The sequence below is a fragment of the Lampetra planeri genome, chromosome 17, assembly GCF_965212315.1.
Source record: "Lampetra planeri chromosome 17, kcLamPlan1.2.h2, whole genome shotgun sequence".
NCBI lineage: Eukaryota > Metazoa > Chordata > Hyperoartia > Petromyzontiformes > Petromyzontidae > Lampetra > Lampetra planeri.
In genome coordinates, this window is record NC_136123.1 from 11,038,236 (window position 1) to 11,161,561 (window position 123,326).

The following is a 123,326-nucleotide window of genomic DNA, read 5'->3' on the forward strand; positions in this document are numbered from 1 at the left end:
ACACCTCTTCCTGAGCGAAGTATGGAGGGCTTGAGCTCCACATGAAGAGCAGGCTCCGTACCACGTATTGAGCAAACAACTGAATGCGAAACAAGCACAACAGTGAATCCAACAGCTGCGACGTTTTTTCAAGATAATACGAGTTAGGAAATGGTAACATCAGGAAAATCAACCAGACCACAGACTTTAAAAAGTCCCAACTTGAACCCTTCCCATGACAGGCATTGCAAAGTCCGGTTACAGCCCCCTGCTTAAACCACTCTGGTTTCCATCTCCAGTCGCCTGTCCGTGCTTTCAAAGCGCTGCACGCACGTCCCCGCTTTGACTTACCTAGTACCCAGTCTGTTGACCAGGAGTGAAATGATGTGCATTTGACGCGACGGCCGCAAATGTATTTCACGCCAAAGCAAATTACTCCATGGCCAAAACAGTTATTAACTGTGACCAAAGCTTGGGATGGCTTTTAACAAATGACCAACTTCTTTTGGTACTCCTATCAATTTGCAAGCATTTGCTTTAGAAGTGAGTGCATACGTTCATTACAATGGTCACCGAGTATAAGCATAAAAAAATCTCAAAAAAATGCGAAAATGTACATACGTAAAAAATAGATCAAAGTGAAAACATTAACTCACAGCAACATCCGAGGGTTTCATCTTTTGTCTACCCTTAATGAGGGAGCAGAATCCACAAGGCTATATAACCAGACAGGCAAAGTTGAACGTGTGTGAGGAGCTTTAAAGCCCTAATTGGATTCTTGCACAATGCACACAGAGCGGACCGCCGCTGTGCCTTTGATAAATAATTTCGCGTGAGCCACCACCGCTTGGGCACGATTAGAACGGCAAGTGTGCCACTGTGCGAAAGCTGTTTCCTTCCGGGACAGTCCCCAGGTGCCTAACCTCTCCGCTGACATTCAGAAAATTTCGACGTCGTTGAACACGGGTAAGCCTGCCAAGTTCGTTCGTTAATATTGCTTCTCTCTTCACTTATCCCGGAATATTTTAAATCAAACGTAATCTCCATCATCCCGGCGTGCAATGGGGTTTGTTTCTGCCTCAAACTACTCGCTAACCATTCGCATAAATAACGACGAGTCGCGATGCTTTGAGCTCTCAAGACCTTAGTTCAAAATGGCTCTGAATATGTTTGAATGCAATGCCCAAGGTTGCAATTTTTTTACTGAAATAGAAAGGTAAATGTAAATTGATAATAGTGTCAGAATTGATTCACAAATCGTCTAAGGGTGGCTCGGTAGCCGACACAAGGACATTTACTACTTTATAAAGATACATTTTTAAGAATGTTGCTTGGGTCCAACTGGTGGCAATGGAGTAAATACATTCTGAGATGTATTAATAAACATTCCACACTATATTGGCAAATAGGTGCTATCCAACATCTGAGCAATATCTTCCGTTGTGGCAAGTGCCTCAAGCAAGGCACTTCACGGAGTAAAATAAAAAAAATATCTCGTTCTGCAACAATTTCATGTCGGGTAATAAATAAAAGCCTTTACTGCATGATACAGATTTTTTTAGGGGGTTATATTGCATAAATATGCGTAAAAAATGTGTCGTTAAACCCGTCAGGTGGTAGCGGGTTCAGATCTAACCCAAAAAAACTTGTTTCATGGATAATATTGGTCGGGAAAGTCTACTTGTTAAACTGCCTACACTGCAGTCGATTCCCAACAATGCTGCAGTCTAAACCGAATTAGCACCACGAATAATATCTCTATCTGAAACGAATCAGACCTTTTAAAGTCTTGAATGTGCACATCTTCAGTGGCCTTCCATGAAATATACGTTTCCTCTTAGAAATGTTAGGCCTCCTTTACTCCGTTGCACCGTGTCCTGCACCGTTCTTGTAAATATGGCATATCCCCACTGTGCTATGCTGCATGCATTATGTTGCAGAATACATATCTGCATTTGTGTTCTGCAGTAACCAGCATAATGGCAGGCACATGTAAAACCTTGGCATGTCTCCCTTTTTCTCCAGCCTTAATAGTGAGAGCACCGCTCGACTCAAACCAATAACGTGGGAACTGTTAGGATGGAAGTCGTGCGTTGTGTTGTGGTCTTCATTCTGCAAGGTTTCGAGTGGAATGGAAAACACTTTATTCCAAAGGTCCTCCAAGGGTTATACTTCTGTCTTCAACTCCACCACTGTAGCACTGGCCAGACACATAACTTCAGCCCTCACGTGCCACAGACACCACGCTTCCCAGTCCTCTTAGCTCAGCCGTTGCAATAATATACAATGAGGGAAAAAAGTATTTGATCCACTGCTGATTTTGTACGTTTGCCCACTGACAAAGAAATGATCAGTCTATAATTTTAATGGTAGGTTTATTTGAACAGTGAGAGACAGAATAACAACAACAAAATCCAGAAAAACGCATGTCAAAAATGTTTTAAATTGATTTGCATTTTGATGAGGGAAATAAGTATTTGACCCCTCTGCAAAACATGACTTAGTACTTGGTGGCAAAACCCTTGTTGGAAATCACAGAGGTCAGACGTTTCTTGTAGTTGGCCACCAGGTATGCACACATCTCAGGAGGGATTTTGTCTCACTCCTCTTTGCAGATCTTCTCCAAGTCATTAAGGTTTCGAGGCTGACGTTTGGCAACTCGAAACTTCAGCTCCCTCCACAGATTTTCTATGGGATTAAGGTCTGGAGACTGGCTAGGCCACTCCAGGACCTTAATGTGCTTCTTCTTGAGCCACTCCTTTGTTGCCTTGGCCGTGTGTTTTTGGGTCATTGTCATGCTGGAATACCCATCCACGACCCATTTTCAATGCCCTGGCTGAGGGAAGGAGGTTCTCACCCAAGATTTGACGGTACATGGCCCCGTCCATCGTCCCTTTGATGCGGTGAAGTTGTCCTGTCCCCTTACCAGAAAAACACCCCCAAAGCATAATGTTTCCACCTCCAAGTTTGACGGTGGGGATGGTCTTCTTGGGGTCATAGGCAGCATTCCTCCTCCTCCAAACACGGCGAGTTGAGTTGATGCCAAAAAGCTCCATTTTGGTCTCATCTGACCACAACACTTTCACCCAGTTGTCCTCTGAATCATTCAGATGTTCATTGGCAAACTTCATACGGGCATGTATATGTGCTTTCTTGAGCAGGGGGACCTTGCGGACGCTGCAGGATGTCAGTCCTTCACGGCGTAGTGTGTTACCAACTGTTTTCTTGGTGACTATAGTCCCAGCTGCCTTGAGATCATTGACAAGATCCTCGCGTGTAGTTCTGGGCTGATTCATCACCGTTCTCATGATCATTGCAACTCCACTAGGTGAGATTTTGCATGGAGCCCCAGGCCGTGGGAGATTGACAGTTCTTTTGTGTTTCTTCCATTTGCGAGCTATCGTACCAACTGTTGCCACCTTCTCACCAAGCTGCTTGGCGATGGTCTTGTAGCCCATTCCAGCCTTGTGTAGGTCTACAATCTTGTCCTTGACATCCGTGAAGAGCTCTTTGGTCTTGGCCATGGTGGAGAGTTTGGAATCTGATTGATTGATTGCTTCTGTGAACAGGTGTCTTTTATACAGGTAACAAGCTGAGATTAGGAACACTCCCTTTAAGAGTGTGCTCCTAATCTCAGCTCATTACCTGTATAAAAGACACCTGGGAGCCAGAAATCGTTCTGATTGAGAGGGGGTCAAATACTTATTTCCCTCATTAAAATGCAAATCAATTTAAAACATTTTTGACATGCGTTTTTCTGGATTTTGTTGTTGTTATTCTGTCTCTCACTGTTCAAATAAACCTACCATTAAGATTATAGACTGATCATTTATTTGTCAGTGGGCAAACGTACAAAATCATCAGGGGATCAAATACTTTTTCACAATTACATCCACATAGGAGTGTTGAGGAGTGAAAGGAACACGTTTTAACTACAAGCTGAAGTCGAAATGTTATGGAAAGAAGATGCAGTTCTAAATCACATCAGATTAATGCCAATTTTATGGGGGGGGGGTTACCAATATGTAATGTTAGGGGTTACTGCACTCTAAAGTTAACATGTTTGTATGTTGAACTTCTTTCGGACCGTACATAACCAACCGCACTAATCAGAAGTACAGGGGAAGGACAATAAACTAAACACATGTGATAGTAAAATTGATGCAGTAAATTTTTTTTACAAATTCTTATAATCAAAATATGTTGTAAATAAGGGCAGTGATTTATGTAATCACTGTACACATTTGTAATATATAAGTGAAAAATAATCAAGTATAATCTCATGACTTGTACATCTTATAATAAAACATCACCGATGGCTCTCATGGGCTGAGATTAGAAGGAAATGCATAGCAAACAGTATTGGATCATCATTCATCTTAATGCTCAAAGCTAAGAAGCTCTCCTTTCCGGTTCATGTAAGAGCCTCGTACACTCAAAAACCACTTGATAAGAGTGCAGTGGGAGGCACTGCGATGCGTCATGAAAAAATGGGTGCAATGGAAACGTTTTCTCAATTAGGTGAATGTTTCATTCACGAGCTCATCTTCCAGGGTCACAGCTAATGGCCCTTTGTGGGAGACTGTTTTTTACCCATGAGAGGTTCCATTCAGGGTTACCCTCGATTCCGTTATTGTTTACCATCTTCTTCGACCGACTCGTGCAAATCATGAGGGGTCATGACTGCATAGCAGACATGCCCAATGGGCACCGACAGCATTGAATTAGTTTATATGCTCGTTGTACAGTCGTTTATATAATAACTCCAGAAATTGATACCTCCAATGTTATCAGTAGAATTCATTTGCCAAATACTCTGGATATAAATGTATTGGCTAAATGTTTCTCGAGCCACCAATTAAACCTGGTAAAGCACTGAAAGGACCAGACACCATTCTGAATTAATTATTGGATAAAACATATTTTTAAAACCCAGAATGGTCCTGTATGTAGTCTGAGCGATAAGCAAAAGCGTACATACTATAAGTTTATACAATCCTGTATTAAACATTTTATTTTGTATTGACAAACTGTTTTCTCAGTTTGATCAATGAAGACTAGTATGTGGTGCATTTTTTGCATTTTAAATGTATGAATGGCATATCACATCTGCACAAAAATGTATTTTCTTTAAACTCCAGATCTGTAAAAACCACGTTCCATTTTTTTTAAATTGACACAAAAAAGTGTCCGTCTCCAAACTTTGCCATTTTGAAGGTATTATTTGTTGAGTCACCTGCAATGCTGTATTTACACATCAACTGTGACTCAACCGCCTTTAAGGCAGCCCTTAAAGAATGTGCAGATTCACTTGTTGCTATTCCAATATGGAAAAGCTCATTTAGCAATGTTCTGAAGCACTCAACTGGCATTTATAGTGTAATACCAGACCTTAACACACAAATTATACATGATATAATTGATAAGGCTTTCTATCATGTTCAGATCGGAAAGTCAATTAAAATTGTAAACTCAGTATTGTTTTTACCGATGAAAATGCTCTCTTTGTAATGTTTGACTTCACATATATGTGAGATTTATATTGCTTTACTATTGAAACTAAAATATGAAACTATATTACCAGGTAAGGCCCACTGAGCTGTACAACTCTTTTTTAGAAGCGACCTGGCCACAAATGATAGCTCAACGAAAGGTTTATCAAGTGGACATATATAGCAGCTAAATACTCCAAACGCACATTGATTCTAAATGTGGAGGGGAAAACCGGAGGACCGAGATAGAAATCGACGCGACCACAGGGAAAACATGGAAACTCCAAATATAAAGGCGTAGGGTCAGGATTGAACCCACGACCTCCTGCATACCAGGCGAGGTAGCTAACATCTTGCCTGGTGATCCTTAATCGCTATAACGTTCGGCAGTTCACCAGCATTTATTAAATAAGGCCTGACCCTTCTGATGATACACTGTATGTCAAATATTGCCACGAGTTTATTGAACAATGCTGTTGAAATTATGCACTTTCAGAAGGCAGTGAGGCCGATGGGTTGTGAATTCGAGTTTTTTACGTGGCAATGTACTATGTACGTTGAATTTCTTTCGCATTGTACGTAGCCAACCATGCTAATCAGAGGTGTGAAAAACAGAAATCTGAAGGAGACATTACTTCAAATTTTGCACGATGCTAATAATTATTTTGTATTATTGTACAATTTTGCCTTGAACTCGGACCTATATCCTAAAGAAAGGGTCCTTACCTTTAACATCTGGTAGTTCAGCAAGTTCAGCATGGTTTTAAGCTACCCCGACTGCTGATGAGACAATGTATGACAAACAACGGTGCAGAATTTGCTTATATAGAGCCAATGCTGCTGAAATTATGCACTCCGAGAAAGCCATGGGGCTAATGTATTGTGTAAAAAATGCGTAAATTTGAATAAACTCTCCCTTCACAGCCCTTACTATCCTGCTACTTATTAAAACATGTCTCTCTACCTCTCTGTGCAATGCAAATACATTTATTTCAACTAAGAATGCTCTTTTTTTGCAAGAGATATGGAGCTGCAGAGGGAAACAGCTGCCAAAGATACAGTGAGACGGAGCATAAGAGACAAGTGGAGCTGCATAGAGGCAAAATGAGCTGTGGGTCGACAAGCAGAGTTGCAGACAGTAAGTGATTCTGAAGAGAAGCAAGTGGAGCTGGAGAGTGACAAAGGGAAATGCATAGAGAAAAGCGGAGGTGCATAAATACAAACAAAGCTGCAGATAGACAAAGGGAGCAGCAGTGAGACGTACATATGTAATGAGAGAGGACCATCTAATGGGCGGAAAGGGGTAACTACACGGCCACCACCGGGTAGCGGGTATCCAATCCCAAGCCGGGATATATCTGGGCCAAAGGTAATGGGCGGAGTAAAAGGGGAACGTGCAGGAATCATCGAGAAGGTTCCACGAAGGGGCGTGGCTAGACGCGGAGCTTCGCTCTGCCGAGAGGGATATGAGCAGGGGCAGGGAAGGACTCAGAAATTGGTGTGTGAAGCCTCGAGTCCGGACCGCGTCGCTATGCAAGCCTCTCCTCGCCATCGACCACGTGGCGGAACCCAGCGAGGCTCGCCTCTCCTCCTGGCACGCCGCCAGCCAGCGGCGGGATCGGGGAGTGGGAGAGAGGCAGATCTCAATGGCGGAACAGAGAGAACGGCTCGTCCCCGGCCGTAGAGAGAAGGGAAACATACGGGGAGAGCCGGAGTGAGCTGTGCAAGAATTCTATCAATAAAAGACGCCAGTCAAGATCGTCATGGAAGTCGTTTATTACACATATGAAGTATTGGAAAATGACGGCAGGAAACTCCTTGACGGGAACACACTTCTTTTATTAAATCTTGACTTGTAACGATACAACGCGTGGCCTCTCTTCTTCACAATGCGGTCACCATACAACGGTACAACTCGTGACCTCTTCTCTCCGCCCTACGCCTCTCTTGACTCTCTTAGATTCTGTGCTGCTGGCTCTCTGTGCCTCGTGTAGACTCCGCGCCTCGGCTACACTCTTCTCTCGTCTCGTGTAGACTCTGCGCCTCTGCTACACTCTCCACTCGCCTCGTGTAGACTTTGCATCTCTCTCTGGCTACACCGTATGCATACTCGGCTCGTGTAGACCTTTCTCTCTCTCTGGCTACACCGTATGCATACTCGGCTCGTGTAGACCTTTCTCTCTCTCTGGCTACACACTATACATTACTCAGCTCGTGTAGACCGTTCTCTCTCTCTGGCTACACACTATACATTACTCAGCTCGTGTAGACCGTTCTCTCTCTCTGGCTACACACTATACATTACTCAGCTCGTGTAGACCGTTCTCTCTCTCTGGCTACACACTTATACCTTACTCTCCTCTACTCTCCATTACTCTCCTCTCCGGGCTCTATCTCTGCACCTTCGTCTTCATTCTTAGATGGTTCCACTTCTGCCCTCTACTCCTCTGTGCATCATCTTATATATCTCTTCCTCCCGGGAGACGGAGCGGATGCGGACCTCAACGTCGGCACCGCTCCTCAGTTACCCAATCACCACGCGCTATCTCTACGATCCGTTTCCGCCCAGCGCGTGTTTCCACTCCTCGACCAATCACACCGCGCTGCCACCCAATCACTCCCTCTCAGCGCGTCACCGGCACACAGCCAATCAGCAGCACTACCCCCACCCGCGCACTGACGCCTGCTCCTCCCCGTCAGCGCGCGTCACCACACACACACGTACATACGCGCTGGCACATGACGTACACACCCAGCGCGTATCACCACTACATCACCCCCTCCCACATAGCTCGCAGCCGGCCCGGCTGCTAACAACAACCAACCGCTACGATAAGATGACAACCAACCAAAAAAAAACCCCGTAACCCCCCAGTGTGCCCCGTAACATAACAACAAGAACAACAACAACAAGAACAACTATGTACAAATTGACAACGAACACGAAAAGTCAACAACAACACAATACAAGCAAATTCCAGAAAACGAACGCGCCCCGCGCCCCTGCGACTACACGCAGTGACGAGGCGCACCAACAGCCCCGACTCCTCACGAGGCGGGTCGCGCAAAGTAGCACGACTTGGCGCGAGTCCGTCTGGCTGGTCCGTCGTATGGGGCGGGACACTGACGACCGTCCGACGGTTCCGGCTGCTCCAGACGGCGCGGAACGGGCCTGAAAGGGCCGGCCCCGCCGCGGAGATCCGGCCGCCGGTGGTTGGCAGCTGTCAGATCCGAGACACCTGGGAGCAGATCAGGCGAAAATACGCGTGGATCAGGCAGAGACATTTCCCCCTGTGGGTCGCCGGTCACGTCACACGCTCGGCCATGACGACACAAGGGGAGGCCATATGGAGGCGAGAACGGTTTCAGTCGGGAGGGGTGAACGTACCAACGGCGCTTTCCCCACTTTATCTGAACGCACTGGGGTCGTGCAACGCGCACGACCTCCACGGGTCCCCTCCACGGTCTCAACAATTTAGGCGACGTAGCCAAGGGTGCCTGAGGGCAATGCAGCCAGGCCCTGTCACCTGGTTTCCAATCGTGCCCGGACACCTTCCGTGCCCGCAACCGTTCATTAGCAATTTGGCGAGCCCGCGAATTAAGCCGTGCGGCCTCCCTCGCCTCTGTCAGCTTGTGAATATTAAACTTAATATGTTCTGCCAATTTAGAATTAGTTCGTGGAGCGGACAGGCCAAGTTGCGTTTCCATTGGCGGGTCAGCTTCCCGACCGTACATCAAATAGAATGGGGAAAACCCCGTAGCTGCATGGGGGGCCATTCTATACGCGGCAAGGACTCCCGGGACCTGCAGGTCCCAATCTACATGTGCCTCGCACACCTGCTGGCACAGCATGGAAGTCAAAGTTTTGTGGAGTCTCTCCACCATCCCGTCTGTCTGCGGGTGGTACGGGGAGGTACGCACCTTCTTGGTACCAAACAGATCGCACACCTCTTGCAACAATTTACTCGAAAATTTTTTACCTTGGTCGGTCAGCAGGCGTTCGGGAGCCCCCTTGTCCAGGACATAGCCCTGGACGAAGGCGTCCGTCACAGCCGCTGCCGACTGGTTAGCGAGAGGCCACGCCATAGGCCATCGGGTAAAGTATTCGACCCCCACTAACAAATATTTATTCCCTCTCGGCGTGACTGGGAAGGGCCCCAAAATATCGAGTGCAACGAGCTCGTTAGTACGCGAGACCTGAATAGATTGCAGCGGTGGATTAGCTGCCACGGGCGGTGGTTTACGCCTGGCGCACTCAACGCACCCCTTCAGAATATTTACCACATCACTTCCCATTCCCGGCCAGTAATAGTCACGCTGAAGCAGGGCAAGCGTCTTGTTAACTCCCAAGTGCAAGAGGCGTTCGTGTGCCGCCAAGACAACCCTCCCCCTTACAGCAGAAGGCACCACGAGTGCGTTCCGCCGGGACAAACTGTTTCATCTCAATAACATGCCCTGCTCAAGTACATAGGAGCCGGTACGCTCCTGGTCCCCCTCGGGACCCCCAACCTTGCGGCGCAATGCTAGCAGCGAGCTGTCCGCCATCTGGAGACGGCCCCATTCGCTGAGCGACAACGAGAGCAGCGAGTCCCGACCCTGAGAGGCAGTGGAATCATCCACGATCGGTGCGCCCGCTGTCGCAGCCAGTGCCCCCATCTCCCCCGCAAGCGTCGGTTTACAGCGCGCCGATCCCGACAAACACGCGCATTCATCACAAGGCAACAACCGCGACAAGCAATCGGTATTTGTGTGTCGCAACCCCTTACGGTACGTAGTCGTAAACTGATAGTCCTGGAGGACTTCCAACCAACGCGACAACTGGCCCGAGGGTTGGGCGACCCTCAATGAATACTGTAGCGCCGCGTGGTCCGTTCGGACCGTAAAGTGACGACCATAGAGATATGGCCTAAACTGCTGCACAAAAAAGACAATGGCAAGCAGCTCGCGACGGGTGACGCAGTAGCGCTGCTCCGCCGGAGACAACACCCTACTACCGTAGGCGACAACTCTTTCGACACCCCCAACGACTTGGGATAGCACCCCCCCAATGCCCGTGTTGCTAGCATCCGTGTCCAGCAAAAAGGGACTCGCAAAATCGGGATAACACAAGGGTGGGGCACCCACCAAGGCGTCCCGGAGGGAGCGAAACGCGGCCTCCTCCTCCGGTCCCCATTTGAACTTCACTCCCTTCGCCGTTAGAGCGTGCAAGGGTTTTGCAATAGTGGCGAAGTGCTCAACGAACCGCCGATAATAAGAAGCAAACCCGATGAAACTACGCACGTCGGAAACGGACGTAGGTGTCGGCCACGAACCGACACAATCCGTCTTCGCGGGATCGGTGGAGATCCCCGAAGAATCGACAATGTGACCCAAGTATCTAACCGACTTCCGAAGGAGGTGACATTTGGCCGGTTTAAATTTCAGCTTAGCCGATCGCATTCGCAAGAACACCCCTCTCAATCGCTGGAGGTGTTCTTCAAACGTTTTACTGAAAACAATGACATCGTCCATATAAATCAAGCATGTATCCCACTGCAAGCCCGACAAAACCAACTCCATAAGTCGCTGAAACGTCGCTGGAGAGGAGTGAAGTCCCATGGGTAACCGGTTAAACTGGAACAGCCCCCCTGGAGTCCGAAATGCTGTCTTAGGTTTCGACTCTTCGTCGAGCGGCAACTGCCAAAACCCCGATAACAAATCAAGAGTCGAAAAATATCGCGCACCAGACAATGCATCGAGGGACTCATCCATCCTGGGGAGCGGATACGCGTCAGCCACAGAGATCTTATTCAGGCGACGGAAATCAACGCAGAATCGCAGGGACCCGTCCTGCTTCTTAACCAGCACAATAGGCGCTCCCCACGGGCTAGAGGAGGGCGAAATAATATCGGCTTCTAGCATTTCGTTAACAGCCGACTGAACATGTTCCTTCTCCACGGGACTCAGTCGGAAGGGATTTAGCTTGACCGGCGCCGCATCGCCCGTTTCAATGTGGTGGTGCAACAAATCCGTGCACCCAATGTCATACTCATGTTTACTGAACACATCAGAGAATTCTATGAGCAACTCGCGCAGCGCACCCAACTGCGCCGCCGACAAATCGTCCGAGGCGGCGCATAGCGAATGGACCCACTCAAGGTCTTCCCTTGGCTCAACGTTCCGCGCGGGGCTCGAGCCCACCTGCGCAACCAACCCATCATCCACAGGGACCCGCGCCGCGTGAGCCAGCACGGTGCCCTGTGGAATGACGGCTGGCCGCGACCCCGCGTTCAAAACCATCACAAACGGATCCCTGTCAGCCCGCACCAAAGTGTGAGCCACCGATAAATCAAGACCCCCGACAGCCTTGTTAGAAGGACCCAAAAGCATACTTTGTTCCGAAGCCTCCCTCACCCATGGTTTCCGCAACCGGAGGGGAATCAACATCTGTGAACCCGGGGGCACATGCACGGTCTGTGTCGCCACCGCTTGTATCGTAGCGCACGCCGTCCGAATGTCAGTAGGGCTCGTCAAAAATGCAATCCGGCGACCCGATGGCAGTTCAATGCATCGTTGATCGATAAGAATTTTAATGGGCATTTTAGCCAAAAAATCAGTGCCCAAAAGACACGGAACCGCCAAAGAAGACGAAACGAAAACGGGTCCCGACAATTTGATATTTCCAATGCAAATGGACGCCCTAATCTGACCGATAATGCCCAACGATCCCCCATTAGCGGCGTAAAATGGCACATCCACTGGAAGCAGCGGACGACATTGGACTGGGAGAATATCATAAATGAGGTCCGATATAATAGTTGCCGATGCCCCCGTGTCCACTAACACCCTAATCTCGACCCCATCAATAGATCCCGTAACAACGGACGAACCCGCCGAAGCAGCCACAATTCTATGCCCCAATTCCGCCCATTCAATGTCTCCCTGGTCCCGGCCGAACCCCCCTCGCCGAACCGAATCCCCGAACCTTAACCGGCCCTCCTCCGCCGCAACGCGGCGTCCCATGTGTGCCGAATAAACAGGCCGAGCGTGTGAGGTGCCGCGACTTGCCGGGGATTGTAGAGATGACTTGGGATCTCGGTCGTCGTCCAGCCGAGCACCCATGGCGCGCTGACGCGGAGCGCGGCACCCGGACGCCACGTGGCCCCGGAGGCCGCAGTTATAGCACGTGACGAGGGTCGGAGTAGATCTTGTTTGCTCCGACTTTCGGCCCGATCGCAGAGGCGACCGAGCCCCCGGCCTCCAGTCCCCCTGGTCGTCCCGTGGCGAACGCCTCCTCTCGTGGGCTGACGACTTGGGGTTCGGCGACCACCGAACCCGGAGCTGCGACGACAGCAGCGTTGCAACCAACTCCTTGTTTCCGTTGTAGGGCCTCGTGCGCTTGAATACTCGTGGCGACTCTCAAAGAAGAAATATCAATCTCGTCAGCTGTGTTGATAGGGACCCCCAGGTCCTGCGCCAACTTAAGCAGCTGCTCCAAAACCATCGCGTCTTGGCCCTCCTCGTCCATCCGAGGGAACGCAGCATCAGCAAGAGCCAGCAACGCCGTGCGATAGGCCAGCGCGGTCTCCGTGGCCGCTTTCCGTCTTGCGTAGAAATGATGGCGGCACGCCGAGGGAGGTCCGTAGACCCTGGCCAACAAACCCAGCGCATCCTTCAGCGTGGAACGGTCCGACTTCCGTGCAGACCTGAAGGCCGCGAGCGCGTCGTCGTCCAGCAGGGCAGGCAACGCCCGCAGCGCCGTAGCATCGGACCACGCTGACATCTCTTGATGCGCCAAAAACCTTCGCTGAAATTTGCCCCAGTCTCCGCCTTCCGCCTTGAAGGCTGACAACGTGGGCAGACGCTGCTGAAAAATGAAGTCATCCGCCTCGTGGTTCCTCTCCGCCTCTCCGTCGGTGTGTAAGATGGCGGCTCCAGCGGCAGACGTAAAATGGCGGACCCCCTCGCGCGCTGATGACGTCGATGCGCGCGCTTGGGAACCCACCACCACGTGGCGCTCGCCGTTCCCGCCAAAAGTAGGCCCAGGCGCAATGGCGGGAATCCCCCATTCGTTTTGGCGGGAATCTGCGGGGCGACCTTGTAAAATGTCCCCCACCGTCCCCGCTCCTCCCGACGAGCTGATCTCCGCCAAGATGGACGCGGCGGCGAGCAGCAGCTCCGCCAGTCGGGAGTGCGCCTCACGAAGCACGGCCTCGGTCCCCGGTCGCTCGGCCGGCGCCGTCGACGGATCCTGTAGCGTGGGCAAGTCCTCCTCCTCACCCCCCGCCACCAGCGGCCCCGAGTCGTCCAGGTTTTCCTCGCGGTCAATCCCGTGGGTCCTACGGGTCTTCCTTGTCTCCATGCTTGGAAGCCCGTTTCACTTCTGACGCCAAATGAAGTATTGGAAAATGACGGCAGGAAACTCCTTGACGGGAACACACTTCTTTTATTAAATCTTGACTTGTAACGATACAACGCGTGGCCTCTCTTCTTCACAATGCGGTCACCATACAACGGTACAACTCGTGACCTCTTCTCTCCGCCCTACGCCTCTCTTGACTCTCTTAGATTCTGTGCTGCTGGCTCTCTGTGCCTCGTGTAGACTCCGCGCCTCGGCTACACTCTTCTCTCGTCTCGTGTAGACTCTGCGCCTCTGCTACACTCTCCACTCGCCTCGTGTAGACTTTGCATCTCTCTCTGGCTACACCGTATGCATACTCGGCTCGTGTAGACCTTTCTCTCTCTCTGGCTACACCGTATGCATACTCGGCTCGTGTAGACCTTTCTCTCTCTCTGGCTACACACTATACATTACTCAGCTCGTGTAGACCGTTCTCTCTCTCTGGCTACACACTATACATTACTCAGCTCGTGTAGACCGTTCTCTCTCTCTGGCTACACACTATACATTACTCAGCTCGTGTAGACCGTTCTCTCTCTCTGGCTACACACTTATACCTTACTCTCCTCTACTCTCCATTACTCTCCTCTCCGGGCTCTATCTCTGCACCTTCGTCTTCATTCTTAGATGGTTCCACTTCTGCCCTCTACTCCTCTGTGCATCATCTTATATATCTCTTCCTCCCGGGAGACGGAGCGGATGCGGACCTCAACGTCGGCACCGCTCCTCAGTTACCCAATCACCACGCGCTATCTCTACGATCCGTTTCCGCCCAGCGCGTGTTTCCACTCCTCGACCAATCACACCGCGCTGCCACCCGATCACTCCCTCTCAGCGCGTCACCGGCACACAGCCAATCAGCAGCACTACCCCCACCCGCGCACTGACGCCTGCTCTTCCCCGTCAGCGCGCGTCACCACACACACACGTACATACGCGCTGGCACATGACGTACACACCCAGCGCGTATCACCACTACACATAGGTTAATTGCACGCATTCTTGTCAAACAATGTTTTCTTATATAGGCCCATAATCCAGATTTGCTCTATATGGGTCTTAAAAACAATCATCTCCTATAATATGCACATTTATCCTGGATTAATGGAGTCGCTAGTCACGTGCCGTACCTCCCCTGTAATCTGTGAATTTCTAGAGTCGCTCGGCTCTTTCCTCCTGTAATAAAGGACTCCTTCACACACGATGTCGCTCTCCGTTGGTCCTTTATTGGGTTCTTCCTCGCAACCTGCCGGTCCTCTCTCTGACCCTCGCCGTCTCCGTGTTCGTGCGCCCCGCGCACGCTCCGTGTGGCTCTCGCCCACACCGTCTCCGTCGGCCCCTCCGTGTGCCCTCTCCTCACCCGCCCTGGCCACATCGCCCTTCGGGTACACTGCACACTCCGCTGGCCCTCTCTATCTCCGTGCGATCCCGCACGCTCCGCTGGCCTGGCCGCACCCCGCGTACGCTGGATGCCAGTACGCCTATGACCCCCGACCACGTGGCAATGGCGCCACTTCTCCTTCCACCGCCAGCGTGGCTCCCTCCGTGGTTCACTCTCTCTCACCCCCCCTCCTCTCCCGGCTCTCTCCTTATATCCCCTCTCTCACGTGACCCAAACTCCACCTTCTCTTACTGCCCCTGTCTCCACCCTCACTCACCCCGACGACCAGGCTCCGCTTCTCCAATACACCGACCCGTGTGAGTGGTTCGGAGGCAGCGCCCACCCTGTCCTTGCTCGCGTTACACTCCCATAATCCATGGCACACTGTGCTTGTATCAACATTTCCATGGATTTCCATGCTTAACCGCCACAGTGCACCACTGATTATGGGATCCGTGATATGGTCCCCCCATATCAATGCAGATTATTGGAGTTACCTTCTTAGCCTGCATTTACTCAGCTTACCCCATTTCTGTCCAGGGATAAAAACTTGCCTGTGGAGATGAGACATCCGATTAACGTGGTTGGCTACGTATGGTGCAAAAGTTTGTGCCTTCTAGGAGTTTAACAATGCATCCAGACTTGGAAGCAGATTTAGTGCTTGGGAATGTTTCAGGAGGGTGTAGTGCCAGGCCAGGATTGCCTTCTTCCTACAAAGCCACACAAGTACATAGTATTATTGCTTAGGTATTCTACAGGGCCCAGCAGTTGATCTTTACATGAGAAATACATTGAGGACATTTCAACAAAAAATAGTGATGTGGGCAGGGTAGAAATCAGTTGGCTTGCAAATGTTTACTAGTGTTGAGGAGTAGCGTGATGACATGATGGGGTAGTAGGATGACGTCATGTGCTGGGTATTGTAAGGGGGTTTTTAAGGGGGACCCTGTGAGCGGGGTCATTGTAGGAGCCTGGGATGTGGAGCAGTTGAAGAAGGTCTCTACCGCTCGTGACCGGATGGTGTTGGCTGAACCCCGGTCCGGGTTCGACGAGTGGGAGAGCCAAGAGAATAGCCGAGGTTCGGCAAGAATAGGGTCTGGGGTCCACGGGAAGGACCGAGTGTAGTGAATACCTATCTCTGGTGTGAGTGTGTTATCCCTGTTAATAAACCGGCGCAAGCCCTTACAAGAAGTTCCGTCTTCACGTCGTTCTACACCGTACAATAAATGGTGCCATAAGTCACTCGAGCCTTCGTCGCCATGTCAAAGTCGGCGGCGAAACGGAAGAACCTACCTGTGCTGAGATTGGACAATGAGGACAGTATGGAAGAGGTCCTCACAACATCCCCGGAGTCCAGGGCCCCGGAGATGTGACCCGTGGAGCCGGGCCAACCGGAACAGGAGGAGATGGTGGCCTGGTGCATCCTCACGAGCCAGCTTGAACAGCTGCTGCACTCAGCCGCGCAGCTCGTAGCCACGATGTCGGAGGTGGGAGCTCAGCCGCGTGCACCCAGCACTTTTTCGGAGCGGGATCGGCCGATTCCCGCCGTTTCACCTCCCGCCTCATTCGAGTTTGGCGCCATTTTACCAACTGGCATGACTCAGCAGTTCGACGCCATTGTTGATGCGACACAGCAACCGGGTGCCATTGTTTCGAGAGATTGATGCAGCAACCGGGCGCCATTTTTTCTGCGCCTCTGCAACCGGGCACCATTGTTGACACGACTCAGCAACTGGGCGACATTGCTGCGGCTGCAGCGATGCTTCCGTGTGTGCCGGTGGGAGCGCCCACGCCGGTATTCACCTCCGGCTGTCAGAAGCTCCATCGCTTGCCATCCGTTCGCCCTTTCATCGTGGCAGGCGGTGACTGGACGTCATTTCAAGACCAGTTTGATGCGACTTAAACTTTTGTTGGGTGGCCTATGGACGAGGCTCTTAAGGTGCTCCCGATGGCACTTGACGACAGGGCTCTGGCCGCGTTTCAATCGATTCCTCCGGCAGATAGGGCGACGTTCCCCATGGCATATGCCCAGAGAGCCGCTATTTTTGAACTGCCTTCCAGCGCGTGCCTAAATTTCTCGTCGTGGCGGCAAGAGGAGGCCAAGACGTCTCTCGCATTCCACAGCTCCTTGCTGGCGCTGGCTCAGGCAGCCTACCCCACCATGGATGGAGCGGTGCTTGACTCATTGGCTCTTGAGCGTTTGCTGTCCCTCGTGCGAGAGCTCGGAGTGGTTTTGGCGATTGACAAGGAGGCTGATATTTCTTCCCTTAGAGTAGCGCAGGGTATCCAGGCTCATCTTGCACTGTGGCAGTTGCCCATTGTGGTGGCATGCACGGGGGTCCCGGGCCCCGCGGGGGCTGGCACGCCTGAGGGAGAGGATGGCCTTGCCGCCTTCACTGTGGGCGACCAACATAGGAAAGGCGCCGGGGGCCACCGGCCGGAACAGCGGTGACAGGCGAGGACTCTTCGCTCGCGCGGGTCGACATCCACCGCCGGCGGCCCCCGGTGCCTATTTCCACTGCCACAACGCTTCCGGGGCCTTCAGGAACTCGTCTTCCTCCACCTCCACATCGGCGTCGCCATCCGGGCCTCAGGCGAGTCGAGACACATCGATCACTCGGCCGCTCCCTTCTCCTCACACATCTAGCGAGGATAGGGCTCAGGATCACACGGCCATCACTAAAAGCTCCGGGACGCTCGGGGTTCATTCGTCATTATTCTCTGGGTGGCCTAAGCGGGTCCATCAATGGATGCACGTCCTTATTGGAGCATCATATAGACACGGGAAATTCGCCCCCCATTCGGCTTAATTCACATAATTTCAGCCCAAAGGAAAAAGATCATGTCCACTTGGCCGTTGATGAGATGTTGGCGGCGGACATCATCTCTCCTTCTACTAGCCCTTGGGGCGCTCCCATTGTTTTAGTCAAGAAACGGAATGGGAGTCTCTGTTTCTTCGTCGGCTTTTGTAAATTAAACAAGATTTCGGTGGCTGATGCCTATCCCCTTCCTCGCATGGACGATTCCCTCGATGCTCTCTCGGGTACGCGGTTATTTTCGACCCTGGATTTGCTCTCAGACTTCTGGCAATTGCCGTTGGATAAGGCCTCCAGACCCAAGACAGCGTTCCGCACACCCCAGGGGCTGTTATAATTAAATCGGCTTCCTATGGACCTCCATTCGACCCCGGCCACCGTCCAATGCCTCATGGAGATAGTTTTGGAGGGTCTGCAATGGGAATCTTACTTAATTTACTTGGACGTCATTGTTTTCAGCCATACATTTGATGAACACTTGTGTCATCTTGAGTCGGTCTTCGTCAAAGTAAGTGCTGCAGACTTGTAATTTAAACCCTAAAAGTGCCATTTGTTGCAGCCGTCAGTGAAATATTTGGGCCATATTGTGAGTGCGTCACGTGTTGCCACGGATCTCTAAAAGACAGCTTGCGTTCGGGCGTGGTCAACTCCCCCATCTGTCGCTGGAGTACGCAGCTTTATTGGCTTCGCCTCGTACTATCACCACTTTGTGCGTGATTTTGTGACGGTCGCGAAGCCACTGCACGTGCTGTCTGCGAAGGGCCAGAAGTTTCATTGGGGCACAGAGGAGGAAGCAGTGTTTGTTGCGTTTCGCGCATCCCTGGTGGATGCACCACCCTTGGGGTATCCGGACTTTTCCCTGCCCTTTGTGCTCGACACTGACGCCAGCGACACGGGCATTGGGGCTGTACTGGCCCAGTTGGTCAATGGTGTTGAAAGGGTCGTGGCATATGGTAGTCGTGTTTTGTCCCCCACAGAGCAGCGATACTGTGACTCGTAGAGAGCTGCTTGCCATCGTGTTTTTTGTGCAATTGTATAGGCCCTATTTGTATGGCAGGCGGTTCACCGTTCGGACAGACCATGCGGCCCTGCAATATTCCTTACGTATTGATCAGTCCTCAGGTCAGCTGTCCCACTGGCTCGAGGTGCTGCAGGAATATACTTTTGACGTTATCCACAGGAAGGGGGCACAGCATTGTAATGTGTATGGCCTGTCCAGGTTGCCTACAGAGAGCAGGTGTGCATGCACCATGGGTTTGGGTCACTGCAGGGCCCCCATTGACACTGTGGCCCAGTTGGTAGCATCGGCCGACACGGCCGCCCCTCCAGGTGTGCCGCTGTCTGCGGATTTCGGCCTGGGTCTCCCTCGGGAGGAATGGTCCAGGTTGCAGATGGAGGATTCCTTTCTGCTGAGGCTGTGATGCCGTGTTGATTCAAATGCCCGGAGATCCACTCTGTCGGCCGCCCCGGTCATCGCCGTGCAGGACGGCCTTCTTATGCATTGGGACACAGAGTTCGAGAGATATTGTGCCCACTGCCCTGCGGGGGAATCTGACCCGAGCAGTTCACGAGAAACTGATACACCTCATGATACCATAAGACCCTGTAAACCCTTAAGCGGGATTATTACTGGTCGGGTGTAGAGAGCGATGTGGTGCTGCTGTTGAGGGGCTGCCACGATTGTGCACGGCGGAAGACCCTGGTTGGCTGTGATCGGGCCCGCTACAGTCCATCTGGGTTTCTCGTGTTAACGAGCTGGTGGCCCTTGATATTTTGGGACTATATTCAACATCTCAACGCGGCCACAAGTACCTCCTAGTCAGGGTTGAATATCTCACACACTGGCCTATGGTGTGCCCTTGGTGGATCAATCGGCATCGTCTATCACCGAGGCCTTTGTGCAGGGTTACGTCCTAGATAAGGGTGCTCCTGAACAATTGTTGACTGACCACGGTCGGAATTTTTCTTCTCGGTTGTTCAAGGAGGTCTGCGACCTCCTTGGCACCAAGAAAATACGTACCTCGCCCTACCACCCTCAGTCCGATGGGATGGTTGAACGGTTGAAACGCACCCTCATGTCCATGCTGTGCCACCATGTGAGCGCGTCTCAGTCGGACTGGAACCTGTTCGTTCCGGGGGTCCTGGCCGCGTACAGGTTGGCCCCTCATGCCTCAACGGGGTTCTCACCCTTTTATTTAATGTATGGGAGGAAACCAGAGCCCCCGATGCACATCTGCGGTGCCCGCTTCGATGAGGGTCATGCTCAACAGGTTGCATGAGGCACGACAAGCGGCCATCGACAATTTGGCCAGCCGGCAAGTGGCTAACGAGCACTTGCCAAAGCATCAAGGTTCCAGGCTTCCATGGGTAAAGGGTCAGAGGGCTTGGCTTCATTGTCCCCAGGTGCCTGTTGGGACGTCCCCAAAATTGAATCGCCCTTGGCAAGGCCCTGTTGAAGTTGTGGAGGTCCGACAGCCGCAGTGTGTCCATATCCGCTTCAGTCACGGGCACTGGATTGTCCACCCGTCTAAGCTTAAAAGATATGTGCCACCGAGTCCTATTGATTAATCTCCACTTCCTGAGTGTCCGGTGATTGATGCATCCGACGAGCCGGGCCGCCCTGGCCGGGATGACTTGCAGTGTAAACACTCTGTCTGTACGCCCACAGAACTTCCCCGAGTAGCTCCCGAGGTGCAGCCTGTTCCTGTTGGGGCTCTGGCGAAGGGGCTGACATTAACGGATGCTCTGTATGCTCCGACACTGGACACCACCCACGGGAGCGGACCGGCGGCTCATACACGATCTAGGGGCGCTCGGTTCCGCTGACCGCCCCCCCTTGGGCCCGTTGTCATCGGGCACCAACCGTCGCCGTCATGTGATCGGCGCCTTGCACCGCGGGATGAAGGCCTTCCTACCTTGCCAGTCTGCCTTATTATCCCTTTCGTTCCCCCGCAGACGCCTCAGCCTTCATACTCTCTTCCATATCGTTATTGTTCTAGTTGTTGTTATTATTGTTCTTGTTGCTGGTTGATATCTTACACATCGGGTTCGATGCGGTGCTGCTTTAGTTTAATTGACAGCCGGGACGGCTGATTTTTTTTCACGGGGGAGGGGTGATATTGAGGAGTTGCATGATGACGTGATGGGGTAGTGGGATGACGTCATGTGACGGGTATTGTAAGGGGGTACTTAAGGGGGACCCCGTGATGTGAGCGGGGTCGTTGTGGGAGCCTGGAATGTGGAGCGGTCGAATAAGGTCTCTACCGCTCGTGACCGGATGGTGTTGGCTGAACCCCGGTCCGGGTTCGACGAGTGGGAGAGCCAAGGGAATAGCCGAGGTTAGGCAAGAATAGGGTCTGGGGTCCACGGGAAGGACCGAGTGTAGTGAACACCTATCTCTGGTGTGTGTTATCCCTGTTAATAAACTGGCGCAAGCCTTTATGAGAAGTTCCGTCTTCAAGTCGTTTTACACCACACAACACTAGAATAATGGCCTATGTGGCAAAGAGCGAATTGTCATTTCTCCTCAAAAACATGAACTTAGCCCTATGCACCTTAATATCCCGGGTCAAATACTTTATAATAAGCGCGATTTATTTTTTTACTGCTACTCATATTTTCGCAGCAGTTCTGTTATCTAATCCTTCTGTTGTTATTGGATTTCTCAGCAGACTTAATTAACTCAGTGTGTCTTTCTGAACAGGGCACACATGCCATAGCTGAGTTTATATTGCACATTTTAAGTAATAAAAAAATAGAAGTGACTGGCTGATTGGAGGCAATAATACCCACACCAGGGTGCAGAACCCCCTGTATATGTGTGCCATGCATCCAATGACTTTTCGGATAAAAGGCCACTTTAAGGATTTTTTTGTTAAAGTTGTATGAACATGTTTTTCAGTAGCTATCCTCTGACACGAATTGCATTGTTCTGTAACATTTCGAAATGGATCTTTCCATCTCACGACACAATTCTGAAACCACAATTGGAACACATTTGGGGGGGGGAGGGCCAAATGATGGATGATGCAAAATAACTACGTACGTTTAACTGACCAGCGCCCATCCTAACCAATGAGATCGTCTCGCTGTCCACTGATCTCTCTCATGTGCCACTCTCCCCACCACATAATAAATAATAATCATGATTTGTATTTAATATAGCACATGCCACGATTTCTACATGTAGTTCAAATTGAGGATTTTTTTCTCGATGTCATTTTTCGAATTTGGAAAATTTGGACAACGTGGCACAGTCTTTGAGATGCAAACAATCGAGCTCACATCCTGCGCCATGAGGCATTTTAGTCACTCCATTCAACTCACAGTAACAATTGCATTGTTCATATAAAAGGAAAAAATATTTTTACAGTGGGCATTTGAAAGATTGAACTGATCTAAAAAAAAAATTGGTTCACTGTATTAATTTATAATAATAGCTGAATAAAAATGTTTCAAAACACAAATGAGATGTACACACACGTGAAGACGGCCAAACTGGACGTATAAATACGTGTATGGGAACTTTTATTGGCAGTGCTGATAGTGTTCATTATGCACACATCTATAGTCCAGAACACTGTAAGTAGGGTTGATGGATCACATCAATGTATGCAAAGATATGAAAGAAGACACCCACCTGCTAATGGACAAAACATGTGGGTCTTCTTCGAAAGAATGCGGGGTCTTTTTCTGATATAAATCAGTCTTCATTTTCACACACACGTGCATGGCAGCATTAATATATGTACCCATTTAGGAGTAAATGTCTTTTATTTTATGCAAGCACAGCTAAAGTCGTGTCTCTTGCATTGCCATATTTTGTGCATTAAAATATTTACTGCACCGTACACGGTTTTAATTATACCCTGCTGTAACAGAAATACACAATTACCATATATTCGGGGTGTTCATAAGACATTCATAAGATATGTATAATGCATTGATCATTTATAATTTCTGTGTCAGTTGTGGAAAGTAATATAAAGACTTTATTTCGCTGGGTAAGAAGGCATCAAGTCTCAAGTCCAGTAGAACTCCTGTTATCCACCATGGTCAGGTGGGGAATGAACAGTATAAATCTTTTATTTACGATGTTAATTGTATCGGTAGGCTTTCATGACCAACATTATGCTTCATAATGTGTTTCTTTTGGGTTAAATCATGTAGCCAAAATGCCATTTTTGTATAAAGTGAAACCTTCCACCACCCAACAGAGCCAATAAAATAAAGTTGTTGCGTGGGTAAATATGCCAATTGATTAGTTTTTTTCTTTCAAACTGGAATGTTGAAAAGCAAGAAAAATGTTTAAAACTTTTGTGTCATTTTTCGCTGAATATTTATATCCAACATCATTCGGCGTTTTGAAAAGCTCAAATCTATCCCAAAAGAAACAGTTTATGAATTATTTGCGACGTTATCCGTGAATTTATTTAATAGGATAAATTTGCAAATAATCTCTACCTATCCGAGAAATATTCACGGATAAAAACTTTAGTGAAGAAATGAGAAATGCAAAAGAATCAGTGAAGCTTTTACTAAAAAATATTTGAAACTTCTAAGAACATGCATGACAGATGATTCATGCAGACATCGTATGTCTAGGCTACAGGCTGATATTGTCATTTTCTACAGCCGTTATGGGACAATTACAAGATAACCTCTCACTCTACGACATGAATATAGTGGTTGTGTTTTATTCAATACATTTTGACAGTGCAATAAAAATAACTAAATACATCTCTTTCTTATTTATGGGATAATTTGATCATTTTACATCTGTTGCAGTCTCCTGCTGTACTGCATTAACACGTCAGCCTTCAGATTTTAAGAAAATGTTTATGATGCTAATCACAGTTAAAGTACTGCATGTACTATTTTACTTCGTTTTCAAATGACATTAAAAAAAGTACTCGTCAACTTAAGTTAATGTAACTTCGCTTGGCTAGGAAATAAAAAATAGTCCCCCTCTTCATACAAAAACAATGTCAGCATCCCTAGAATGGATCTCTTTCACCTTTAGGATGGCCATCTCCAGTGGTTCGGCAAATCTAATGTTCTGTTCACAACCATACCGATGAAGCCACCACCTGCACAACTTGAATTTATCACAGTGAGCAAATCATCAATCCACTGCTGGATGAAGGCCTCCCCAACTTGAATTGGTGGCAAAACTATATATTCCTGAGGGCATACATGCTGAACAAATGTACTTCAGCAGACACTTGCAGTTACAGAATAGTGCCAATGGGAAAAGAATTTGTGAAACCTTTCCAAATAAAAATATGTTCCAGTGATGCTACAACGGAATGTCTGTATTGATTAAAATGTATTTGTTGGATTTGTGTACTGCAGTCATATGTTCAGGCTCCTTGGCAGTTTATGTATACTGTACGCAGAGTGAAAGTACTACAAATGAGAAAATATGTCAAAGAGGGCCACTACCAAAAAGAGTAAACGAAGAAATAAGACCAGCTCATGTGCTGGCGCGAGATGGATTGTGGCATCGCAGGACTGTGTGGGATGGTGACAGCTTGGGGAGCCCATCATCCAACAGTGCATTGATCATGACTAATGATAATAATGTTCAACAAAGGTCACCAGATGCGTCATACATTCTCTATGGAGAGATTAGCGCAGCTAACCTGCCTTAATCAAATCTGTAAATGATGAGAAAAACCCATCACAACAGAAATATAGTGCAGACTGGAAAACCAAAGGCTTCAAACTACACACAGAAACGTGTAAAAGCACTCACAAACACCAATCTACACTGGTTAAGTGAGGATTGGTGAAGTTTAGTCAGAGGATCAGTTCAGATCTTACTTGCACTTTGATGTTAGCTGTGGCCGGGAACAAACTCGGCTGGTTGGGTTTAAAGCACAGCGCCTTAACAACACTGTGGTACCGCTCCTCCAATCAGGTGGAGTGTTTTTTCTTGATTGCAGCTGATAATGTTCACTACAGAAGACAGCATGTGCATTACTATAAATCGTTCTAATATATGATGAACATTAATGCATGCTAGAATAATTCTTACTTTCGCATGGCGACTAAAATATTATTTACAGTATTAAGGCGTGAAACTTATGCACAACTGTGTATATAAATGCATTTGTACTCGGAGTTACATTTTTGCTTACATCTGCACACAAAGTTTAATTGTGTAATACTCTCACCTTGATGTGATTTTTGAAAATTTATGGGCCGGAGTCTTCATTTTCACACACACACACGTGCATGGCAGCATTAATATATGTACACATTTAGGAGCAAATGTTTTTATTTTATGCAAGCACAGCTAAAGTCGTGTCTCTTGCATTGCCATATTTTGTGCATCTAAATATTTACTGCACCGTAAACGGTTTTAATTATACCCTGCCGTAACAGAAATGCACAATTACCATATATTCGGGGTGTTCATAAGACATTCATAAGACATGTATAATGCATTAATCATTTATTATTTCTGTGTCAGTTGTGGAAAGTAATATAAAGTAAGAACCTACGAAGGCATCAAGTCTCATTTGCAAGGGCGACCTGGGTCCACACAAACGACAACAGGGCAGAAACATTAGGGCCTAATGTACCAGCGAAGAGGGATCCAACGGTAAGACATTCAAATACGTAATCAAGTAAACATGCTTCAAAGGATACAAACATATCAAACAGCCGGAAGCTTAACACAATGAAATCCTTACAAAATGCAAACATTACTTTCATAAAACCCAATTCTGCACTGGGACAGTCATTAATTAATTTTCACAACATGATAATTAGGAACATTACATTACAGTATATTCATTGAAAAATAAATGAGACCATTATGTCAATAATGATAGCCTCTATTCTTGCACATAATACCACAGTGTTTGAGTAGGCATGTATTGATTCATTGGGTTAAATTGATTATTAAGCCAAAGATCCATGCATCAAATCAATCACATTCTACAATTATGATTATTTCTGATTCAGATATCTTTATAAAATACAAATTCTATTTATCGATATCAATATAAATTCCACATAGTGCTGTAAGGGCAACAACATCAATGCCTAAATCAATTCATAACCCAAAATCGTAACAAAATCATCGAATCGCAAAGTGATTTGCTGCAGCCCTGAGAAAAGAGTGGTCGTAATTTTTGCAAAATAACATTTAAAAATCCACTAAGTCCAATCATAAAAATAATAACAATTGCAAAAGGTTTATATATAATCGTAATTAATATATTCTTGAAAACGAACATTTATGACATTCAATCGTCCATATTTTCCAATTGCAGGCACAGAAATAGCCACACTATTTCACCATCAGCATTCTCACGCCCGCCACGCGATTAATGACCTTTTCCTCCATGCTTTGTCATTTTGTGCAGTCTAGACAACAGCGCATGTTATTCTGCCCGTACAGATGATGAAAACAACGAGAGTTTGTGGCTCTAAAGAGCAATTCAACAACAAATGCGAGGGAATGGGAAACAGATCCTACCCTAAAATGGGTGAAAGGATGACTGGCCTAACAGGAGAAATGTGACTCCAAACCACAAGCCATAATTGTGCCATTACTCCATGCAAATTCCAGTCATTCCATATTTTGGTAGAAAGTTGTTGCTGGTTTATGTGGCTACAAGTAATTTTTTTCTAACTTTTATTATCTTTATGTTGCCTATATTAGACTAACTACTTAGTTATTAGCCAGTAATATATTATTATATATATATTTTATAGCTCTTTCGTCCAAGGTGCATCACAATAATTAAAAACATATACTTTAGATGATAGTGATTAAAATAAAGAGTGGGGTTATTGAATGTGGTGGTGTAGTTATGGTGACAATTAGGAGCACAGGTAGGAGTGGTTAAGGAGGTGTTGGGGTAGTGATAGTGATAAGGGTAGTGCTAGGGGTAGGGATAGTGATATGGGTTGGGGTAAGCCGGATCGTAGCTTATGGGGCAAAACAGGGAGAAGAGATGGGGGTTGTGTTAAGGGACGGATGGCAACAGGTTAGTGAAGAAGATCGTGTTATGTGCAGTGGAAGTTTGTTCCAGTAAAGGGGAACGAGAAGGGAAAAGGAACGAGAGCCGGACTGGACGCAGAGGGAGAGGGCCCAGAAAGGGGCATTAAAGACCGGGAGCGTAGAGGACGGGATAAGACATAGCAAGAGATCAGAGATGCAAGACATGATAGGGCAAGACCATGGAGGAATTTTTAGACCAAGGTGAACATTTAAACAGACAGCAATAGTTGACTGGGAGCCAGAGGAGTTGGAAAAGTATAGCAGAAGTTTGGGAATTGTGAGGTACAGTGAGGGAAAAAGTATTTGATCCCCTGCTGATTTTGTACGTTTGCCCACTGACAAAGAAATGATCAGTCTATAATTGTAATGGTAGCTTTATTTGAACAGTGAGAGACAGAATAACAACAAAATCCAGAAAAGCGCATGTCAAAAATGTTATAAATTGATTTGCATTTTAATGAGGGAAATAAGTATTTGACCCCCTCTCAATTAGAAAGATTTCTGGCTCCCAGGTGTCTTTTATACAGGTAACGAGCTGAGATTAGGAGCACACTCTTAAAGGGAGTGCTCCTAATCTCAGCTTGTTACCTGTATAAAAGACACCTGTTCACAGAAGAAATCAATCAGATTTCAAACTCTCCACCATGGCAACGACCAAAGAGCTCTCCAAGGATGTCAGGGACAAGATTGTAGACCTACACAAGGCTGAAATGGGCTACAAGACCATCGCCAAGCAGCTTAGCGAGAAGGTGACAACAGTTGGTGCGATTATTCGCAAATGGAAGAAACACAAAAGAACTGTCAATCTCCTTCGGCCTGGGGCTCCATGCAAGATCTCACCTCGTGGAGTTGCAATGATCATGAGAACGGTGAGGAATCAGCCCAGAACTACACGGGAGGATCTTGTCAATGATCTCAAGGCAGCTGGGACCATAGTCACCAAGAAAACAGTTGGTAACACACTACGCCGTGAAGGACTGAAATCCTGCAGCGCCGGCAAGGTCCCCCTGCTCAAGAAAGCACATATACATGCCCGTCTGAAGTTTGCCAATGAACATCTGAATGATTCAGAAGACAACTGGGTGAAAGTGTTGTGGTCAGATGAGACCAAAATGGAGCTCTTTGGCATCAACCCAACTCGCCGTGTTTGGAGGAGGAGGAATGCTGCCTATGACCCCAAGAACACCATCCCCACCGTCAAATATGGAGGTGGAAACATTATGCTTTGGGGGTGTTTTTCTGCTAAGGGGACAGGACAACTTCACCGCATCAAAGGGACGACGGACGGGGCCATGTACTGTCAAATCTTGGGTGAGAACCTCCTTTCCTCAGCCAAGGCATTGAAAATGGGTCGTGGATGGGTATTCCAGCATGACAATGACCCAAAACACACGGCCAAGGCAACAAAGGAGTGGCTCAAGAAGAAGCACATTAAGGTCCTGGAGTGGCCTAGCCAGTCTCCAGACCTTAATCCCATAGAAAATCTATGGAGGGAGCTGAAGGTTCGAGTTGCCAAACGTCAGCCTCGAAACCTTAATGACTTGGAGAAGATCTGCAAAGAGGAGTGGGACAAAATCCCTCCTGAGATGTGTGCAAACCTGGTGGCAAACTACAACAAACGTCTGACCTCTGTGATTGCCAACAAGGGTTTTGCCACCAAGTACTAAGTCATGTTTTGCAGAGGGGTCAAATACTTATTTCCCTTATTAAAATGCCAATCAATTAATAACATTTTTGACATGCGTTTTTCTGGATTTTTTTGTTGTTATTCTGTCTCTCACTGTTCAAATAAACCTACCATTAAAATTATAGATTGATCATTTCTTTATCAGTGGGAAAACGTACAAAATCAGCAGGGGATAAAATACTTTTTTCCCTCACTATAGGTTAAATAGGATCACAGTTGTGGGATTTTGTCTTACTTAAGATGAGTGAAAGCATAGGCAGGAAGGCCGAGAAGAAGAGATATGCAGTAGTCAAGGTGAGTGAAGACAAGGGAGTAAACCCGGAGTTTAGCAGCAGCTAGTGAGGTGAGGAGACATGTTTTTCGAACATTGGACATGGAAAAGCAGCAAGTTCAGTTAGTGGCAGTGATGTGGTTGGAGAGAGAGGAGTTGAAGATTACCCCGAGGTTGGGAGCAGAGGAGACAGGAGGGAGAAGGGAGGGGTTGAGATGGTAGGACAGAGTGGAGGGAAGCATGGAAAAGGGAATATATATTTTTTCAGTTTTAGAAGAATCGATGGAGAGGTAGTGGCATGACATCCGGGATTGGACAGCGGTTAAGCAGTTGGAAATGTGCCGGGAAAACTCGGGTAAAGGAGGGAAAGGAAAATAAATTCTGCATGTCGTCGGCGAAGAAGTGATGGGGAAAGTTAAATGAATAAATGACAGCTGATATACAGTGAATGGGGTGGAGTGGTGGCAAAGCAGTTACCACACTGTGATATAACGCAGAAAATCTGAGTTTGATTCACGTCCATGGCGAACATCAGTGGCACGTGATATCAGAACCAAACGTTCCCTCTCCTGCTTTACCACACTGTTCAGTGTGGTAAAGCATCCAAAACCCCCATGACTTACATGGTATGGGGGAGGCCTTCATCGAATGGTAGCTTGAGAATAGCTGGAATGTATTAATCTATTAGGCATAATATAGGTTGAACAGTGTTTTCAATGTAATGCGCCAAATTCTTTTGTGTATTCAAAGTACAATGTGCGACAGGAGAATAAAGCATAAGCATTGCAGTATAAGCACTACACGTATTTAACTGGTTGCCATTCTGATGTTCTGATTGACGTTGATAAGGGGCCGTCCATATATGACGTCACGCGATTTTTGACGATTTTTGACCCCCTCCACCCCTTCGTCACACGGCGTCACTAAAAGTCAGACCCCCCCTAAAATATGACGTCACAAAGCTCTGCCCCCCCCCCCCCCATAAAAAATTAAACATGCTTCAAATCGCTTTAAACTATTGTCATTGTAGTGCATATTTAATGTGGCGCTGCACTCTGATGTTGTAGGAGAAAACATTTATTAAAAAGTCTATTTAATTAAATAGAACGTGTTGTCTATATTTATTTAAAGTTGCGCATTTTGATGTGACGTCACATTTCTGAACCCCCCCCCCCCTCGTCACACATCGTCACAAATGTCTGACCCCCCCCCCCCCTAGGTGCGTGACGTCATTTATGGACGGCCCATAAGCATAACTGGTTGATGAATAACCACTCCCAGTTGGTTAAAGTTGCACCTCCGATTAGCACGGTTGGCTACGTAGGACGTGAAAGAAGTTCAACATACATATAGAGTTCCTGATGCAGGCAATACCAGAGATAATGAGGTTATTTGTTGTACTTATGAGCAAGATGATCCACGTGTAAAAAATTAGAGCAAAGTTTTCAGACATTTCAACAATGTCTAGACAAAATTACCCTCATACATAGGAAGTGTTTCATTGATTGCACATTAGACACTGTAATTGGATCATTATTGTTAAATATAATCCCATTATGATCCATATTTCGTTTTGGGTTAGGCCATGTAATAGTTTAGCCGACACTTCTCATTAACGTACCACCCCCAACAATATTATCACTTTTAAAAATATATTATTTGTGCCAATATATTCATCAAATATCTGACCAATGAAGCACAAAATGGCTCTAAGGCTTTTCCCATTGTGACAAGTGCCAATGATCTTATTTTCATAATACCCCTGATCACTAAATGTGATGTCACGTGCCGTCCTGTGCATCAGACGTGGCCATATGACATCCATGGCCTTGCTAAAACCTTAGCACTAGCTCACAATCAAATCAAGGATAAAAAATGTTAAATCATGTGCCATTAAGCTTTCTCTTATCGTCTCCCACCATACCTTTCCAAACTTCTCACTCCACTGACCACAGTAAACTGCCACCACCCTATGGAATAAATACAACAATCTGCTCATTGTACTCAGAACCAGGACTAACCTGGCTGAGCGGCACTTCTCTGTAGTTGCACCGGTCATATGGAACTCTCTCCATTGCAGTTAGCACGGTTGTCGACATACAGTGCAAAAGAAGTTCAGAATGCATACATATGTAATGACATGATGACACCTGCTGGCTGGGAAAGGGAAGCACGGGTACGGGCACAGTTAAGATAACATCCAATCAGAGAGGGAGAGGTATCTGGGACAAAGGTAATAAATAGGTGGAGTTGGCCGAGATGCTCCAGGAACCTGCTCGAAGGTTCCACAAGAGGGCGTGACCGGAGGCGGAGCCAATCCACGCCTAGGGAGATATAAGGGCAAGCAGACCCGGGGCTCGAGGTTCGTATGTGGATTCGTGGGTACGGACTGCGTCGCTGCTCGCTGTTATCTCTCTCCATTGTGCGGCCACGTGGAAGATCTCCTGCGGGATTTCCATCGCCATCCTCATCATGGCGCCAGCCAGCGGCGTAGCTGAGGGCGGTGGGACCACGCCGAATGATTGGCTGTGTGTAGCCAGTAGAAACGTTAATATCTCAGATTGAGAAGAATAAGGTTGGTCTGTGTTGTGCTCGTGTGAGAAATCAAAGAAGTACCCTCTATACGACGTGTCGTGGAAGTCGCTCATTACACGTAAATACATACGCAGCATCCAAGCACCATCCACTTTCAGGCGGCAGCTCAAGGCTCTCACCTGTTCAAGCTCTCACCTGTTCAAGCTTTCACCTGTTCAAGCTCTCACCTGTTCAAGCTCTCACCTGTTCAAGCTGGCATACGAGAGACTTTGAGCTCTGGCTCCGGACCTCCAAGTTTTTGATTGATCATTGCATGATATATGCATGCGTTAACATGTGTGTGTATTGTTATGAATGTTAGCCCATGCTCTGGAATTAAACCTAGGTAGTCAAGTTCATAGCACAAATAAAATAAATGCTCCAACCCATCTTTGCCCTAACCATACATTCTGAATAAATTCTAGATACATGTACACCCCTGTTGTCAATCCACTGCTGAGTGAGAGCCAGTGCAGGTTGTGAAGATGATTGGACCATACTTTACCATGTTTGTCACCACGCTTGTTCCGAAGAAATTGGTGAAGGTATCAAAAGTACAAAAGAGCAACAATAGACTTAGCTGCACAAATACATTGTATACAATATTGTATTTATTTCCTTGACACAATATATTTTATTTTATATTTTACCAGATAATCCCCACTGAGCAATATATTTTATTTCATATTTTACCAGGTAATGCCCACTGAGCAATATAGCTCTTTTTCAGAAGCGACCAAGCATACCAGGCAACAGAGTTAACATCTCGCCACCACGACGCCCTAACAATTAATGTAACATTTGTTTAAGCAATATTAGTTTCACTCATTATTATTCTTGAACGGAAAGTGCTCACAGGGAAATTAATACATAACCATATCATATTATGACGATATGTGGAAATGTGTTTTGATTCTGAACCAGTTATCTAAGCTGCTGTGTCATTTGTAGTTTATATGTTGCTGAAAAGTAAGACATTCTTAAACACTACACTAATTGTACTAAAAATGTTATACAATTGTGCATTGTATAATTCTAATAATTAGGTATGATTTTAAAATAGTGATTTAAATCAAATTCTGTGAATAGTATTGCTTAAAATTACGCAGTAATTTAACTTGAGGGAGTGTATTCATTGGAGTTCAATTTGTGTTCATAATAACTGGAAAAAATAATCACATAATATGCTGAAAACACGGGGTGCTTCATCATTAAAAGTTGTCAAAATAAACATTAATTTTACCCGGTGTGGTAGTTTGGAATGTGGTAAAGTTTATAGACTGTATACATCATGAAAACCCCACTTATTAAGGCTTGGCCTGCAGAAGGCAACTCAATTGCCGACAAGTTCCTTCATAATTTTGAGTTCTAACCCCCATATGCATCGGATTTCTCTGAGTGTTTTTTTCTCGTACATGCAAAATAGTGATAAATCAGCAAGGAATTGGCCACATATTCCAAGCAGGTCCCTCACAGAAGTATGTATTTATAGACTTTGACATTCTTGGGCAAATAGAAAAAGGTCCAACCAAAATGTCCATACTTCATTCGTGAGAGCGAACAATCTTTGGTGGTAGCACAATAATGATCGGCAATTTGTTTTAACAAATCACTCAACAACAAAAGCCAAGGCACATTTTTGTTGATTAGAAAAACACAGCGTTTTAATTTATGGATGCATATGTGCCTCTATTGCATTGATATGATTATTATTTTTAATCAAATGGTTTCGTCTCTATCGACAGTGTGCATTTTAAAATACTATACAGTGTTACAATATCCTACATATAATGGACACTTTATCTCTATGAGTAGCGTATATTACAATATTACATGTTACTATTTTAATATATTTTTAGGCATGCAGTCAACTGACACGGATGAATAAGTTACGTGATGTGAGGGGTATCACATTTGTTTCGTTTCCATTTAAATTTCTTTAAACTTCCTTGACAGTAATGTGTCATATTCTTTGGGTCTTTCGGTAAAGTCTCGTAGATAGAACAATAAAATAATTAAAATTAAAATCAAAATAAAGTGAATAAAAAATAATATCACGACGTTTCAATTGCAACACAAGCAATCGTCATTAGGAGAAAAAAGAGGGGGAAAGCTGCTGAGGCAGGCTGTTTTAAATATTTGAAATGGGTGTAGCCCAAGGGTCATAAACGAAGTGGGTGGGGCTAGTGATGTTAAAGTGAGAGAGATTAGCATGTTAATTTAAGAGATTAGCATGTCAATGTAAATTGCGGCTGTGTTAGTGTGAACCTGTTAATGTACAATCAGAGAGTCGAAAAAAACTGCTAACATCGGAAGGTAGGATGCAAATATCACAGCCAGTTATGACTTAAACTGGTTAATAACGTCCTTCCAATGATTGCTCAGTTAATACCCATCTTCTCGGTTGAATTTGTGTCCGTGTCTATATACCTGGATGGCTTCATGAACGAATCTTTGTTAATAGCCAGTGGGTTTGCAGAGTTCCTTCGTCTTGGAGAAATCAATTTCGTGTGAGCCAACCGCATTAAAACAATGGTCAGCCACGGCTGAGGTATTGGTTCTACCGTGTTTCAGATCTGCCTTATGTTCACGAACACGGTCCGAGACATGTTGCTTAGTTTCCCCAATGCTGCAGGCACAGCTTAGTTTGTAGATGCTGGGGTATTGCATGTCAGGGATCACATCCTTCACAGATAGGATCAGATCACGAATTTTATGTACTGTGTTAAATCGAACCTGGATCTTGTGTTTGCTCATGATTTTGGAAATATTTTTGGTTACCCCTGCTATGTATGGCAAGGTGATGGTTTTGATTGGGTCCTCAGATGGTTCTTTCCCAAAGGTTGGAGTGATAGCTTTACGGATTGTGTAGTCTGAATATCCATGTATCTTGAGGGCATGTTGTATGTGTTCCAGTTCACTGGCTAGGTGGTGATGGTCGGAAATACAACGAACTATATGGTGTAGAGTTTTGATGAGGGAATTCTTCTGGGATGGATGGTAGTGGGAGTCAGGTTTTAGGTAGGCATCCGTATGGGTGGCTTTCCTGTAGACAGAGTGTCCCATTGAGCCATCTGGTCTCTTTTCTATTAAAACATCCAAGAATGGTAACTTGCCATCCTTTTCCACCTCCATGGTGAATTTGATGTCTGGGTGTATGGAATTGATGTGGTTGAGGAATTGGTTCAGAGCTGGTAGGCCATGTGGCCAATGACGAACATGTCATCTACGTACCTCTTCCACAAGGACGGACATAGAGTGGATGCCTGGATGGCATCTGTCTCAAAAATTTCCATGAAAACATTGGCTGCAACCCATTGGGGTACCTTCAACTTGTTAGTAGAATGTTCCATTCCAGGTGAAGTAAGTGTTGGTGAGGCAGTGTCTAACCAGGGCCAGTACATCAGCATTCAGTCCTTGTTGGACCAAATCTTCAATGATTGCAATGGTGTCAGGCACAGGAACTTTGGTAAACAAAGACACTACATCGAAACTAACGAGTACATCACCTGTAGATAGTGAAATGTCCTTAATTAACGATAACAAGTGAGCTAAGTACAGCTGAGGTTGTCTTACCAGTGAATGATTGTAAGGTCTCAGGCAAAAATCAGGCCAGTTTGTAGGTGGGTGAGTCAATGGTGGAGACGATAGGACGAAGTATTGTGCCTTCTTTATGGATTTTTGGTAAGCCATACAATCTGGGTGGTCTAGCAGCAGAGGGTTCGATTAAAGATGTCGAATCAGTGATGATATTGTTGGTTTTCGTAACCAGGCAGTTGGTGGGATCTCTATTGATTTTGGTATAGCTACCATCATTAAGTAGGTACTGAATGTTGTTATTGGATGTGGTTTTGTCCATGATGACAGTGGTATTACCCTTGTCGGCTGAGAGGATGACTGTCATCCTTTTCATCTTCTTGGTTCTTTCGGTAAAGTCACGTAGAATTGAAATAATAAAATAATAAAAATAAAGCATAATAAAATAATTCTCACGACGTTTCGGCCACAACGCAAGTAGCCGTCCTCAGGTGGAGAACAGGTCTGTCGAGGAGACAGAGTCTCCACCTGAGGACGGCTACTTGCGTTGTGGCCGAAACGTCGTGAGAATTATTTTATTATGTTTTATTATTTTATTATTTCAATTCTACGTGACTTTACCAAAAGAACCAAGAAGATGAATCCCTGCAGTCACGAAAGCTTTAAATCGAAATGTCATCCGTTTTTTTTATTGAGAAAGCTCAAAGCGCTCATCCTTACTGATGTTGCTAATAGGTGTCTTAGCTTTTTGAGGATTGCAGCGATTTCCGATCTTGCCACGTCTGCAGGAATGTGTCCCAAACCCTTAAGGGCTATGTCGACCTGGGCAATGATATCAACTTGGATGTGTTTAGGGGTGACTGCGAAATTCAACCCTTTAGCTACTCTGATTGATAACAATCTTGTCAACGTCTAACTTTTTAACGTGTGGATCTGGCTTCTTCTTGGAAAGGTTGAACTTGGAAATCAGGTTATCTTTGCATTTAGCTGACATTGAGGCGGCTGAAGAGGCTGTTATGCTGTCTACATGTTCCCAATCAGATGTCGACATTTTTTCTGTCAATGTTAAGTGTGATTTCAAGAGAGTCTTGTCAGAATTGTCTAGTTCAAATCGGAGCAATCTTATTCTCTCTGAGATTTGGGCTAGGCCAGCCCTGAACAAGATCCGTTTAGCATTAGGAGAAGTTATAGCAGCAGATGTCAGTGTAAGGGCGATCGGTATTACCTTAGTGTCGCGGCATCTCTTGAGAAATGTGAGCGACTCGATCAAATGAGCCTTCTTGTCTCGAAGTTTGTTAAAATATCTAATAGTTGTGTAGAAATCCTCCCCATATAGGTGGTTGCTTGTGCTGTGATCGAAACGTCGTGATTTTTTTTTCATTCACTTTATTTAAATTTGTATTTGTATTATCTTGTTGTTCTATCCACGTGACTTTACCGAAAGACCCAAGGAATATGAATTCCTGCAGTCACGAAAGCTTTTAAGTCAAGAGTTTACTGTTGTGATATTCCAGCACAGTTACCAAGTGTGGCTGAATGATGATGTTTAATCATCTATCTAAACTATAGTGCATGCTAAATAGTTAGACTGATGTGATACATAAAGGCTTAGAACCCAGTGAATACTGGCCCCATGGTTGTCAAGGCTGGTCTCTGTGAATCAGAGTATCAAAATGTATCATTAGTGGCTGAGAGCACGCACCCAGTAGCAGAAATTGGTGGCTAAAACAAAACGAGTGAGGGCAGTAGTGATTCTTTTACCAGTCACCCCAGCCAGTTAACCCAAAATCAACTAAGTGAGCCACATGATCTCCTGCAAATGAGCCTTCACTGCATCATGTGGCCTCAGAGTGCAACTAAACTGGCAATAGCACTGTGGCCACATCACTGCCAATTTACGTCACTACTACTTTCCAATTAATGGCTCACGGTGTGTTGTTTTTGTGCGTGTGGGGAGTAGTGGTGTAGTTATTAGCACACCGCGATATGATCCTGGCGACCTGGGTTCTATTTTTGTCCGCATGTAACATCAGCAGCAAGCAATATCTGAACCTGTCCTCGGTCTTACTTCGATTTATTCAGCCTGCAGTGACTACATTATGCAGTGTATAAACATCAACATTAGAAATACAGATGTATGATGCTGACAACACTACATTACTACGTGTTGTGCCAGCCGTAGTAAGTACCCCTGCAGTCTGTAATGCTAAAAGAGGTCATCTTTCCATAAAATATATACAACCGTTTTCAGACTACTGTTGCATGAAGGTGTCCACAAGTCACGTCCGTCATTGGGGTTGGTGACGGCTCGGAATAGAACTCAGGTCACCAGGTTCATAGTGCAACTTGCAAACCATTGCACCACCGCTCCAACTCCCAGTCAACCTTACATAGAGATATGCATACAGTATTGTATTGTGCTGTAGCTTCACAATGGGCTATGGCCTGGTTAAACGGAAATGTATTGAAAACATTCATTTTGAAAACCGTGGTGCAAAGGTTTATTGTTTCCTGATCTTGCAACGATTGAAGAATCAATGCTGTTCTCTAAGCTTAAATTAACACATTGGATGGCATCAACTATCACAGTCAAGTTTATCCCAGTGTCAAGTTTAATCCAGCTCGGATGTAAATGACCATTGACCAAGCAGAAACACGTGGCACAAAACGGTGTTCATTGGTTGTCATTGACAAAGTGTGCAAAGAAATCGAAGCATACCACAGTACTTTAATCACACATACAGACAATGATCCCCCATATAGCTTTTAACAGACTGTTGGGGTAGGTGCTGTTAGCGAGTACTATACATGTGTAGTGTTGTTCAAGGAGGCTTGGAAGACGTAGTCTGAGGCACACTTATTTATTCAACACAGTTGTATCTACAGGCCGAGATATACAACACTCGGAGGGGTATCGGCCCCTCCACCCGTCTAACTGGGAGATCGACAACCTATGTTACAGCTAGCCTATTCCTATGTACTCCACTATCGGGCTAGGGGAGACTAGCTAACCCAGCCCTGGTTAAGCTGGGATTACGGCACCCTGAGTCCCCAGACCGGCTCTTACAAGAGCATCGGCTCTGGGCTCTTGGGGCCACGCCACTGGCTGGCCTTGGTCGGTCCTGAGAAGGACAGCGATCCAAGGGAGTCCCAGGGCTTATCTAGCAGGTCTTCTTGCTTCTCTGGTTAAAGCTGAACACTCAACCCCGAGCCCTCTGGCTCACCGCCTTATATAGCAACTCCCCCCTGAGGGGTGGGGCAGTGGGGGATCCCAGCGCCGTATTAGCCCCCCAGGCTAAACGGCGCGGACGTCGATGTAAGCACCTGCTCGCGTACAGACATAGCCACGCCCAGTGTGTTTGTTTCCCATCCGTATCAACTCTATAACACCCCCTCCGTAACACCTCTACATCTGTTAAGACTGGTATCACGCAAAATCAGAATCTTTATTTATCCTGGAAGAATCTGATCAGCTATGAGGCTCTTTTTCACAGATTTTCAGTAGGGGCGGGTCGGGACGTTACAACAAACAATATAAACACCGATAGGAGTGCAAAGTAGAGGAAAGGTAAGCAAGTCACTAAACATAAATAAGTAAAAATAGAAAGTATACTAAGTACAAATTGCAAAAGCGCATCAATTCCTGTCGATTTTTGAACACTAAAATGCAAGCTTGGGCAAAGCAGCAAAACAACAGTCCAAGACCACCCCAAGACAAAACACAGTCCCTCAATAGAATTGCACATACAATTTTTACTAAGGATCAAAGTTACGACTCACATCTGCAAATGTGGTTGTCACGTGAAGGGGTGAGTCGAAAAGCACCACGCCGATTCCCAGTACTCTTATTTACACACCCGCATTAGGTACTCACTTAAGGCTGAGTCGACCTAGGGAGACCCAGGATCGGGTAATATATATTTGCAAATGTTATTGGTCAGGAGCGGGGATCGAACTCACTATCCATTGCACTACATAATCACACACACAAACCTGCATGCAGAGCAATACATCACGACACTGATACACTTGATCGAGATTGTCTCCTTTGTTAAAGCGCATTGTGTAATTACAATGTGTACAATCGTACAGTATCAATAATTGTGTCAGTTTTTTGTGGTACACACCTGCAATCCAGAATCCTGAAAGCGAGGATGATTGATCACCATGAGACACTGTATCAGAGAAACTCACCTGTAGGTCAAAATTATTACGTGTATATGAGTACAGAAATCTGTTAGCACACTGGGACTTGCTATGCAGCAGTTGAAACATTTAACAAGTTTCTTAAATCCCCCTCCCCACCCTGGCTTCTGTCCACCCAGCAGTATAAATGGGCACACCATTTATAATGGCATGTGGTTGGGTAAAGTATGTGTACTCCCACTTCTCTTCCAAGAAGTATGTACTGTATTTTGAACCTCTTTCGCACCGTACGTGGCCAACCGTGCTAATCGGAGGTGCGGAGGAAGAACGAGCTAAACACAAAAAACAGTTCTCAATAAATTACCTTTCAATCTAGATTTAAAAGTGCATAGCTCCAGTGGCTTCCGAATATCGGAAGAGCCTCCAGATGGCCGCCTAAGGGCATCTGAAAGCGCGCGATTCAGTGACCGTCTTTGTTCGATGGCTCGCCAACAGCTGCTGCGAAGATGACCGGAGTTTGCGTGATGGTTTATGCTCCTTGACGAGATCAGCAAGGTATTGTGGTTCATTCGTGGCAAGCACTTTGTGTGTAATGAGTGCAACCTTACAACACGTATTTATTCAGCAACCAGGAGCCAATGCAGCTTAGCGGACGCCGGACAGACATGATCGGATCTTACAGTACCCGTCACGACATGTGCCAAATACATTTGTACACGTTCCAGCTCGCTGTTTTTGCCAGACGTCCCGTAGAGTGGTGAGTTGCAAGATGTGTTGCCAGCATGGAAGAGTAGGACAAATACCTTCCAGAACTCTGTTGAATTCCCTCCAGAGGAGTGAGAAAGTAATTGCAGGGCTGCGCCTTTACTTTTTATGGCATCCTTCCTGCCCAATGTATCTGTGCAGATTTGTAGTGTTCTTCTTCTTCCCTCGCTTGTTAGTTTAATAGAGTGTTCTCCCGGCACTCCGGTATGTTTTTCTGCTCACAAAAACATTGAAATATGTAATCGGCTACAGCAAGGCCGTAATTATAATATATATTGGGGGACACACATCCCCCCCGAATATTCAAATATGCTCAAAATGTCCCCCCCAATATATTTCTATAAAAGTGTTATGCTATGTCTTCATATAAATCAATGCATAGATTTCTGTTCATATACTCTTAGGTTTTTTCGGTAAAGTCACGTAGATAATAATAATAAAATAATAATAAATGAAAATAACTAAATTAAATAACGACGTTTCGGAAGCAATACAAGCCTCCGTCATCAGGTGTAACTGCTCCAGTAAAATTACTGTAGCGTGATTGTGGTTATGGTTGTACTTTATTAATCCCTAATCTCTGCCATTACATACAATGAAACACGAAATGGTAAACAAGTAAAAACAGAGCAATGTAATACAATACACTATTAGACATTATTATAAAAAATAAATAAAAAGTCCATCCCATGTGTTAGTGAATTTTTTTTATATTTTAGGCAGGAAATTAGTTTTCAAATGTAGATATTTTTCTGGGTTGGGACCCCCAGACACCCTGGAAGATTTGGTCGCCCCCAATGTTGACTCCATGGCTACGACCTTGTGCTACAGAAAATCCAAAGCAGGACTGTTTTGATATTCAGTGAGACCTTACGATTATTTTTCTGGAAAGTTCGGGCTTTGTACATTGTGTTCTCTCGTTTGAGAAAGGACGCCCCTAATGAAATAAATTCCAATTGACAAGTCATAACACACACGAAGTGCAAATTAGGCATGGAAAATCTGAACCGTCATGGAAAATGATTACAATGCCATCAGATGTACATAATGAACACTTTCTGAGTCATAACAGGGCTTCATAAATGTTGTCAAATGCAATTTTGCCATTTAAAAGACAATAACACAGTAGCTGTCGTAATAATGCTGTATTATACTTAACGCGTTCAAAAGGAGTAATTACTACCGTGTGCTATTCTCTTGTTTATTACAAATAGCGGAGGGTTAAATTTGCGCCAGATTATCTCATCGTAGATAATTAATTATATATCTCACAGTAGGGGGAGGGGGGAGGGGAGTAAGGGAGGGGGGGGGGCCCAAGGGTGGGGGTACCCGGGGGGTGATGGCGAGGTGATGTGTGCACATGGCGAATGGTGGCTGTTGTTGTGTACTTGTATTACCTTAATACTGGTAGGAACCACCTGGTTCCACCAGCCCACAGGATATTATTGTGTCCGTCCATCCGTCGTGCATCCAAAAATGGGAGGGGTCGGGCTGGGTGGAGAGGGGAAGGTGGGGAGGGGCCGGGTGGGGTGGGTGGGGAGGGGCTGGGTGGGGAGGGGAGAGTGGAGATGGGCTGGGTGGGGCTGGTCACCCCGTGGTGCCCTTATAAAACTCAACGTTTAACCTACTCACGCCGGCTTGTGCCCGCACTCACAGTCGGGCATATTTGCGGAATACACCACGCCGCCGTTGACCCTGGCCATTGACCGAGCAACCAAACGTTCCTACCAGCTCCCTCCGCAGGAATGTGTTATGTGTATACGTGTATGTTGATTTTAATTAACCCCACCCCCTCTTGCCCTTTCCTGTATTGGATGTCACCGTTTTCTGCGGAAAATCCTGAGGTGAGGCCTAATCAGCACCTCGCCTCCTCCTAGGCATCGTGTCTTTAATACGTAAAATATGTTACTTTTTTGAGTTTTTAAATAAGGTTTTATTTAAATCAAAGTTAATAAGTGTAATTAATTAACTTTAATCAGCTGATGAGGTGGTGGTTTTGTCAAGTTAAGTTAATGTAAGTTAAATATTCGGTTTTACGATCGTGCGTGCGTCCTTGCCTGGCACGGATATTGTGATATAATTTGTGCTAAGCATATTTTTTCGTATATTCTTGTTTGTGGCATTGTGTTTTTGTTTATGCATCATCAGAGATGATCTCCCAAGCAGAATACTGATGGAGGGTGGTGTCTGGGTGCAGACTGCCCTACATGACATCACAACTGTCTTATGTTCTGCAGGAATGGGATCATGCCCTGGGTGTCCCCTTAAGGAGAACTGCATAGATTGTAACAACTACCGGCGGATCTCTTTCCTCAGTGTGCCAACAAAGGTCCTGGCAAGGATTATTCAACATCGCCTTGCCAGACACGCTGAGGAGAGGCTTGCGGAGTCCCAATGTAGTTTTAGACCAGGGCGATCCTGCATGGATACCATATTCTCTTTCTATTTGCTACAGTTGAGGTGTAAGGAGTTCCTACAAGGCCCGGGTAAAGCTACATGGCCAGGAATCCGAGCCATTCCCTGTTCACCTTGGGGTATGACAGCGATGTCTGGTTCCAACATTTAACATCATCTTTGACCGGGTAGTTCGAGAAACTTCCCATGGCTGTACCATAGGAATTTCCACCTGCTGCAGATACAATGAGAGGCTGATCGGTGGCCGGGTGCAGTTGAGGGATGGCTCCCTATTAGTTGACGATGTCGTGTATGCTGATGATCTGGTGATTGCTGCTCACTCAAGAGGAGGAGTTGGAGGTTATCCTGCTGAACCTGGAGTGTGCGACCAAGGGGTGGGATCTTATCATTAGCCCCACAAAACTAAGCACCTGCCTGGGTATTTTGTGCCATCAAACACTCAACCCCCTCCACTCCCCATTGGTGATGGAGCAGTTGTCGAGAGGAGAATTTTCCATACCTGGGCAGTGTGCTTATGACTAGTAATGGCTGCATTGGGTACACAGCCCAGACCTCCCCAGAGACCCTACTTTTTACATCTGAGAATTAGGAGGTTTCCCACAACCTTCGCTCAGAGGTTCGAAAATCCGTGTGACACTCCAACAATGAGTGGTGGTTGCTGAGGAGATGGAAAGTGCTTCAGTAGCATAGGATCATAATCTACTCTATAATTTAATCAGAAAAGTAACCCGTAGCACCACACATATTACCTTTAAGGGGGAAAAATGGTTATCTCCAACCTGCAGGAACAGGTTTGCTGAGCATTTATGTGAGGTCTTTGGGGGATGGAAACATCTCAGCTCAAATAACATCACAGGACAAGGTGGGATTAACCCTGCTGGGACTGCTGTGCATCAACATTTTTGAGAAAATAGCCTCCCCCTGTAAGTGACTTGTGCCATCTGTTGAAAGGGGGTGGTGTTTGTGTACAGGCTGCTCTATACGACATAATTAAAACCATCTGGTCCACAGGATGGGTTCTGCAGGATTGAAATGATGTCCTGGTGGTCTCCATTTTTCAGAAGGGGGACTGCACTGATTGCAACAACTACCATGGCATATTCCTTAGTGGGCCAACATCACCAGCCATACTGAGGAGAACCTTGCGGAGTTCCAATGTGATTTCAGACCAGGGCAGTCCATATTCTGTCTGCATGCTACAGCAAAGGTGTATGTCAGCAGGACCTACATCTATGATTTATTGACCTGAACATGACATTTAATAGATCACTAGAGCAGGCTCCTGGGTTATTATATTTGCTTTTTGAGTCCCTGACCCTCTGTTCACAGTAATTTAGGGCCTTCATGATGGTGGGCAGGTCCAGGTAAAGTTGTCTGGCCAGGAGTCAGAGCGATTTTCTGTTCACCTTGGGGTGCAATAGGGATGTCTTATGGCTCCTACATTTAACATCATATGGCTGGTGCTTAGCCATAACCCTATGCAAAATTCATGCAATATCTGTGAAATTTGCTACAAACTGTCGAAAGTGGGTAGCCAAATGTACGAATTGATGCACAAGAGTGTAATTCTGCAGTATAGGCCAATTGCAGACACAGCCAATCTTTTCCGGTTTTGTCGGCAACCCTTCCACGCTAAATACGTACCCCAGGTAGCGCAACAGAAATCACTCATTCCAATTCAGGGTTGCCCTTGTGCAGCTTTTGTAACACCAATATAAGCTGCAGCAAATGTTTACCAAATTGAATTCATGAAGACTGATGTCTTTTAGATAAATGGGGCAGGACTCTCATTAGAATCCATTAAAGACCAATTCAATAAACTGTTGGAAAGTGGCAGATGCATTCTGAAACTCTTAACCCTAATGTATTTTTTTTGAAGGCCGTCTGGGGTCACTAAAGCCACCTTGGATATGAACTCCTCATCAAGTTCAACCTGATAGTACCCACAGGAGGAATCAAAGTTTTTGAAGAAAGAGGCCCTGGAAAGATAATTGATGGACTCATCTATCCAGGAATAGGATTCGGCATCTGCTAACATGACCTTGTTGAGCCAGCGGTAATCGACTGGATTGTCTGAGGAGCTCACATATTCTTGAAAGACCATCAGTGAGCTCCTCCAGCAGGAGAGGCTGGCTCACATAGCCCACATGGCCAGTCACCACATGCCAAAGCAGCACCTGTTTGGCTGGATAGATGGGAATAAATGGATGCGAAATAGGCTAGAGATAAGGTTGGCTGATGTGATACTTAAGGATGTGGAGCTGATTGGACTTGCTGATGACTGACACCAGCAGTGTTATGATTTGCCTCTATGTAGAACGTTTGTGAAGGACGCTACTTGGCAGTTGGAGGCCCTCACCTTCCAATAAAAACGAAGGGTAGAGGAGCGACGCTCCCAGCAAAAAGTGGAGCGCCAGGCAGCTAAACTGCAGCAAGTTGGTATATTAGGGAGCACAGGTGGTGCATCTGTCAGTCAACTCGTTACCTCTATGCAGAATATTTATTTTATGAATAAGGTCATTTAGCCAAATGTCCCTCATTTTATTTTATTCTCCGTAATGGGCATTTTAAAAAAATATGACATATTACTTTATTTTTGCCAACCATTGTGGTACGTAAAATATAGGATTTTGGAAATGGGGTTGGTAGAACATGCAAAGATCATGTGTATTCGACAGCATTCACACATTGAGTCTCCTGCAAGCTTAGATATCTAAGCGTAGCCACTAACCATGAGTGAGTTTTCTTCAGATCCTCCAGTTTCATAGTGCAAACGTAAAAATGTACAACAATATCCCAAGTATAATCTTGAAAACCAGTTTTGAGACTCGAAGATGGCTTCTTTGGAAAATGCATTTTTGTTTCCCAATGAACAAGTAGCCCAAATGTATTTGCGCATGCACTGACCTAAAGTGGGCAGGAGTCCAAATGTCCTTGTTCATTAAAGTTTGCACAAGACCATGGACCTTTAAATCATTATGCATCTTGGCAAGCAAAAGAGTGTTCTTAAAATATTAATTAACTAGTCAATGGTTATTGCCGGGTCTCATTAGATTTCCCTACGTGCTACTGCCCTTTGCTATTGAACTAGAAGTTTAATTACTTGACATGAAGACTCCTTTCAACGTAAGTTTCTCGAGCTGGGTGAGCATATTTGTCATTTTAAATATTGTAAGCACAGTATACTCTATAATATATAAATGATGCATCCATCATATTAAATCAGTGCTATCAGTGGGTTTTAAAACACGTGTTGGTTCAAGAGCATGAGGCTTGTAATTACTGGCGAAATGTACTGGAATTGTAAATGTTATAGGTTTACGCTCCAACAAACCGGTGTACTGAATAATAGTAACGAATAAGCATGTGTTGTTTGCTTGACAAACCTTACTAATGGGCTGTTTCGGGTGGTGGTGAGTTTAAAGATACATTTATATTCATGCGATCTAACCCAAAAAAATTGATAGGTAAATGCAGGTCATTAGTGAGCATACGTATTTAGTAACAAGGAAAACGACTTTGGTTAAGTGAATGATATTCCATTTTAAAGACATCCTGGGAGGTCAAGTGCTTTTGTGCCATGTTTATATGGTAACGTTTTAAAGAAAGCAACTATTAAATTACATTTTCAAATTAAAAGCAGTAATGGAGGTTTTGCTACAAACGGGGTCAGTGATAAATATATAAGATTGAAAAAGTTACATTTACCACTGAATTTGTCAGTTAAAATCTGGGCATCCTAAACCAGTATTTGAAGTGAAGACAAGATGGACATTTATTGCCTGACTTTTAACAGGGAAAGCAATGGAAAATGCAGGTCGCCAGAGGGAGATGATTCCAGAAAACATAAGCAGTACAAGGAGCAACCTCCTGTTTTGCAGTGGTTGCCTTGGGGTCTTAAGGGCTGTCCATAAATGACGTCACGCGATTTTGGACGATTCCCCCCCCCTCTCGTCACACGGCGTCACAAAAAGTCAGATCCCCCCTCAAATATGACATCACAAAGCTCTGCCCCCCCTCCCAAAAAAACCCGCTTCAAATCGCTTTAAACTATTGTCATTGTAGTGCGTATTTAATGTGGCGCTGCACTCTGATGTTGTAGGAGAAAACATTTATTAAAAAGTATATTTAATTAAGTAGAACGTGTTGTCTAAATGTATTTAAAGTTGCACATTTTTATGTGACGTCACATTTCTCCCCCCCCCCCCCCATCGTTGGTTGTTGATATATAGCATCTTATTCGTTTCATATATTTAAAAGGAAATTCGGAAAACTTTTAAATGTCGTGTGCCAGCAGTATTTTGTCTTGTCCCACCAGATTTGCACTAATATTTGTAACTACAGTGTATAAGGTTGGCTGATGAACGTGATACCGAAAGTAACACAACAACTAGTTTTGTGGTGTCATGATAGAACCCAGTGGCGGCTCCTGCAAAATCTCTCAGAGGGGGCAAATGTTTGGATGATTGATAAGGATAAGGTCCACCCATGCAATGGATAAATTAACAGCTTAAGCATGTAAAGGCAACTTCACTACTTTAATATTAATGAAAAATAAAGTGACTCTTACAATACATCTCCTTGTTTGTTTCTCACTATTATTACACTGCTTACATCACATTACTCGCTTAATACACTGCTTACTTATACTGAAATTTTGCTCTTCTCTCTTTCAAAGTAGCAAAGTGATCAATTACTCTCTCATTGAAAGCAGGCATGTTCCTGACTAGTTCCCTCTCCATGGAAAGCATAGCCAGTGCATTCAGACGTTCCTGTCCCATTACATTTCTCAGGAATGTCTTGATTCTCTTTAAGGTTTAGAAACACCTCTCAGCTTCAGCAGTTGTCATGGGAGTGGTTATGAGGATGTTCAACAGAGCAACAGTCTCTGAAAAAGTATCCTGGAGGTTGTACTTCAGCAAAACCTGGTACAGCGCCAGTGCACCACAGCAGCCCTTGAATTCTGGACTCTCATAAATGAGACAGTTTAGTCTTCAGCTTCGCCTTATTTAACATAGGGTATGCCCTGACAGTGATGTTCAGAGCCTCAACAGGGAATGTATGGCCATGCTGTTGAAACATCTCTCCTTGTAGCAGCGTGGCACTTACAAGGTGGTCGGTAAAGGAGAACCTTTCTTTGGTGTTGACCAAGATTGTGTCGCAGACCTGACAAAATAAATACATTTATTTTAGTTATAAAATAAATTATTTATTATAATATAAATATGGAGATACAAGGTTTCCATCCCGACAGCAACAATGTATCAGGCAGAATCCATATTTTATATCTCCATATTTTTTCAAAAATTAATGCTATTGGTCACACATCTGTCAATGTGTTTTACAAATATTTAACCAATGAAAAGCATTAAAAGAGCTTGGAAATTATTTTGGGGAAAAAACAGCTTTTCTTTCGTTTCCTGAAAAGTAACAGTTTTGGACATACAAGTCTTCCGTCCAACAGCGATGTTTCTTCCCACCAATCGCTGCACAAGTTAAGGATACGTATGATGACGTAAGAACGTTAGTGCGAGCCCTCCTGGAACCCATAGAGAATGCATTGCAGTGCCTGCAGCTCGAAAAAAACATCTTTGAATGTAAGTCTATGGGAACACTCTGGGCGATTCTCAGCCAGAGTGAAATCGCCCAAAAAGAGGCGGTACTCCACAGAACGTGACATGACGCTGATTGGACTATATCCAGAGGCACAGTGACGGCTAGCGTAACTCTGTGGTTGAATGAGATTGTGAACGTGATTGAAAAAGTCCCTTTCACACTTTGGTGGTGCGTCGCCCAATCGCCCTAATGAAGAAACCGCCCCTGATAGAACCACTGCTCCAGGTGTCCTGAAGGAATTTCCTTAACTTCATTAGCTTCCTGCTTTCTATACAGTTACAGGTCTTGCAGTTACCACGATGGCATCATTTAAAACATAATATTATACTGTTTTCCTCTTTCAGGGTCCACAGTAGCCAATCCATATGTATAATGTGTAAGTGACTGTCCGTCACGCTCTGTATCTCGCACATGATTCTTGTACGAAAAAAACTGTTGAAAAATGTTTATCTTGGCGAGGATATACACACAAAATTGTAGCCTTTCTAAATTAACAAAATTGTTAACCTAAAATTTCTCGGGGAAAACGTCCAATACAAAATGAAAGGAGCCAAAATCTTTTTCAAGTGTGACACCTTTGATAGGTTCCAGAAATTGGGTTCCCAAATTATTTATATTCAAACCCGTTCTGCGTAATGTTATCAGCCCTGAACGCTTATGTCCGAGGCGTGGTGATGTCACCCTAAAGAGCTGAATGATGATTATGTGATAACGTAATTGACCCTTACATTTAATCGTTATGCAACGTGCACGCAACTACGTACAGAATAATTACGAAAACATATTTAGCCCTCTATCAATTTACTGCTGGATGAAGGCCTCTCTCCATTGTTGGTCATTGGAGTTTGTTTGATCACTCCTCACCGCACTTGGCAATGTGGTATGGTAAAAGGATGGTGTCGAGGACCGCTTAAGCCAGGGGTGTCCAAACTTTTTGCAAAGAGGGCCAAATTTGATAATGTGAAGATGCCCGGGGGCCAATAGTTCCTTCTGACATTTTTTTAACCACAAAAGTTACATGAAAATACACACTGTTATAAAACAATTTTCATTGTCACAATTACCTTTATTTTTCAAATGACAATGTAACCAAATATAAGCTACTCAGGCAGACGTGAACAACTTTAAAAACACAATTCTGACTTTCATTCAGTCAGATAACATTGAACAAACTGTATAGAATACCTTAAATTTCCAAGAGTTAAATATCTTTGCCTCATGAACATTTTAAACAGGAGTTATAAGTAATGAAAAGTGGTCTGTTATCATTAAACTTTAAAACAAGTGAATTTTGCCCTTGTCTTTTACAAGATCTTTCAGAAAGCAATAGTTTGTGTCACATCTACAGGTACATAACATCAACAGTTATAACCAAATCTTATCCAAGAGTTTAATAAAACAAGTGCCATAAGTCCAAGTGCATTAGTGTGCTTTAGGTTTTTCACTGTTAATAGTGACAGATATTACCGTTTAAAACACTCAATTTCAGATTGATCAAGGAACAGATAACTTGCTGACACTAATGAGAAGGGTGATACTGAGATCTAGATTTCAGTAAAGAGACCAGGTCTGGCTTGAGGGCAGTGGTTGAGATGCGTAAAATGTCACGCAAGTGGGAGTCACTCATCCTTGACCTCAAACCGGTTCTTGTTTAAGTTCATGACTGAGAATGTTTGCTCACACAAATATGTGGAGCAGAATAAGCTCAGCATTTTCTTAGCGAATGACCGCATTTCTGGAAACCTGCTTTTGTCCAGCTGCCGGTAAAAGTCAATAAGAGAACACTGCTGGTGTTTTCCGCGGCACTCATCGTCACACTGCAGCTCAATGAGCTCCAGCTGCAGCTGTGGAGGAGCATCATCAGGGTCCACGGAGAAGGGAGAAAAGAAAAGCAACATGTCCTTTTCAATAACTGCAAAGTCCCGAAAGCGTTTGTTAAATTCCACAGAAAGAGATGCGATAGCTGTTGCATAACTCTTCATTTGCGCACCGATGCTGTCCTGTGGGAAACTGTCAATGACCTCTTTCAAAGCTGGGAAGTGCGCGGTGTAGGGCTCTGTTTGGGACAAGTGTCTTTGGAAAAGTTGCAGTTTGGCTCACCACTGCATCTTTTCCTTGAAGATTAACATTCAGTGCATTCTGATGCTTCGTTATGTCAACCAAAAAAGCCAGATTTGCCAGCCATACAGGATCAGACAGTTCTTCCATTGGTTATCCCTTCTCACCCAAAAAATGTCCAATTTCCTCTTTGAGAGAGAAAAATCGCTGCAGTGCGGACCCCCGACTTAGCCATATTACATCACCATATTCAGTCTGGATGTCACGCAAGAACTGCTGAAACTGTCGGTGGTATAGAGCTTTAGAACGAATAGAATTGATTGCCTTTGCCACTGGTTTCATAACATCGTCAAATTTGAGATGTTTGGCGCAGACAGCCTGCTGGTGAATGATACAGTGAAGTTTAATCGCATTACCTGCTTCTTCGCTGACTTTTTTGCAGATCAGTGTGGACAATCCACTTCGCTCACCAGCCATGGCAGGCGCACCATCGGTAATGATCCCAGAAACTTTACTCCATGGTAGTTTCATATCATCAACAGCTTCACAAACAGAAACGAATAAATCTGTTCCTCTTGTTTGCCCTTTAAGGCTTTTGAGGTCAAGCAGCTCCTCTGTCACGTTCATGTTGTCATCAACTCCTCTTTAAAAAATAAGCAGTTGTGCAGTGTCAGATGCATGGGTGCTTTCATCGCAGGCTGAGAAATAACCAAAAGCCACTCCCCTGTCCCCCAGTTGTCTCTGAATATCTGACGATATGTCCTCAACTCTCCGTGCCACAGCGTTGCGTGCCAGGCAAACATTCATACAAATGTTCTCCACCATTTTCATGACACAGTCTTTGATAAACGCACCTTCAGTAAAAGGTTTGCCATGTTTAGCTATTAACATGGCCACTTCATAGCTGGCTTTGGTGATATTTTCCTTTGACTCACAGGCCCACGTGAAGAATCGCTGTTGCGATGCCAAAGCAGCTTGGAGTTGCTTTACTTTTTCAGCGCGGTCTCTCCCTGTTAGCTTGTCGTATGTTGTAGCATGTTTAGTCTCGTAGTGTCTCTTTACGTTGAAATCCTTAAACAAGGCAACCGTCTCTTTACAAATTAGACAAACACAATTGCCTCGATTTTCAGTGAATAAGTATTGTAATTCCCACCGCTCCTGAAAGCGGCGGCCCTCACTGTCAACTTTTCTCTTTTTCTTTGCAGTCGCCATGGCAGAAATTATTCGAGAAGGGTTCGCGGCACGGATGCAGAGCCAGATAGCATTAGAATGGTGCTGCCACCGTGTGGTGAAAGTAGGAATTACATCTTTAAAGTTTTATGATTTATTTATTCTGACAGAGCTAGCGAGCCATAAATAACAGATTATGAGACAGAAGCTGCGGGCCGTATGAAATCTGACCGCGGGCCGTAATTGCCCCGCGGGCCGGACTTTGGACATGCCTGGCTTAAGCTATCACTCACCAGTTATACCGCACCTCCAATTAGCACAGTTGGCTACGCATGGTTCGAAAGTGTAACATAGTTATCATAGGACTAATTTCAACTTTTAACGTGCACGGTATTCGCCCACTATCGTAGAGAGAGAACGACTCATGCACAAGGAACTGCAGAATAAGGAAGCCACGTCATAAGTCAGCGCTACAAATCGCCAAAGGGATGCGGTCCTCTTTATATGAAGGTGTTAATGTCCATTAATTAGTTTTTACATGTGGGGGGAAACACTCCATTCCATACAGACGGAGCAGGTGTAGTCCGCAATTTTGCTGCACTGCTTTCTTCCGGCAAGCCAGGGTATGACACCTTTACGCCCGTTGGAAGGGTTGTTTCACAGCATGTTTGATCCAAACTTGATTTGAAGCTTTCGTGACTGCACGAATTACTCTTTGGTTCTTTCGGTAAAGTCACGTAGAAATAAAATAAAAATTAAACAATAGAATACGACGTATCGATTGCAACAAAGCAATCGTCATCAGGTAGGAAACAAACCTAGTGAACTTAGAAATAAAATGCAATCCAACACAGAGAGTCGGCTAACACAAGTTAACACTTTATCTGGTTGATTACGTTCTTCCAAAGATTGCTAAATTTGAGAGAGACAAAACACAGACACGGGGACACACAGACACACAAGCAGAGAGAGACAACACAGAGACACACAGAGAGAGACACATACCATAGACACACAGCGACCCAACGCCTCTGTGCCGAGGCCTTAAATAGAGAGGGAGGGGGGGTGGGCAGAGAGAGAGGTGAGTTTGCTGGAGCAGAGAAATTAGCATTCTAGATTTTAAGTTTTCGTGACTGCAAGGATCCATACTCTTTGGTTCTTTCGGTAAAGTCACGTAGGTGAAAATGAAAATGATAATAATAATATAAAAATGAAAATAAATAAATTACATCACGACGTTTCGGAAGCAACACAAGCCTCCGTCATCAGGTAGGACAGCCACAGCAGAAATAATTTGCTGGAGTGGACAAGAACTGCTCGTAACAAGATATTATATAAGGCAAGAGGGGGGCAGGAGCCAGGGGAGTGGGGGTGGAGGGGGGTGTATTTAAATATTCACATGCTTGTGCACATTTGCACGTGATTACATGACTGCATAGTTGATGTCTTCTTAACTACCAGACTTGTCCCCGTATTTTCGAAATTATTTTTTAAGAAAAATTTAAATGGATAATTCTTAAAAATAATAGAGGTACAATGTGATCCTTCTCAAACTCCACATACATGCTATTAGTTAGTGCGCAGGGCCACATTCGTCGTTAATAAACTAAACTATATATATTATTTTTTATTTTACCAGGTAAGGCCCATTGAAAGCTCTTTTTCAGAAGCGACCTGGTCACAAATGATAGCACAACGAAGTGGCTTATAACATGGAAATGAATAGCAGCCAAATACTCTAAACGCATGGTAATTCTAAATGTGAAGGAGAAAACTGGAGGACCCGGAGAAAAATCCACATGACCATGGGGAGAACATGCAAATTCCAAATATACAGCATGCGTCAGGATCGGGATCAAACCCACGACCTCCTATAAACCAGGCAATGTAGTAAACATATACATTACATATGTACACAACTCACAAGCCAAACTAAAATCTTTATTGATAAAATTGCCCAAATTATGGTCCAGAAGCTCGGAATAGAGACATTCTGCAACGTGAAAATTCACATGCTTCTACCTACAGTCGCTGCGGTTCTCAGGCGACCTCCCACCCCAGCGTCACGCTGGCTAGGCCTCAAGCCTGCTTATCTCTCGAGTTTTAAATTAGATCACGTCATAATCACCCTGATCGAATACAATGTAACATTTGCCTGAACGTGCCATTGGTTACAGCAGACTTAATTTAATTTCTAAGATATTTGAACTTAATTTAAAAAACAACCGGAGCTTAAGAGAGCGGGCCACATTTGTATTGTGCAGTTAAACTGTTTAGCTGGTACAGTAATTAACATTGCGAATACTGGCTTATTTTGTCACTGACACTGATTCCTGCTCTGTGTGATGTAACAGGACAAGACTTAAATTCTCCTGGAGACAGACATACGGAGCAAATTGACACTTTAATGTACCAATTTTCACGTTATCTAATCTTGCACTCTTTGAAATTAAATAAGAGCTTTAACAATACTGAAAATACATAATCGCAATGGCAATAACTATACACAACCAAAGCCAACAATCGAATCAGTTTGTGTAGGTGTGTTCGACGATGCATCAGTGTGTTGTGTAACAGAATTAGTGACAATGCCAAGATGTTAAAATGGCTTAAACAGCTGATGCACCACGACTTTCCACGTATAATTTTGCTGCTGCAAGATTGGGCAACTGTTTTACAGTCAACACCATGCCCCCAAGGTCTGTCCTCACAGTTTGATTCCAATAAAACATTAACTTTAATGTCTTTATCCTTAATATATATTTAAAGTATTAGATGCTGTGCATTGTAGTGCTATTATAGCTGGTTAGGGAAAGTTCACACTGCATGTTTGACCTGCGTCGTGAACATAATTTTGGATGAAACTTGTCCATACCACCAAAGTGCAACTTAACCCTTGGGTCACGTGTGTTGTGATGGTTGCTTCGCCATCGTACTATATCGACTCAAAGATGCATAACACTTTGCCGTGCCCTCTTTGCTCCACCATAACCCTGATTTCCTGCTGGTTCAGTTAACGTTATCTTACCTTTCCAAAGTTTCAACCTCGTGAGGATAGCGGTACTTTTAACTTTACACCCCAGTGACATCACTTAAGTGAGGCTCAATTGAAAATGTTAATTTGCATGTGTTTAATGATCCGGTGTGAACGACATGCTTATTGTAACTCAATTGTGTTATATTCCTCGTATATTTGGTGATGCTCATATTGGTAATTTATCTGTATTGTAACGTTTTACGTGATTGGCACACTGCCCTGTGTTGTAGTACCATCATTGAAATAATGGCACTTGAACAGCTGGTGAGTTGCTTTAGGACAAAGGCAATGGAAGGATTATGTGGATATATGCATAACAATGCCACTCTAGCTCAAACCCTCTCTCTACCTTTCCTTGAACACGGCAACATAACATGTGGGACTACACTGCAACATGTCACTGATAAATACATTTCATGGTTCATTTGTTGCTTGCTCGAAGGTACAGATGAATAGTCAATTTATGGTAAAATGGAATTGTACAGGACCACAATGATTAATTGATCACTTAATATAATACATGGTGGATGAGAATTCTAAATACATTATACCCCTGTTATTTTATAACCATGGCTTATCCATATATGCACCACCAGAACTTGTATTTAACCAGGCCTGCATTTGTATTTAACGAAGGAACCGATCAAAGGTGGCAATTGCATCGCACGCTTTCAGATACGCTTCTGCGGCCGTATGGAACGCTCTTCCTTCCAATATACGGAAGCCGCTGGAGCTATGCACATTTAAATCTATATTGAAATTCCATTTCTTTAAAACTTCTTTTTTGGTTTAGTTTATTGTCCTTCCTCTGCACCTCCTATTAGCATGGTTGGCTACATACGGTGTGAAAGGAGTTCTACATACATACACATGCATTGCAGGGATAACATACAGCAAAGTGTCAACTTTATTTTAGTGATTAAAATGATTGTTTAATTAATCATTTAATTTAAATAGATAATAGGCCAGAAATGTGTGCAACGCATGTGACGTCACTCCACATGCCGCTCCCCCCCCCGTCAATAATAATAAAAGAATCATGAGCGAGTGGATGTTTACACTCACGCGGAAGAAGGTGGAGCGGAAAGATATTTTTTTTCGCAAAGTCGCTTCAAATATGACGTTTCTTTACAGAAAGTGACGGTCAATAATTAATGTACGCAGCAGTGCTACATCCGTACGTGACGTCACTGCAAAAGTGCCCCCCCCCCCTCATTAATAATCATGAGCGGGTGGATTTTTCCACTCCCCCAGGTCGAGCGGAGAAAAAAATACGCAAATTCGCTTAAAATGTTACGTTTCTTTATTGAAATTGTATCAAATAAATAATTCTTCACAGCAACAATGTGCTTTTGGTGTCTTTATTTATTTCTTCAGCACTTAAAACAAAAGGTAAGTCTAATTTTTGCTTCTAAATTATGATAAAATATAGATATTTCTCCGTGATTTTCCAGATATTGTATCGAATTCAAATTTATTTCAACGCCAGCGAGTGAAAGCAGAAGAAAATAAAGTATCCGAGCAGTGATTTTGAAATAATTGAAGGTGAGTTAAATACAGTGTTACAGTGACATGAAGTGACATGTTTTATGACTTAGTTTTGTGCAATATTCACTGCCATAAATTTTACACAAGATACAATAATACTCTGGTAATTTTTTTAGTAACTTTAATGGTTATGTTTGGTATTTTTTAATTTAAAACTTACTTCTGACAGTATCAGCAGCCTACATTCTTCACGATCAATCGTCCATCGGGGAAGAAACATTTGTCAGTTCAAAGCTTCAGTTGAGTTCAAAGCAGTGTTAAAGTTACGGGAAGTGTTTATTCAAATAATTTTGAGACAGATATTGTTTGCCTTTTAAAATTGCACAAGATACACAAGAGTCAAATAACTACAGCTATGGCTCGATCGTGTCGGAAGATCCTGCGGACGCATTGCATTACCCTCCAGAATTTCTTCACGATCAAACGCCTTCAGGAATGCCGCCACACACATTGGCACTGAAGACAGGTGTTATAATCATGCTGCTGCGAAATCTGAACCCGACGAACGTCTTTGCAATGGAACGCGTTTGATGGTCAAATCATTACAAAATAACTTCATTACCGCAAAGATTGTATTGGAATGCAACCGAGGCGAAATCATCTTCATCCCGAAAATCGACCTAGCTCCAAGTGATGTCACTCTTCCTTTCGTACCGAAACAACGACAAATTTCGATAATTCCTGCGTATGCGATGACGATCAACAAGTGCCAGGGTCAGACTTTTGAAAATGTGGCTATTTATCTCAATAAACCCGTATTTTCCCATGGACAGTTGTACGTGGCTCTGTCTAGATCTAAAAATCCTCAGCGGATCAAAGTGTTCATCAAGGATAGTCAACTGCAGGGAAGCCTTTTGAACAGTGATAAGAGATTCAGACGAAATATCGTATACCGAGAAATCTTCCAAAGTCCTTAATTAAATTGTTTAAGTTAAGAAAAATGTATTTACGTGCAACTATTCCTAAAAAATGTGTACAATCACACAAGAACACGCAAATGTACATCTATATATATGTAGGACTCGTACTCCGGTTGTCTTTCTCGTTCCGTTTATTCACACTTTAAGAGTTCACACCTTCTTATCACCGCTCTGTGTCTCCTCGTTCGCTCCGTTACACTATCCGCCATCAACGACACTCTATGTCTCTCCGTTCGCTCTCCTGCTCTCCCCAGGTCCGTTACTCCGCTGCTACCCTGTTCTCTATTCCTCCGATGCACTGCTACCACTGCTACCGCACTCTGCGTTCTCTCTATCCACTGTTACCGTACTCTATCCTATCTCTATCCACTGTTACCGTACTCTATCCTATCTCTATCCACTGCTACCGTTATCGTATCTTCTCTACTCACTGCTACTCCGTCTCTCTCCCTGGCACCAACCGCTCCAGCTCCAATCCCAATCAAGACTCCCGTCTCTCCGTTACGCTATCCTCTTATCCCCACACCAATCAGTCCCAATCAATTATCTCACCCCCCCCCCCCCGCTTCGTCACTCGCCCTCAGGCCCCCAGCCTCACGTGGCCTTGTTATTCCCGCCAGAGCGGCGCCGGTCATTAACTACTCACCCTCCTAACCAATCACCGGCCTGCATCCTCGGTTACCCCTATCACCTGTCGCCCATCTTAACGACGTCTCCCTCATACCCGACAACAACAACCCCGTCCTCAGATACCCCCCACTGTACACCGCTCGCTTGCATAGCAACAGAACAACCGAACGCGTGGCACGTCATATTTCAAGTCCTACATATATATAAAAGTCAAAAACTGTGTGTAGGTTTGTGTCCGCGCGCTTGCGAACAATTTGCCTCTCCAACGGTGGGGTTTACGTAAACAAAAAAATAGCGAGGTACCAAACCGTAAGCCCCGCGGTGAGCAAGCGTCAACTTTTAATTAGTTTAATTAGCGATTTAGTGCGATTTTTGTGCGCTTATCATTCATTTATTTATGACGCATGCACGACCATACCGACTCACGTGCCTTTGGCGGGGGGAATGGCCCATGCCAAGTCGCACGCCTTCGGTGGGAGTGAGGGGGACATTTTCTTTCGCGTTAAAAATGCTGTAAAAATACACTAAACGCTGACGTTAATTCTTCACTGTGTGATGTCCCCCCCACCCTGATGCGTGCAGTTATTACTACTATACAGTCGCTAGATGCTACCACTATAGGCCGTAGATATTACTGCAGAGCGGCCGAGTAGATCGTGGCTGGGGGGGGGGGGGTCAGGGGTAGCAGCCCAGCCCCAGCCTTCCAAGGTGCCACCTCGGCCGGCTGAACAATCTAGGTGAGGCCGGAGGCTCTGCACGGGACTAGGCCTCACCACGCCACTCTGTCAGGTGAGTATTTTTTGCTAGAGTCGATAAATACTGCTATAGAGTCAGCATGTACTACTGTAGTGATAGCAGGTACCACCACAGTCGGTATGCACTGCTGTAATAGCAGGTACCACCACAGTCAGTATGCACTGCTGTAATAGCAGGTACCACCACAGTATGCACTGCTGTAATCATAGCAGGTACCACCACAGTACGCACTGCTGTTAGATTTTTAAGAGTAGTTTTTAAATATTTTTTAAGACCCGGGCAACGCCGGGTACTTCCCACTAATCTTTAATATTACAGCTTCTGCCCTAGAACAGGCAAAAGGCTAGTCAATTAATAATATTCTTCCTCTGCCAAAGGCCCCTTCTGGAGTGATATGCTGCATACATTTTTTTTGCTGTAACCTTTTCACTATTTGAAAATTCTTGACATGTTTTAGGTACCCACCAACCTCACAGTTGTCATGTTTTCCTGTATTTTACAGGTCAAAGGCTAAATATCATTGTGCAATACATAATTCTAATGAAGCATTGTGTTTATATTGGTGTGATTCTCCGCATGTGCCGAGAACTAGACTCTGTACCTGGGGTGACCGAGCCTTTGCATGCGCTACGCCAAGACTATGGAACGCCCTGCCACCTGTGGTCAGGCAGGCAAGGTCACTCACCTTGTTTACGTCTTCTCTAAAGACTCACCTGTTTCGCCTGGTCTACACTTCCCATGTATTTATATTGCCTAACTTTGTGCATGGTGCACTGAGATCCTTGGATGAATTGCGCCTCATAAATGTCAATTATTCATTATTATTAATAGCAAATACTGAAAACATTCAGCCAGGGCATTCAGGGCCTTGGTGGTTGGAATATGCTCCAGAAGATGAGATATTAAACCTTGCTTTCATAAATATTAGTAGTTCAGTATGACATTTATTTCTAAGAAATGTCACATATCATATGGCTATGTATAGATATATATATTACTCTCCATGTTTTCAGAGTTATGAAAAACAATGTGCTAAGGAAAGGCAGAATATTATTGTAATTCTTGGAAAAGGGAGTGTGATTACACAACAATGAATCATTCTGCTACTTCAACATGGTCAATGAAATGTCCAATAATTATCTCCATGAGGTTTTTCAAGGCAAAATATAGTTTTCATATATTTTACGACTACACGTGATGCCACTACAAAAACATTGACAAAATATTACACTTTCTATGCTTCTACATGACATGCGGCAACACTGTGATGTCATACAGGGCAATGTAATTCCTCTTCTCCCTACAGGTGTATTTCTTGACATTTTAAATACGCAGTTATTCTATAATATTCATTATGGACAAACAAATACCAATTTTGTCTGACTCTCTCTAAAAACTATATTTATCTCTATTTTAAGAATAGAGATTTCCCAAAGATCTACTTGGGTTACGTGTTCTATATTCCACTAATTTGTGAAACGACAGTGTATTTGGGAAATGTGCTTCTAAATGCAAATGGTTCTGGTACATGTCCTAATTTTACAAAGATTCAGCCCTCAAGCTAAACATAATGCATGCCGTTCCACTACGGGAACCTCATTTGCCAGTAAAAATATGATAATTGGTTCTTTACCCTTCTATCTGGCAACAAAACTGACACCTTTTTACAAGGAGTCATGTTTGCATAGACCGCAATACCTGCAGTCATAATACAAACAAAAGAACATAATACAAACAAAAGAACTCCTTGTAAAAAGGTGTCAGTTTTGTTGCCAGATAGAAGGGTAAAGAACCAATTATCATATTTTTACTGGCAAATGAGGTTCCCGTAGTGTAGATGCTTGCCCCGAGCTCTCATACTCTGATGGTGCATTGTCCTTGAGTTGTGCGCCTTTTGGCGTCATCTGGTCCAACCCATATGAGACTAGGCTCTAAGGAAAGCTGTCTCGGGTGTGGACCAATCAACTTCAAGGACAGTGCACATTATCAGAGTTATGTTCTTTTGTTTGTATTATGACTGCAGGTATTGCGGTCTATGCAAACATGACTCCTTGTAAAAAGGTGTCAGTTTTGTTGCCAGATAGAAGGGTAAAGAACCAATTATCATATTTTTACTGGCAAATGAGGTTCCCGTAGTGTAGATGCTTGCCCCGAGCTCTCATACTCTGATGGTGCATTGTCCTTGAGTTGTGCGCCTTTTGGCGTCATCTGGTCCAACCCATATGAGACTAGGCTCTAAGGAAAGCTGTCTCGGGTGTGGACCAATCAACTTCAAGGACAGTGCACATTATCAGAGTTATGTTCTTTTGTTTGTATTATGACTGCAGGTATTGCGGTCTATGCAAACATGACTCCTTGTAAAAAGGTGTCAGTTTTGTTGCCAGATAGAAGGGTAAAGAACCAATTATCATGCCGTTCCATTTCAGGAAGCAGCCTGAATTCCCACACAAGCATTATCGCCCTTCATTCATTTAACATGCACATTAATTTACATAGAATCTCTTTTTATAAATCTGGCTGGCACTTAAGTGAAAGGACTTGAATCACAATTGGAACATGTAGTAAAAGCACGATATAACGCGGATCGCTACACCCTGGATTCGAATATAATGCAGGACAAGTCAAACCCCCACGCCCCACCTCCCCCCAAAAGAAAATGTGTTCAGTAGCCAATCCATCTCGCACCCCCACCTCCCGCCCTACCTCTCCATTGGTCTCGACACCGCAGTACAGCGAACATCCGCCAACCCCCATCCCCGACCCACTCAACTGCCTCGGTCGCGAACGCACAGTTGGGCAGACACGGAGACACATTTGCATTGTCCAATGCCCGTTATAACGCGGGTAAGCCAATAACGCGGGTGTTATTCTTTTCCCCTGATCCTTTTACGGTATAATGCGTTTAACTATTCGGTATGTGGCTCCATTACAATGGATGTCCTATGGAGAGACTGGGAATACCAATTTACACCACAGGCTCAGGGCAACAAGCAGCGATGAGTGCTGTGATATCTGTTATGTTCCCACAACCCACTGGCTTGTAGGCCTAGGAATAGTTATGGTCATTCCAGGAAGGGCCTAATAAACACAGCCCAAAATAAAACAAAAAAAATGAATGCCATTTTACTCAGGCTTGTGACTATCCTGATATGTTTATCAAATTTGGCAACCTATGGACTTAAAACATGCAGTATATACAGTACAGTAATACCTCGATGTGCGTATATTCGAAAAATAACGTTTCACGAATTTTTGATTTGTTACCACTATTTCATACATAAAGGTAAAAGTAAAGTAATATCATCAATTAATACACTGAAATACGATATAAATAAGAATACAATTATGTTTCATCACAATATTTATTTTGTCAGTTTTTTTGTGTTAATACTGTACAGTATACATTATATTATTCTCACTATAAATTATCTTTGTTCATAACATTAATGGTAAGTTATGAAGTGGTTATACTATGAAATGGTAAGTTACGAAGGCTGTGAATGCATCCTCATAGTACTAATGTTATAAGTTATTCAATATACGAAGTTTCAATACCTTTTGGCTTAAAGCTTTCGTGATATTGTTATTATTTTTTTATATCTACGTGGCATTACCGAAAGACCCAACGAATATGAAGTTTAAATACACGATGCTCCAGGAACGTTACTACTTCGTATATCTAGGTATTAACTATATACAAGACGTGGCCCTGAATTTGATCTCCGCATGGGATGCCATTGGTCGTGTATTTCTCCTCGGCCCAGTTGCCGAGTTTGCAAATCAAACTACTTCATTTACTCCTGCCTGTGAAAACATGACACGAAACTGAAAAGTGTACAAAAAGTGGAAATGAACCATATTGATTTACGTACTGGACGTGGGGAAATGGTTATGTTTGGTGTCCAATGAGATGGATGGTGCTTGTTATTTCGTGTAGGGGGGCGGGAAGGGCTTTAATTTTAGAGTTTGATCCACCCATTGAAAATTATGGATGTTTCCGCTTGGGAACACGATTCTCTTGCGGTGTTACGGTGCCAACGCAGGGAGACCAACGCTGACAGACAATCGTGCCGATACCCGGACCGAACAAACATCGTAAAATGTCGATACTGCCCTCTGCTGCCAATATTGCCCACTGCACAACATCAGGCGACAGTACAACAGCACTGCATGTTTACACGTCCTTTGTATGCTATTTCCCCGTAAATAATATACTGTATTTAAATACATTTTGGGTCACAAAAATTTCGGTTTAAAAAACTTGGGGGTCGACAATTGTTGTAAACCTGTTGTAATTTCTAGCTCCTGCGGAGGGCTTCTCAACGCTTCGCACCTCATCCGTCGCCCCCACTGATGTCCTCTTCTCCCCCCCCACCCCCCCCATTGTGTTCAGATACTACTAACTTGTATGTAGGGTGTGTAGGCATGTATTCCTACAAAATAATAACATTTGGGGGGGAAGGGGGGAATACATTTTGTTTTGGGGAGAGGGGTCGACAATTTTTGGAACCCTTTTGGATCGACTTTTTACCCCCAAATCTGGGGGGCGGGGGTCCACTTTCTATCACTTTTTGATTCAGGCCTTCTTCAAGGCTCTTATAATTTAGTTGACGGACAGACAGACAGACAAACGGACACACGGAACGCCGGGCTGTTATAATAGATATATTTATATGAATATGTGTATACCATACCTATCTTCTTCATCCACATATCTATAAATACAGTATTTGCTTTTTATCAAACCGGCTCCTGACCTCCAGTTGCGGAAAATCAAATCGTTGGCTAGTCGGTTTTTATGACCAATATTATCCAATGTCCTTATGACACGTTCGCTAAAAAGACGATAATCTACCAGTTGGATCATGTGTGATATCACGCTGCTCTGTGGAGGCCTACCACTTCACATCCTAATCACTAACATCATGCCTGACAGCCCCTCGCATTTCTCTCGACTGCCCAACAAGCAATATCCACTCTACCAACCAAGACCTTCAATCGAAGCCCTCAGTCAACCTTGGCTCACCCAGTAGGTGGTCACTCTTTCTCTAAAACTCCCTTCCCCCCATCCAATTGCGCTGTGAACTCCCTATCCATAGTGAAGTTCAAGCTGTAGACCGTCTTTTTTTACCTTGTCTATGAGTGACCGCTCATAATAAATAAGTACCTAAATAATTCGGACTCCTTTCCTAAATGCCCATGCACAAATATTTTGCAACATGTATTCAGATGCGGTTACATTTTGATGCTATATAGCTCCGAATTATTTATATTTATTTTATGTTGCAGATATGATACATTAACAGCAATATATCTAACAGTTGTTTGATTTTTCCTCGTATTTTCAATTAGAAACCAATTTTGACGTCACAAAGCACTATGATGGCATGACTGTTCCCCTCTGCACCACACGTGACTATGATGTGATGTCAAGTATGATGACTTGAATATACTGTACCCCACGGCATTACATGTGCCACACAATGAGGGCACAACAATTATGCCATGCCTGTTTCCCACTGCTTTACCCGTAGCCATACTTGGCCACACTGTGATGCTACAAAGGAAACGATATGCCTCTTTCCACTGCATGACACGTGGTGACACTAATTGCACACACAGCCTTGACGTCATGGTTGTGTTCCACTGCATGACACGTATATACTCTGTGATGTCACAAAGGGCTATGTCATGCCGATTTCCCAATCCATCACACTTGGCCACAATGTGATATGATCAAGGGCTATGATGTTATTCTGTCCCCCACTACATGACATGACAACAGTATACTGTAATGTCATGAAATATGATTACTTAAATGTAGCCCACTGAAAGACACGTGCCACATTACGAGATCACCAAGAATGATTGTCACACCCGTCTCCTAATGCATCACACTTCACGGCAATGTGATGTCACAAAGGGCGATGCTGAATTTTTTCACTGCTTGACACGCGGTTACGCTGTAATGCCACAACAAGCTGCAATCTAATGCAAGGTTCCCATTATATGCCATGTACTAACTGTGATATCGCACGTGATATTAAGTTCCACTTCTCAACTGCACACCAAATAACCATAATTTGAGATCGCACGCCCCCCACACCAACATTGAATAACTAAGAATAGATTCGATGGTTGACTACTATAGTCATATTAGACTCCATGCTAAATGAACGCGTTGTAATTCACAGGTCTTCGTCGAGTAGAATAAGACCGTGATTAAAATAAATACAATTTATAATTAAATTAACACTGCTCCCCACATGGTGCCTCAGTCATGGGGGTTGCACATCGCTACACTGGTCATTGTGGGCTGCTGAAGTTGGGTGAAGAGCTGGTGAGGAGCCCAGGAACAGTTCTGATATCACTTGCCTCTGATGTTCGCTGGGGATGGGACATCGAAATAAAAATATTGATATATCGACCACGCCATGTTTTTTTTTATGAAACTTTCCGTGTACACTAAAAGATCAGAATTAAACATCGATTATTTTCTCATTAACTATTTACAAGAAATAGCAATGTACATATTCCCAAGAAATGTTTGTTGTCAAATAAAATATTTAATAACTCATATTGAAAAAGCCAAAAATCGAATAAGGGTGTTGTTGCAGGGTCAACACTTAACCAACAGCAGACGCAAATCTACTTTCCAAAATATTAATTTTAAACGTATCTAAAGTATTGAACATCTATGAAGCACATTTGAAGCGGGACAATATTTTTTTCATCAAAGAGCTAAAAATTAAGGTGGCGGAAAGATGGCAGGATATTTAATATATTTTGGCCTTTTTCAGTGTGAAATACACATCGAAATGAAAATATAAATGTTCTAATTCGATTGAAGGGATCGGCATCGACGTCAAAATATCGATGCAATGGAACCAAAACATCAATATTCTGTATATATCGATGTTTTTTGCCCATCCTTAATGTTAGCTGAGGGCAGGAATCAAACTCAGGTGGTCGGGTGCATAGCGCATTGCACTAACAATTTGCATCACCACCACTCCCCTGATACAACATGCAATATTGCTATTTAAAACGTGTGTCCAATTCAAAAGCCACATGTATTAAAAATATTGGCCACAGCACAACCGTGGGCGTGCTCAGTAATGGGGGTGGTGACATGCTTCACATTACAAGTTAAAGCTCCTGTGACTTAATTCGCAAAGTAGACCATTGTGTGCCAGTCATGGTCCATATTTGCCAAACTTAAAAAATGTCAATCTTAATTTTTGGAGCTTTCGTGACTGCAGGAATTATTCTTTGGTTCTTTCGGTTAAGTCACGTCTAAAGATAAAATAATAAATTAAAATAATAGCGACGTTTCGATTGCAACACAAGCAATCATCATCAGGCATAAGAGAAATAGCAACAAACAATCTAACTAGAAAACTATAGACAGACATACAAGCAGACAGACATCACAAGGACACACAGAGAGAGGCTCCCCATTAGCTGGGGCCCCGAATGGCCAGGCCAATCACCCCTGCTGACATGCCGTGATCACGCCGGGGCCATGCTCCCTGTCTCAACCCGTATTGGCTACAAAGCAGGACCGGCAAGCCAATCCCCACGTGAACCCTCTATGGCTGTTATTACACTATGAAGAAGGGCCATTGCCCGAGACGTCACCTATTTTTCTTTTCAGACATTGTTGTTGATGAGTAGTTGAGGTTTTAAAATTATATACATTAATTGTGTTTGTGCACAACTGCCAATGTAGCTGCATTATCAAATATTTTGCATAAAGGCAGCGGTGGTGAACGCCTTAAATCAAGCACTGTGCAGGCAATGGTTGATGGATCGGAAAAAAATATAAAATGTCGTAAAACTCCCTGCCCGTGGGCATCGAGGTAGAATACCCTGGCTTGTCAGCATAATGCAGTACGGCAAAGTGTGGACTAATATAATATTTCCCTTCCGTATGGAATAGAGTGTTGCCCCCTTGCATGTGTGGGTATTCTCCGGATGCTCCAGTTTCCTCCCACATGTATAAACACAAATTTAATGATATATAGAGAAATGCAGAGCAATTGTTGGCACCGGTTTACCGCCTGGCAGCCTTTCAGCTTCCCTCTGTGGTACCACGGCAATTGTGAGATGCTACTTGTATGAACGGCAACGCTTTACGTGATTTGTATTTTATGAGCAGTCACCGCATGCGCAGAAAATGTAAAGTGTGTTGTTCGGGAAAAATGGAAGGAACCGAAAAGACAGGAAGAGCTAATAGAACTGATTTTTGTGTTTAGTTTGTTATCCTTCCCCCCGCACCTCCTATTAGAACGGCTGACTACGTGCGATGCGAAAGTTCAACATTCAGTTTCAGTACATATATTAGAATCAGAATAGTTCTACTGCAGGATTCCGATGAGCTATAAAGCTCTATTTTACAGATGTCCAGTCGTTTCACAGATGTCCATACAGAATGACTTGACTACTTTACTTTCATTTTTCTTTTTATTATTTTATTGTTATTATGTTTTATCTACGTGACTTTACCGAAAGACCCAAAGAATACACAAGGGACCGTCCATAAATGACGTCACGCACCTAGGGGAGGTCAGACATTTGTGACGATGTGTGACGGGGGGGGGTTTGAGAAATGTGACGTCACATCAAAATGCGCAACTTTAAATTAATATAGAATTGTTATAACAACACAAATTTTGATACATTTTCATTATTAACTATTTGATTATTTAAATTTACTAAAGTAACCTTTTATTTATTATATGAAGGAGCATTTTGCTTCTCCATGGGAGAATGGAGAAGCATACATTTTGATTTTTTTTAAATGATTGTTATTAAACATTTTGATTCTAATTATTCTACCAGGGCTTTTCATTTTGTGGAATGATTGTTATAATTGTACTCTTCATTTTGCTCCGTTCTACTACAAAGTTTAAAGTTTTTTTTTTATAGTTATGATTACTTTTAATATTTTATAATTATAAGATAATTTCAATATAATATTCTGAACATCTGCAGTTTTAGTTCGACTTTGAATATTTTCAAGTGAATTTTATGCTAAATTTAAGTTTTCCAACGCCTCCTTTTAAATACGTGTTTTCTCCTACAACATCAAAGTGCAGCGCCACATTTAATACGCACTACAATGACAATAGTTTAAAGCGATTTGAAGCATGTTTTATTTTCAAAATGGAAATATGGTTTTGGGGGGGAGGCAGAGCTTTGTGACGTCATATTTGAGGGGGAGGGTCTGACTTTTTGTGACGCCATGTGACGAGGGGGTGGGGACAAAAATCGTCCCAAATCGCGTGACGTCATGTATGGACGGCCCCTAAAGGGCTTAGGTGCCAGCAAAAGATGTGCACTACCTGAGCATATTTGTACTAGACAGAGAAAAGTGTAAACAAATGACGAAAGGCGCAGTGGCCATCTACGACGCTTCCTATCTGCTGCACCCCATGGATCGTGATGACGGCGACCGCATGCCCCGTCGACTCGCTGCAAAACACAACACCGGGAACAATGCCCGGGCTGACCAATTACGAGCGTCAATTGACAACGTCATCGCGCCACTCCGACCAATCGCTGGCCGTCGATTGGGAGGTCGGCGTGGCCCTCTGACCCCGTGACGTCGCGCGGCAGCAGCTGCGGTCGGTCGGTTGACTGCGAGGCGGCGTTGGCGGCGGCGTTTTTAACGTTTTTGTTTTAATTCACACGAATATATATTCTTATAGCGTTAGGTTGAGGTGTCGGCCTTTCACCATGGGGAAGAAGCACCACAAGAAGCACAAGACGGACAAGCATGCGAGCGAAGGTGGGTTTGGCGGGCCGGGAGGGACGCTGCTGCCTAGGCCCTCATTGTCACCGCCGCGGCCTCCGCTCGTTTCGCCTCAAACTTGGCGACGCTTTTCTGCGCGTTCGAGCAACTAAAGAGTGGGAACCCAGCAAATAGCGTGACTATTTGTTCCTGCGTTATATTCTACAATAGCTTCACTAAAACGTCGCGGGGATGGAGCGAAGGGATCAGGGCTCTGTGCCGGAGGCTACACGGAGCGGCTTTGCTACATTGCAAGATCGTAAGGCGATTTGTTTTCATCCAGAAGCGGCTAGATGATGACCGATGCGTTTTTAATCATGCGGGATCCGTGGATATTATTCTGATGTGCCCCCCCCCCCCGCGCACCGACGATTAGCACGGTCGGCTACGTACGGCGTGAAAGAAGTTCAACATGCAGAACATAGGTTGGGGTAAAAGAGGGGGAATCTTCCAAGACGTCTGGTTAGCGTGGAAGAGTAGGCCAAATACCTCCCCCTCCCAGTTCAGACTGTAGAGCTCTCTTTAAGCAATTGCAGAGGGCTTACATGCGCGTTCCTTGTATAAATGCATTGCTAGATGAGAGCCTCCCCACCACGTTCGCGGTGTGTTTATTAACTACTAGTGGAAGTACCCGGCTTTGCCCGGGTGAAAAATATATTTCTTAAAAACCTTACATATATTTACACAGATACTAAGGTATTGTCAAAGCCCGGTGGGCTGTTTGTACATTTCTCCACCAACAAATATATAAGAGGCTTTCACAAGTCCAAAAAGTTGTAGAAAGTGTGGGGTAAATAGTTGATGTCAAAAGGTTTCCGAAAATTGCGGTCTCCCCCCCCCCCCCCCTCAAAAGATATCTTTACCCCTCGTAGGTATATATACTAACAACACCTTACATACAACAGAGGAAGTGGTATCTATTGACTCTGTAGTAGTATCTACTGACTGTACCGTAGTATCTACTGAGCCAGTAGTAGCTCCTGACTGTGTAGTAGTATTTAGTGACTGTAATAACTACTGACCATAGTAGTATTTACTGGGCCTACAGTAGTATCTACCGACTATATACTCGTAACGACTAACTGTATAGTATCTGCTGACTCTATAGTTGTATCCACTGACTATAGTAGTAACTACAAAATCTATAGCAGTATCTACTCACTCTATAATAGTATCTACTGACTCTAGTAGCTACTCACCGTGGTAGTATGTACTGACTGTATAGTAGTATATACTGACTGTAGCAGTATTGACTGACTGTAGCGGTATATACTGACTGTTTTAGTATTTACTATAGCGGTATCTACCAACTCGATAGCAGTATCTACTATCGCTACAGCAGTGTATACCGACTGAGGTCGTACCTGCTATCACTACAGCAGTGCATACTGCTGTGTTGGTACCTGTTATGATGACATCAGTGCATACTGTGGTGGAACCTGCTATGATTACAGCAGTGCATACTGCTGTGGTGGTATCTGCTATGATGAGAGGAGTACATATTGTGGTGGTGGTACCTGGTATGATAACAGCAGTGCATATTGACTGTACTCATCATTCACCCTCACCATTCACCACTCACAACTCACCCTTACCACTCATCCTCACCACTCACCACTCCCACTCACTATTCACCCTCACAACTCACCACTCACCAACCTCCCTCACCAATCTCCCTCACCACTCACCAATCACCACTCACCCTCACCACTCACTCTCACTCACCACTCTCCCTCACCACTCACTCTCACCATTCAGCCTCACCACTCACCCTCACCACTCACCGTCACAACCACCACTCACCCTCACCACTCAACTTCACCCTCACTACTCACCATTCATCCTCACAAATCACCACTGACCAATCACCACTCACCACTCTCCACTAACCCTCACCACTCAACCTCACCACTCGCCCTCAAAACTAACCACTCTCTCACCACTCACCCTCATCACTCAGCACTCACCCTCACCACTCACCCTCACCACTCACCCCTCACCGCTCACCACTCACCCATCACCACTCACAACCGCCACTCACCCTCACCACTCATCCTCACCACTCACCCTCACAACAACCACTCACCCTCACCACTCACCCTGACCACTCACCACTCATCCTCACCAATCACACCCTCACCAATCACCACTCACCCGCACTGCTCACCCTCACCACTCACGCTCACCCTCACCACTCACCCCTCACTAATCACCACTCATAACCGCCACTCACCCTCACCACTCACCACTCACCCTCAACACTCACCCTCACCACTCACCGTCACCACTCACCCTCACTACTCACCACTCATCCTCACCAATCACACCCTCAACAATCACCACTCACCCTCACAACTCACCCTCATCACTCACTCTTACCACTCACCCTCACAACAACCACTCACCATCACCGCTCAGCACTCACCCTCACTACTCACCCTCACCACTCACCACTAATCCTCACCAATCACACCCTCACCAATCACCACTCACCCTCACCACTTGCCTCTCACCCTCACCCTCACCATTCACCCTCACCACTCTCCCTCACCACTCTCCCTCACCACTCACCAGTCACGCTCACCACTCACTACTCACCACTCACCCTCAACACTCACCCTCACCTCTCACCACTCACCCTCACCACTCACCCTCACCACTCACCCTGACCACTCACCACTCATCCTCACCAATCACACCCTCAACAATCACCACTCACCCTCACCACTCACGCTCAACACTCACCCTCACCACTCATGCTCACCACTAACCCTCACCACTCACCCTCACCACTCACTAATCACCTCTCACAACCGTCACTCACCCTCACCACTCACTCTTACCACTCACCCTCATCACTCACCCTCACCACTCACCCTCACAACAACCACTCACCCTCACTACTCATCCTCACCAATCGTACCCTCACCAATCACCACTCACCCTCACTGCTCACCCTCACCGCTCACCACTCAACCTCACCCTCACCACTCACGCTCACCCTCACCTCTCACTAATCACCACTCACAACTGCCACTCACCCTCACCACTCACCCTCACCAATCACCACTCACCCTCACCACTCACCCTCACCATTCACCCTCACCCTCACCATTCACCCTCACCACTTTCCCTCACCACTCTCCCTCACCACTCACCCTCACCACTCACCAGTCACGCTCACCACTCACCCTCACTACTTACCACTCACCCTCAACACTCACCCTCACCGCTCACCACTCACCCTCAACACTCACCCTCACCGCTCACCACTCACCCTGACCACTCACCACTCATCCTCACCAATCACATCCTCACCATCACCACTCACCCTCACTGCTCACCCTCACCGCTCACCCTCACCACTCACCCTCACCACTCACGCTCACCCTCACCACTCACCCCTCACTAATCACCACTCACAACCGCCACTCACCCTCACCACTAACCCTCACCACTCACCCTCACCACTCACTAATCACCTCTCACAACCGTCACTCACCCTCACCACTCACTCTTACCACTCACCCTCACCACGCACCCTCACAACAACCACTCACCCTCACAACAACCACTCACCCTCACTACTCACCCTCACCACTCATCCTCACCAATCACACCCTCACCAATCACCACTCACCCTCACTGCTCACCACTCAACCTCACCACTCACGCTCACCCTCACCACTCACCCCTCACTAATCACCACTAACAACCGCCACTCACCCTCCCCACTCACCCTCCCACTCACCCTCACCAATCACCACTCACCCTCACCACTCACTACTCACCCTCACCACTCTCCCTCACCACTCTCCCTCACCACTCTCCCTCACCAGTCACGCTCACCACTCACCACTCACGCTCACCACTCACCCTCACTACTCACCCTAACCACTCACGCTCACCCTCACCACTCACCCCTCACTAATCACCACTCACAACCGCCACTCACCCTCACCACTCACCACTCACCCTCACCACTCACCCTCACTACTCACCACTCATCCTCACCAATCACACCCTCAACAATCACCACTCACCCTCACCACTCACGCTCAACACTCACCCTCACCACTCATGCTCACCACTAACCCTCACCACTCACCCCTCACTAATCACCACTAACAACCGCCACTCACCCTCCCCACTCACCCTCACCAATCACCACTCCCCCTCACCACTCTCCCCCTCACCACTCTCCCCCTCACCACTCTCCCCCTCACCACTCTCCCCCTCACCACTCTCCCCCTCACCACTCTCCCCCTCACCACTCTCCCCCTTACCACATGTTAAGGGTGATCCTAAAGGAATCTACAACCTTTGATGATTCCTTTGTGCGTTTCAAAGAATCGATTCCTGGCGCATAGGAGGTTTCCATTTTTAATTACAGAGTTTTATTTTCATTGTTATGTTATGTTTTAAAGTTTTCAGGAGTTTTTAATTATATTTTAGCCCCGGTCAACGCCGGATATTTCCCACTCGTAGCAGTTTATATCAACTCTATAACCAACTTATATTAAACGGAAATAAGGCGATTCTAAATTAATCTACAACCGTCGATTCCTTTTCGCGATTCAGAGAATCGATTCTTGGCGCGGTCGGGTTTAGAATTTTAATAACACAGTTGTATTTTCATTGGTATGTTATGTTTTAAAGTTTTTAGAAGATTTTAAATGTATTTTTCCCCCGGGCAACGCTGGGTATATCGAGTTTATACCACAAAGTCGTCGCCTGACAGAGTTGCGTGTCGAGGCCTAGTACCGTGCAAAGCCTCCGGCCTAGATTGCCCACCCGGCTGAGGCTGGGTGCTGGGGCCGTTAACCCCCCCCCCCCGCGCTACAATAATACTGTCTAATCGCTATAATTGTATTATCTACCGACCCTATAATAGTAATTGCACACATTGGGGTGGGGGGGGAGTGAAGAGGACGTGAAACTTTGATGAATTTACCTCAGAGTCGCGTGTTAATGCGTGCACATATTTTTAATGGTAATTCAAAATGGCGTCCACCCCGCAGCGAACGCGTTGCTATCCGTTGCCAGGGGCAACCGCCGTGGTCCGCGCCTGCCGGCAAGAGTAAATAAATAAATAAAGCGTTAAATAACTAAATAAAGATAAATCGCACTAAATCGATAATCGGTCCGATTTAAAGTTTAGAGACGAAAAATCGGAAATGCCTAAGTTTACCGCGGGGCCGGGGGCGTGCCCACCTGCAAAATTTAATCTCGCCGAACCCCACGGTCCGAGAGCTAAATCCCCCGGTAGGGAGCGTACGCAGACGGATGGACGGACGGACAGACAAAAAATGAATTATATAGGTTAGATACTTCTCCATGCAAGTCCGTGTGGGTTGGTAAATTCGGGGAGCATAGACGTGTTTACTGATGCCCTCTGATGCCCACCGTAATGCGTGGTGCTTTACAGGTGACATTTTTCGTACCTCGGAAGCAGGGCCGGGTAAAAGGTTATTTATTCTTTGGGTATTTCGGTAAAGTCACGTGACGTATGGATTCCTGCAGTCACGAAAGCTTCAAATCAAGATTAAAAGGTTCTTGTCAGCCCGAGGCACTTGTGTTTCGTAGGCCTTCAGTGATAATGCTCTACAGTCGGTCCTGCTGCTGCCCCATGTTACTACTACCGCCACTGACACTCGCTTGATTGAGCGAAAAACACCATTTGAAGATTTTTGTGCAAAGTTCATCTCCGGTGTAAATTTCTCTCGCCTTATTAATAAAAACGATTGACATTACTGCCTCGTTGTGCCTATCTTTGCTATATGAATACATTTATTCAAGAAGATATCTTGTTTAAATGTTTTTGTCATACAAACGAAAAAACATGGTCCCTTTTTTCTCGTAGGCGCATTCCCGAGCAGAGGTTAAGCACGGATAATAGGGTGGATTTTCGAATTCTCTGGGCGATAGTTTATAACATCCATATAGCGCATGGGTTTTGGGACGATTTTGTGCATCGCATGAGAAGCGCGAATTACTGTACAGGTAGTCTTCGGTAAGGTAAAGTTAAAAGGTAAAAACAACGAGCCTACCTTTACCCTACCTTTTACCTTACCACAATACAATCACTCTACCCTTACCTTTTACCCTTTAGCAGGTAAGGTAAAAGTTAAAAAGCAACGAGCCTACCTTTTACCCTACCTTTTACCCTTACCCCATACAAATTACCCGATTACAGGGTAATTACTGGGGTACTACGACATGAAAAAGGTTTATAACGGTAAATGCTAGGTAGAGCGCTTTATACATATAGAATACTCTCAATTCCAATTTTACACTCTTTCTTTGAACTCACTCTGTTATTGTTGTCGTTGTTGTCGTCGTCGTCGCTGTCGTATCCTCAAATCTTGTAACTCAATTTTAACCCACTTCCTAATGTGGTATCGACTGCAAACTTGGTATATGTATGTCATAATGGTGACAATACTATGTTATATCGCAAAAAAATACATATTTTTAAACGATCTTTTTTATATGTTATGTTTCGGCTTGGGTCTAATTGTCCACGCTCAACTGACGGCTGTAATTGGCCACGGCCCCTTACGTTATGGCCAGCTTCGGGGCCACTTCCTGGAGTCGTGGAGTTCTGCCATTACTAGTACATTTAATAAAACCGTGTTTTTAAAAAAGTTTTTTTTAATTTTACTTATTAAATGGAGGCCACGGACTGCGCCACGGAGCTTCTAGCGGTAAACAAGGCACCGTATTTACCGGGTAATACTTCGCACTATCTTTACCCTACCGGGTAGTTCTTCCAAGCTACCTTTACCCTATCTTTTACCTTACCCCTTGGCATGTCAACACCTTTACCTTTTTACCCGGTAAAAAGTGTAATTTACCTTACCTTGCCGAGGCCTATGTACAGGTATCCCTCGATTTACGTTCAGTTTACAATGACAAATTACGGACACTTTTCGATTAATTAAATTTCACACGGCACACGCCACGAGCTCATCAAACAAGAAAACACCTGGAAGGCTGCTTAATCCATTAGCGAATTGTCAAGGTGTCCATACAGTGCAACATTAACGCCTCCACATCACCTTTACAGTCATTCCAACATGCATATATTTTGGTGAATTCCTGAAATTATATATAATTTTTGTTTTAAATTAATTTCATTTTCAATCGTTTTAATATTTATGTTCTTTATTTTTTGTGAAAAGTGATATAGGTGTATATCTTTAGGTTAGGAGTAGAGTTGGAATGACTGTCTGAAATAGCCCTAACTTTTAGTATTAAATGGATAGGAAAAGCCATTCTGATTTACGAAATTTAACTTTACACGGTTTCTTTTTCTAAATCGAGGGATACCTGTACAAATATCTTTCTGTATCCAAGACCCACCTAAACATGAGTAAGACTCATGGTGTTTCCCTGGTTAAATAACATTGTTATGTAATTGGAATTACGGTAAATAATTTCCATTTGTATTAAGACATCAAGAAAGGTGGTATTGTATGACTTGCCATGCTTATTGTAAAGTATAGAGGTTACTTATATGGCTGTGTGGTTCTGACACCCAACCTTTAACAAGTTTACTCATTGCACAGTGAACCTGGCTATGCACAAAAGCAGGGGGGCTTTTGACTGTACTAGGTCTGGCTTCCTTCTGTCTCAGACGTTTTCAAACATTTTCAACCTGATATGCTATCTTTTTTTACCAAAAACCATGATGGGTGATGGTATTGCGCTAGTAACTTTTAGCCTTGACTATGTGGGGTATCTTATTATTTTACATTCTATCCTGGAAACTTTAGGGGTTTCAAAATAATTATTATGGATATAATTTTAACTACATTATCTTTTTTCGCTTCTAATTAGACAGCCCAGTTATTTGGTGAGTCATTTACTTTAGTCACATCTCTCTAATGACAATAGAACCACGAACTGCAGCATCTAAGTAACGGCAGTGGAGAGACGAACCCACCTGAGTGTGCCAACGAGGCAGTTTCTGTGACCGTGTCCTTGCTGCTCATGAGTATTGTTTCTAAAATTATGCGCAGCGACGGAGAGTGTCGACGTGAAGCCGTTGGATGTGAAGGTGAAGCCGTTGGATGTGAAGGTGAAGCCTTTGGAGGTGAAACCACCGGACATGAAACCACCGGACGTGAAACCAGTGGAGGTGAAGCCTGACAAGCCTGCGCTGAAGCTAGTGCTAAAGATGGGCAGCGCCGTGACAGAGGTGACCGAACCTGCCACCTACTTTGCCGAGTCGTCCGATCCCGAGGCGCGCCACCGCGAGAAGAAGAAAAAGAAGAAGAAGAAGTCTGACAAAGAGCGTGATCGCCACGAGACTGAGGAGGAGAGACGGAAACGGAAGGTGGGCGATGACAAACTCTGCGACAGCCATCATTGAGGGACTTCCATTACATTTTCACACACATCGACAAAGATCCCCCATGTATTCATCTTCTTGGTTCTTTCGGTAAAGTCACGTAGAAGGGAAGTAATAAAATAATAAAAATAAAACATAATAAAATGAAATAATTCTCACGACGTTTCGGCTACAACGCAAGCAGCCGTCTTCAGGTGAAGAATGAGACACTACCAAGCTAGGAGCTTATATATAAACTGGGTTGGAGGTGGAAGAGCGCCTTAACAAAAAGAATGTGCATATGAAGAGGAATTTAGCATATTCATGGAAAATGCGTAGGAGGTGGGCGGGGGGGGGGTTTCAAAGGCATATTATGCCCATGCATTATGCAGGATCAACAGCACCAAGGGGGGGTGCAGGGAGTAGCATTAACAAAGGAAAGGAATGTTATTGATATGTAGCTGCAGTTACTAAACAACCACGTAGAAAACTAAAGTATAAACTACATAAAAAACTAAAGTATAAACTGCATAGCACCATCAGTATACTTACTATACTCTACAATAAGCTGAGTTACTAACAGCAAGTAATAGATTACAATTCTACGTCGTAAAAAATTATATAATATGCTTCCATCTAAACTTTATTCTCTTACATCACACTATATACTGCCATAGATAAACCCAACATTAAATTATACAGTGTATAATTTAATGTTGGGTTTATCTATGGCAGTATATAGATAAACCCAACATTAAATTATACACTGTATAATTTAATGTTGGGTTTATCTATGGCAGTATATAGTACGGTATATGCTCGTGTGATGTAAGAGAATAAAGTTTAGATGGAAGCATATTATATAATTTTTTACGACGTAGAATTGTAATCTATTACTTGCTGTTAGTAACTCAGCTTATTGTAGAGTATAGTAAGTATACTGATGGTGCTATGCAGTTTATACTTTAGTTTTTTATGTAGTTTATACTTTAGTTTTCTACGTGGTTGTTTAGTAACTGCAGCTACATATCAATAACATTCCTTTCCTTTGTTAATGCTACTCCCTGCACCCCCCCTTGGTGTTGTTGATCCTGCATAATGCATGGGCATAATATGCCTTTGAAACCCCCCCCCGCCCACCTCCTACGCATTTTCCATGAATATGCTAAATTCCTCTTCATATGCACATTCTTTTTGTTAAGGCGCTCTTCCACCTCCAACCCAGTTTATATATAAGCTCCTAGCTTGGTAGTGTCTCATTCTTCACCTGAAGACGGCTGCTTGCGTTGTAGCCGAAACGTCGTGAGAATTATTTCATTTTATTATGTTTTATTTTTATTATTTTATTACTTCCCTTCTATGTGACTTTACCGAAAGAACCAAGAAGATGAATCCCTGCAGTCACGAAAGCTTTAAATCGAAATCCCCCATGTAACCTACATATAGATGCTTGCTGCGATGTGTGCTACCTTGGCTGACGCAGTTTGCACGTCATAACCAATGATTGAGGTTACCACATTCCTTTGGTTGCATGAAAATTGCTGGTACTACCAAAACTTCAATTTTTTTTTATTAATTTGAAATGTATGTTAGTAAATTTGCTCGGAATATTTAGAAAACACGTTAGTCCTCAATGTTTATAGATGTAAGGAATGTTATAATGAGATTTTACTTTGACTTTGGCCTAAAAGAAAATACTGTGAACATCTATCAATCAGGATTGACTTAAATACTGCTTTATAAACATCATTCCTTCTGTGCGTTATGCTGCCAGGAGGAGAAACGCAAGAAACGTGAACGTGAGCGAAGTGAGAACGACCGAGACGGAGAGCAGAGCACGCCACCCAAGAGGCCGTCCATCGAACCAATGCCTGAACAGACTCCCCTTCTTGGAAGGCCAAAAGAGATAGGTACTACTTTTACATATGTCTCAAACCTTTACAAACCCTTCTGCTTCCAATGTCACCGACGAGACTGTCCTCTGGTTCTGCTTTCCTGTGATCCACCAACCCAACCCCAACACATTTGATAGTTATGAATGTGATTGTCAGCATCATAAAAAAGTGCTTTTTTATGTATTCTGAATTTATTTTTTTACAGAAAATGATCAAACTCCTCTTCAGCAACTTCTTAGTCACCTTAACAGGCAGCTACAGAGGTGAGTTAATATTGAACGATTCTATTCCCTTTTATAGTATAAGAAAACCTATAATTGTGCATATATTAATCATGACAAAATACCATTTTAAATTTGTAATGTGTTTTATCTTTGGAATAATTTCTTTGCAGAAAGGATCCAAGTGGCTTTTTTTTGTTCCCCGTGACGGATGTCATTGCTCCGGGCTACTCTATGATCATTAAAGTTCCAATGGACTTCAGTACCATGCGGGAGAAGATTGACCACAATGAATACCAGTCTGTCACGGAGTTCAAGGCAAGTGGCTGAACTCTATTCATTATCACTTAGGAACACTGTACAATACTATTACAGATATTGTAAGTAGAAGAGCTTTGCAAGTAATTTGTAAATCTATTTTGTTTTTTCAGTCGGATTTCAAGCTGATGTGTGACAATGCCATGACCTACAACAGACCAGAGACAATCTACTATAAGGCCGCCAAGAAGCTTCTCCATACTGGTTTCAAGATGATGAGCAAGGTACTACTACTGCTTTTAGATTAGCAGAATGTTTATGCACATTAAAACATCTTATTTTTGGTTTATTCAGATATTCGATTAATCTTTGTTGATATTACATGTATAATGTCAAATTGACATAATTACTAACAAAACATTTCCTATGAAATACCAAAGACTGCTAGTAAAGGAATTGGCCAATTAATCCAACATAAGACCCCCCTGAAAAAGCCTTCAGACTGAGGCTTTTTTGGAACAAAAAAAGTTATGAGTCTTGAATACCTTTCATGCACACCATGAATTCCCTCTCCCAATTTAAATACAAACTCAAGCCTCAGTCGTACCTCATTGCATATGGCTAATCCCTTACCCAGTTTCATGCCACATCAACTTTTCTGAGTGAATCAATACCATTTTTCCTAACATTGTAATGCTTTATCTTTAGACTCACAAGTTACTGCCTGCGCATTTGCGCCAGATACACGTCCAGTGTGGGAGGGTAGGTTGGGGGAGGAGGGGAAGGTTTGACATTAGCACGAATCTGGCTCAATGTTGTGGTATGCAGGTGACATCACCGAGGTGGCAGCCAGCCCAACAGTTAGGCAGCCAGCAAACGTTTTTTGAATAAAGTATAATATTTGTATCAAGATAATTTTCCTTCTTTGTATAGAAGCTGCTAGTGTGATGTAAATGTTTATGTTTTCCCCTGTGATCTACTTTTGTTATAAAAAAGTGATGCTGTATTTTTACATAGGAAAAGCTTTTGAGTCTACGGACAAGCCTGGAATTTATGCAGCACATGGATGGCAGCACTCAGGCTGCCCTGCTGGGGGAAGAAACGGATGAGCAACCAGGAGGGGTCAAAGTGGTAGACAGCGACACCACGCATGCTGAAGCCACGCAGCGAAAACCTAAAAAAACTGGCAAGGAGCCAGCCCAAACGTGAGTCCATGTGTAGTGAGTACAAAGGACTCGCAGACGTCATTCCTTTTAGAGGCAACACTTTTATTTGTAACACAAAGGGGTAACTGCCCCTTTACCAGACTACAGCGAGTTACTGCTACGAAGGGTTGATCCCTCACACGGGTCTCCGACCACGTGGTTGCCTCGTAGGACGGAGAGCTTCAGCTTGAGACGTAGAGCTTCCCGCTTGTGGATTTTGAGTTTCCAGCTTGTAGAATGCAGCGACCTCAGTTCCTTCCAGGGACCCGCCTTATATCCCTCTCCGGTCGGGGCCGCTCTGCCCTCGGCCCCGCCCGCCTTCCTGAACATTCTCGTTCCCTCTCGGACCTTCTCAAGAGCTCTCTCCGGACACGTGATCACCCCCTAGTCTCCCCCACCTGGGGCCCCCTGTATGGACATTCTGGATCACGTGTCTACGGGGTCAACCAGAGTGTCATGGCCTGGGGCAACCCTGCCCCTGGGCTGACACTCACCCCCTCCCCCTCGGGGGAGCCCCCACCCACCACACGCTGTGTGTGGTGCCCGCACTATCCCAGTGCTCGCCAAGCCCCGCTAGGGCTGGAATAACACACAGCCACCCACACGGTGCTGTCCACGATGTAGGAACATCGAACGGCACGACCCTTCTGGGCCGGCACCATACAGTGACATCCCCGATGTCACTACACATGTATGAGCGGATTTTTATGCGTAGGAATCCGTTTAAAAACAAGACAACCTAAATAACTATTTGGTGCTGTTTTGCTTAATTAAAAAGACTATCAATCCAAAGCCAAGAGGTATCTTTTTCGATTTAAAGCTTTCGTGGCTGCAGGGATTCATCTTCTTGGTTCTTTCAGTAAAGTCACGTAGAAGGGAAATAATAAAATAATAAATAAGAAAAAATATAACATTATTTTATTATATTATGTGTTATTTTTTATTATTTCCCTTCTACGTGACTTTACTGAAAGAACCAAGAAGAGCCAAGAGGTAGTTGAGCTTACTTCTCAATTGCAGGTCCTACAGAACAAAAATTGTTGTGGCTTACCAATTTCCAACACCTCTTGTGCCGTTGGCTCGATAGACCAACATGAACCCTATCTGTGCATACAACGCATGTACATCTATGATTCTATTCATAAATGGGTTCTTACATGCACAATTATACGCATATGTCACGAGTATAAGAATGTATTTTAAGAGTTAAATTAGTGCATGGTTACATCCACATCATGCACATTATGATTACTTTGGGCGTTGATGTGGGTTGTTCCCCCTATGTGTGTGGTCATGGTTGCAGTCCACCAGAAGTGGAACCAGAGGCAGATGCGTGCAGCTTCACAGACAGCACAGCTGGCGAGCATGTGCTGGCACTAGCAGAGCACGCAGCTGATGAGGCACAAGACAAACTGGCACGCTGCAAGCCCAACAGCAAGGCAAGCCACACACACACATGCACTATTGCCAAACATGTATTTACAGCCCAACACACAACACACAGGCACATACATAGGCACTCGCACGTAAGTATATTGCACACCCATACACATAATCACAACCCCCTTTGAAATAAATTTTCATGCATTTGCATGTATATGCCCACACACATTCAAAATAACACCGATATAACAGAGATCTTCTATTAGCCTCAATGAAATGGCGGCACAAGGTTTGTTCTTGTGCACATTTTCAGACCAGAATGTTGCGTAGTGACATGGTTTTGCCAGCACCACATGGTAATATTGAGCATTCGATGCTATTAGGTCTGATACATTACGAACATGCGACATCTTAGAGCAATTGCATTGAAGAAGTAGGTGCTATTCAAATATTCGGTAGTGACCAATTATTGAGTGGTTTCACACCTCTTTATATTCTGACCATTCTCCTAGGAATTTGGACTTTTCACCACATGCTCAGCTTTCTTTTGAAAAAAAAACAGTATTTGAACATGGAAACACTTTTTCATATTTTGGACCTGCTTCATCCACATTGCACATTAAAATGAATGGTGAAACTTTCATATAACACTTGTTTTTAGAGCATCATACTAGTCATGAGGAATATACATGATTATAGTTGAACTAGGGACTGTATTACAGATTGATAAAATATATATATTGAAGGTGATTTTTTCGTCCAGTTTTACGTGAAACATTTAGGGTTATTAAAAGCATGCCTTACGTTCACTCGTTTGTAAGCATTGTCATAGTATATTACTTTAGATGGTTTATTCCAATTCAAAACTGCATTGAGTTTAATATTCTCCTCGTGTTTTAAGTTCAATTGATTCAGTCATACACTCCACTGAGTTCTCTGAGATCTACCAATCATGCCCTACTCAGCGTAACCACACTCCAGGTTTTGAACATTGGTTAAACGATTGGGCTTTTGGCTGCATGGCACCCATGCTCTGGAATTCCCTTCCCTTGGAGCTCCAGAACTTGTAGTCGATTGAGACTTATAAGTCCCAGTGGAGAGACCCCACCTATCTAAAAAGACATCACTCTCTAGCCTTTCTGTCCACAATTCTCACTTATGTTGCTCCTCCATATGCATAACACTCTGAGATCCATTTTTAAGGATACCTTATCAATCCAAGTAAATATAATTCATTTTTAACCTGTAAATGCAATCTTAATGCCATGTATTATACAACTGAAAACAACTTTGCATGGTTGAAACCATTTCCTTGTGCTGACATTTTTTGACTTAATATTACTGTAAAATAGTTGCTCATACACCCTTTGGAGGATACAACAATACACATTTACTTCACGAACATGCTTGTCACTCACTTTAACATATGACACTTTAATACACAGCTTCTTAAAGTCTTCTTGCCAACTTCACAGATTGGATTTCTGCGGAAGGACGAGGAAGGCTTAACAACTCTCGCCATCGTGAACCCTGCAGATTCTGATTCTCACGGTGGGAGGCCTATCCAGCGTATCGTCTCGCATATCAAATTTGTATCGCATATCAGTATTTATGGATGAACGCATAATATCTTCAAGTTACATTTGACCATGTCTGTGAAAAGTTATGGTAGTTTGACCTGATTTGATTTTTGACTCACAATTATTTACTTTTGTCAAATTTAAATGACTGATGGGCTGTTCACATTATACAGGGCATGCACTGCAGTACCGCACAATGCATGATAGTTTTTATTGGAACTTGGATGTACTGTACAGTAGCAGGCAAATGTCACCTTTATGGAAACTCTTCAGGCTTTCCATGCTTTGAATTTGACTTCCATCCTTGACTGCAGGTTTACAGGGTTAAACCTCTCTTCTCATCTTTGCAGGTTTTCACTTGATCGTGGACAGCCCTACATTAAGCACAAGAAATAATTTAGATGTATATGTTCCCTTGTGTTTGCCTTAAACAAATTGTCTTATTAACAAGTTCCTGGGGTTTTTCAGTGTTTACATTGTGATAATGTACTTTTCTCCCATAGCAAAGATAATCATTCATCAGTTGAATATAGAAATTACATTAATTTAGTTAGTTTACCTCCCTTGCCAGTTTAGTGGTTTTTCATGCCGGACAGTTGTGTCATTTTCCTATGTGCATTTTTATAAGCTAATTGTTTTTAACGGATTTTGCATTTTTCTTTGTGTGTTCTCGGAAAAAGGAGAGAGCTACCCTGTGACTTTGGGGATGCTGGTTGGGAAGCTCCAGTTCGGCACCAGCTGCTTGCAAGGCTTCAAAGAGGACAAGCGAAACCGCATTACGCCAGGTGGCCTTGATATTATCACGCATACACTTATCTTACTTTTTGGAGAAAATCCATTGCTTTTGTATCTTCTCTCAATGGGAGGTACTTCTACGCTTTGTCATGTCAATGAATATATTCAAATTTATGGTCTGCTTTACAGCTTGTGTGATTAACAAATAATAACTAGGAATGCACTGCATATTTTCTTCATCTTTGGCTTTAGCCAAATACAGCTGGCATTTTGTATTTACTTAGATTATCACTCTGACTTTCAGGATCAGGATTTTGTCCTGATTATTTTTTATGTAGTTTAAAATGAAACCTCGGATCTAATTGCAAAATTTTGTTTGTGAGGATTGTTCAACTTACTGGTGAGCTAACAATAATAATTGGCACATTAAATGCTTCGTGCACATGACCATTAATTTGTGTGATGTGGAGCAGAGTTCTTAATGACACATTTAGTGAGATTACATGGGCTAACCCAAAATCAACTATTAATCACTAGCCTTTTGCCTATCCTAGGATGGAAGCCGTAATATTTATGCAAACATTGAGCAGAGTATAATTGTATCTTGTGTAAATTTAATGGCAGTGAATCTTGCACGAAATAATGTCATCAAACACTACACTGCATTTCACTGTAGCACTGTATTTAACTCCCCTTCAATTAGTTCAAAATCACTGCTTTGATACTTTATTTTCTTTTGCATTCGCTCGCTGTGGTTGTAATAAATTTGAATTCGATACAATGTCTGTAAAATCATGGAGAAATGTATATATTTTAATATAGAGGCAACAATTAGACTTACCTTTTGTTTCAAGTGCTGAAGACACCAAATACACTTAGTTGCTGCGTATAATTATTTATTTGATTAACTTTCAATAAAGAAACGTCAAATTTAAAGCGAATTTGCATAAAAAAATGTTTTTCCGCTCGACCTGGGGGAGTGTCAAAATTCACCCGCACATGATTATTTTATTATTAATGCCGGGGGGTGCGGCATGTGGAGTGATGTCACGCACGTTACACACATTTGGGCTATTATATTATTGATCAAGTTTGCAAAAAAAAGCTTGTGAATCTCATTTAATTATTTTGAAAGACATAACCCAAAACACAACTATATGCACATAGAAGGGAAGTAATAAAATAATTAAAATAAAACATAATAAAATAATTCTCACGACGTTTCGGCCACAACGCAAGCAGCTGTCCTCAGGTGAAAACCAAGTCTGTCGAGGCGACAGCGTCTGAATGAAACAGCACACGTGCTTGGAGCATATATATAAGCTGGGTTGGAAGGGGGGGAAAGGGCGCCTTGACAAAAGATATGCAAATTATTTTGTCAAGGCGCCCTTTCCCCCCCTTCCAATCCACCTTATATATATGCTCCAAGCACGTGTGCTGCTTGCGTTGTGGCCGAAACGTCGTGAGAATTATTTTATTATGTTTTATTTTTATTATTTTATTACTTCCCTTCTACGTGACTTTACCGAAAGAACCAAGAAGATGAATCCCTGCAGTCACGAAAGTTTTAAATCGAAAAATAAAACAACTATATGCTCTGTGTGTACTTGCCTAGACTGAGTAATATTGGCATAAAGTTTAAAGGGACATCTGAAAAATGCAAACATTACAGGCATGGTACTTTCAGGCGCTCCAGAAAGTGCTGTCCCATTTCTAGTCTGCCTGTGGAGTTCTTTTACCTCGATTCACATTGTGAGAATCCCATACCCCAGAGTATGTTATAACATTCAATGCGTAGTGGAAGCTACTGCCTGTTCGTCCAAAGAGCTCAGCATAAAGGGGATTTCAACTGCAATGGCGTCAATCCATCATGAAGTTGGTATCTGGGATTTGAAAGGTGTTTCTGTAGTCTTTTTTCATGCAGATTTGATATCCCGCATGGATCAACACTGTGTTTGACAAGACAGTAAAATAGCATCCATTTTTCAACGGTTTTATTAAACTTGATTCCTGTGTCGTGGTCAAATATTGTAATACAAATTTAGTCCACTTCCGGTTGTCCAATCAATTCCAAATTTCGCACACGTACTCAGATCCGGTGACAATGCATGCCTGTATCATCAATTAATCAATTAATTTGCTACTTTAAAGCAATTTACATTTTGTATGGACGCCTTATTATTTAAAAAAATTGTGTAGGTCAAAAATGCCAGTCCCTAAACTCTAGAATCGCCTCACCCAAGAAGCAGGCGCCACGTGTCTAAGGCGCGTCAGCTCCGTGTCGAACGAGTTACGGGCACCCTCACTCCACACAAACACATGTTGTACATTGAAGATTCATTTATAAAGTAATCAATTAATTCAAGTAAGCGTTGATGTGGGAGCAGGCGCCGCATCATTGACGTACTTCTCGACCATGAGTTAAACGAGTTTGTGAATAAAACCGTTGTTTTAAAAAAAACTTTTTTTAAGGGGTTTATTATGGATCACATTTCCCTTTAATTCATTATAAATTTGTTTTATTTGTATGTATTCGGTGTGTGTGTGTGTTTTCGGTTTGTATATTCAGTGACGTACCTGAATTATGGGCCATTCAGCACCTTTGCGCCACAGTACGACTCTACTTTCTCAAACCTGAGCAAAGAGGAATCGGACGTCCTTTATTCGACGTATGGAGATCAGGCAGGCCTACAGTATGCCGTCAGGTGCGTGTTTATTGGAGATATTATTTTACCCATGGTAACAGGAGAAATTGCATCCTCACTTGAAGCCTATACCATATAATCCATAGATATAATGGGTAAAACATAAGCTTATTTACAAGCTTTTTTATGTGCCTTAGACACTACATTCTGGGCAATGGGGTGTCTGTAGTGGCAGCACAGCAAGTAGATTCGTGATCTACGACTGCAGTGTTTGCTTGTCATGTGTGTGAATTTTCTGCATGCCACTTCTGCTTCCTCCCACATCCATACCAAAAGAATTGGAATCGATTTCTCAGTTCAAGTAGGACTATGTCAGATGTGTATTCTACAGCATTTTGCAGTGGCACAAGACATTTAATATTTCAGAAATTTTAAAAAATGTCAAACATGCTACACTTTTTACAACATGGTAGGTTAAAATGTTCAAACATGTTAATATCATTATAATATAACCTTTTCTTCAAAGCATTAAAGATTTGTACAAAATTCATTTCACTTTTGGGATACAAAAACATGCAAACATTTGCAATAACAGAATGAAAACCATAACATTTACAAGTGAGTAATACAACTTTTCTGAAGAACATTAACTAGGTTGCAGCTCCCTGTGTGTGAAAAAACTTTATATTTGTATTAGAATATCTGGCTCAAGCAATTTAAGGGGTGAATAGTACAGAGATTCCTGCACCACTAACTAGACCTTTACACATGTACAATTGTTGCAGACATACAAGATGTTGCCTTAAATGTTATCTAGACGTTGAAGCTGCTTGCATGTCTGTGAGGATGAGGACCCTTATTAGCCCTGAACCAGCACCACTAAGATCATGAGACCTAAATGCATGTGTTTGCCTATGATAAATAATTTTCTTGGGTAATGAATTACAGTGATGATGAACTATACACATTGGTGATAATTGCTAATTACGGACAACAGGCTACCTCAGACAACGCAGTGTAGTGCTGCTCTGACCTCAGCACATAATATACTCTTGTTTTTCTAACAATTCTTGTAGGTTGACAGTAGGATTACACTGTGTTTGTGTCTGCAGTATTCAAGATTACATCAGAGACTGTGGGGATTATACTGTGCACATGGTGGACAACCTTCTGGACATTCTTTCCCATGGAGAGCATGGCAAGACCCTCAAACAGCAAAAAGAGGTTTGATGATTTGTTAAAGTACTATTCAAACTATGTCACGTTCAATCAGTTTGTCTATACCAGAGGTCCTCAAACTTTTTAAACAGAGGGCCAGTTCACTGTCCCTCAGACCGTTGGAGGGCCGGACTATAGTTAAAAAAACTATGAACAAATTCCTATGCACACTGCATATATCTTATTTTGAAGTGAAGAAACAAAACGGGAACAAATACAATATTTAAAATGAAGAACAAGTAAAGTTAAATCAACAAACTTGCCAGTATTTCAATGGGAACTATGGGCCTGCTTTTGGCTAATGAGATGGTCAATGTCCAGTTCCATATTTGTCACTGCTAGTCGTAACAAGTGATGCAAGTGTGCATCCGTTAGTCTAGATCTGGTTGGAGATTTCAAATGTTTCATTCTGGAAAAAGTCTGTTCACAGACATAAGTGCTGCCAAAGATGGTTGCCATTTTGAGTGCATGGTTCCTGAGATGAGGATATGTCTCAGAGGGGAGAGATGCATAGAAATTATGAAGGCTGCTTGACTTGAATGCGTCTTTCAGAGAGTCACAATTCTGCAGTTCAGCCAGTTCCATTTGGTAAATTGTATCCACATTTTCAATGTCAATAGAAAATGGGTTACGGAAAAGCTGTATGTCCTGTTCATGGAGATGAAGCTCTTTAAATCTAAATTGGAACTCCTTTTGCAATTTTTCCAGTGAATCCACACATGTTTTGTTTGGGAATTGCAACCAATGGTTTTTCTGCTAACAGATTTTGAGTTGTGGGGAGATGGCAGAAGTTTTCCTCCTTAACTTGTTTGATGAGGAGGCCTAATTTTACTTAAAATGCTTTGACATGTGATTGCATATCACAGAGGAGCTTCCCCTTTCCTTGAAGTTGCACATTGAAACTGTTGAGTAGCTCTGTTACATCTGTCAGAAAGGCAAGGTGCCATTTCCATTCTGCATCATTGAGCTCTGGTACTTCTTTGTTTTTTGAAAGCAGAAAAGCTGTAATCTGTGGAAGTAAGTCATAGAAACGTTTCAAAACTCTCCCTCGACTCGCCAACGGACTTCTGTGTGGTACAGAACATCTTCATAGTCAACATTTAGTTCAGACAGGAATTCCTGAAATTGTCTGTGGTTTAGTGCATGAGCTCTAATGAAGTTAACACAAGATACCACAATTTTCATAACAGAGTTCCACTTCAGTGATTTACTACACAGCGCTTGTTGGTGGATGAGGCAGTGTATGGCTATTGGATGAGAATGGTTATGTTTGTCCATCTCTTGGTTAATGCGAGCTGTTACTCCTTTCTTAGACCCCACCATGCTAGGAGCACCATCAGTTGTCACACTGGCTAGTTTAGCCCAATTCAGCTCCAAACCATTCACAGTTTGGCAAACCTTTTCATAGATATCCTCTCCTGTAGTTGTTCCTTTGATGCTTTGCAGTGCAGCAAGCTCTTCTGTGACTTCGAAATAGTCATTCATCCCACGAATAAAAATTAGAAGTTGTGCAGAATCACGAACATCATTGCTTTCGTCGAGTGCCAAGGAAAAATAGGAAAGTTTTTTTGTGGAGTTTTGCAAATGCTGATGCAAATTGTCTCCCATTTCTTCAATCCTCCGTGTAATTGTAGGTCCTGAAAGAATCACTGTACTAAATAAATTGGCCTTCTCTGGACACATCTCTTTGGCAACAGAAAGAAGGCATTCTTTAACAAATTTTCCCTCCACGAATGGTCTGCCAGTGCACGCTATTAGCTTGGCAACTTGCAAACTTGCTCGCAGTGATGAAATATTTAGCTGCTTCTGCGTCACAAAAGTATTTTGCTGAGTTGTTAATGTATTTTTCAGTTTTAATATTTTATCTTTTCTCACTTCTCCGACCAAACAATCATATTTATCTTTATGTTGAGTTTCATAGTGTCGACGTAAATTGTATTCTTTGAACACAGACACTATATTCTGGCATATCAGACACACAGCTCTTTCCTTGTACTGCATGAAAAAGTAATCATAAGTCCACTGTTCTTTGAATATCCTACACTCCGAGTCAATTTTTCTCTTTCTTGACATCAGTTTCCTAGGGAGTCAAAATTGCTATTAGTAAAATACCAATATATATATACAGCGCTACAAAAACAATATACCAGCAATAACTTTGCCCACACAGAGACATACAGACTGCACTGCCCATCAATGCAGTCTGATTGGGGGAACTCCACTTTTACCCCAGGCTCACACTGGTGCGGGTGCCATTAAAAAGTTAATTACACCTGCAGTTTTGTTCACAGATCGCAGTACATCCCCAGCACACAGGAATATCACTGGAAGTGGAGCCGAGGGGCAAGTGAGGGAGCTGAGGGAGGGACAGCCAGTCAAGCGCAGCCAGGGGAGGGCTGGCAGCCTTAGTCCTGGGGGGCAAGTCCAGTCAATTGGCCCATTGAACCATTCACTAGCGCAGCCCAATGAGTGCCCACCGCCGCAGCTCAATCAGTGCTCACCAGCGCAGCCAAATCAGTGCTCGCCACCGCAGCCCAATCAGTGCCCACCACCGCAGCCCAATGAGTGCTCACCAGCGCAGCCCAATTAGTGCTCACCAGCGCAGCCCAATTAGTGCTCACAAGCGCAGCCCAATTAGTGACCATGGGCCGGATAAATGTCCTCGGCGGGCCGCATGTGGCCCGCGGGCCGTAGTTTGAGGACCCCTGGTCTATACAGACAGTTCTCAAGTTAGGTGTGGTTCGACTTGCGTCGATCTACACTTACGGAAGGTCGCCAATTGCCACCCAGCCATCAAATTCACCATGGAGGTGGAAAAGGATGGCAAGTTACCATTCTGGGATGTTTTAATCGAAAATAAAAAAGATGGCTCAATGGGACACTGTCTACTGGAAAGCCACCCATACGGATGCCTACCTAAAACCTGACTCGCACCACCATCCAGCCCAGAAGAATTCCCTCATCAAAACTCTACACCATAGAACTCGTATTTCCGACCATCACCACCGAGCTAGTGAACTGGAGCACGTACACCAAGCCCTCAAGATGAATGGATATTCGGACTACACAATCCGTGAAGCTATCACCCCAACCGTTGGGGAAAAAAAACATCTGAGGACCCAATCAAAACCATCACCTTGCCATACATAGCAGGGGTTACCAAAAATATTTCCAAAATCATGAGCAAACACAAGATCCAGGTTCGATTCAACACAGTAAATAAAATGTATCATCTGATCCCATCTGTGAAGGATGTGATTCCTGACATGCAATACCCCGGCGTCTACAAACTAAGTTGTGTCTGCGGCAATAGTTATATTGGGGAAACTAAGCGACATGTCTCGGTCCGTGTTCGTGAATATAAGGCAGATCTGAAACACGGTAGGACCAATACCTCGGCCGTGGCTGATCACTGTTTTAACGCTGTGGGCACACGAAATAGACTTTTCTAAGACGAAGGTACTCTGCAAACCCACTGGCTATCAACAAATATTCGTTCATGAAGCCATCCAGATATATTAACACAGACAAAATTTCAACCAAGAAGATGGGTACAAACTGAGCAATCATTGGAAGGACATTATTAACCAGTTTAAGTCATAACTGGCTGTGATGTTTCCATTCTACTTGCTGATGTTAGCAGTTATTATAAGCCACCACTTTATAAGCAGTGGCTTATACACATTGGTAAGAGTTTTTTTCCAATTTGTGTTTCAGCTTTTGAGATTCTGTGCATGTCAGCTTCCTCGAACACATTGAAGTCTGACGCTTTGTATGATGTACGGCCAGGATGAGTTTGAAGTTGTGCATGTGGTAGTGGGTGGTGTTTTTGATTGCATCCATGCAGGGCAAGTACGTCAATGATCAGATCTTGAAGTGTTCTAAGAGATATATGTATTTTGCGCACAATATTCCTTCGATGTTCAGTTGTTAGACTTATAAGCTTGGGCCAATGCTCCAGGTGAAATTGCCCTGAGAAGGGATTTTTCTTGTAAATGATTTTGTCGAGTTGATGACAGTATTTCGAGTTTGAAAAACACTTGACAGGTGGACCATGTGCAGGTAGTCATCTCCCACCCATCATATGATAGAAAATATAGGATTCATAGAATAGTGGCATGTGCCTGTAGTCTTTGAATTCAAAATAATCTCTTTAACCAAATGTCCAATTACGTACAGGTCTGCTTAACATTTTGGGTTTTGTAAATGAGTGAAGTTATCAGTAGTCTTTTTGTACCCGTATAATTGATTAAGTGTGTAGTCAGTCCAATGGAGTCGTAGACGTTATCTTAGGAGCAACACTACTTACACAACGGTACGTAACATAACACAATCTACACTCGGGTCTTGAATGCCCATCTAACCACGCTACGGCAGAACTAGACACGTTTCGCTATCCCGGTCCGGACCACAAGCTGGGTCCCGGACCGCGTGACTAAAGGCTGCTTCTCCCCGACGTGGATCTTCGTAACACCAGCACACGAAGAACCCCGAGCTCTTCACGGGGCCCTCGTTATATGCCCCCGGGCTGGGTCTGGCTCCACCCTTCACCCCGTCCACCTTCCACGTCTCCCGAGCTCTTTCTCGAAGGTTCCCGAGAGCTCTTTTGCACCACGTGACCGCCCCACGGCCCCCGTGCCCTGGTGGCCTCCCTCCAATATCCGGTCACGTGTCAGCAGGTCAACCAGCGTATCATGCCCTAACGTAACCCTGGCTGGCTGACGCTCCCTCACCGGGAGCCCGCACCGCACGCTGCTCGCCGTGCCTCCGCACTAGCCAGCGCTCACTCAGCCCCACCAGGGCTGGTACTACACCCCGTAACCCAGGCTGCCCATAATGACAGCACATCCGCCGTGGCTTCATAAGCACCGGCACCATACAGTGACAACCACAGTCACTACAAGTGCATAAATTGAGTACCAATTTTTGCATGTCAACAGTTAGGTAATGGTGAGACTGGCCCACCATAGAAATGTGTAATTTCCTTCACTGGCCCAAGGCTGTCACAGGCACAGCCACATGCTCTTTTAATCATGATGCTACAATTGACTTATGTACACAATGTCATATACCTCTGTTTTAGGCTATGACAGATGCAGAGAAGAGTGGAAAAGAAAATGGTGCTGATGTTACTAATGTATGTATACAATTCACTGCATTGTTGCATTTTATATGTACATAAATTAGCTTTGTTAATTGTGCTATGTTGTATTTATACTCTTTTATGGAAAACGATTAAGAGTCATACTGGTGTGAAGTAAACTTGTTTATTGAAAAAGGCCTGGCAAGGGGGAATTTAAGTATTGTCTTTGTCTGTGATGTGTGCAGAAAAATGGTATCTCTGTCAGTAAACCTGACCAAAATTCTGATTCTGCGGAAGCTTCAGGATCTCCAGAATTACCAGGTATGTAACAGCTGTCACATCTGCTCATTGACACTCAAATCAATGCACTTTGTGTGGTAAGACGCACCGTAAAATATTTGCCGCTGCAGTGGTTGCCTGTACTCATGATTATCTCGCCATAGAACATCCACTGGGATGCTGCAATATGTAGGAAGTGTAAGAAGATATCCCTCTATATATTACCTCCGATTAATATGGTTGGCAATGTACATGGTGCAAAAGAAGGTCAAACATACATAAAATCCCAACCACCTTACAGTTTGAAATCGAGACATCCATTTTGGTCACATGCCTCTTTTGTCAGCCGAAAAGGACCTCGCTGCCCAATGGCATGAGAGGTGGAAAAATAGCAGTGTCCAGATACTCACACATCACTCACCACTGATGTTCGCCATAGTCCGGAATCAAACTCAAGTTCTCAGGTTACGAGGACAGTGTCCTAACAACTGCTGCACCCCTCCACCCTGCTGCACTCTTCCACTGTTGATAACTTAAACACCCACTATTTCTAGTAATACTATTGAGGTATTTTTCAGCTCAGATATTTGTATTTAAAAAGCATAAAAATAAAGAAACATTAACCATATCTCTCCAAGCATGCAAAGGTTTGGCTTTGCAAAATTATTTGTCTTTATTGTTCAGAATTTAAAAAATAGAGAAACTAATTTAGTTTTTGTGAAGTATAATTGTGTGTATGCGTTGTTTGCTGATGGTGAGAAATAATTTCTTCATTGTTGCAAACAGAGGAATCAACACAGCCAGTCAACGAGAACGAGTCGCAGATGTTCCAGCGAAGACTGAATGAGACGGGGCAGCTCCTGAAAGACCTGCAGGATGCCCAGACGCTGCGTCTGAGTGCCCGGCCTCCTCCAAACCTCAGTAACTTGCTCGGCCCTTCTCCAGCTGAGGTGCAACTAGGTGAGAAGCCTCTAGAAACACATTCAGGGAGTAGGGCATTGCTTTTTCATCTGGAGTTCACTGCATAACTGATGTAGTTGAGTATAAAAAATAATTCATTCATTTAACATAAAAGTACACACTTAGACGTGTCGTGAGCAGCATAAAAAGTTCATAATAAAGGTTTTTGGGTTAGATCGCGTTATTATGCATGTGTCACAACCCTCCACCACCCGACACGGCCAATCAGTAAAAAATGTGTCACGTTAACAAAATGCCAATTAGTTAATTCTTCAGTCCACTGGTGTGTTTTAAGAGTGAATCCACAACATTTAGAATTTGAGTATGACGTTTCGCTTCTAATTACATCCAGCATCTTCGGGCGATTTGCCAGAATAGTGAAACAATCCACCTGGTTCTGGTCTTAAATAGTGCAGGATGACGTCATCATTGTTGAACCCCATCAGGTTTTGAGATCAGAGACGGAGGTTGGGGGGGTATTGTAAGTATATAATAGATTAGTAATCAGTTAATTAATATGATTCCTTCTTCGGTTCTTTCGGTTAAGTCACGTCTAAAGAAAAATAATAAATTAACCGAAAGAACCAAAGAATAATTCCTGCAGTCACGAAAGCTCCAAAATTAAGATTAATATGATTCCGCTATAAGGAATTGTAATATGTATTGTGTATTACTTAATAATACACTTCCAGGCTGCGCTAAGTCTAGTTATCAGAGCGGTTACAATTATTTGTATTTTTCTCAATTTTGATGGATTCTCTCATTAGTCTTGGCCAGTAATAATTAGTTTTGCATAACACTTCAACGTTAGCAAAATCAATTGAGTGTCCTTGTTGGAAAGCATGTTCTGCCACTGCTGACAGTTGTGTTTGAGATAATTTAATGTTCCTTTGGTGTTCTCTTAGTTTTACGCTAATTTTACGTCCCATCTGTCCAATATAGCATTTACCGCATAAGCAATTGATCCGATATATGCGCCTTCTGTTGATAACTTCGATAATTCATCTTTAGTAAGTCTTGGTTTGGCATTCAATGCTCTGTTAATTTGAGCATTATTGTAGCCATTCAGTCGTAGGGCTTCTTTAACATGTTTAATCTCCAGACTTTCACCATCTGACACTGTGTTTGCCCAATGTATGAGCGTCTTAATGAGAGAGGATTTCTGTGCTGGGTGATGATGCAAATCTGCATTCAGATAGGCATCAGTGTGTGTTCCCTTTTCGGTAGACGCTGTGTGTTTATCATTTCGTCCAAGCCACGCTCCCTTTCCAGAACCTTTGAGCTAGTTCCCGGAGCTTTTCGACTGACTCCGCCTTTCACCTTTACCCCAGATACGCCCCCCTTATAATAAGGCATTATGTAATGCAGCCATGACCGTAATCACCACTCCAGGCCGACAGGTGTCACCCTGTCATTACACCTGGATGGAGTGGTGTATTTTAATGCACATCTATTTTGATTGCTTTAATTGTCATCGCTGGTATAAGTAAATGTAAAAAATATACAGATATCAATGTATGTATTTGACACGTTACACATCGGCATTACGACAGATGTATTAAGATCACATTGACATGTAACAGTAATTGTCGAGGTGGAATCGGTGGTATCGGTGGTAAGACATCTTCCACATAACGAGGCAGAGAAGACTAGACATGAGGTTGCCAAAATAATTGAGAATAGCAAAATATCAAATATTAATATTAGCTTTGGTGAAGCAAAAGCCTTAAGAGAGCTTAGATGAAACACAGAACTTCAAATTCTGGCAGCTGATAAAGGCCGCACTACTGTAGTGATGTCCCGATCAGATTATGATAAGAAAATTAAAAATTTACTGGAGGAAGATACCTATATTAAAATTAAATGAGATACAACCAATACTTTATAATGCAAAACTCCTGCAATCATTGCAAATTAATTAATCCCCAAGACTGAACAATACCAAATTAAGCCACGGGCCTCAACACCACCAAGATTGTATGAGCTACCAAAAATTAATAAAATCGGTATCCCATTACGACCCATAGTAAGTACAATAGGCTCTGCCACGTATAAATTAGCAAAATATGTAACTAAACAAATACAGCCCTACATCGGTAGGACATCTTCATTTATAAGAAACTAGCAGGAAGTATCCGCCGTTGCTCAGGTCTTAAAAATATTTCAAAACTTCTCTTAAAAATCTAACAGCAGTGCGTACTGACTCTGGTGGTACCTGCTATGATTACAGAAGTGCATACCGACTGTGGTGGTACCTGCTATCACTACAATAGTACATGATGACTCTATAGCAGTATTTATCGACTCTATGGCACAAAGTACTCACCTGACAGAGTGGCGTGGTGAGGTCTAGTCCCGTGCAGAGCCTCCGGCCTCGCCTAGATTGGCCAGCCGGCTGAGGCGGCACCTTGGCAGGCTGAACCCCCCCCCAGCCACGATCTCCCCAGCCACTCTGCAGTAATATCTACGGCCTATAGTAGTAGCATCTAGCGACTATATAGTAGTAATATAGAATTTTTTACGCGAAATGAAAATGTCCCCCTCACTCCCACCGAAGGCGTGCGACTTGGCATGGGCCGTCCCCCCCACCAAAGGCACGTGAGATGGTATGGTCGTGCACGCGTCATAAATAAATACATTTGAAGCGCACAAAAATAGCACTAAATCGCTAATTAAACTAATTAAAAGTTGACAGATGTGAAAAAGGAATAGCGCTTGCTCACCGCGGGGCTTATGGCGTAGTACCTGGCTATTCACCTGGCTATTTATTTTTACCTAAACCCTACCGTTGGAGAGCCAAGCACGCGACCACACACAAACCCCGCCACAAACAAACCCCGCCACAAACCCACACACAACTTTTTACTTTTTTATATATATAGATTCAGAACATCTTGTGAATGTGATTAAAGATATTAAATTTAACCCTAATGATAATCTGATAAGTTTTGATGTAATTTCTCTGTTCACTCAGGTTCCAGTTAATTATTCACATAAATTACTTGATACACTGGTAAAGAAGACAGGTTTACCAGAAGATATTCCAAAACTAGCTGACCATTGTCTAAATAACACTTATTTCTTGTGGAGACGTGACTTCTTTAAACAAAAGGAAGGAGCAGCAATGGGCTCTCCTTTGTCTCCTGCTATAGCAAATCTGTACGTGGAAAGCTTTTAAACAAGAGCACTTGCCTCAAGTACATTAAAACCATCTTTTTGGTTTAGATATGTCGATGACACTTTGGTTGTCTGGCCACATGGTAACAATACACTTAATGAATTTGTTAATCATCTTAATGTGCAAAACCCAGCCATTCAGTTCACCTTGGAAATGGAGGTGAACAACACACTCCCATTCCTGGATATTTTGCTTGGACGCGGTCAAAATGGAAAAATAACACACAGCATCTACCGAAAGGGAATGCACACAGATGCCTATTAGAATGCAGATTCGCATCATCACCCAGCACAGAAATCCTCTCTCATCAAGATGCTCATACATCGGGCAAAGACAGTGTTAGATGGTGAAAGTTTAAGGAAAGAGATTAAATATGTTAAAGGAGCACTAAGGCTGCTTAAATTAACAGAGCATTAAATGCCAAATAAAGATCGAACAACAACACTGCTGAAAGTGATCAGATTATCAAAACAATTAAAATACCATATATCTCGGGCATTACTGACAAATTAGCATGTGTTTTGCAAAAGCAAAACATTAAAGTACGGTACACAATTCAAAACCTAGTGTCTTGTACTAAAGATGAATTACCGAAGTTATCAACAGAAGGTGTATATCGGATCAATTGCTTATGCGGTAAGTGTTTTGTTGGACAGATGGAACGTAACATTAGTGTAAAACTAAAAGAACATCAAAAGAACATTGAATTCTCCCAAACACAGCTGTCAGCAGTGGCAGAGCATGCTTGCCAACAAGGACGTTCAATTTATTTTTATAACGTTGAAGTGTCATGCAAAACTAATTATTACTGTCTTCTTAGGTTTTTTCAGTAAAGTCACGTAGAAAGTAAAATAAAATAAAAACAAAAATCACGACGTTTCGGAGGCAACACAAGTCTCCGTCATCAGGTGGGACCGTCACAGCCAGATTAGCTGTATCAGCTGTATGATCAGCTGATTAGCTGTATGACGGAGACTTGTGTTGCCTCCGAAACGTCGTGATTTTTGTTTTTATTTTATTTTACTTTCTACGTGACTTTACCGAAAAAACCTAAGAAGATGATTCCTTGCAGTCACGAAAGCTTCAAATCTAGAATTAATTATTACTGCCCAAGACTAATTATAGAATCAATTGAAATTGATAAGAATTAAAAAAATCACTGTGATAGCTATAGACTCAGCACAGTCTATTAACACATTGCAATTCCTTACAGGTGAGTCACATGCTAAGGGGCTGATTACTGATCGATTACATCACCCCACCTCCGCCTCTCATCTCGAATCCTGATGGAATCCAACAATGATGACGTCATCATGCACTATTTAAGACCGGAAGCAGGTGGATGGCTTCACTATTCTGTCAAATCGCCCGAAGATGCTTGATGTAATTTCCAGCAAAACGTCGTACTCAAATTGTAAATGTTGTGGATCCACTCTTCAACACACCGGTGGGCTAAAGTAGTGAACTATTTGTCTATTGTCAACGTGTCACATTTTTTACTGATTAGCCGTGTCGAGTGGTGGAGGGTTGCGACACATTTCTAAATAACGTGATCTAATTCAAAAACCTTTATCATGAACGGTAGGTTTTACCCTTCCTGGAAATAAAAACAGGTGTCAAGATGTTCAAACACCAAACAGAATCCTTTTTCAAGAAATCCTGTCTGCATTAACCAAATGTACTTGTGATGAACATGCAAACTAAAAACATGCTCTGATAATATATGCATTGTCTTTAAAATTAATTGGTCCACACCAGAGACAGCTTTTTTTTTAGCCTAGTCTCAAAGTTTTCGACCAGAGAATGCCAAAAGGCGAACAGCACAAAGACAGTTTCAAAGACAATGCATGTAGTGAGTCCAACTGAGTCGCAGACGTTGTCTTGGGAGCAACACTATTTATTACATCACCTCAACACAACATAATGTAACCTACACTTGGGTGTTGAACGCCCATCTAACCACGCTACGGCAGAACTAGACACGGTCCCGTCATCCCGGTCCGGACCACGAGCTGGGTCGCGGACCGCGTGGCGAGAGACTTTTTCATCCTGACGTGGATCTTCTTCACCAGCAACCCAAAGAACCGCGAGCCCCTCATGGGGTCTCCGTTATATTGGGCCCCGCCCACCTTCTAGATCTCTCGAGCTCTTTCCTGAAGGCTCCCGAGAGCTCCTTTATACCACGTGACAGCCCAGCGGCCCTCATTCACCGGTGGCCCCCCCTCCAATATCACGTGTCGGCAGGTCAACCAGCGTATCATGCCCCAACGTAACCCTGGCTGGCTGACGCTCTCTCTCGCTCCCTCACCGGGAGCCCGCACCGCACACTGTACGTGGTGCTTCTGCACTTACCAGCGCTCATCCAAGCCCCGCTAGGGCTGGTACTACGCCCAGTAACCGGGCTGCACATGACAAAATATCCGCCGTAGCCTCGCAAGCCCGGCACCACACAGTGATATTCACAGTCACTACACATATATTATCAGAGCATGTTTTTTTTTGCATGTTCACCACAAGTACGTGTTGTTAATACAGACAGGATTCCTTGAAAAATTATTCTGTTTGGTGTTTTAACATCTTGACACCTGTTTTATTGGCAGAAAGGGGAAAACCTACTTATATTTTGATACTGGAAGAAAGGTCCCATCCATATAGCACATTAACATCTCTACCAAGAGCACCTAAATGAAAATTAATACGAAGAACATAGGTTTCCACCATTAGCAAAGATATTTGTTCCTTAAAATACGCATGTTCCTTTCAGCCGGCAAGGTGACGAATGGACTGAAGGTGCTGACAAGCTGCGTCGCGCCCGGGGACATGGTGAGCACAGCGGGTCTGCACAAGGCGATGGGGGTTGCCGTGTGTCCCGTCGAGACCACGACGTCTCCAAAGCTTCCACCAGCACAGGCGCAGATCAAACAGATGCAACAGCAGGCACAAGTGGCAACGCCCGATGCACAATTTCCTTCTCCAAGCCATGGTAAGTATTATTTTAAGGTACGCTGTAGAATATGCAGTGTGCTAATGCTCATCTCAGGATACTGAGACACCAGTGCTAAAGTTGTGGGTTATAAAACATGGATAATCACTCGTATATCAGGCAAAAACAGCATCCGATGATGAAAATCTGAGGAGTGAGATTAAGTGTCAAGTTCTACAATTGAGTGGCTACAATAATTCATAAGTTAACACAGAATTGAGTGTTAAAAGACAAGAAAATACGTTAGAATGGACAATTGCAATCAAAGAAATGTAACTCCCGTTCATTGTGGGAGTCAATGATAAAATGGCTATAATTTTGGAAAAACACGGTCTGAGTGAGATTAGGCAGGGTACACAAAATACAACTGTTAACTGCCACCGACGATGTGCTACCCAATTACTTAAACGTTTGGAAAATGTTATGTTGGTTTGAAGCTTTCGTAACTGCAGGAATGCATACTCTTTGGTTCTTTTGGTAAAGTCACGTAGGTAGACAAAATAATAGATCATGACGTTTCGATCGCAATGCAAGCGATCGAAACGTCGTAATCTATTATTTTGTCTACCTACGTGACTTTACCGAAAGAACCAAAGAGTATTATGTTGACTCGACACGATGAAAGATTATGACAAGAACACCAGAGGAGGATTAAATACAAACACAATTGTCGGCAGTTTCGAAACATACAAGGATATTCAATGTATTCTGATTATGATATTCGTTGCAAAACTAAATTCTTTTGGCCAAGACTAATTAGAGAATTTATTTAAATTGAGAGATAGAAAAATGTCAACTGACCTAACAGCTTTGGGCTGTTTGGAAACATTATTAAGTAATCACATTGCAAATTACAGTAATCTCACTATACGCAAGGGATGTGTTTCTGGGACATGCTCCTAAAATCAAAATCACTTGAAGCAAACTCTAATTTTCCATAAACATAATGTTTAAATCAGCGGTTGCATTCCTTGTCGCCATTTATTGAAACAATGCGTGACTAAATATGAATCTTACAAATATGCATCCAATTATAAGTTAGCATATATTTTCGCTTGCTCACCTTTTGGGGTGAGCAATGGAGTTATACTGACGAGAGGCAGGTAATCCTGCCTTTTCACCTGACGAGATAAAGCTGGAGCCACGGGAATGTTCACTAGAGGAAGCTGGCTCTCTTCTGGGCTCCTCTCCAGACCTTCTGGCTTGATACAGAACATTGAAAAAAATCTGTCCAAAAACAGTTGGATAACATTGTTCGGCTTCTGCTGGTACAGGAGGGTAGGGATTTCCCTCCACGTTCTATGCTACGAGCTGTAACAGGACTAAATGAATCTGAGCATAATGAATGATAACTTATGTCATTTTCAGTCGCTTATATATGGAGGAATTTGGCGTAGCTTTATGCAAACATGTTTTAGAGGTGTGTTCTTGCCCAAATCAGGAATACTGGAACGGGAGTTGTCAGAAACAGTTTTTTTTTGCAGCAAAACGATCCATGCGTGTGATCAAGCAGTAATGTATGTATTTTAAACTTTGTTCCCACTGTACATAGCCAACCGTGCTAATCAGAGTTGTGGGGAAGGACAGCAAAATAAACACAAAAAGCTATTTTAAAGAAATTCGTTTTCAAAATCGAGCAGAGGTGTTTTTTTTGTTAAATCAGTATGGTGGTTCCTGTCACGATTTAGGATATATTTCACATGGACTTGATGCAACAATATTCTATTAATTTTGCTTTCCTAGCAGCTGATTGGCTGGCATGGCAGTTGTGATGATGTCATAACTAGATATCACCCACTGATACTCCTTGTGTTTCACTAGGTAATATTGGTTCTTATACAAATTTGTAATTAGGCCCCTGGTCAACAATGACTGAATGAAAAAAAAAACATGCACAAATTTGTTTTTATTAATGTAATTGGAGTGCAAAAATGCAGCCTACAATGGTTTAAAATATGTTTATATGTTTTTCTATACACGAGTTTTATTGCATGTGTAATTGTTACAGATGCTTTCGTATTTTAAGGCTACAAAACAATAAGCCATATTGTAATTGTACCTGGAGACAAAAATGAAACCACCAGAACGCTCAAGTTGCCATGTTCACTTGAATATTCACACTAACAACGATCTTCCTCTATTCACACGTGCACATGTGGGATTATGTATTTGTAGAGTCACCAGAAGAAGCGAACCCAGAGGACCCAGCCGACGAGGAGAGAGAGAATGATGAGAGCATGCAAACAGATGAACTCAACACCACTTCGTCCTCAATTGAGGGAGCGAGTGACACAGCTAGCACATAAAAATTTACATCAGCGCACAAGAATGTCCACTTAAAACAGCTTGTTATGGTGTTTGCCTGTTTTACGTGCTAATTTTTCAAAGTCTATAAAGTAAAAACAAAATTTCGAATGCAATATACTATTAAATATATATTTAGGTCCACTCGCTTTTATATACCAATTGTCAAGCAGATTGTAAAATAATACAACTTGTAAGAATCTTTCAATTAAAATTACTTTTTTTATTGTATTGTCAAACATTTGTTAAAATTTTATATGCATTGCATTTGTGGTTGTACAAAATACAAGGATAATTTATTCTTGCATTGATGTTAGGTTGGGCAGTGTTTTGGGCTGTCTGGCATTTGAATTCCACCAACATTTCCTCTTGTAACATGAAATTACACCACCCTTGTTTTAGGTGTTAGCAATGTGGTTGCGCTAGTCGTTTTGTTGAAAGCAATTATTTATGGTTTGGTACCTTCCCTTCATCTCTAACTGATGTGCATATGTATTAGTTAAACGCATAAATGCAATTATCTTGAAGGTGTAAGACCTATATGATATTGTGCTTTGCCTTTATGTTTCCATATGAAATTCGCCATCAACCATCAATCCACTGCCGATTGAAAGCCTCCCTAAATCAGATTTGCGATGTAACAATCCACCTACCGCCGAAGCAGCTGATTTAATTGATCTATCCTGGTGAATGCCCTCTTGGACACGTTCCATTCTTTAACATTCTTCTAAAAGCACATTGGTATGGAAGAGGGATGCAGGGATGTCCTGGAGAGAGTTGGCAGTTAAACAGACTTGGTTCCTGCTGGGGAATGTGACTGGAGGTATAAAAGGATGAGACGAAGGGGAGTTGTGGGCTTCAGATTCTAGTAGGCTTGGATGCGAAGCATGTGTTGTGAGGAAGATAACGCATGGCTAAGTCGTTACGTGGCAGGGTCGTGCCAAACAATTTTTAATAAACTTTTTTGTGATCAAGACCTGCTGAATTTGGATGTCCTTCCTTTTGACTGGGGTGGCACTATACTATGCAGCATTCACGATTCGAACCTCAGCATACTGGATAAAGAAATACGTTCTTTGGAAGCTACCCAGAATTTGTGGTGGACGTGTGAATGACGATTGCACTGACCTATCAGATGACTTGCAAGTCTGCCAAAGGGCAGGTGACCCTCGGATATGCGCCTCCAACACCTCCTGCAACTGAGCAAGATTTGAAGAAGAAACAGTCTTCCAGAAGAAAGCATTGTGGCTTACAATAAGCTAATGGCCCTGGTGTGCAGGACCGACCCGTGGCTTGAAGGGTATGGAATTTAATCCCTCATAGGTGATTGGTGTGTAGGTCTACACCAGGGGTCCTCAAACTTTTTAAACAGGGGGCCAATTCACTGTCCCTCAGACCGTTGGAGGGCCGGACTATAGTTAAAAAAAACTATGAACAAATTCCTATGCACACTGCATATATCTTATTTTGAAGTGAAGAAACAAAACGGGAACAAATACAATATTTAAAATAAAGAACAAGTAAAGTTAAATCAACAAACTTGCCAGTATTTCAATGGGAACTATGGGCCTGCTTTTGGCTAATGAGATGGTCAATGTCCGGTTCCATATTTGTCACTGCTAGTCGTAACAAGTGATGCAAGTGTGCATCCGTTAGTCTAGATCTGGTTGGAGATTTCAAATGTTTCATTCTGGAAAAAGTCTGTTCACAGACATAAGTGCTGCCAAAGATGGTTGCCATTTTGAGTGCATGGTTCCTGAGATGAGGATATGTCTCAGAGGGGAGAGATGCATAGAAATTATGAAGGCTGCTTGACTTGAATGCGTCTTTCAGAGTCACAAATCTGCAGTTCAGCCAGTTCCATTTGGTAAATTGTATCCACATTTTCAATGTCAATAGAAAATGGGTTACGGAAAAGCTGTATGTCCTGTTCATGGAGATGAATATCCTACACTCCGAGTCAATTTTTCTCTTGACATCAGTTTCCTAGGGAGTCAAAATTGCTATTAGTAAAATACCAATATATATACAATGCTACAAAAACAATATACCAGCAATAACTTTGCCCACACAGAGACATACAGACTGCACTGCCCATCAATGCAGTCTGATTGGGGGAACTCCGCTTTTACCCCAAGCTCACACTGGTGCAGCCACCGAACTGGACAAAAGCTCTCGATTTCAGAAGTGGTGAAATGGTTCGAGAGAAGCGCGCACACTGTTATGGGGAGGAAACACTATTTATTAACACAACTAATAATTACACGACACATAGGGTGGTGACCACCGACCTATTCTCGCTAACTCTGACACTGATAATGACTGGCGTGGTCAAGACAGGAGGGCTACTGCTTGGCCACGCTGACTTGAGGCTTGACTTCACTCTTCATGAGGCGTCATCATGAGGCATCATCATCCCGGATTCGAGCAGCCCCGCACCAGGTGCGGATCCCGCTTATATGTGCCTCGGCGTGGCCAGGCCGCACCCAGGCCACGCCCACCTTCGAGAACCCTCGAGAAGGCTCTGCTTCTGGCCACGTGGCCTCCAAGGTCCCCCCGGGGCCCCCGGCCCCCACCTTGATTCGGTCACGTGTCCGGTCGGGTTCATACAGAGTGCCATGGCCTCACACAACCCCCGTGGCACTGACCGACAGCCTCCAGGCTCCCCGACCCGGCCGTGACGTCATTCCCTTATCCACACGTAGTGACGTTGTGTGTGTACAGACCCACACGGTAGTGACGTTACAAGTCACTACATCACCCCCCCATGTAAAAATACAGCCGTCCCAGCTGTGATTATACTGAAATAAAAACTGTGTGCCTCCCAAAAAGCAATGTTAATAAATAACCGCCGTCCGTCAATAAATAACGCGAATAACATATTTACACGTGGAAGAACCCCGAGCACCAACACAACAATAATAATAACACCAGCAACAACAAAATCCGTGAACGGTGAATAAACAACACCCCAACTTTGGCCCACCCCTCACTCGCAACCTGATGACCCACAAACGGCAGCCCTGTGGGGGAAGAAAATCATGCACACACGTAACAATAAAGACCTGCAGAACAACTCGCTTGTGGGACAAGTTGTTTAAGGCACCTTGAGGTACTCTTTGTCTCAGTCTGGGTCGCTATACAAGTGTAATGAGTCCACCAGACGGAGATAAGGATGATGCACGACTCTTTATTTTTGCACGAGCTCACGCTGTGCATGTCCACTCCAAATCTCACCGAATCCCTCGAGGAAGTGCCACTCTCTCCCTGGGCGTTCCCCCTCTCTCTCTCGCCCTGCCTTCTCCTTTCCTTCATGACGTCATTTTAACTTTAACCTGGGTTCCCGTGAATATTTCTACCCCTGGATCACGTAAGTATTAGGATTACACAAGCACCAAATGGGTGGCTGAGCACATTGCTTATCTGTAGAGGGCCCAGAACGGCCTGCCAGACCTGTTTGTATTGCCATGGTCTCCCAAGGAGTAACACTGGGCAACTCGGGGAGCACTCCCAGGCTGCATCTGGAGACATCTGGAGACATCATCTTGGTGACAATGACATTAGATAAGCAGGTCATAGTGTGAAATTTTCATACTCAACCACTTTTGAAACTCTTAATGGAACTTTCTGGGTGGCATTATGCTTTGAACAAATAAAAACCTACATTTTCACTTTAACGTTCATAAAAAAGATATATTTACACTCAGTGCCACATAACAGCCACTATGTAAAATTATCACAGTAATGTGTATTATATGTGGTTAATTGTTTTTCAGAATTCGTATTTATGAGCAGAGGCCTTTTAGATTTAATGGAACTTAGTGCATTTCCACTGTAAGAATAACATTCAAAGATACAGTACATGTAATTTTCTTATTTTTAATTGCAGATTTTGGTGTGGTGGATCTAATGATCGTGTAGTGGCATAGAATAGTAATGTAGCAATATAGCGCTGGCTGCGGGCAGGGAAGGGGATCTGCGGCTTATGGCAGCCCTGACATCAGCAGGCCAGGTTATACACCACAGGGGGATCTTGGGGAAAGGTCACAGAAGGGGCACACCAAGAACCCGCTGGTAGGTTCTAGAAAGGGGCTGTGGCCAGGGGCGGAGCCAGGCCACGCTGACATAAGAAGTGCCCTTGTCGGGGACCTCGGGGCTGTTGATTGTAAGTAGGATCCCCGTCATGCTGCTCAAGTCCATCATCGTCGTCGTCACCATTCTTCTATCAGTCACCACAGACGTCGTCGCTTGATATTGCGCTGTTAAACAGTTGTTGACTGTATTGGTCAGCTCCATTGGTGTTAGACGGCTAGTGTTGTGGAAAGGCTAGGGTGTGTGTAGCCTCGGCGACTGTAGGGTGTGTGAAGGGAGATTGTGAGTATAATAAAAGAAGTGCCTCCAAGAATTACTGCCTCCGAGTTGAACCACTACATTTGGCGTCAGAAGTGCTAAAGTAAAATAAGAAAATTCGTCATGTCAAAGGCAAAATGGACGCTGACAACGTCGTCAGTCGGGCGTCGCTCCGACATCCTCGCACGATATGCCATGGTTGACCACAGCTGTAGCAGGCGATGGTGGGCTCCCGTCGTGGAGTGGTCACCTCCCCCCTCGGCCCCCATCCTTGAGCCCGTCGTGAATAATAATAATAGTTCAATTTGTAACGCACGCAAATTTGCAGACGTAGTGGCCGCAACTCAGAGGCACGGAGCCAAGCTCAGAGTCGCTCGAAAGCATGATTGTAGAGGTGAGTTTTTAAGTCTCTCTTGCAAGAGGCGATTGAGGTGATGCTGCGAATGTGCAGAGGGATATCGTTCCAGACTGTTGGGGCTGCCACCGAGAAGCGGCGCAGACATGCCCATCCTGGATCTTGGTATCAAGAGGAGGTCGTGAGTCATGCTGCGCAGGCATCTGCCGTGTGCTGAGCTGCAAGTTGTCAATAATGAAGGTACGGTGGGCAGGCGGATATGAAGGCATTGTGGCAGAGGCAGGCGGTCTTGTATGTGACCCTACTGGCGATGGGTAGCCAGTTGAGAGCACGGAGACAAGCTAGTGAGTCCAGACGGGGATGAGTGTGGCCAATGACGATGCGTGCTAGGTTGTTTTGTAGTCTTTGAAGTTTCTTTAGGTTGCCAGCGGAGGTCCGGACTAGGACGGAGTTGCAATAGTCAAGGCGAGACCCAACTATGCAACATGCCAATGTGTTGGCAATTTCAGTAGAGATGAGAGGACGTATGTGTCTGAGAGCCTTCAGGTGAAAGTTACATGAGCTGATGATATGGTTGGTTTGACGGTCGAAAAATAAAGTTGAATCTAGGATGACACCGAGGTAGCTGAAGTGGTCGGTGAACTTGATGCTGTGACCAAAGATGTGTATGTGTGTGGGGAGTGCTGCTGAATTGAGACGTTGCTTGGTACCTAACATGATGGCCACTGACTTTTTTGGATTAAGGACTAGGTTGTGTACAGTGAACCATTGTTGCACGGCGGTGGTACAATCCGAGAGCCTCTCGAATCCAGATGCATTGCTAGAATCGATGGCGGTGAATAGAATCGTGTCATCCGCGTATGAGTGATGCTTAATACCGAAGCTTGCGATGAGCCGGCCGATCGGGGAAGTGTAGGCTGTGAAGAGCAGGGGACCTAGTACAGAGCCCTGGGGAACCCCGCATAATGCTATTGTTTCAGGCGATGTGGACATGCCCACCCTGACTGAAGATTGCCGGTCAGAAAGGTACGAAACTATCCACTTGAGTACTGAACCGCATATACCGAAGTCGGATTTCAGGAGGGAAGTAAGGAGCGAATGGTTGATGGTGTCGAAGGCTGACGAAATGCCCAGACTTACGAGTGCAACAGTTGAGCCGGAATCAATGATCGTTAAAATGTCATCGAGCACTCTAGTGAGTGCTGTTTCTGTGGAATAGTTTTGACTGTAAGCTGACTGGAAGCAGCAGTAGTTTGCGGAGGAGGTGATGTGTGGTTTTAGCTGGGCGAGGGCTAGTCGTTCAAGGAGTTTAGAGAGGTTCGAGAGGTTAGTGATGGGTTGATAACTAGATCGGTCATCCGGGTCAAGACTTGGTTTCTTTAACAAGGGAGAAACCAGGCCAGGTTTGAGGTTGGACGGAAAACACCCCGTAGAGAAGGAGGCATTTGCGATGTTCCTGATCATGATGGCGAGTTCCGGAGCACATTGCTTGAACAAGGAACCTGGGAGCACGTCGAGTGGAGATGACTTCAAATGAAGTGATTAAATTAAAGAGAAAACGTCTTTTGTAGACACCGGCTTTAGCGTAATTAGAAGAGTGTCTGGGTTAGTGCTTACAATTTTAGGTACCATGAGCGGAGTACAATGGTGCGATGTGTCGGTAGACGTGCACGAGTTTGCGATGGTGATTAGCTTGTTGGTGAAGTAAGTATTCAAAGAGGTGGCAAGTTTCAATGAGGCAAGGGGATCGCTAAGGTGAGGGACTATGGTGCTACCAGGATGTAGAAGATCTTTGAGGGTTTTCCACAGAATGCGCGGTTTTCCGGTTGCTTTTTTGATGCGTTCCTCAATGTAGGAAGAACGTTGAGACTAGGATCATTTTGTTAGTTTTCCTGCAGGCGACTCTGTAAGCAAGTCGATCAGCAGGTAGACCACTGCGGGATGCGATACTTTCAAGGTGCCTCCCGGTTCGCTTAGCAATGATGGCATCTCTTGAGAGCCAGTGAGTGTCGTGGGAAGACTGCCTAGCGGTTCGTGATTTTAATGGAGCTAGTTTGTCCAGCGCCACCCTCATGTCAGCTTCTAGTTGGAGAGCGCAGACGGTTGGATCCGATGATGGGGATAACATTGAAAGCGAATTTGCAAGGAGGTGACGAAAAGCAGAAAACTCGATACCCTTAAAATTACGCAAGTTGCGGGTGAATTTGATGGTGATTGGCTTGGGAAATTGGAGGGAAGAAAGTATGAGGCAGTGGTCGGAGTAACCAGTTTGGAAAACTCCCAGTGCAGTGATGCGTCGGTGCTGGTCAGGTTCCAGAACCAGGTCGAGCATGCTCTCAAAGTTTGTTGACGAAGCTCTGGTGGGGCCTGAGTTTGTGATGACCAGGTTATGGCAGACCAAAGTTGACTCAAGGTGACTATCGATGAAGGCTGGGGTATTGCCGGGGCAATTAAAGTCACCTGTAAGCACGAGCCTGTGAGATGGGTTAGGAATCAGATATAGGAATTCCGAAAGCTCGTTTAAGAAGGTATTGATGCTGCCATCTGGAGGGCGATAGATGGAAATGATGGAAAAGCACTCGTTGTTGGTAGTGAGGGATACGGATTGGTCCTCGAAGGTGGCAGGAGCCATCGGTAGATAGAGCTCTTTAATTTTAAAGTGTGCATTGTAAACAACCGCTAAGCCACCACCCCGCTGGTTAGTTGCGCGAGGTTTATGAAGAACCTTGTATCCTGGGGCGCAACTTCCAGAGAGATGGCTGGCGGGGAGTCTTGCCTGCACCAGATCTCAGTGATGAGCAAAAGGTCGATGTGGTGGTCCGAGATGGTATCGTGAATCAGGGCAGATTTGTTGGTGATGGAGCGTGCGTTGAGTAGGCCGAGGCGGATGTGTGAAGGTAGATGTGAAGATCCGTGCAGGTGAGGCGTCGAGGGAATAGAGGAGTTGGCTGGTTCGAGGTCGAACCCCTGGCGTTGTGCCCACCCGTGTATTGTCGCCGCCACCTCCTCCCCCAGCTCTGGATCCTTGGTGTCTCTGCACTCCCCGCTGACCGGGCTGTCGAGGCCTCACCCGACATAGGATCACCCATCCATGCCACCACACGTGGCCGCCGGTTCATCCCCTCATGCGCCTGCAGTCATCGGGCCACCCACAGGAAGTCTGCGTCTCCTCCACAATCGGCAGCATGACCCCCATGTCCTGCGCCAATACCAGAATCTTTACCATCACCAAAGATTGCAGCACCATCTTATTCAGCCACGGGTATACTACCTGGCCCAGCGCCAACAACGCACTGCGATAAGCGAGTGGCGTTTTGGCCTCCCCCACTTTCGCTGCAGGAACTTCCTCCGTGTATTTGATGGGGGACCGAACACAGCTGCCATCTCACCATATGCCTTTTATAGTACATGTAGCCCTTCGCTCCTCCGCCACAGCTCGGAACACCTCGACGGTGTCGTCGTCAAGGGCGGTAGACAGGGCTCTCAGTGCTTCCTTCTCCGTCAACCCGATGGCCTGATATGCTGCCTTGAATCTTCTTGTGAAGGCACCCCAGTCACCTCCCACTACTACAAACTTCTTCACAGGAGTCATCCGCCGCGGACGATCAGGCGCTCTCTCCCTCACCGCCGGAGCTGTAGTTGACTCAGCCACCATTTGGTCCACCCGTAAAATGGCGGTCGCCGGCTGAGCAGCTCCCACCGCTCTCGCCGCAACCGTAGCAAGCTGCACGGTGAGCTGTGGAACCGTCGCCACCAACCAGTCCAGCTGTCCCTCCATTTTCTCCAATTTTTTCATTTCTTGCTGCTGCCGGCCAGCCTCCTCCCTCCTTGTTGCCGCCGCGGCTTCCTCTTATTACTTTAGTATAAATACATGTTAATTTCGATTCATATGTTGTTTTTTTCTGACTTTATGTGAATGAAAAGACACACATTCGCCTGTCTTCTCATTGAAAATAGGTAAATTTCAAAATATCGCTGTCCTGGTCACAAAGGCAAAGTTTGTTGGGAATAGTAGCCATTTTCTATACATTTTAAGCATAAGCAATTACAAAATAACACTTACTACCCAGGAACAAACATTTTTTTGTTATTCAGTGTAATTATAGTAGTCAAGAGATAAACACATGCATGAGAATATCTTCCAAAGGTTGAGCTAGGACTGTAAAGGAATGGAAAGGTGTGTGTGAAAGCTGTCGCACCGTGATTTCTCTCCCACCTGAAGACGATTTTTTGTGTGGCGATCGAAACGTCGTGATCTATTATTTTTCTACCTACGTGACTTTACCAAAAGAACCAAGGAGTATGTGTTTGTGTTTACCGAAGTTTTTAGGAGTCAAGTAGTACTCGATGTTCTGTGATTTGTAGACACATGGGGGCACTATGCAAGAGTTTTGGAAAGGCAATTGTACTCGGTGTTCGATAATTACTAACGCGCGGGGGCGCTGTGTAGTTTGAAGTTATTATCCGCCACTGATTTGTGTCCTTGGGCAAAGTGTCTCAAGGCATAGTTAATAAATTCAAAATCTCGTGAAGACTCGCGGTACTCCTGAGTTATTGTCCATCTTCATGCCGCCGTTAAAGCACACTTAAAATCTGCATTGGTGCCCTCTTATTTTGAGGGAATTGCATGAAAGAGATAATGGTACCGAATAGTCCTCTCCCTACCATGTTAATAAAAACGAGCAACCCTCACAAGGACGATAATTTTCAGAGACTGGCAAATGTGATGGGAGAAAGAAATACAGATTTCCGCAGAGATGTAATGCGTTATTTGCAAGTAGGATGTTATAATTTATAAAATGGATAGTACAGGCAGTCCTCGCTTAACGCGACCCTGTATAAATCTGATTCGTTATATAATTATTTGTCCTGGAGAATTTTTTTACGAAAATTTTAAATCAAAATATCTAAATCGCTTACGAGTGATAACACAAAGCAGTGATAACATGCAACAGCGCCGACCGACGAAACGTACCCGCTTTAGAGTTTGTTTTACTTATTGATATAGCAATTGTATCTCTGCATATTCTGTTAAAGCTTATTACATAAATAGCATGGAAAAAATAATAGAATTGCATTACATTTATTTTTCCACATTTGTAGTGAGTCCAAATAAGTCGCAGATGTTATCTTATGAGCAACACTATTTACACAACGGTACGTAACATAACACAATCTACACTCGGGTCTCGAATGCCCATCTAACAACGCTACGGCAGAACTAGACATGGTTCGCTATCCCGGTCCGGACCACAAGCTGGGTCCCGGACCGCGTGGCTCGAGGCTTCCTCTCCCCGACATGCATCTTCGTAACACCAGCACACGAAGAACCACGAGCTCTTCACGAGGCTCCCGTTATATCCCCCCGGGCTGGGGCTTCGCCCTTCCCACCTTCCAGGTCTCTCGAGCTCCTTCTCGAAGGTTCCCGCGAGCTCTTTTGGACCATGTGACCGCCCCGCGGCCCCCGTCCAATATCCGGTCACGTGTCAGCAGGTCAACCTCGAGACAGCAATGCAACTAGAAAAAGCCTCAGGGTGATGTTTACAAGAATGATTTTCGCACTGACAACATTTTCTGCAATTTTCATGTGTCCACATTTGAGATTTTCTATTTATAGAGTCCCCAAAAGACTCTACAATGTGTCAGGATGAAACAATCTAACACCGCAATCACCTTTGGCATGCGAGAGAATAAAATGTAAAATTACGCGGACGACATCCTTAGAACGTTTATGGAACCTAACACTGGTAGATGAACATGGGAAGGCGTCAGGATACAAATTAAATTAAACAAATTCTGAATTGACCTTGTCACCAGTGGCCACTCAAATTTTGGACGATCTGCTACCCTTCAAGTAGTCTCCATCACACGTTAAGTACCTAGGAGTCGAGGTTACTTCATTATCCACACTCTATTCGAAAAACGTCTCCCCTATGGCTGCGTGTACCAATGTCGCCCCTCTCTCCCTCTGCAACAGAGCACGTTTATTAAAATGATCCCAAAATTCAATATTCCCCGATGGTCCCTTCATGGATCCCGAGGGCCTTTAAAACAGCATTTTAAGATATTTATTTGAAATCGAAAACTCACTCGTATTTATGATCTTTCTCTGACATTACCAATGGGCAAGAGGTGGCCTGGCTTTCCTAGAAATATCACAGGGCCGTGGGCCTGCAGAATTTGAAGCACTGGTGTGACCCAACTAAATGGGAGATTGCTTAAGGGCTAAGAAGAAGAATCTATCAGATCATGCTCCGTGAGTGGGTTCCCCATTTTCACAACAAAAAGCAGACCTTGGTAGATAAAACAATTATCGACGGTATCATCGACAATAACGACCTGTAAAGACAATCACATCTCCCTGCCGGCCCCCTTACATAGACTATCCACGTAATGGGGCAACCCTTCTTTGAAAGTAGGAGGGAGTCATAAGATTGCCCAGTTGAAGGAGCTGGGTCTAAAGATGGTGAGTGATCTTTTGTTCATGGGGGTGGGGGGGGATTTGCTGCCTTTCAGGGTTCAGGCCGATTACAATGTCCCCGTTCTCATTTCTTTAGGTATATCCAGATGAGAGATTCCATTTAGAAATCCCCCAACCAAAACCTAGGTCGAAATACCAAAAGTTAAATATAGGATCTCCGAGGCCAACCGACTTTTGGGTGGGGAGGGATCTGCCATTAAACTCGCGACTAAGAAACCTTGGAACGAATCTATGGCATTTGAGATTAAGCCACGTATATGGACACAGATATGGCGAGCCCCCAGATTAAGCCCAAGACCGCTACCGCTCAGGCTTATCCAGTACAAATTAATGCATGGTACATACCTGAACAATGAAAAGAGAGCAACATTTATGGAGGGTTCTCCACATTGTCCAAGATGCCCCCCAGGCATGGTCTAAACTTACCTGCATACTTTTTGGCTATACCGAGACGTTGCGAAACTCACAAAACTACGCGTATTTTCAACGACATTTGTGGCACTAACAACTCCCCGTTGTTCAAAGAGACTCTGATGGGCCTGAAACCCGGTACGTTGACAAGACACTAACATTATCTACTCCAAACCTTTAAGATAATAGCCAGGAATACCAATCTGTTCAACTGGAATGATGATGAACCCCCTTCAATGAAAATGGCACAATACTCTCCTAGCATAGGTGGGCATGGAGCATTTCAGCCACAAGCTCAACAGGAGAGAGCGGCCTACGTGTTAAACTCACATGTATGTTATTTGATTGCTAGGGTGTTTCTTTGTTCCCTCTTTTCCCCCTTTTGTCTCCCCCCTCCCTCACCTGCATCCTTGGTCTTCACTTATGACTTAGCATGTTGGTTATTTCTCCCCTCCCCCCCCCCTTTTTCCGTCCTAATTGACATTTTAATCTTCCCTACAATGCGGGTCCCCACTTAGGGCAGCAGGCCCAAGTCAATTTAATGTAATGTCCTTGAGAATGCATCTGCCCCAGACTGTCCTTGAGAATGCATCTGCCTCATGTTTCCTACTGGTGACCTTTTTTATTTTATCTTTGCATACACTACTCTTTGAAGTATATTTTAATGGAAATGTCTCAAAACTGTATGGCACTATCTTTTGAACAACTTTAAACTTCCATTTCCCTTTACGTTCATAAGTATATATACGTTTAGACTCATTGCCACGTAACAGCCACTATGTATGTGTCATGTGTTGTGTTTTCCAGAATGCGTATTTAGAAGCCGGCTATCTCTGACTCTCTCACTCGAGTCGGGACAGGGGCTTAACCAACACCACCCGACCAAGGAGAGCAGCACTCCACCTAAGCCTAGCTGGCTCTTGCAGAATTCTCCCAGCCTTACCCCTGGCTATCTCTTCAAACACCCTCCATCCCAGGCTCCCACAACGACCCTGCTTTCGTCACCGGGTCCCCCTTAAGTATATCCCGTGACATGACGTCATCGCGCCTCACTGCGCGTATGACGTCACGTCGCCAACTCCTCTACATTTTGAATGAAACTTAGTGCTTTCACACTGAGAAAAACATGAATATATTTGTTAATAATTTTTTTAAAATGTGGATTTTGGTGGGGGTAATGGGTCTAAGGAAAGCATGGTATGTCGGGTTGTGGGAAAGATGGTGGTGTTGAAGTGAGTTGTGAGTTCCGGTCAGGTCAGGTAGTTGTTTGTCAAGTTTTACTTTTAAATCAACTCTGCAGAACTCTGCCCTGGTGCACTCAAATCTACTGAATCCCACTTTAGGCACAAAGCCGCCGCTCTCGACTCATTGATACCCAACTGAATATCATGGCATGACAGAAATTTGAAAATCTATGCCAATGCCTTTCCTGTAAAATATTACACAATCATATAATTCGACGTGATTTGCAACACTCCATAAACTGGACTGACCAGCAATTAACCCAAACGTAATAGAGGTTTTTTGGGTTTGATCGCGTAAATATGTGTCGTTAAAACCCGCCACCACCCGACACAGCCAAGTAGGAAGGTAACTGTGCAGTCTCTGGCTTGTCTCCATGCTCACTGCTCTGCAGTTTCTTCAGCCCGTGCTGCTGAGGTGCCTTCATTGTTTGCTGTGGAGACCGCCGTTGCTCCTCCACTGTTTGTTTTGCACTCCACAGCGCCGCCGCCAACCCGTTTGTTTTTGTTTTGGAGAGGTTTTTTTTTCTTGTAAACAAAATGACCACCAAGTATTTAACACGAGATAACCTCCAGCCATAGTCGCTAAGCAACCATGTTTGCGTTGCTAGAAGCAACCGCGCGAGTCGACGTTCCCCACGTGCTTTGGCGTGCAGTTAAAAGTTGTCATCACGATCAGCGTACATTGTTACAAAATATGATAATTCTTTTGTATAGACTGGACCAAGGGCGAAAACAAATAGCAAGTGTTCGTCTGGAGGCTTAGTTTGTTGTATGTGTACTTTTTTGAAAAGTAAACCCAATAGTTTGTCAGTTAAAAGCGTGACAAGTTTAGGCGTACACAGACCGAGACACAAATAAGTATAACCCGTAAAAACAAAGTTTTTCACTATAAATCCTTTATATGCGTGGCGGCTAGAGTCCTCTCGTCCTCTGGCTTGAGATGGCTGCCACCTATGGGCCAGACGACTGCATTGCACCATTAAGCAATTGGTAATTAAATATAATATTTTTGTCCTAAAAAGTGTAACATTTTTTAAAAAAAAAATTTACGAACATTAATTGTCACGCACAACGAGTCTGTGTGGAAAATGTCAGCTCGATTGGATCACGGGAAGTGGGTTAAAAAACGACCGAAAGATTTGCGCGGTCCTAAGCAAGCAAGCAAGTGAACTTAATATAAAGGATTTAAAAATACGTTTATAGGTCAGACCAGCGGTAAGTACCCGGCGTTGCCCGGGCGAAAAAGACAGACACACACATCGACCTACACACACAGACATTGACCCACACACACAAAGACATCGACTTACACACACATATATGGACTCACAGACAACGACTTAAGATACACACACATGGAGTTACACACACAAATGGACGTACACACATACAGCGTTTCACACACACACATGTAGTGCTGAACTTTACACGGGCAACTGCTTCCTTTTCTATTGTCACTTTATTTTATCCAACACAGCACATTTCGCCACCATCCTTTAGCTAGTTCTCCGCTCGCTCGCTGCGCTCCGCCGGCCTCGTTCGCTCCGTTCCTCCCTCTCTCACTCCGACTATCTCTCTCGCTCAGCTTCTCCGTCTCTACTGCTACCCTATACTTCTTCCACTCCACTGCTACTCTACACTTCTTCTTATACTCCACTGCTATCCTACACTTTTTTTCTTCTTGGTTCTTTCGGTAAAGTCACGTAGGAGGGAAATAATAAAATAATGAAAATAAAACATAATAAATAATTCTCACGACGTTTCTGGCTACCATGAGAGATTCGTTCATGAGGCGATCCACATATACAATCACAGAGACAATTTCAACCGAGAAGATGGATTCTGGCTCAGCAATCATTGGAAGGACATAATAAACCATTTCGGATCTTAACTGATTGTGTTCACGTTTACAGTGACTTTCAGACCGCAGTCCACTCACTGGCATGACTATATATCTTGTATTCTCCGCAGGGAATGGATTCTTTGCTCCGCTGCAAGTCTCCCACTACCACTCTCCCATTGACATATTTCGTTGCTTCCTCTTAGTATCTTTCACTCGACGGTCAATGGTATAGTGTATAGCAGATTGTATAATAATAAATAGTATACGTTTTTTTAAATTATTTTATTACTTCCCTTCTACGTGACTTTACCGAAAGAACCAAGAAGATGAATCCCTGCAGTCACGAAAGCTTTAAATCGAAGTTTAATACAATGTAACAGGACCCTGCGGGGTGGGCTGGTAGGAACGAATAACCAAAGAATATAAACATAATGTATTATTACACTTGTTTAGCCAGGAAAGCCCCACTGAGTCTAAAGGTTTTTGTAGGGTCCTGCCAGGTGTTTGCAGTAGGGGGCGATGTTGCTACACCTAATCAGATGATACGAAGGGAGAGTTTGAGGCCTAGTTCTAGGCTTTAGGCCTAGCTGTAGGCTTTAGGCCGCTGTGAGTTAATTTTTAATTTAAATGTTTTAATTATTTATGTAAAAGCTTTAAATGTAAATGTTTCTATTTAAAAACATCAGGGAATGTAACATTGTTAAACATTAACTCCCTTTCACACACGCGGGGGTACGATACGAAGGGAGAGTTTGAGGCCTAGTTCTAGCCTTTAGGCCTAGCTGTAGGCTTTAGGCCGCTGTGAGTTAATTTTTAATTTAAATGTTTTTATTATTTATGTAAAAGCTTTAAATTGAAATGTTTCTATTTAAAAACATCAGGAAATGTAACATTGTTCAACATTAACTCCCTTGCACACACGCGGGGGTACGATATGAAGGGAGAGTTTGAGGCCTAGTTCTAGGCTTTAGGCCGCTGTGAGTTAAATTTTAATTTAAAAGTTTTAATTACAATTTTAATTTAAAAGTTTTAATTAAAAGCTATCTCAGGGAATTATAAGGGAATGTTACACTTGTTTAGCCAGGAAAGCCTCATTAATTTAAATGTTTTAATTAAAAGCTATCTCAGGGAATTATAAGGGAATGTTACACTTGTTTAGCCAGGAAAGCGTCACTGAGTCTAAAGGTTTTTTTAGGGTCCTGCCAAGTGTTTGCAGTAGGGGGCGATGTTGCTACACGGACGGACGGACAGACGGACGGACGATATAATCTATTGTAGGCTGGTTCACTTCGTTCCTACCAGTATAAGGCAATATATAGTATCGTAACTGTATAGTGAATATACAGCAGTGTGATATACAGTAGGGTGGATATAATAATACATAGTGTAATATTACACTATGTATTATTCTAAGATATAGGGTGGTGTAAAGTAATACAGTGTATCATTTAATGTTGGGTTTGTCTATGGCAGCATATAGTACGGGGTAGACCCGTGTTATGTAAGGAAAAAAGTTTAGCTGGAAGCATATTATATTTTTTGCGACATAGAATTGTAATGTATTACTTACTGTTAGTAGCTCAGCTTATTGGAGAGTATATTTAGTATACTTATGATACTATGTAGTTTATACTTTAGTTTTTTACGTGGTTGTTTAGTTACTGCAGCTACATACTATTAACATTCCTTCCCTTTATTAATGCTACCCCTATCCCCTCCCTTTGATGCTGCTAATCCTGCATAATACACGGGCATAATGACTTTGAAACCCCCCGCCCACCTCCTACGCATTTCACAAGTAGTACTAATCACATACCTGCATTTCCCACGAATATGCTAAATTCCTCTTGATATGCAAATTATTTTGTCAAGGCGCCCTTCCCCCCTTCCAACCCAGCTTAAATATACGCTCCAAGCGTGGTGGTGTTTCATTCAGATGCTGTCTCCCCGACAGATCTGGTCTTCACCTGAGGACGGCTGCTTGCGTTGTGGCCGAAACGTCGTGAGAATTATTTTATGTTTTATTTTTATTATTTTATTATTTCCCTTCTACGTGACTTTACCGAAAGAACCAAGAAGATGAATCCCTGCAGTCACGAAAGCTTTAAATCGATACCCTACACTTCTTCTTCCACTCTACTGCTACCCTACACATCTTCTTCTCCACTGCTACCCTACACTTTTTCTTCTTCTCCACTGCTACTCTACGCTTTTTCTTCTTCCACTCCAACCGACTCCGTCCAGCTCCCAGCACAACTCCCTGTCTTGCTCTGACGCTCCCCTATTTATCCCCCTCTTCATTAATTCCCAATTAATTAGTTGGCGTCCCCTCTAACGCCCCGCGCCCCCAACCCCCGGCGCCACCTGTCCCCATTCCCAGACTTAGCGGTGCCATCCTGTCCCTGACAACAACTGGCCAATCACTGCCCTGCATCCCTAATTGCCTAACGGGCCGTCTCTGTCTCCTCCTTTGGCCACCAGCAACACCAGGATGTCCCGGTACGACCCCACTGTTCCCAGCCCACACGTGTTTACACTTACCCCCCTTGGCGCGCGTTAAACCACTACACACATATGGACTCACACACACAGACATGGACTTTAGATACACACACATTAAGTTACATATATCGACTCACACACACACATTGACTTACACACACACATATGGACTTACACACACATATGGACTAACACACACATGGACTCACACACATACACATCGACATACACACACATCGACTGACACACATAGACACATACACAGTGACTTACACACTCACATGGAGCCATGCATACGCAGCGACTAACATACAAACACATCGACTAACGTACACACAGCGACTGACACACACACATGGACTGACATGCACACTTGGACTTGCACACACACATCGACGTACACACAGACATCTGGCGTTGCCCGGGCAAAAAAGACACAGATACACATCGACTTACACGCACACATGGACTTAAATGCACACACTTATGGACTCAAACACACATGCATCGACTCACACACACACATCGACTTACACAGCAATCCCCGATGCCACAGCTAGAGCAATTTTCTCTTTCTGGTGAGACTTAGCGAGGAGCAGTTTGAAAACAAAGGTCTCCCCAGTACTGGAAGGTGCATCAAGGGAAAAAAAGACTCGATTTGTAGTCTCAATGTCTTCCAAGATTTCCGTGTAGGCTTTGTGCATCCATCAGCTTTGGTTAATTTTCCTAAATAAATTTAAGAATCTGTAAAGCATAATAGTATATTTAACGTAGGATATCTTGAGCAAGAGCATGCAGGTTGTCCCTGTAGGGTGTTGGTAGTCCCATAGACGTGCGGTATTTTCCAGCAATGGAGTGCAGTTTGTCCTGAAGGAGAATGAGGGCCTGTTTGAAGATGACATCAGAAAAGTTGGCGTCAAGGTTTGTATTTTCTCATTGAGCTCCGTGGAGGATGTCCTCACTCATGCCCTATTTGTATTTTTTCAAGAGTCTCATGGGGTTAGATGGGCTGCAAACTTGAAGATGTATGCAGAAGAGCAATGTCAGTTGGAAAGGGGACTGATCAACAGAAGCTTCTGTCAATCCTTCATGAAGATGGTGATCATGCGTAAGAATTGCACGAAGATTGCAAGCTTCCCTGTATGTTTGACAGACAACTCCTTCCACTGTTTAGAGGTCTTGGAAAGATTTGTGCCTTTTGGCAACATGGAGAAGCATTGGGAGAAAGTAGCACTGCTGATTGTTGGGATGAACTGTGTAGACTCGTCCTAAGGCATACGATTCACCATGAGAAGCACGTCGCTTACATTTCTTTTTAGCAATCCATGTATAGTAGGAGGGAACTTAATGGTAGAGCAGGTTGGCAGTAAATGGATCACTTGGGCACAAAACAAAGAACGCCATAAGGGTGGTATCTTGTGGAGCCAGGGCCTGTTATTGGGCATTTCCTTCGGTGACGTAGATGCGTTGACCATTTTGGAGCTGAAGTGCCAAATGGACGACTGGGGGGGGGAACGGTGATGGATGGAGAAGCCAATAATTCAGCAAATGGCCTCATTGTTGCTGATGTATGTTCCTTGGAAAAAAAGTTTGAGCTCATGCACACTTTGCCCCTCTGTTTTGTAAGGCAAAGACAGCCATGTCGGGGCCTTTGTTGATGTATTGGCAAACATATTTGATGTTTTTTTTTTTTAGAATGGCAGAATTTCACGTTAAAGTGGGCCTGGAAGATCTTGCACAGAAGAGGGCAGTAGGGAATAATCCACCGGTTGTGAACCTTAATTAACGAATTAGTGGCAGGTCTGAGCGTTGTTTGAAATCCACCATGCTCAGTATTTCTGTGACGATATAGAGGATAGCCATATATGGGCCGACTTAATGTCTGTCAAGTAGTTCCGTGGATACCTCTTGGTACACCTGTGGTCTTGCATACATGGCGCATTTGGATAGAAGTGGCCACATGGGCCATGGACCATTTGGTTGCAGACCACATAGAAAAAGGGCAGGGTTTTGATGGGGTTGAGGTAGCTCAGCACTGATAAATGTGTTCATGTGACTTGCATGAATTGTTTCCCTCATCCTTAGCGAAATGTGAGCATAAGGAAGACAACGTTTTTGCCACCTAATGGTGTGCAATTTACTGCTTGTCTTTCCAAAGGTGCCGCCTTCGATGGTCGTAATAAGCATCATGAGGTCATAAACGTTGAGTTTCAAGACACATATTAATGTCATATCTATCTGGTGGCTTTTGGTTTGGATAAAGGTAAACCTGGATCTCATTTAATTTGGGATTGCAAATGAAGGTGATGAAGAGATGAGGCGTGGCATATTGGCTGATGTACGAGTCTACTCATGCATGTATCTTGGTGGAGCCGTGAAGGATGAAGGCAAATAACGAATCTGCCCACATTGTGAGCGTTTGCATCTCCTTCCGCATTGATGGCGTCCCAGAGATGAGCATACTGTTCACACGCAGGCGGTTTCGATTCAGTTGAATGTAAAGAAGGTGCTCACTCTCAATGTTGGCATACTCATCAACAACATACTGGTGAAAGAGGTTGGCGCTCCATAATGTGGTTTCCTCCTCTTTCCATGATCACGAAGGAGCAGAAGTGTTTCTTTAGAGGAGATAGTTTTGTGAGGATGTCTTTGTCCTGCAACTTTGTAATTGAAGGAATCGTAACGTGGTACCCATCTTGGCCTTGCGACAGGAAAATGTGTTATTGTAGGGCATCGTATGCTCTGTTAGTATCAGGAAATCGTGCGATGGTGTTTTCTTGGTATGGAAGAACAATGTCTCTCTCACAATGTTCCTCACCCACCGTAAGAAAGAAAGGTCAACAATATTTGGGGCATTGAACCTCCATGCGTGCTCCCTGCTTTGGTGGAAAGTAAAGGTGCTGTATGGCAAAATTTACACTGAGTTACTACACTGAGTGAGGTAAAGATGCAGGCAACAGATTATAGACTGGCATACACTCATAAAAGCCAAAAGCAAAATTAGCAGTGTAGATAATAGAGTGCCAGTGCACTGACGTTAATTAATGAGCAGGCAGCAGGCGACAGCACAGACTGGCAGTACACCATGGCAGCGTCAAAAAAGACAGCTAAAAAAGGAAATATTTAGCAACCTAAATGAAATATTAGTTTTCTGCACACAAACATTTTTATTGTAATATTTGGCAACTTATTTGTTTAATGATAGAACCTGAGTTCTTATCTGCACACAAACATTATTGTAATATTTGCCAACTTATTTGTTTCATAATAGTGTAATAAGAGCCTATGTCTGGCTCACGTGGTGATCGGCTCTGCCGGTCCTGCTTTACATCCAATGGGGGGAGAGCCTGGGAGCATGGCCCTGGCGTGATCGAGGGGTGCCACCTAGGGTGATTGGTTCTGCTGGTCTTGGCCTCAGTCAATGGGAAGACAAGTCAGGGGCGTGGTCCCGGGAGTTGATGGGGAATCTAGAAGATTCGGCGCAGGTTACCAAGGATTGGCTGGAGCGTACCACGTGACCCAGGCATTAAATAAGGGGAAAGATGAATGACACGTGGTCAGACGAAGAATGAAGGAAGAGAGGGGCCACGCGCGAGCGGGGCTCTGAGTGCCACGTGGCGGTGCGTCTCTTGTGGTCTGTCTGCCCACTTCCCGTTGCCTGCCAGCAGCGGGGAGTACTTGTGAACTGGAATAAATAAAAGGACCGATTCCACAAGTCGTCTCCAAGAGTATTATTACAATAGTAAACAATGAACCTGAGTTCTTATCTGCACACAGACATTATTATTGTAATATTTGCCAACTTATTTGTTTCATAATAGTGTAATGAGAGCGCCATCGCCTGGATTATTAATTGGGCATGTATTTCATTCTACAGTCATACTT

At 44.1% G+C, this 123,326-nt stretch overlaps 1 protein-coding gene across 1 annotated transcript; it reads left to right on the forward strand.

The window, feature by feature from the left end:
- The first annotated feature begins 67,765 nt into the window (after positions 1 to 67,765).
- On the forward strand, positions 67,766 to 103,231 carry LOC144723368 (bromodomain-containing protein 7-like). Its single transcript, XM_078602112.1, has 17 exons — positions 67,766 to 67,990; positions 76,018 to 76,334; positions 78,103 to 78,238; positions 78,429 to 78,486; positions 78,618 to 78,762; positions 78,876 to 78,986; positions 79,720 to 79,907; positions 81,211 to 81,346; positions 82,766 to 82,841; positions 83,551 to 83,655; positions 86,175 to 86,310; positions 87,363 to 87,474; positions 92,552 to 92,605; positions 92,797 to 92,872; positions 93,617 to 93,790; positions 99,733 to 99,951; positions 102,127 to 103,231. Exons 1-17 carry the CDS (start codon positions 67,939 to 67,941, stop codon positions 102,255 to 102,257), a joined length of 2,226 nt encoding a protein of 741 aa, XP_078458238.1. The 5' UTR covers positions 67,766 to 67,938; the 3' UTR covers positions 102,258 to 103,231.
- The last annotated feature ends 20,095 nt before the right edge of the window (positions 103,232 to 123,326 follow it).

What these genes read in the sequence shown, in the direction of transcription:
- LOC144723368 (XM_078602112.1), top strand. Translation starts at nt 67,939, where the DNA reads ATGGGGAAGAAGCACCACAAGAAGCACAAGACGGACAAGCATGCGAGC. An exon ending in GGCAAGGAGCCAGCCCAAAC is followed by an intron (nt 79,908 to 81,210) that starts GTGAGTCCATGT and finishes TCATGGTTGCAG; the next exon opens with TCCACCAGAAGTGGAACCAG. An exon ending in TCCAGCTGAGGTGCAACTAG is followed by an intron (nt 93,791 to 99,732) that starts GTGAGAAGCCTC and finishes TGTTCCTTTCAG; the next exon opens with CCGGCAAGGTGACGAATGGA.